Raw genomic sequence first — 144179 nt, forward strand, 5'->3', positions numbered from 1 at the left:
ATAAAATCATACATTGCAATGTCCTACCTGTCAATGAATACTTCAGCTTCAACCATAACAACACAAGAGCACACAATAGATACAAACTCAATGTTAACCGCACCAAACTTGATTGCAGGAAAGATGACTTCAGCAATAGAGTGGTCAATGTCTGGAATACTCTACCCGACTCTGTAGTTTCTTCCCCAAACCCCAAAAACTTTAACCTTAGACTGTCTACTATTGACCTCACCCCTTTCCTAAGAGGTCTGTAGGGGGCGTGCATAAGCACACCAACGTGCCTACCGTCCCTGTCCTATTGTTTCTCTTATTCTTCTTTTATTTTTCTTATATGTACCCATTTCATATATTCACAACTATGTATACACTTATACTTATTATCTTGTAAACAATTGGCAAATCAAATAAATAAAATAAAAATAAATAATAGCAATAGTACTTAGGCTTATATACCGCTTCACAGTGCTTTTACAGCCCTCTCTAAGTGGTTTACAGAGTCATCATATTGCCCCTAACAATTTGGGTCCTCGTTTTACCCACCTTGGAAGGATGGAAGGCTGAGTCAACCTTGAGCCTGGTGAGATTTGAACTGCCAAATTACAGGCAGCCAGCAGTCAGCAGAAGTAGCCTGCAGTACTGCACTTTAACAATTGCGGCACTGCAGCTCAAGCACCTTACTGTGGGGGTGTTATGATGATGTAAGTGCGAGGACTTTTATGTAAGTTATATTTTTCAGTGTATTCTAACTTCAAATACTCAATTAAGCAAATGATTGTAAGTAGAGGACTACTTATAATCAGCCAAAGTTAAATAAAGGCCTCTTGGCCTCATGCACCCACTCCTTCAGGGGAAGTGCTATCTTCCTCCAGAACAGAAGAAATGGAAGAAAGCCGAACAGTTTCTGGAGAAATAACAACTCTATATTGCAAGGATTATATTTGATTCAGAATTCTCTGCCCACAGAGAAGCCAGAGGTAAGGAATGAATAGTTAAAAGGTACCGGAAATACAAAAAACGCAACATGAATTCATGTTGCTTTGTTAATTCCTTCCAGTTAACCCTAGTTATGCCCTATACATTTATATTTTGATTTCCTTATTTTTGTATACAAAGGAACTAATAATTCTGATTAAATGTTCTAAGCATCTTGTTCATAAAAGAGGACAATCTGGTTCACTGTGAAGGGAAATTAATGAAAAACTGTGGCACAATATTTTCAATAGACTCTTGAATTAGGTAGCAGGGTTTGAAGCATTCTTGAATCTCACCTCTCCATTGAGAGGTAGGGGAACTAGCAGTCTCTTTGTACACATAGTCTCAATTTATGGTCATAACCAAGCTCCCAATTTCAGTCGCCTCGCAAATAAAATAAATAAATAAATAACTACCCTGTTTCTCCAACAATACGGCCTCCCCCAATAGGAAGTCCCAGCATGTTTTATAGGCATGAAATGAAATTAAGCCCCTCCCCCCAAATTAAGGCCTATATTAAAACATGTGAAATGGGGAGGAAATGGCGGGGGGGGGGGCTTGCTGTTAGGAAGTACTTTTGTTGCACACCTGGATATGGTGCTGCCTGTGTTGACCCTGATACAAAGTGCCCCACCAACGCCGAGATCAACATCCAAGCCGTCGCCGCCCACCTGCCCGAAGATGCTGTTAAGTTTGAGGCATGGGTTAATGAACGGAGACCAGACTGTAAACCGTGAACTTCAGCTCTTTATTCAACAAGCATAACAGAGACAAAAAAAACCCGGCTAGCAGTCACTCTTTTATAGAGTAAGCTGCTCCCGGATAACCAATGGATAGTGTTTGAACCTTGACGCGGCCCGCCAACAGCCAGTCCGATTGCTCGGAATGAACCAATCACAACTTGCCATTATATGGGCCAATAGGACAACAGATGCAAGGCGGGGGAATTAAGTCACCCCCGAAAAGACGGCCTAGCCATTTTTTCGGGGCTCAAAAAAAAAATAAGACCCGGCCTTATTATATGAGAAACATGGTAGTGAATTATGGATTTATTATGGATACATCGACAGAAAAATAATTTGGAACCTTGTTTTTTGTATATGGTAACAGCTGCAAGGACTGTGTCTGCCAAATACTGGGAGGTGGAAAAGGAATACCAACAGTGGAAGAATAGATTTTGAAACTGACTGAATTGGCAGAGATGATGAAATAACTGCATTGATTAGAGACAACGGTTTGGTTAAGATTATGAGAGACTGGAGGCCATTTGTGGAATTTCTGCAAGTTAAATATAATAATGGACTGTTAGCAGAGGACTTTGAAGTTTAATATATTTTTTGTGGTTAACAGTTAACAGGTTTTTTTTTTACAGTGAACAGGTATTGGGCCAATTTGATAGACAATAGATTTGCATATTTTAGATATTTGTTAAGAGAATGTGATAGTAATTTAGTAAGCATAAATGAAAAATTTATAGCTATTTATAGACCCATGATTCAGGGGATCGAACCTGTTAGATTTGTGAGAGATACAGGTATCAGCATTCAAGTGGGCTGATGGTCATATGTTTATTGTTAATATTATATTTTTCTATACACTTTTATTACTTTTGTATCTTTTTTGTAATTCTGTTTTTTTAAAATGCTGTATAAAATTTAAAAAATATTAATGAAAAAGGTGAAGAGAACTTTATCCTTAATAAAGTTCAAGGTCTGGAGCAATACACAGTGTTCTTTCTTTTCTTCTGTGTCTATGAGAATTTAAGTGAATTTTTCTCATGGCATTAAAATGAAGAGTGTTCTTCCAAAAACAAGCCCTCATTTGTTTAACCAAGCCAATTTGTATCCTGTGTGCTTAGGATCTCCTGTAGATTTCTTCCGTGTTCTTTATATTATCAGTGAATAAGAAAACACAAAGGCAAAATAAATCTAATTATTTTCCACAACTGGCCTAATCTGGCTTGATATGTCAAAGCAGACATCCCACTCAAATGAACAGAGCTATATCTGTCTTTTGAAAGAAAACTGATTTGAACAGTCATTAAGAAAAAAAAACTTTATATGTGTATTAATTATATATTGGTGCATCCAGATGTGTCCAGACTTGTAAGAAGAAGTAGATCAAGGGAAAATGTTATGAAACACTAGGGAAAAGCTAGGCATACCCTGGCTTAAATTATTATCTGATTTACACTTTCCCTTCACCACACCTTTCAGCCCCAAGAAATATTTGGAGTACAGATATGCAAGTGCATATCTCATATTGGGTAAACAATATAGCTGCTCTTTTTATCAATTAAGACAATCCTACCGATAAATGTCATTGTAAGAAATTTAATAAAGCAATTGGGGTTCATGTTTCCTCCTTAGATCTACTCACCTATGTTGGAAAAGATTCCAACCAAAAAGTTGGGGGGAGGACTCTTTCATATTGAAAGAATGATCGGTCTCTTGACCTTTGTAGAAACCTCTCATTTCTGAAGGTGGTTGTTCATATCTGACTCAAAGAAATTTGTGCTAAAAAAGTATGAACCCTGCCTTGGAATTTGGTTAAAGCTCCTCAATAAAAGAAGGTAACTATAATAAACTGCATCTACAAATAAGAAAATATTTGGATTCCTGGGAGAAATGGCAAATATTGCTAATAGGAAGAATTGCCACAATCCAGATGAACATACTACCAAGATGTTATATCTATTCCAAATGATACCAATAAAATTAGACAATTCTTTGAGGAGCTACACAAAATAACAATCAAATTTGTTTGGCTGGAGAAGAAACCCCAAATAAAACTTAAATTATTGCAAGATAAAAGAACTAGAGGGGGTTTGGGACTTCTGGACTGGGGCCTATATTATCAGGCAGTGGCAATGACATGGATAAGAGATTGGATAAATCTGAATAATCAAAGGATACTGCTATTAGAAGGCCACAACCTGCAACTCGGGTGGCATGGATTCATCTGGGAAGGGAAAAGCAAAACGCACTCTTACTTTCAAAGACATCAGATGAGAGATGTGCTCATACAAATCTGGGGGGGGGGAAATTTAAAAAACCATTATATTAAAATACCGGAGTGGCTGTCAATGATGGAGGCGATGATATACCCTTAAAACATTAGATTTAAATAAAATGGTAAAACACAAGGATCAGAGGTTCTGATTCAGCAGGTTCTGACCAGTTCTGGAGAGCCAGTAGCAGAAATTTTGAGTAGTTCGGAGAACCGGCAAATACCACCTCTGACTAGATATATTACAGTATCTTTCCCCGGCCATGCCCACCAAGCCATGCCCACAGACCCGGTAGTAAAAAAAAATGAATCCCAACATTGATAAGGATCTACGAGACACCCAAGGGAAATTAAAAACAATTCAAGAATTAAAACAGCAAGGTATAGACATAGATTGGTGGCCATACTTACAGATCCAGGCAAAATTTTAAAAAGACCTAGAAGAATATGGTTTATATAAGGAACAACAGCAACTTGATGAAATAATACACAGGATGGAGGAGAAGATGATAACCAAAATATACAATTTCCACTTGAATTTTAAAATGGAAGAAGAAACCGTTAGAGACACTACAAATAGCCTGGGCAAAGAACTTTGGGTATAGTATCGAATTAGAATATTGGGAAAAAATGTGGGAAGGGGGGAATTACAAATTAACAATGTCGACAGCTTATAAAGAAAATATATATAAAATGTTTTAGCGTTGGCATCTACCCCCAGCTAGGCTTGCAAAGATGTTCCCAACCAGAAGCCCTGAAGGTTGAAAATGCAAAAACAGTCAAGGTACCTTTTTTCACATGTTGTGGATATGCCCAGAAGCCAGGAGGTATTGGATTAAAATTAAAAAATGGTTAGAGGAAATAATGAACCAACAAATTGAGCTTAGACCTGAATTTTCTTGCTAGGGATAATAAGAGGTGATTATAGTAAAAAAGATAAATATATTATGTTGCATATAACTACCATGGCCAGAATTGTATATGACAAACCTGGAAACATGACAGTATACCTTCCAAAGAGATAGTGATAAAAAAAGGTCTTAGACTGTGCAGAGATGGACAGGCTGACACTGGAGCTAAAAGATAGAGGTGAATCGGAATACTATCTGGTCTGGGACGCTTGATACAGATGTTAGACAAAAAAAGAAGAAGTAAAGATTAGTAATAAAATTGTGATGTATATCTGCGATGCTGTAACATTGTAAAGAGTGTATATATGTTTTTAAACTGTTGAAATATGTTCAATAATTTTTTTTAAGTATGAATCCATTTCAAATAGAAGAGAAAGGATATAATCATGTGGCTGCACAAGCAAAACTGATATAAATATGCACATGAAATGAGAAATGCATAAAGAAACGAAGAGGATGAGAACACAATTGGCATAATATTGCCCTTAAGAGAATTTGCTGTTAATGTTTTTGTGGAAAGGGAACTTCATGAGGACAGTGGTGACACCCAAGCAGGAAAAACCCAAAGGGAACATCAGGCCAGCCATAAAACAAACTTGCATAGGAAAAGAGATTTAATAAAAGGTATTGAAAGAAGCCCCCTAGACAAAAGCCAAGTAATTAAGAAAGCTAGGGAAACAAGGAAAAGAAATCCCTTACAAACAACAGGTCATGCCAAATCAGCAAAACAAATAGACAAAAGACAGGAGATTGCCACAAAACAAATATAAGAAAACATTAGGAAACTGATAATCCAATCAAACTACCCTGCAAAGTTTGCCTTCTGCACCCCACGGAGTTTACCCTCTGGCAGAAATGAAGACAACCCCTGACAGGATTTAAAACATTAAGAAATACAAACACAAGCACTCACACACAAAAGGAGAAAAAGTATAAAATTCAGGGGTTTATTATACAAAGAGAGCTAGCTCCAGGAACGCAGACTTCTTGCTATCTCTCGCCTTCCTGAAAAATAAAATAAACCTGGCTTCCAAGTAGCTGTCTGAATCCTTGCACCAGAGTATTCCCAGCAGGAAAATCGAATCCTCAGAAGAAAGGCATTTTCCAGCCTTTCAACAATTGGCGACCATGAAGGTTTTCCAGCCAACCCTGCCACCGGACCGGGCCCGCGGATCCAAACCCAGCCGGCATGGACCTTCTTTGTCCAGGGACAACATCCACGGACCCAGCCCGGAAGGCATAAGGGTAGTAAAGGGAGTCCTTGGGCTTTTCTGCTCAACAGCTGCTTGAAAGCAGGTGAGTACCGCTTCAAATTTATAATCTTACTAGGGAGGGGAGTGGAAGCGTGAGTGTACCAGGTGTGTGATTGTGGGTTTTCTCTACGGAAACAGTGGGATCTCACCTCTTTTTACCAGCCGCACCCCAGCCAGCTGCTAGCTCCAACAAGCCGTGACCGGCTGGATTTGGGAACGCAAGGGGTGATCACAGAGTGTGAGTCCTTCTGAAGGACGTAAGAAAAACCGAGTGGGCTGAGAAAGGAACTGGTGTTGGGAAATAAATAGAAAGCAGAATAAATAGTCCTGGTGCATCTTGCAAGCAAAGCCCTGTGCATTTAGAAGGGGCCCGTACCGGCTGCTGGCAAACAAAATTGGAAATAGTTTGCCTTAAAAAGCAGAGCAGGTCCTTCCAGATCCCCACCTTTAAGGGAGATCTGAAAACTGACGGCGGAGTGTGAGGAGGGGCCCGTACCGGGCTGCTAGGGGGCAGACGGTCCTCCAAGATCCCCGTTTTTTAGGGGGGGTCTTAAAACTGACGGCGGAGTTTCCCTATGAGAAAGGGGCCCGTACTCCGTGTGTAGGGAAACCGGAGTCCTTTCCAGACCTTTTTTGTCTGAAAACTGACGGCGGTAGCCCGGCTAAACCAAAGTAATCCCCACATCAGGTAGGGAATATGGGAAGTTGTAGCTCGAGGGCAATGGAAGAGACCCCCTTGGATACTTGAGGCTTGGGACGAAAGGCTAGTGCCTGTCCTGCCTGGAATGAATAAAAAAGATGCAAAAAGAATTTGCAAAAAAAAAATGGGCTTTATTGTGAGATGACACGGGTAGACAAATTTGGCCTGATAGCGGTACTTTAGATTATAAAACCCTGAAAGCACTTAGAACATGCATTAAGCCCAGCCAAATACCCTATTGGTACTGCTGGGCTGAAATTGTTAGGACCAAAAGACCTGACCGAGAAAAATAATAATAAAGAAAAGCCTGAAACCCATTTCAGGGAAGGGAATACTGAGGCACGGATTATGGCTCCCCTTTTAAGCAAGCCAGTGCCAGGCAGAAATAGGGGACAACTAGAATATGTTTTTACCCACACCCCCTTCTCTGCCTCTGACCTAGTCATCTAAAAAAAGGATACCCCAGCTTTCAGGGCTGATCCTCAAACAGTTATTAAAACCCTGAAATCTATCATAGACAGCCATAATCCATCCTGGGGTGACATGACTCAGCTGTTACAAATCTTTCTAAGGAAAGACGAACTATTAAAACTGTTTGGAAAACAAAACAAAGCAGACCAAATAGCCAAACTACCAACTATCCCTGGTCAGGCAGCCCCAGCCCACATCGCATGGCCATCACCCTGACCAGGACTATAATGATACCAATCAATGGGATGAACACTAGAGCAAAAGATAATTTACTAGAAGCTCTAGAGGAAATAAGAAAAAAGAAAAAAACCCTTTAAACTAGTCTGAATTTAAAAACAACAACAACAACAACACCACAAAGGGAAAAGGAAAACCCTGATGCCTTTTGGGTCCGCCTGACAGAAGCAGCTATTACATATGCCCACCTAGACCTTAGCTGCCTGAAGGACCAAAGGATTTTAGCTTCAGCCTTTGTGGACCAGTCCACCGTGGATATCAAAGAGCATTTCCACCGCTTTGTCTCTAACTGGCCAACCTTAGACATAGCAGAGTTGCGCAGGATCGCTAACTTTGTCTATGATCAAAGAGACAAACTGAAAGAGGAAGAGAAAGATTGGAAAAGGAGGATAGAAAGACATGAGGACTTAAAAATGTTTGCTGTAATGAAACATGATGCCAGACAAACGCCAGGTAAAACCCCCTATAATTCAAAGAAATGCTGGCATTGCGATAAAGCAGGATAGTCGCAAGGCAAATATCAGCATTGTTATAGGTGCAGACAGGAAGGTCATTTCAGCAGGCAATGTAGGCAACACCCCTCTTGCAACTGGTATCACCCACCACCTAGGAACATGAGGCCAGCCAATAATCCAGTCCATTACACTGAGCAACAAAGTTTCAGTCACCAGGCACCACCCAGCGCTCCCTTTCCTCCAATAAATAATAACAATAGACATCAATGGGAGCAAAGAAGAGAACATGATTTACCCCTTTCTTGACTAGAGCATGACAATGAAAGCACTGAATTCATGGCTACCTTTAATGGGCTGGCTATCCCCCTAGAAAATGGCCCAGAAGGGGAACCCATTGTCACCATTCTTATAGGAGGAAAGAAATACAATTGCTTGATTGATACTGGAGCCACCTCCTCATTACTGAACCACCATATAAAGCCTCAGTGGCTGAAGGGGCTCAGGATAGCATAATGGGAGTGGGGGGGGAGAAATAATCCCTGTAAAACTTACCCACAACGTACCAGTAGAACTAGGACCTTTCACAGTAGACCATGCATTTACTATTTGCCCCCAGTCCCCACTGTCTCTACTAGGAAGGGATCTCCTATGTAAAATGGGAGCTACCATAACATGAGGCAAACAGGGGCTGCAATTGGAAACCCCAGGAAAAGGCACACACAAGACAATCATGCTGATAACCAGTAACACAGGGCTTCATGAAGATTTAAAAAGCCTGCCACCCTCCTTATGGGGCTGGGATGCATCAGAAGTGGGACTACTTAAAGGAGCCATGAAGAGAGCAAACAAAGAGGTGAAGACCCTACTGGGCAAACTCTGTCAGGAGACACACCTCTCCTGGCCACAAGTGCTCCCAATTGCCCTCTTTTATATCAGAACCAGACCAAGACAAGATATAGGTATTTTCCCCCTTTGAGATCCTTTTTGGTCACCCCCCCCCCCATACCCTACAAAGCCTAGATCCTCATTCCCTTTGCTTAGATAGGGGGATAGGGTTCTCTCTTCTTATCTTACAGCCCTGCAAAAGAGACTACAGACCCTCTGGACCCAGAGTGCGCTGACACAGACCTTACCCCTGGAAGAAGCCCTGCATCCATATGAGCCAGGAGATTGGGTGTGGATCAAGCTCTTCACCAGAACGTCCCCTCTACAACCCAGGTGGAAAGGACCCTATCAAGTTTTACTGACTACACACACCGCCATAAAGGTTGCAGAACAAGACTCTTGGCTACATTGGACACATGCAAAGCCAGCAGTCATAGACCATAGCCAAACTCCACCACAATCAATCCCACCCATCAAACTCAAGAAAGATAGGGACACAGATCAATGGACGCTTGCAGCATTCTTCAACACTGTTGAACCACACCACTGTGAGGAACCAAGTGCAAACATTGCATTACACAAAACTGGACTCCTAGGTGCTGAGTTATAGACTATTTTTTTTATTATTATTTTTTCTCTCACCTTCTCCATTTTTTCCTTTTTTAAACCTTTTTTTTCATCGTATTTTTTTTTAACAAAAAGGACTTTAACCATACCTTTCTCATAATTTTTTGATACTTGACCTTTTACATTTTTTTTTACATTGCTATTTAAAAAAAAAAAAAGGAGGGGGGGAGGAAGGGAAGAAAAGGAATCTAGCAATGGGGAACATGAAATGCAATATATACTATGTATTATTATCTGTAACAATTGTAACATTTGTAACACAAACAACTGCGTTCCTGGAACCAAAGCTTATCCCAGAGAAAGGAAACATATGGGAATATTTAGCAAGAGAAATACTCAACACCACTAACTTTTGCTTAGCAGGAGGGAAATCATAATGTCACTGGGTGCAGCTCACCTAGGGTCACAGAATGCACCAGTCTTAGCAACACAGAACTAAAATGCAACTATACAGAGACCATATCATTTTCATATAGTTACCTGAAGTTCCCACCAGGATGGTTTTTCCTTTGTGGCTTAAAAGCCTACTCATACCATCCTGCAGATGCCACAAATGGCCCCTGCACCTTGGGAAGGTTAACCATGCTTATGCCATCCTTACAGAGACGACACAGGAGAGCCTTCCAAACCCTAGACTCAGACTGTGATTCCAAAGTCTCCTTCCCACAAAAACAGAATACATCTCATTGGCAATATCCCTGGTAGGGGTACCTGGATTGGCAGTGCGAAATTCTAAAAATTTGAATAGACTAGCATGTACCCTGGCAAAAAGCTTGAATTCGACCTCCCATGCCCTGGATGCCCTTAACAGAGAACTGAGGGAGGTCAGAGAAGCCACCTTGGAGAATAGGGCAGCAATAGACTTCCTTCTCTTGAAGCATAACTATGGCTGCGAAACATTCAAAGGGATGTGTTGCTTCAATCTGAACGAAACCTCAGAACTCATAGGGAGGGACATCCACCACCTGAAAGAGCTATCTCAGAATATTGGTCAGGAGCAATCATTCCTGGACTTTTCATGGCTCTTCTCATGGATGCCAGATTTCCATTGGCTCAAAATCCTTATAACAACCACAGTCACCATTTGTGTCTTTGGAGCCCTCATGTGTTGCCTCTGTCGATGCATACCGCCCTGCCTTAGCTGCCTAAAGGCCTGTATTCCCTCTCAGAAGAGAAAATTAAAGGGGAGACAGGCAGCCATGATAATGATCCAGATTGATCACAATACCAAGTATACCCAGACATTCAATCAGAGACCACACTCTAAAAAAATAAAATAAAATGAAGGATTGTGGAAAGGGAACTTCATGAGGACAGTGGTGACACCCAAGCAGGAAAAACCCAAAGGGAACATCAGGCCAGCCATAAAACAAACTTGCATAGGAAAAGAGATTTAATAAAAGGTATTGAAAGAAGCCCCCTAGACAAAAGCCAAGTAATTAAGAAAGCTAGGGAAACAAGGAAAAGAAATCCCTTACAAACAACAGGTCATGCCAAATCAGCAAAACAAATAGACAAAAGACAGGAGATTGCCACAAAACAAATATAAGAAAACATTAGGAAACTGATAATCCAATCAAACTACCCTGCAAAGTTTGCCTTCTGCACCCCACGGAGTTTACCCTCTGGCAGAAATGAAGACAACCCCTGACAGGATTTAAAACATTAAGAAATACAAACACAAGCACTCACACACAAAAGGAGAAAAAGTATAAAATTCAGGGGTTTATTATACAAAGAGAGCTAGCTCCAGGAACGCAGACTTCTTGCTATCTCTCGCCTTCCTGAAAAATAAAATAAACCTGGCTTCCAAGTAGCTGTCTGAATCCTTGCACCAGAGTATTCCCAGCAGCAAAATCGAATCCTCAGAAGAAAGGCATTTTCCAGCCTTTCAACATTTTAAAGCTAAAATATTATTTGTACAATGTTTATTAATTAAATCACAATTGCCTAGTGTTGGAAGAATAATCCATCTGGTTCAGTTCCAAGCCAGGAGAAAGACATTGGAAATATGGAGGCTGATAGGAAAAATGGTTTAATGGTGAAGCAGAACCGCATACCCTAGGTCAGGGGTCTCCAACCTTGGCCCCTTTAAGCCTGAAGGACTTCAACTCCCAGAATTTCTCAGCCAGCTTTGCTGGCTGGGGAATTCTGGGAGTTGAAGTCCTCCAAGCTTAAAAGAGCCAAGGTTGGAGACCCCTGCCCTAGGTAGTTCTGGGCAGCTGACCACATGGAATTGAGAGTGAGGGCTTTGCCTTCTCTTGGGCTTTGCACTTGAGTTTTCTGTTCCTGTTCAAGAACATGTATTCTATTGGCTGTTGTCAGATTCCTACGGGGTCATGTTTGTCTGAGGTCCCAGGCTTGGTTGAAGTTTGTTGGGTGATGCAATGTCCTTAGGAGATTGTGCCATGTGGTGAGCTCTGTTGCTAGATGGGCTAATCCTATTATGCCCTGGAGGATCATGTCTTAATCCCAACATCCTGGAGCTGGAGGCCTTTTGTCTTGTAGATAAACTGGCACCAAATATCTGCTGCAGGCAGGGAACTGCTTTCTATCTTTAAACATGTTTCTTCTTTTATCATCGAGGGAAATATAATATTCTGCCTTTTTTAATATTTCCCAAAATATTTCATTCTTCTAGGAGAGGGGTGGGTGCTAACTTTGTACACTGGGCTGTGTGAATTCAGATCAAATACATTACAGAGGACCTTTGCCTGCATACCAGTTTTAAGAATGGAGTGTTTCAAAACTTCATTGATTACATATTCTTCTAATGTTTTCAGTTTTCTTTCTAATTTTTCCACTTTATTGTAACATTCTAGAAAATGAAAGAATTTTTTTTAAAAAAGCAAAAATCACATAAAACTGAGAAAATATCAGAAACATATTATGTCATATAATGAGAAAAATATTTCATCCCAAGTTTTAAATACATTACTGAACATTGATTGTGGGGGAACTGCCATAGAGTCTGGTTTTAATCATGGTTTTACCTTTATATACAAAAAAATGAACATATATCATAAATTCCATTTGTAAGCACTGCCCATCTTCCAATATTAAATAAAAATCTTTTTTGTTTCACTCCCTGTTCAGTAAATCCATAATTCTTTGTACAATGATACGTTCTTGGTGTATCATTCAAAAATATATCTGCATCTTTCATTCATCATGAGTTTGGTAACTTTTTATTAATATATCTATGAATATTAAATATAAATAGGGCAATAGTGTCAGGGATGGGATTCAAATTTCTTAACAACTGGTTCTGTGGGCATGGTCTAGTTTGTGGGTGTGGTTTGGTGGTCACATGACTGGGAGGGTATGGCTTGTATGTAAATATTGTAAATATTTATGTAAATATTGAATTTTTTATTTAAAAAGAGCAACTTTTACCTAAAATCAGGGAAAGCAGGCAGGCAGATTGAGTTGCTCCCAGAATCACAGATTCACTTAGAGACCTACTATTCTGCAATCTGCAACCTGAGTCTGCACTAAAAAATACAAGCTTCAGTCCTAAGGAAGTTTTTTTCTGCTTTTAGATTAGCTAGAAAGCAAGAAATCCAACAATTTCCTGTTTTCTAGCTAATCTAAATCTCCCAGCACAGCTGATAGTAGGAACAGTTGATGGTTGATAGCAACTTTCCAAAAATTAGGCTAATGCAGGCTAATTGGATGGTGCACACGCCAGATAAGGAATGAGTGGGCAGGGAGGGGCCAGCCAGTAGTACAATTTGCCAGTTCTCCAAACTGGGCAGAATCATAACAACTGGTTCTATAGAACTGGACCGACCAGGTAGAATCCTACCCCTGAATAGTGTATAAGATCACAAATAATTGTTTCTTTAGTTAGTTTATACTTCAGCATAATGAAGTTGACAGTAAACATTTTTAAAATGTTTTCTCAGGTGAGTGGTAAACACAAAAGAATTTTTTGAATTAATACTTTATGTCCTTTAAAACCTATTTTACATCACTACAGGGAATTTATCTTCACTCAGAACATTTTTGGCTAATTCATGGACACATACACACAGATCTTATAGGATCCCGAGAATCATAGATCAGTCCAGCTAAATTAGGATTTTTGGCACACATACAATATGAAGAATTCTACATGCAGAAGCAGTAGCCTAACAGGAGGTTATAATCCTTTTTCATGTATTCACTTAATTGTTTCTAGAAGTAATCACTCAGGCTGCCAGGTTAGCAAATGATCTAGAACTAGCCTTCCCTAATATTATCTGAAATATCCAAATGTTTTCCACCCCCATAAACATACCTAGTTTAAACTCCGTGAATGAAAATCTAAGCATTGTTTTATGCTATGTCTACATATTCCTCAAAACAAAATGATACAATGCACAGTACTATATAATGATTAGAATTCTGTATTATGCCAAAACAATGGTTCACACTTCTTATTATTTATTTATTTGATTTGATTTGTCAATCATTTACAAGATAATAGGTATGAGAATAAACATGAGTATGAACACAGGAAATAGGTACAAATAAATGAGGACAATAGGACAGGGACAGTAGGAACGATTGTGCACTTATGCACGTTCCTTACAGACCTCTTAGGAATGAGTTGAGGTCAATAGCAGATAGTTTAAGGTTAAAGGAGTCGGGGTTTGAGGATGTAACAATAGAATCAGGTAGTGCATTCCAGGCATTGACCATTCTGTTGCTGAAGTCATACTTTCTACAATCAAGTTTGGAGCAGTTTACATTGAGTTTGTATCTGTTGTGTGCTCTTGTATTGTTGCAGTTGAAGCTGAAGTAGTCATTGACTGGTAGGACATTGTAGCAGATAATTTTGTGTACTATGCTTAAGTCCAACCATAGATGGCGTAGTTCTAGATTGTCCGAGCCCAAAATTTCAAGCCTGGTGGTGTCGGGTATTCTGTTGCAAGCAGAGGAGTGTAGTACTCTTCTTGTGAAATACTTCTGGACTCGCTCGATTGTATTAATGTCCGATATACAGTGCAGATTCCAGACAGATGAGCTGTATTGGTCTAGCAAAGGTTTTGTATGCCCTAGTTAGCTATTCAATATTACTGGAGGAGAAGCTTTGTAAGATTAGATTTACAACTCTTAAAGCCTTTTTTGCAATGCTGTTACAGTGAGCTCTGGCATGTAGGTCGTTTGATATGAATACTCCAAGGTCCTTGACAGAGTGAGGGTCGTCAACAAGGTCATATCCGCCTAGCTTCTATTTTTTACCAATGTGTAGGACAGAGCATTTGTTGGTCAAGATTTGGAGTTGCCAGTTGTTTGACCATTCAGACACATAATCAAAGTCGCTTTAAAGGACAGTAGCATTGTCGGTGGTGTTGAATAATTTTACGTCATCAGCGAAGAGGACGCAGTTGCTCATAAGGTTTTTTCTGTTTAAATTTTCTGTTTAAATTTTCTTTACATCTTAAAATATGAAAAGTGGGAGGGGAGGATGTGATAATAGTGGTGGTGTTAATTATAAAAAGATTTCCCAGTCAATGTGCAATTCCCCCTCTTTGGGAATGGATACTACCATCCATAGAGCTGACATCTTCTGTTGTGATCTTAACATGAAAGGAAAAGTAATAAAATGTTCAGAGCCAATGTTAATGAAATACTTCTTCGATGGGATGCTTACAATCAATGCATAACTAGGTACAACCCCATAAATGGCAGCAGAGTGGGGAACAGCAGAAAAGTGTACAGCAGGGGTGTCAAAATCACGCTGGCCAGATGCATCACGTGATGGCCATGCCCACCCCCATTTTAGCGAAGGAGGGAAAGTCATGATACATCATGTGATGACAACATGAAAATGTGAGTTTGACACCCCTGGTGTACAGTGTTGAAAAACCATCACAAATTTCTCATTGTCCTTTGAAAGGCCATATATGCAGCACAGCAAACAGGGCGCTGCTACCATCCTATCACTAGCACAGACAGAGTTTATCCATTATTTTTCTGGCTGTGCTCCTGGGCGTTTAACAGCTGTCTGAGAGATAAAAATCTGTCAGTGGAATCTTTCCCCACCTGCGTGGAAGAAGCTGTTTCCACATCTGATGTTCAGTAGCTGTGTTAGGCACTCACTGGAAAAGCTGAAATCCCGTTGGAAGGATGAACCTGCTGTAAGCAAAAGGGCTCAGACAATCGTTCACAGTAATCGCAATTGTGCTCTCTCTCCTTCTCCCTCTTCCTTCCTTAGTAAGTCATGGTCCTAGTACACTTTTAAAAATAGAGCGACAGCCTCAGGTTCAATGAAAAAAATTTATTCCTGCCGTTTTCATTACAAGGAAATCCTACCTTTATCCACTTGCAGAATAGCAAAAAAGAGATGTATATCTGTGCCTAAGCAGACAGTACTAAACACTGATTCATGAACATTTGTACAATCATCCTTTAGCCCTGTCCTGGTGAGACCTTTATGTGAAGTTCTCCAAAAGTAAAACTTAAAGCATCCATCTTCTCTAAATCGTATCAATTGTTCTACTGGACTGTCAATCTTCCTGGGGACAGTACAGAGCTTTAAGTGAGGAGTTTTTGCAGATCATCCATCACAGATGATCTTTCTGCATCCATTCTTCACTGACATCCCTGTGTGTCTTTGAGACAGGAGAGAAGATGCCCAATGAGACTTGAATCTAGAGAACTACTTGCAAAGGGATGGCCTCAGCAGAACTTGGACCTGAGCAAATGCTGCTTTTTCCAGCTCTTCAGATATTCCTGACAACATCAAAGGTTTGTTGTCGCATCATGTCAAAACATGCAATCAGCCTTGACTTTTGATTGCTGCCAGTTCAACAAGAAACAAAAAAGAAAGAAGAAATAAATGAGGAATAGAAGAAATAGTTTTTGGTTTTTATTCTGCACACTAAAGAAATGGCTATAAAATAAAATTGAACTCTATCTTCAAGTAATAAAAGCAAGTGTTTTCACACACATATATTCAATATAATATTTGCTGCAAAGTATCTTTTTTGCATAAGCGTAACAAAGGACCTAATCAGGTTTTCATTATAAGATGTTGACAGGCAACAGAGATAACAGAAACGCTTATGACCAATGAATTAATTATCATATTATATGAATGTATGGCGAAATGCATTATCACACACTGGATTAACCCAGGGCCAGGCATCTTTTCAGACACCAGACACTATTTTTTTAATGGCACCATGGCTATAAGTTATGTCTGTGCATATAGTCATAATTTACAAGGTTATCACATTTCATAAGATTTTGTGGTTCATGTGTGAAATCTTGTGAACTATTGGCATAGTTGTACAAAGCTTTGTGAAAGTGAAAAATATTTTACATTTGTTTTCATTTTATTCTAAAGTTCTAGGGATTTCTCCAGGGTTTTTTAGTCCCTTCCGTGCCAGTTGTTTTCCCACTGCAAACACTTCATTCTTGAAATGCTTCTCATTCAACACTTCTTTTATAGAATTTAAAGGCAAAGGTCTAAGAAACTTGAATTCAGTAAAGAGACAATGTCAACTTGTGCAAGGTGGCACAGTGGTTAGAAAGCAGTACTGCAGGCTACTTCTGCTGATCATTTCTACTTCTGCTGCCAACAGTTTGGCAGTTCGGGTCTCACTAGCTCAAGGTTGACTCAGCCTTCCATCCTTCTTAGGTGGGTAAAATGAGGACCCAGATTGTTGGGGGCAAGATGCTGTCTCTGTAAACCTCATAGAGGGCTGTAAAGCACTGTGAAGTGGTATATAAGTTTAAGTGCTATTGCTATTGCTATTTCGGACTTTGGGATCAGATTGGACAAAATGATCCACCAATCAAATACTACTCAACTACTTCTGCATTCTATTACAGATCATAATAGTATTATTTCACCTCCTTTTTTGTCAGTTTCAGGGTGGCAACCCATCCAAAATTCAGCCCCCAAATGTAGTTATGGTTGTACTGTGTTGCTGAGAAAGCTGAAGCTTGCTTTGTGGCTTAATGTCCACATATTAACTGGTAAATAGAACCCAATGTACAAATCCATTAAAGAGATTCTGCCACAACCCAACCTTTAATAAGGATGGATTGCAATTCCCATCACTACTGCCAACATGTTGGACGTGGTCCCGAGTGCAATTGTGATTGCAGCAGAAACAGACTGATAAAAGCATCGCACCTCTTCCTATAATTAAACTTGTTTAGTTTTATTGTGGTTAGCAGCTATGTATTTTAGTATTTAGTATTTATTTTATTTGTCAATCACTTACAAGATACATATATGTGTGGCCCCACAAATCAATGGTGGGTAGCAGTGAGATTCCGCCTACAAGCCTATTACTCAGCTTGGTCCTACACACTTATTCCTGAGTGAGCAATCAGTTGGGACAATACAAAGAAAGAATACAAGACTGGGCCTGCCTTCCTAAGAACCCGTGGGTGTAACATGGCATTTCTGAAGCAGTTAAACTCCAAACGTAAGAAGTGTACATTTTTTCAAGGAATATAAATGAATCATTGCAGGATTTTTGAATGTGTCAATACGATGCACATATTCACTCAACTTGCCTTGGATGCTTCAATGCTAATTGTTGGGAGGTCTTCCTAGTGTGAAGTCCAAGAAGGCCTTTGAGATTACAGTACTGCAGAATCCCTTGCTTTTTTGAAAAACCGAAATTTCTCTGACTTCCTGAAGTGGCAAAGTTAAGAGATTTGGAAGGCTGACCATTTACCACTAAAATGATGACTTTTGCTGAAGAAAAGGGAGAAAAATAGTTTCTAAGTATATCTTCTCTCTCCTTACCACATTCTTTCAGTGAAGCAATTATCGCTAATCTTTTAAGTAGGAGAAAGAATGAAACTTATCTGAAATTGCATTACTTAAGAAAATTAAAACATACATTTTGAACACATTATAGTCTAAGAAATAAATGTTGTATATCAGCTATCACAATTGAATTAGCAACGTGAGAAAAAAGTTTGAATGTTGAGTTTGGTTGGTTAAACTAGCATTGGTTTACAGTCAAGCTCAGATACTGGACTATAGAAGGTGGGCAGTTCTGTTCCCATAGAAACATGATACTTATTTGAAAAGGAATGTGTAAAATGTTTAAAATTTAAATGAATATTAATTTTAACGATAGAGTTCAACTGGTATGGATTGTTGTTTTAATTATTTTATATATTTATAATTTTTTCTTTTTTAAAAATAGTGTGTAGCTTTAGAATATACTAAGCAGAATCCGAATGGAAGTTATGTATTATATTAAGTGTTAAATTTAGGGGAAAGATATAAAGGCGTCATACTCCAATCAGTGATTACAGGAGAAATTTTGTGTTAATGAGAAAAGATAATAGACAGTTGAAACAGGACAGACAAAGGATATAAGTATAATGATTTAAATTGAGATGAAATAAATAAAATAGAATTAAGAAAGTGAAAAGAGGGGAGAAGCTATATAGAAAATCTAGAATGATAATAAGATATGGAATGGTATATAAAAGTGAGCATGAACTTGAATTTATGTCTGTACGAAGAGATGTAACCCGGAATCAAGCTGCTTTCAAAAAAGATGTTTTATGTTTTTATGTTTTGTGTTTGGTTTGTATGTTTGTTTTTTAAAAAATTAATAAATTTTTTGGGGAAAAAAAGAAGGTGGGAAGTTCTCAATTTACTAATACTTTTGCTGGGTATTTTGAATGGCTGGAACGTTTTTCTAATTGAACTATTTCAACAGGCCATACAAAAGGTTCACAATGTGGATCTACAGATTATTATCTCCATCTTGCAGCCCAGGAAACAAGGCTTGGAGAAAGCTCACAATCAAGATAAAGCGTCTATCTACAATAAAATGTATTAAAACAAAAAATATTAAAACCACAAATATTAAAACCAAAACCAAATCAAAACAAAATATGTGGCACTACCATACCTACTTTCACCATACAACCCACAACAAGTCCATCTCATTAATCTCACCCTATCCCAGTGCTTGAAAGGAGAGCCTTAAGAACTTTTCAGAAGTCAGGGATATGTGTGCGTGCCAAGAATCAGGGAGAAGAGTGGTCATAAGGCAGAGCTGCCACAGAAAGACATGCTTCCTAGGTCCCATAAGATGTCAGTCTTTAAAGGAGATAACTAAGATTGTGCCACCTTATCCAATCTAGTGTCAGGTTTCCAAGTGATGAAATCCATTTTAAAAGAAAAGAACAAAGTCCATCTTCAAAAAGATTTATTTTATTTAAGAAAGCATCAAATTGGCAAAGTCCATGATAATTCCGGATCTGGCCCAACCCGGAATTACCCCACAATATTAGAAGTTAGAAACACCTCCCAAAAGTCACATTCTCCAATAGAAGTAATTCAACGTTGCTTGATGTCATAAATCTCCACCTCCAGGGGCCCAAGCATGGACAGCTCGTTTCCCGTGGGAAAGATCACCTAGCCATAACATTCTCTATCTCCACTCCTCCCCCCTTAGGAATGTGTCAAGCCCGAAACCCTTCCCCCCATGACTGCCACAGAGAAAATAAGAAAAAGAATATATACTAAGACAAACTAAAATGGCTACACTTATGTCAATTTTGGGCTTGAAATCTAGCAGGATAGGCAGATGTCCTTAAGGAAAATGCAATCCCACAAATAATCTGGAACTCTGGTCATATAGGGCTTTAACCAGTACCTTGAATAGTGCCCAGGAGGAAACCGAGAGCCAGTGCAGCTCACTCAACAAGGGCATAACATTGGCACCCTTGACTGTGCCCGCCCCATATTTAGGACTATAGGTAGTCCTCAGTTTAGATCCATAATAGACCCTGCTAATCATACTTGTTAAGTTTTGATGGTTGTAAAACAGGTCTATCATATGACATGGGACACTGCAATTGGCCATAAATATGGCTGTGGGGCTAAACGCCTGGAGTTCAGTCAGGTGACCATGGGGACCCAACCATTGGAACTTTGAATGTGGATCATAAGTAGCCCCAAGGTAGGTCCATTATGAATCTGAACAGTCGCTAAGTGACCAGTCACAAGTCAAGGACTATCTGTGATTGTAACTTCCATGTGGTCTTTAAGGGCAGCCCCATGTAGTGTGTTGCAGCAATCCAAGAGCAGTAATAATCAAGCAGTATAAAGCAGCTTCCTCACACAACAGATATTTGGAATGATAGGAAGCAGAGGTTAGTAGATATGCTACGCTTGTCTCCTATAAACTGCGATTCTGGCCTCAGGCATAGCCGAGATGCTTTTCTTGAGAATATTTGACTGTCTATCCCTTAGTTGGATGCCAAAATGGCTTAAGCTAGCTGTATGGACAATTCTATAAAATGCTAGCATGCATAATTGTAGCACAACCTAGAATCGGGGAACCTGGAAGTCTATGGGAGGATCAAAGGGGAGCAGATAACAAAAGCAGTATGTCTCGTGAGACAAACTCTGCCCTGTTTGGACACACTTTGTGATGTTGCACATGGGTGAAAGGAGTGGAGTTTGTATTTCTCTGGCCTCTCAACATTTTGATGAAACTATTGGAGCCTCTGGATATCCCTGACCTTGCACACGAGATGTTGCTGATGGACAATCCACACCATTCTTCACCATTGGCAATGTATTCCCTGAGGTTGCGGAGTTACAGTTCACCAACTTCTGAAAGGCCAGTTCCCTTCTAGCAGAAGCATGGATTTGTGAGCAAATCTCTTGATGGTGTAAGGGACGTTAGATTCAGCTATTTTCTATGGGTTTTGTGTGTGCGTGTGTGTGTATGTATATGTGTATATACATACTTGTATTTTTAAAATAGTTTCACACACACACACATTACCAATTAAAGCAATTATTTTTTTAGTCTTTCATACACCTGAAGAATTGTGTTTTTAAAAGTATTAAATGAGAAGGTACATGCTGTTAGATATGCATGCTCATTGACCAGATAAAAATGCCAGGAGGTGAGAATTTTTAATGTATTATGAAAGATCAGAATAAGTTCATAGGAATAAAGAAAAATTAAATCAAATTGGAATGTGTTCATTTCTGCAGACAGGACCCTAGATTTTCTAGAAAGAATATCTAATAAAAGCTATACAATCTAATCTGTAATGTTAAGACTGAAAAGTGGTTTTTAGGGAACCTTTTGTCAGTAAAATGTACATAGAATGCTAAATGAGCTTGCTGTAAATCAAGCAATGGCAATTTAAAGTATAATTGTATCCATATTAAAAAGCCAGTAATCTAAATTATACCTATCAAATACTTTAAAGAAGTTTTCATTAATTCAGGCTATGATTAAGAAACATTGTGGACTGGATATTGGAAATGTGACTGCATATATGTGCATGTTACCAACAGCCAGGGAAATCTAGTAACATGTTCTTAATTTTTTTGTTTCTTTCATCAAAGCTGCATTATAATACCAATATTGAAACAAACAGTTCCATTTACCAGAAAATAGAATTTCTAAGATTCATCAATCTGGATATTGTAAGCAAATTGCTGTTCATTTGGGGGGGTGGGGTGTCATTTGGCAATTTAAATAAGCACCCCCATGAAATAGTGTTGCAAATTGCTGTTTGATGAAGGACATCAATTGTCTTCAATGATATTCTGCAATTCCTGAAACGTATGCAAATTGGTTCATTTAACCATTAAAAAAATAGACAAGGAAAAAGTTCACCAAAGCAATTTTTATTTTATAATCAACAAGGCACAAAAAAATTCAGAAAATAAGAATACAAATGCAGACAAACATGGATCACACTTCCTTTACCCTCCCCCCCAGATCTCTTTAATTACTACACCATCACCGTCAAAAAGTTTAAAAACAAGACATTTGGCTCTATTGCCATCAACTGATCTCTTCATTTTTAATTTCTACAAAGAACCTATCAACTTCAAAGGGTGAAAGGCTTTTTTTAAAATACAATCAAGTGGCTTCTAGAAAGTGGGATTATCATTCTCATCACCTTCAATCAGCTTGCTCAGGTGGAAAAATAACTTTAGTCCAACTCATCTGGAAGGCATTAGGTAGGGGAAGGCTGACTCAGCCTTTTCATATGTGCGTTCAGAGAAGCGCATGTTGAACTTATAACACACACTTCCTCCTGGAAGATAAATTTGAGGTTGAGGGAAGTGAGATTGCAGACAGGTCTCCATGTGCTTTCTGACTTTATAGACTTGAGTGGAGGGTTCTGAATATTTTAATCAAGTTCTTATTTCTATAATAGTATACATCAAATAGTAAAGAGTTGAGTGTTGGATTCCAACATTGCACTAATCCACAATATTGTTAGCTATGATTGGTTGAATACACTACAAATGTCTGGTTTCACAGATCACACTTAGCCATTTACCTACCGTTTACAAAGCACAATGGCTGTTCTCACAGACCACACAAAGACATAAATAAGCAAATCATGTAATAATGTAAAACAATGTGTGAACATAGTTACCATACTAAGCTGCTTAGGCCTGCTTTCATAGAAATAAACATGGCTCTATTCAATATACTGCAAATTTAAAACAAAACAAGAAAGCAAAGTAAACAGTCTATGTTTGGGGCATGAAATGATTTGCTCAACTGTTAAAAAAAGCAAATATCTCATTTTTAAAAATATCATAACTACATTAGGTCAATACAACTAAAAAGAAAGTTCTCTATTACATCACATTTTATTGGCTTTTATTGAACAAATGTCCTATTGGTAGTTATGTGTGCTTATTCTCCTGTTATTACTACTATACCTTGTGATATCACTAATATTGAGCAGTATATTTGGAAACATGGACATATATTAATGTCATTAATTCACACAATAATGAAACTGGCCATCTGAAGTCAAATGTAGTGTTTTGATCCATTAAATGCACATTCTTATTGGAATATATTTTGTCATCAAATGGTACAACTCAATTAAAAAAACATTTGCTTTAAAAAAACAAGTTTTCTTGCTGCAAAATAAGATGTGCTGATGTTTCTATCACTAAGCCTTTCCCCACAAATCAAATTAGATAATTACTAAAACATGTTTTACATTGAGCCCAATTGAAGAATGACAAGGTTCACCTCACACAACATTAACAACTTCAACATGGTATGTGGAATGATTCTGTAACTGCTAATATGTAGATCACAATCTTCGAATAATGAGGAGCAATATTGCATTATAGAAGATTAACAAGAATATGCGGCACTTCCATTACCAACACATACACCCCTGCACAACAAATCGACTGTAGGCAAATTCAGTTTTTTCTAAACCCAAGTAATCTTTCCAACTTAGTGCCCCCCAGAAATACTGGATTATGACTGCTATCATACACTAGGTTGGGGAAGATTGAACAAAATCTTATTTAATTGCATTAATATAACTTCAGAATTTATGTGCCCTGAATAGAGAGATCTTCTTATGCAAAACTAGATGTCATACTGGTAGCATATTTAATGTGCAGGAGCCTGGAATAGAAATGGATGTTACTTCACTACTGTGGACCAAATGGGGCACCATCATTCATACAAATGAAACCCTCCTTAAATAAATAATTACCCCAATTCTTCATTCATAGAAAACAAAATGTATCGGTTTGTGATAGGCAGGATATGATATATGAATGAAATCAATAAGATTGGTAAAGTTGATCCTATATCCTCCTCTACTAGTGGAATCCACTATTCCTCTTTTACTGATTATTACACAGCATGTAAATTCATTGGATTGCTTTTCTGGCATTATATTTATCGGAGATATTCCAACTTTTAAAGGGATTTTTTTTTTAAAGGAATGTTCAAAAACTGGTGACAACATTTGAAGTGTTATGCCACTCTTAATCTGAATGTCTACTCAAGCAATTTCCATGGTATGAATTTTTGTTTATTTCTTCCTTCCCTGTTTAGTTTATAGTATGAAACAATATTGTGTTTCTTCATCTCCCTAAATAGCAGACAAGCATACAGTGTAAATAAATACATTACAGATAGACATTCCTGAAGTCTCTGAGAATGTTATACACTGAGCATAAAATGCCTGTTATAATACAGTCAGCTCTTTTAAATGCTATATTCCTATAACATTTTATGGAATTGCTTTTTTTCCCCACTTTAAAAAATAAACATGTCAAACCTGCGGTTTAAGTGTCTTACACTATGTTCCCTCCCTGCACCTTTCTCTACCCATGACCCAAAGTAAGGTGTTTTTTTTTTTTAAAAAAATGAACTTGTAACTATTGAAAGTAGATACTGACATTTCAAGTAAAAATAATGGCAGCCACCTCTACTCAACATAATACATATTTTGACACTTGTTTAAAAACATTACGTTACTCACACGTATAATACATTCTTAAATAACAAGGCCCCACAGTATTACTTTGTGAGCCTTTCCCATGTAGAGGTCCCCTTTCTCAGGTTTGCACCCACTGCTTGTGCTGCAGTTTCACTTGTCTCTCAGCTCCTCACTTAGCGACTGTTCCAGTTCTTAGGCTTTGGCTATGAAATCCCTTTTTTTCAATGAGGCAACGCTGGTTATTAAGGCTTGATTTGTTTTCCATTCAAAGCTTTATTTGGAAAGAACTATTTTCCAACAGCAGAATGTCTATCTTGTATCTTCTGGCTCGGTTTTTATGACCTTCCGATCAAAGTTGTTGAAAGCCGAGTGAGGAAAATCTTTCAAAATACCAAGACCTTCTACAATAACAACAAAAGAAAATTAGTATTGTTGAAAAACAGTACAAATGGCCAATGTAACCAATGGCTAGTATATAAAACCATATAAGGTAGCATCTTATTTACTACACTGTAGTAGTGAAAAAAATGGAAGCTTATTAAAACCACCATGGTGAAGATACTTTGAGGGAAAAGGAGCAGAAACCTCTATGATCAAAGGGGTCACAGCACATTCTTAGAATCAGTGACCCTCAAAACATAGGCTTCAGGTCTTTGGAGAAACAAGCCCTGGTAGTGAAAACTGCAAATATCCAAACTTCTAACTTGGGGTCTTAAAATGGTTGGAAAGATTACAATGATAGTGAGATGTAAAGATGACAGTTCCAGATTCCTCCATAACCAGAGGCAGCTTAAGTTGTCTCATACTTTGTATTAAAAAAAAACAACAACTTTATTTATCCATTCCATTTATTTTTATAATTGCCCATCTCACATATATGACTCTGGGCAGCTCACAACCACCACCAAAATGCCATAAGCAAATGGCAAATAAAGAACAAATAAAACATAACTATATTAAAACAACTATAATCTGAAGCTAAGATAAACACAATACTACAAGTCAGATTTTCTGAGCTCTAAGCCTAGCTCCAATGGCATCAATTGAAGCAACATTTTAACAACTATTCAAAATAAAGTCAATCTTTCTACTCTCCATTAAGAGTTAACTAACCCTGTCTTGCTGGTTCTAACTTTCAAGAGTTATTTTGCTAGTGCATTTTCAATGCATGTAATGCTAGAAAAAGCAATCTTTTGAAAACAGTAGCATTGATATTGGATTTTTTAAGGTATGAAGCACCAGCAGATATAGGTATCTATTTGCTAACACTGGCAAACAAGGTCTGTCAATTAACAAAATATATACACTGTGCTGTCTAGCACAGCTGCCTGCTGGGCATAAAGGAAATCAGGGACAGTTCCTTCTAAATTCAGATAACATGGTCATCTGATACTGAGCATACAATAGCTCTTATATTTAAGGCTTGGAAATGCTTTTCTATACCTGCTAACATTTACTTAAACAAACCGAGTGAATGGTAAGGATGTCAGTTATAATATGCCTTTCCTTTCAGTACAGCCACTGATGCAAGTATGGGATGGAATCTTATAGTTCTGGAATTCCACACATTTTCCTGTTAAAAAGCTGACTCTGAGCATGCTAAGTATCAGTGGATGTGACATTACTTAGGTACTTATCAATCAGGTACAAAACTTCATTAAGCTACACAAGATTGTGGGAAAGAGACCTCTCTCACCACATGGATGGCAGTTAAATGGGAGTTGCAGTCCCAATCCAAACAAATCTAGCTATTTATAGGTTAATTAATTAATCAACATACACTTCCCAGAATATTCAAGATACAGCGTGAAGGAGAAAAAAAAATCCTTACCTGGCAATTGTGATTTTGCCTCACCACCAGCATATTGTCGGCTCAGATCACTGCAAAGGGATTTCACTCCAGGAGCTTCTCCATCTAATGAAATGTGTGACATGTGTCTGTTTGATAGACCTGATATACGGAGATTTAAAGGCCTTTCACCTAAAAGATATCAGCACAGATATAAATCACATGCATGTTATAACAGACATGGACCAACTCTACCTTCTAAGAGACAAGCCCACTGTAAAAAGTATCACATAGATATTATTTACACAAGTAATTTTTTTCTGCTTGCTTCTTTACAATGTAAGCCTTTCATCCATATGGTATGTTTGGCTCCAAACCACATTTTCAGTCATTTCATGATTCCATAGTTATCAAAAGCATGGGACCCACAAATCACCTGAAGCATTTGGGAGTAGGATGTGTGTATAAACACACAAAATAGGAACAACTGTGATTACTTTGCCTCCACAGCATTGTGAATAAATTAAATCATAAACTTCAGGAAACTTGTTTTTCCTAAGGCAAAGGTTGGACATAGGAAAGTCATTTGCGGTCTCTGAATCACCCTAAAAACTCCTTAAACCTCAGCAAATTTAATTCTCCATATGAAAGTATTTGTATACTGTATGAAATAATACTGTTATTGTCAGGAAAATAGGAGGTATTAGGCATGTTTGCTATCTTGAATTTTAAATAAAATGGTGGGATAATAGTAGTACCAATAGTAATGGGCATAGAAAGTCTGGATCTTGAATACCATTCATTGGCATTGACAAAAATCATTGTCAATCAATTGCAAAAGGCAGCTTTACTTGGAGTAGCTTACATCCTGGGAAAATATCCTTCACATCATGAAATAATTTCTGCCAATCCCAGGTTCTTGGGAAGGACTTGACAGGTGGATAAAAATGCCAAGTCCACTTTTAACTCTTCAATCAACCACAATCATCATCATCATCATCATCATAGTAACACTATCACATCAACCTCAAAATGCTAATTGTAAAAGAAACGTATTATGGCAAATACATGCCTGGAAAAGCAACACAGTACCTTGTCCATCCAGAGGATCTGGCGTCAGTCCATTGGGACTGCTTTCTTCTGAACTTTGCCTATAAAGACCTGTAGAGAGTCGTCTTTCCAAGCCAGCTTGGTTGCAAAGGAACTCCATTTGTTTGGCCATCATCTTTTCAGGCTGAAATGAACCAGAGATGTAGGCACATAGCAGAATGACTATACTGTACCACCAGCCCAACAAAAATAGTGAGCCTAAAAAACAGCACAGTCATGGCCAAGCTCTTTGAAAGATTAACAAGTAGCAGTGGAGACAGAATCTCTGCTGAGGATCTCCAAAACCAAGAGGAATCAAGGAATAAGCTCCAAAAGTTAGAACACGCAACCACTTTCAAACCTCCCTTTTGGTATCTCATAAACCTGTTAAAACAATGCTGTTTTTTTGCCATGCTTTTAACCAGGATTAAATGTTCCTAGAGGTCACCTGCCATGAATTGGTTGAATGTTAGTTGAATTTCTTTTCTGTTTCTATTCTCCCATTTTTACTGGGGAAGTGGGTTGAGGATTGAGAGAAAGTGACTAGGCCAAAGCCACCCAGCTGGCTTTGTGGTACTGGCACTGATAATTTCCCGGTTTCTAACCTTGTGCTTTAACCACTACATCAAAATGGCTTTACTTTGTTGCGTGTTACTTAAACTCTTCAGATTGGGGCGGGATACAAAACCTGTGAAGTTAAGAAGCAGCCATATGATAACTCTAAGTATATGCTATTGCACTAAAAAGATGCTTGTGCAATGAATTTAATAATAATAATCATAGGAAGTAAAACAAATAATAACTGAGCATCTAGAACAGTACAAAAATAACAAAATTTTCTTGCACTGAAGTTTGTTACAAAAAAAACCCCAGCTCCTACAAGTATTTTAAAAAATGCTCATACAGGTAGTCCTCAATTTAAGAGCACAATTGTGCCTAAAATTTATGTTGCTAAGTGAGAAATTTATTATTAAGTGAGTTTTGCCCCATTTTACAACTTTTCTTGCCACATTTGTTAAGTGAACCATTGCAGTTGTTGAATGAGTGACATGGATGTTAAGCAAATCTAGTTTCCCCTTTGAGTTTGTTTGTCACAAAAGGTGTTTGTGTGACCCGGGACACTACAACCGTCATAAATGTGACTCAGTTGTCAAGCATCCAAAATGTAAATCATATGACTACAGGGATGCTTTAACGATAATAACTGAAAAATGGTCATAAGTCATTTTTTTCAGTGCCGGTGTAACTTCAAACGGTCACTAACTGAACTGTCCTAAGTCGAGAATTACCTGTACTGTAGTATTAAATAAAAGCATCAGCACATTGGAAGAAACAAGCCAACTAATGGAATAGCATGACCACAGTTGTAACTGAATACTTTGGGTGCAAAATCAAACACGTGGGGTGGGTGGGGAAATCAAGCAGTGCACCACCAAAAGATCAGATTGGAAAACGTGATCAAGATGCTAAGGTCAGATGCAAGCAAGCAGGAACAGATGAAAGAAAAACTGAAGAATAAGAGGATCAAAGATTATCCAATCAAGAAATATCACCTAGAGATAAAATCAAGGGAACTCTGGAAATAATAAAGCAGCAAATAACAGCCATAGCCAAGAAAATCAGCAGATTGCACACTCAAGGCAGAATCTCAAATTTCAGTTGAATTGGAAATGTTTCTACGAATTCAACAACTGAGAGTGCAATAAATCAACCAACACCTGACAGAGAAGGAACAATGCAATTGTTTGTGCAGCTGAGCCCAAACAGCTGAGGGACAAGAGATCAGCTCCTAATCAACAAGATGATTTTGTTAAACTTTAATAGAAGGAAGAAGGGGTGGGATTCAACCGGTGTTACTACTAGTTCGGTGATTATGTTTTGCATGCGCATGCACACTTCGTGCACCTGTAAAAATCCTTAAGCGGTGCCGCTGAAAAGTGCTGCACGCAAGTGCGCAGCGTTTGAAAAGCCACTTTTTTCCTGCTTTTTCAACCTCAGCTGTGCCGCGCAAAGCAGCTGAGGTCGAAAAAGTAGGAAATAAAGGACAGGTAAGAGCCCGGGCAGGCAGGTGGGCCAAACAGCAGCAAACACCGAACTGGTTCGGTGTTTGCTGCTCTTCAGAGCTACTGGTTCTATAGAGCTGGGCAAACGGTAGCATCCCACCCGATTCGACTCCCTGCCACATGACTGGATAATCACATGCTAAGAAGTTAACAGGAGTCAGCAGAAACATCAGAAGTTTCGTGCAAAGTTCAGTAACACCATGGATCAATGATGATAGACTGGAAGAGGCTAACATTAATAAAGGAATTTTTTTTTAAAGGCTCACTATCACTATTGTTTGTAGTTATACTGATTCCTCTGTCAACAATATTGAACAATTCATGGCCTGGCTATGAAACATCAAAAACATCCGCTAGGTTACCTCCCCTCCTTTACACAGAAGATCCAAAATTGCATGGAAAAACAGTATCTGAAATGGAATTGCTGCTTAAAATTGTCCAAATATATAGCCAATATACCACAGTGGATTTTGGACTACAGAAAAGTACCACCCTTCCCATCAATAGAAGAAAATGGTGAAAACAGAAGGAATTAGGATGTCTTACGGAAATAACATCAACAGTGTGGATGAAGAAGATCACTACAAATATCTTGGCATTCTTCAAGCTAGCAACTGGGTGACCGTGAGAGTTCTAGTGTTGCCTGAGGCATGAAGCCAGCTAGGTGACTTGGAGCTAATCCTTTTCTCTCAGTCCTAGGAAGCAGGCAATGATAAAAACCACCTCTGAAAAACCTTGCTAAGAAAATTGTAGGGACTTATCTAGGCAGTTGCCAGGAGTTGGCAATGATTTGACAGCACAAAATAAATTAATAATAACACCACCACCACAGACTTAACAATTGTTGAAAAGAAAGTCAAATCGTCTGGATGGTGTATGCTAGAGCATCGAAAGACAGCAGAAGAGAAGAGAAGAGGACTGGATAAAATAACAAAATACAAAGATCTGCAAATAGAATTACTGTGTCAAGAAAAAGCAAAGATAGTATAATAGCAATAGGCACTTTGGCTGTAACTCAACAACATCTGGAGCACCACTTGAACACCACTGGCATTGATAAAATTCTCATCGGTCAATTACAAAAGGCAATTTTACTTGGAACAGCTTACATCCTGGGACAATATCTTTAATATGATTGAACAACCTCTGCCTATCCCAATTCCTTGGGAAGGGTTTGATAAATGGACAATAATGCCAAATCCAATCTAAACATCTAGCTGGCTGTGTGACCAAATCATCATGACAAGAACAACAATAATGATGATGTAAAATGAGATGCAACATTAAATCCCACATAAATGACAAATAAAACTGAAGAGATAAAATTCTTGGAAAATTAAATTAATTTGATGGCACTGAAAAGACAACCAGGGAGGAGAGGTCAGAAACTTTTCCTTGGAGATGCCCTAGATTTAATTATGAAAATAATAAAGGCAGAATAAAAATAAGTAAATAAATAAAATTCCACAACAGAGAAGTCTATACCAGCAGTGCGATCCTAACTGTTCCATTACTGATTCAGCAATCGTGCACATAACACACATGCACCTAATGCACGCGCAGCTTTCCCCACACCCGCTGAGGCCTGCAGTGCCAATCAGCTGAGAGAATAAAGAAGAGAAAGGCGCAGGGATGGATGGGAGGGCCAATCCTGCGCCTTTCTCTTCTTTCTCCTCCTCTCAGCTGATGTGGGAGGCTTTTTTTACTACCGGTTTGGCTAAACTGGTCCGAACCGGTAGCATACCACTACTGGTCTATACCAAAAGGAACTTTTCATTGCTAGCACCTGTTCAACCTCACCTACAAAGGCATTTGAAAAAATGCCTTCATGTGATCTGAAGTCATAGCTATGAATGGGAGGAAAAGAATCCTTCAAACACAAAGCTCTAAAGGGGACTGAGGAGCAGTAAGACAAGTTGTCTGCAGTAGCTTTCTGGAGTATCACACACAGTAGTTCTTGCAAGTAGAAATGACCAAGGCATGCATTTTTGAGGCAAACTGCTTATTAATTAGGGAATCGTGGACCTGTCAAAGGTGCTAAAAAGTTATTTAATCCCCAGAAGCCATTTAAAACCAATGAGCAAGCATCCCACCAAATAACAAGACCCTTAGGTCTTCAAACTTGGCAAGTTTAAAACTTGTGGACTTCAACTCCCAGAATTCTCGAGCTAACATGACTAGAGGAGGGATTCTGGGAGTTGAAGTCCACAAGTCTTAAAGCTGTCAAGTTTGAAGACCTCTGCTTTAAGGTATTGTGTACATGTGCATGCATGCATACACTTTCAAGTCAGTTTTGACTCTTGGCAACCGCCTTTCAGTTTTCTTGGCATTATTTTTCAGAAGTGGTTTGCTATTGCATCCTTTCTAGGGCTGAGACAAAGTGAATGGCCCAAAGTCATCAGGCTGACTCTCTGTGCCTAAGACAGAACTAAAACTCATGGTCTCTGGCCTGCTGCCTTAACAACTACAACAAACTGGCTCTTTTGGGGAAATTATGAAAGCCAAAATCCAAAATATATTGAAGAGATCAGGTAATCGAATGAAAATTGTTAATTGTTCTCAATTAATGTTGACTATTCTCTCAAAACTGATCAGATTGTCCCTTTGCCCTCCTAAAAGCATTCCCCTCTCTCTTTTTAAAGTACCATAAAACCTGAGTAGATACTGCTTAGACATACTATAAGGTAACCTTTATGTTGTCATTTTTTTTTAACCATGAGGCACATTGGCACACATTAAAAATGAAATTCTGGTGCCTGCTCTCAAAAATGTACACATACATACATACACACATCCTGATGGGGTATATCCATCCTTACACTTCTGAAAATCCATCAATAAGCATCATTATTTTTCTTAATAGAATATGCCACATTAGCATAATAGTCTATACTGATTCTAAAGCACCTGAGGTTTATCTAAATGTAGTTTTGTTTCTAAAAATATGGCCGGTATAATTCATGACATAATTTTTATGTTCTTTAAATAATTATTTTAATCAGATGCTGTTACTGCTCTTGAAATATTCTCTCTCTGTGTATATATACACATGATAATTTCAAAAGGATCATTGGATTTTAATAATTTATGTTTAAAATTCACCACCACCACCGTAGGAAAAATGTCAACACTTCACTCATGCTTTATTTCTGGATACAGTACTATCCACTTTAAAAGAAAAAAGAAAAAAAGAACCCCAACAATCTGTCATTCTGAAAAGTGTAGGATGACAGTTTACTTGTGAATAATAATAAAGCACAAAATTTGGCCGAATAAAGAAACGGGCCTTATGGACTACAAGGAAAATACAATTAAGAGGGCACAGAACCTGTTAGAATATAGTCTAAATGAACAGAGCTGAGAGAATATTACGTTCTAAATAGTGTTATTTTTAATTACAGGAACAGTTCATCAGTTTGAAAAGAAAACAACCGATGTGTGCTTATTTAAATGAAACATACAATGGAAGGAAAATGGATAGAAAACAAATACACAGTAATGGGATGGGAAAAAAAATCCAGTTTCTAACCACAACCACATTAAACGTAACAAGCTAAATCAACACATCCCTGGCACCATGGAGTTTTTGCAATTCTGCTTGTAGCATTAAATGTGGAACTCCTCACCCGAGATATTTTATTGCGTTCTAAAGATAGAAAGCAGCAGCTCTTGAATTGCTCCCTGCCAGATGCTGTGAACAATTCTAATAAGACTTTGTGAGTGCTATCCTTCATGAGATTTGGAAATTGTAAACCCATATATCTAGAAGGCAACAGCTTTGTTCCTGATTTGAAAATGTGAAAAACGTATGTTTAAACTAAAGAGTCAGGAGTACTTTGATTTCATGACAGCATTTGTATAACTCTGGATATGTTAGATGTATATTCCTTATCAAAATGTGTTAGAAATATATCTGTAATACAAACTCTTCTGTAATGGACACTGATACTACTTAACGTAAACATTCCTTAAATCGTCGTATTCTATACCAGTGTGTAAACCATCTTCACTGTCGCTGCTCACTTTATGTAAAAGGACAAAGTATACAAAATGGGATTAAGCAAGGACAGAAACTGAATTTTTAATAAGAATTTGTTAGGATAATCTGTTTCCAATTCATTAGTAATAAATAAATTAAAATAAAAGGAATAAATAAAGTAGGGATAGGAAAAATATTGCTACTTTTAATCTTTGGTGTTGGGGAAGACTCCTGGGAATACCGCAGGGCAGCTAAGAAAGCAAGTCATGGATTATTGAACAAAAAAACCAGAATTCGCACTGGTGGCACAAACAACCAGGCTCAAATTATCCTACTCTGAAGACCCAGCTTTCTGGAAAAGGCTCTAATACTGGCAAAGAAAGAGAAGAAGAGGACAACCAGCAGAAAAGTGGATGGACCCAATTATAGTGGCACCACTGAAAGACCAAGTTGGGGACAGATTGTCATGGAGAAAATCTATCTATGTGGTTGCTAGAAGTCGAAAAAAAACCTGAAGGCAAATAATCAATCAAAATAGGATACAACAGCGAATTTCCTCTAATTCTGCTTGTTCTACTGAATTCCGCCTCTCTCTCTAACATCCTCCTCTGCCTACAATGCAGGAAAGTCAAGCTTTAACAACATGGCCTGTGAGTTGAACACCCACATTCGGTCAAAATCTCTCAAACTGCACGCAGCCTGAAAGACTCTAAGATCATTGCAGCTACCGGCACTGTCATGTCCATGTCCATGTCCATGTCCATATATTTAGGCAACAGCACAGTAATTTGCTGTTATCTTTTCCAGGAATTTTATTTTTCCTTCAAATTGTCAATTAGCTTGCAGCCATCCCAAAAAATGGGAGACCATTCTAGTACAAACCAACTCCAATCCTACTTAGCTTTTCAACATCAGGTTGGCTAAATGCCATCACATAGCTAGTTATTAAAGAGTGCAATGGCGAGTTATTTATTTCTTGTTTCCATCCATTTCTACTTACTCTACAGCAGGGGTGATAAACTGGCGGCCTGCGGGCCGGATGTGTCATGTGGAGACCACGCCTATTCCAGTTCCGTGCATGGGAAAAGAGTTGCAAAACGTCACATGATGGCAACGTGATGCGGCGAGTTTGTTGCCTGTGCTCTATAGGGTTCCAGATTATCTAACCAGTGTACCTTTTGAGGGCCATGGAATGCAATGTTTCAAATCATTGTGTTTTCATGGGCCTTTTTTTTTTTCCAGATAAGAAGATTAAGACCTACCATGTAATTTTCTTTTCCTGCTTAGGTTGTTTTAATTGTTTAATTATTTTACATGCCACCAAGAATAAAAAAAACTGGAGTGGCATATGCATATTATAAATAAACAAATACACCAAGGATAGCACTAGACCCCTTTCCCAATTTTTCCCACTTAAACAATACATGTAATTAGGACTGTACATCAGAAATAGGTTGGACATATGATCATCCCCACAATTAAATTGCAACTGAATCATCTGAGATTGTTAGATTTGAATGGCTGAAAGAATATGGAGCAGTAGTGCAAAGAAAAACCATGAAACACTGTAATCATTTGATATTAAACCAGAGAGGTCAGCTGGACCTGTAAACGTCTTGTTTTACATTTCAAAACTCTAGAAAGGAGCTGCAGCAGAATCAGTTCTTTCTCTTTCAAAGTATTTTCATTGGACTGTAACGAAGTATACATGTAACAAAGAAAGCAAAAGCAAATTTCTCTAATATGTAACACATATCCTGGATTGCACTTATTTAATGTTTTGTATTTCTGAGAAATCAAGGCTGGAATACGCTCAAAAAATGAATAGGGTATAAGTGGACAGGGCACGGGGGAGGGGGGAAGGTACAATCTAATAGTTTAATAAATTAATGTATGAATAAAAAAAGATATGCCTCAACAAGGTGCAGAAAAGTAGGGTTTGTCGGCTTCGCTAGCGGCAGGGATTTGCGATCCTGCGCGATCCCTGCCGCGCTAGCCGCTTTGGTGCCTCCGATCTACGGATCTGGAGGCTAAGGCTGCCACAAAGAGGCAGCCGAAGATAGGGGGGAGCTGGTGAGGGGTTTGGGGGTGTTGCAGACCCCCTTCCCAGCCGGCAAAACCCCCCTCTCCCAAGACGGTCGAGCGGCGGTCTGTAATGGCCGCCTCAAAGAAGCCGGCAGCTGGGTAAGACTGAGCAGGAGGAAGAGAGGAGAAAGTTGTTAAGAGAAAGTTTTTGTGGCTGACCCAGGATTTTAAGAGGCGTTTAATCCTGAGAACTATGGTTTTCTGAACAATACTTCGTTTCCAGAGGAGGATTTCAAATGGCAAAATTGAGTGCTGAAAGGGAAAGTTCACTCTCCTTCCTTATGGAATCAACAAATGGCCATTGAGAAACCTGTTGTTTTTTTTATAAAAGGTAAAAACTTGGCTTCTTGTTATAAGTGGGAAGGAAGAGTACAATATATATAAAGATTTTGTTGGAGGAGATGCCTTGAAGATCTTGAGACCAGAAATTAATTGTAACAAGGCTTTAAAATATAGATTGGAGGTTTTTTCCTTTCCCTTTGATACCTCACCAGGAAGAGAAAGTGAGAACTTTGTGTTTTGTTTGGACTGATTAACTCTCTCTGGAATTTTGGGGAATTGCTCTAACTTTTGAAACATTTTGGTTGCTTTAAGAAGAAGAATAAAGAATGGCTTTATCTGTTGAATATGAAGAAAGAAAGGACGCTGTGAAAGAAGCCTTTCTCTTTTTAGAAATGGCGCTTGTTAATTATCAAATACAACAACAGATGGAGGAAATGGAAGGAGAAGAAGAAGAAGAAGAAGAAGAAGAAGAAGAAGAAGAAGAAGAAGAAGAAGAAGAAGAAGAAGAAGAAGAAGAAGAAGAAGAAGAAGAAGAAGAAGAAGAAGAAGAAGCCATCTTCAATGAATCTAAAAATTTAGTTAAGAGAGAAAGGAGAAAGAAAGGAAGGAAAATGAAGGACTTAAGATTCAAAAAAATACTTAAGAAAGGAAAAAATAAGATGCAAAACCAATTCAATGTTAATGTTACTGAGCAAAAGGAGAAAGGAATACAACAGAGAGGGGAAGCTGGAGGTAAAAAGGTTAGGTGGGATAAGAAAGGAAGGGAAAAGGGAGGGAAAAGCCACAAAGGTATAAAACAAGATGGGAAAAAAGGAATTTTTTTTAGGGATAAAGGGTAATGTATAATTTCTTTAAAAAAGAAGATTCTGCAAGGTACATAAGATGGTATGGTAGTATTTGTATTAGAAATAGAAAATTAGAATGTTATAAGAATTAACAAAAGACTAAAATATTGAAATGTTTAGTAATGATAGATTTTAAAATTTAATAAAAGATTAAAAGGAATGTTTAAAATATTGAGTTTAATTAAAAAGTTTAATTTACTGTTGTTTTGATCTTATTATAAACTCATTATTGTAGCATTTCTTTTTTGAAATAGACAATTGGAATGCTATAAGATTTAAAATTTAGATTTATTATTTAATTATATTAATTATTATGGACTTATTATTTTCTCTCTTTAGAGGCTAGTAGGTTGAATGTACTAAGCAGAATCAGATTGGGTATTAGGTATTATTTTAAATATTAATTTAGGGGGAGGATAGAAAGGCATCATACCTTGATCAGTGATTTCAGGAGAAATTCTTTTTTTTTACTTGCTGTAGGGAATGAGATAAATGGATAATTTGGAAAGAATGGACAAAAAATATAAATACAATGATTTAAATTAAAATGAATTAAATAAAATAGAAATAAGAGGAGTGAAAAGCGGGGAGAAGTTATATAGAAGATATAGAATGGTAAATAAGATAGGTAATGGTATATAAGATGAGCACGAATTTAATTGAAGTCCATACAAAGAGAGGTAATCTGGGGCCAAACTACTTTCTTAAAAGAAGTTTTATATTTTTGTGTTTTGTGTGTTCATGTTTGTTTGATAATTAATAAAACCTTGGAGGAATGTTTGATGAGAATAATGGTAATCAAGTCAGAGAGAAATGTAGATGATGATTATAAATTGGATAAATATAGAAAATAACAATAATAATAATGAAATTGAATACGAAAAGAGAAATAATGAGAAATTTGCTAAGAGATATCTATATGGTTATATTGAAATGGTGAAAAATAGAATTATGTTGTATAAAATAATATTGTATTTGACTTGTAAAATTAATAATGGAGAGGTTTTATGTACTTAATGGTTAACGATGGTTTGTTTGTCTTTAAAATTAATAAAATTTGTTTCAAAAAAAAAAAAAAAAAAGGTGCAGAAAAGTAGTATGAAAGGTTTAAGCAATTCAACCACACTCTTATTTGATACCATTTACCCTTCAAATCACAGCTAAATAAATGCATCTAATCCACTTTGTCATCAAATGAGGAAAAGAAAAATGAAAGCCAGGACTTTATAAATGCAAACAAACTTCAAAGTGTTATTAATGCATAATTTATGTGAAGTTTTATCCATTTTTCAGTTAACTTTTTTCTAGTCCTGTTACAGTCAGCTGGTACAAATAGTTTGTCACAACATTTGGAGATGGTGGCGTTGGCAAATTAAGGTGATAAAAAGAGAAAGTAATTCTGCAGGCAGAAAAACAGCTAAAGAGATGTCCCCAAAATTAGAAGGCTGGATCTCAAAAGTGTATGTCTCTGATCTTCTCCAGCTCCCTCCCATCTGGAGTTGTTAGGAAGGTTATTTTCAGCTGCACTAATTTTCAGAGAATCCCCAAAGCTCCAAATTAACTATTTTCCCACCTATGTTTCATTGCAGCTTCATACCTGATTAATCAGAAGGAAACAGAGACTTCTTGTGGTATTTGGTAGCCAAGGAACCTAGCTAGTAGGAAGGATTGTCCTGCTATTGCAGGGTTGTTTACTTGTTTTATGTTTGATCACTTTACATCACCCCTGGCTTTACTGAAGCCTTATGCTCCTGCCCCACCCCAAGCCTGGAGGGTTCATGAAGCTGGAAGTGAAGAAGCAGGTGAAAAATTAATGGTACCAGTTTCTATGCAGGACAGGAAGCAAAGAGTTGGGAAGTCCATGGTTTCAGCCTTCATAGAATAACAGAGTTGGAAAGGGACCTTGGAGGTCATCAAGCTGGAGAGTCTATTCCAATTATTAGCCTCTACCTAGGATTGAACTCACAGCCTCCTGATTGTGACGAGAGCTCCACCTTGGTGTTAAATCACTGGGACAGGCAGAACATCTGGCACCTGGGAATTTGGTCCATTTCCCAACTCTGAATTCCTTAAGTAATGATGAATTTAAATCTCTGCAAGAATTTGTAGGGATCGTTTCTGGTTTAGAATTATGGAATCACAGGGTGGGACCTTGGAGGTCTTCTAGTCCCACCCCCAGCCCATGGCAGAATTTACAGAAAGAGTTTGATTTTAAAGCATATAAATCGCACTTTCAGTTTTTTGCAAAGCATGTGCTATGGAAATTGACAATGCTGGATAGGAATTACAAAGTTTTGACATGACACAGTTTTGAAGTAGAGCTTCTGTGAGTGTTAGAACTCCAGAATTCCAGATTTTCACAAGTTTTTTTTTTCCTCAAGTTACACACTCTTCTATAAAGATGCCAGCAAGTAAATTATTTTTATTTAATAAGTTTATATTTAATGGTATTCTGCAATCGTGATTAACGAGTAGTCTTCTGTTAACAACAGTAATTGGGACTTCCAATCCTATCGCTAAGTGACATAGTAATAAAACATGACATCAAGTGGCCATGCCAACTTCTGACAGCAGTTCCAGTTGTGTTGGTTAGATCCAGCATCGCATGATTGCCATTTGCAATCTCCTGCTGGTTTCCTCATTGACTTGCTTGTCGAAGCCAGTAGTGAAGGTCACAAAGCATGACCATGTGACTATGGGACATTGTGACCACTATAATTGTGAGCCGGTTGTTAAATGCTTGAATTGTGATCACATTACCACAGGAATGTTACAATAGCTGCAATTTCAAGGACCAACCACAAATCTCCTCATTCATTGCCATCATAACTTCAAATGGTCATTGAATGAATGGTCATTAACCGAGGACTACCTGTATTTTTTCTTCTTCTTGATCTCACTGCAAACTTTTTCATCATGACAAGAAAAAGCTAATGAGCCAGTCCTCATTTGCGCATAACTTAACTTAACAATGAAAACTTTGAATAGAATAGAATAAGAGTTGGAAGGGACCTTGCAGGTCTTCTAGTCCAACCCTCTGCTTAGGCAGGAAACCCTATACCAGTGATGGCAAACCTTTTTGTTGTGGTGTACCAAAAGTGCACACGTGCCAGCACCCACAATGCAATGTCCCCACCCCCAGCTGATTTTCGGCCCATTTGAGGCAGTTTTCGCCCTCCCGGAGGCTCAAGAGAAGCTTCTGCAGCCTCAGGAGGCTGAAAACGGGCCTATTTCAGCACTTCAGGTATTTCCGAAGGGTCGCCCTCCCGAGGCTGCAGAGGTTTCCTCGAGCCTCCGGGAGGGTGAAAATGGCCTCAAAATCAGCTGGGAGGCATGCCCATGCATAGGTAAGTTTGGCTGGGCTTGCGTGCCTGCACAAATGGCTCTGTGTGCCACCTGTGGCACACATGCCATAGGTTTGCCATCATGGTCCTATACCATTTCAGACAATCTTTTCTTAAAAACCTCCAGTGTTGGAGAATTCACAATTTCTGGAGGCAAGTTGTTCCACTGATTAATTGTTCTGTCAGGAAATTTCTCCTTGGTTCTAAGTTGCTTCTCTCCTTGATTAATTTCCACCCACTGCTTCTTGTCCTGCCCTCAGGTGCTTTGGAGAATAGCTTGACTCCCTCTTCTTTGTGGCAGCCCCTGAGATATTGGAACACTGCTATCATATCACCCCTAGTCCTTCTTTTCATCAAACTAGACATACCCAGTTCTTTGGGCTCAATTGCAATTGTAAGTCTGCCAGAACTACCTGTAATCAGACTCCCCATGGCACATCATTTGTTTACCTGGGAACCAAGTGCTGCTAGCTCTTCACACTTCCCTTTTGACAATGCTTGCTGTAGTTTAACTGGATCTTCTTGATAAAAACTCTGGATGGCATCTTGGAAATCTGGAAATCCAACCTATCAACATGGAAGATGGAGAAAAGAAGCATTTAGTACAGCAGAAGTTTTCTACTTGTAACATAGAAAAAAACGAGTTACCTATATTAGCTCTAGAATATAATTCTTTATTGGCCAAGGGTGATTGGACACCCAAGGAATTTGTCTCCGGTGCATAAGCTCTCAGTGCACATACAAGCAATAAGTGATAAATCATGACCATGGTCATCATAAAAATACATTCATCATAAATCGTAAGATGCAGCACTTAGTGACAGTCATAGGATATTAAATAAGCAATCAACATAAATCATACTAGGATACTAAATAAAACAATATGAATCATAAGATACAAGCAACAAAGTTATAGTCATAAGAAGATAAGGAGATAGGTAATAGGAAAGATGAGAATAATAATAGAATACAGCCTTACTAGATAGTTTTGACAGTGTTGGGGAAATAGTTGTTTAGCAGACTGATGGCATGAGGGGAAAAACTGTCCTTGTGTCTAGTTGTTCTAGTGTGCAATGCCCTATACGGTGTCATTTTGAGGGTGGAAGTTGAAACAGTTTATATCCAGGATATCTACTTAATAAGAAAGAAATACCTCTTCAATCAATACTGAAAATGGTGGGGAATGGCCAATGAACTGGACAAACTGAGCTTTCTCATAGTTAAAGTATTCTGAAAAATCCAAATGATTTTAAACATGATTTTAAAAGATTCAGTTTAGAGATATAGTTCTAATGACTCTAAAAAAGACATTTAGAGACACAGTTCTAGTGACTCTAAAAAGGATAACCTCACAAATTATTCATTATTTTCAGAGAACCTAAGATCATCTTAGTTATAAAGTTTACAAGATGGAGGGAGCAGAGAAGGAGGAGGAGGAGGAGAGAGAAAAAGCCTATGACTGGCCAAACAGGTAATCCTCTTACAACAGCACTGAAAAAAAGTGACTTATGACCAGTTTTTACATTTACAAACATTGTAGCCTCCCCACGGTCATATAAACAAAATTCAAATGCTTGGCAATTGACTCATATTTATGATGGTTGTTGTGTCGCAGAGTCACGTGATTCCCTTTCGGGAGCTTCTGACAAGCAAAGTCAATGGGGAAGCCAGATTTACGTAACAACAGTTTGACTAACAACTACAGTGGTTCTCTTAACGACCATGGCAAGCACCTATACAGTATATTTATTCAGGTATAAGCCCCATTATATTAACTATGTGTTAACTGCTATACTAGGCTCTAATTATATGCACATAGTAACTCATATCCTGGATTGCACTTATTTAATGTTTTGTATTTCTGGAGAAATCAAGGCTGGAATACACTCAAAAAATGAATAGAGTATAAATGGGCAGGGCTTAGAGAAAGCCTCACTTAGCAACAGAAACTTTGGGCTCAATTGTGGTCATAAGTCAAGGACTACCTATAACCAACGAGTTATTGCAAAGGTTAAAAAATAAGACGATGTCTTCTATTTCTTCTTAATCCTTTTGAGAGGCACACAGTAGTTATTCAGGTATACCTTTATACCTGAGCAATGCAGAAAGAGAGGAGCAACATTTCTGAAAACACCAAGGAAGCTACAAAAGATGAAACAAGCATGTCAATTAAACTAAAAGCAAGAGTAAATGAACTAAAATCCTTCTTCAGGGCTATAACTAGACTAGTAAGAGCCTGGGGGACGGAGGGGGGGGACGGGGACGACAACAACCCTGTGGCTTCATTCTACCAGCCAAGCAACCTTTCAAAAATGGATCTGATTGTTGGAATTTCAAGAAGGGCATTGAAGCAGCTATAATGAGCCTCTTCAAACAGACAGCATCCACAACTCTCAAGTGAATACTATGCTGATTATCTCTTGTAGTGCTGCACTTGTGGTGAGGATGTCATTGACACCAACTGGTATAACATGCAATATGTTCTCAGCTAGGAGAAGTGCAGTCATTCCATCTTTGGAGACAAGTCAGCGTAAATAAAAATACAATATCTATGAAGAAGGATTGGTCTATAGGATGAACTGAAGCCTTGAAAGAAACCACAGATGGCCAAGAGCCTGGAGACAATGAAACAAAAAAGGGTCCAAACCAAACAATGCATAGAGCAACTGGTAAGAGCAGGAGATGGGCTTGTGAAGAAAAACAGCCAAGTGCTTTGGGCAGGAGGTGTAAACTGGCAAAGAGAAGGGCTACTCTGGAGGGACAAGAGCAAAAATAAAAATAAAAAATTGCTAGAACTAAAAATAGACAACATTCCTACAATACCTTTAAAGTGGTACAGAAGAGAAATTAGGCTGTATTCTACTCTTACTGAATCCAGTTCAAAAACCTTGTAACAAAAGCAATGTTTCAAACACTGACCCCAACCCCTCAAGCCTAAAAGGAGCTATTGTGCATTTTGCACATTGATCTAAACTAATCACATCCAAAAATAGGTTTCCAATTTGGTTCTTTTGTGTCAATTTACTTTTGTTCATTCATAAAGGTCACTGCAATTTTCCTTCTTAATTAAATGAAGGATGAATAAATAAACATAAAAATAAACATAGCTTTAATATTAGATTATTACAAGCATCATTCTAAAATGTGGACTATATGGAAATCCTGCTCTCAAGTATTTTTTTAAACTTTTTAGGTCATAATTTATCTGTACGCTTTTGTTTTCAACTGTAAATTGTTCTGTTCAAAATATCAAACCATTCAAAGCAGAAGTTTTTCTGAATGCTATGTCTTTTTGCCTTTCTGTTTCAAATTGCTCCACTCCAACAATAGTGACCATGCACAACAAATGCCTAATTGCACTAAGTTATAAATATGGTTTGTTTGCTTTGGACAGTGTATGCGCGTGCATCACAATTTAAGACCTGCCCACTTTGTTCAACAAAAATTTGAGGGTGTTATGTATGAATGTAGGTAATCTATAATTCCTGATGAACTTCATCCTTCAAGAAATATGTGAAACTAGAGAAGGGCAGCAATTAATAAACACTGCTGATTGATTGAAGAAAACTATTGCAACTATTAGCTGTAGCATCGTATCTGCTCTCTTGGCTGCCTTGGGATCAGACACCAAATGCTTCCTCAGAAATAAAATTGAGGCTGCAAGTAGAAGCTATTTATTAGGCTTTTTGCTGCACAGCACCTTCTTCTTGTGATGCTAATTAAAACAAACAAAATCATTTTAAAAAAACATGAAGTCAAGAGAGCCTCCATGAACCAACCATTATTCTTTTCTCCTTGTTGGTGCTTATGGTCTGGCCTGTGAAAACAGGCACACATGCCATACTTCCTTCCAACTTGGCTGTTCTAACAGCAATTTCTTAGAGCAGATGTTCTCAATACCACAGGCGCTTTTCTTTCCCCTCCGCTAACCCTGCTCCTACTATATACACACCAGACTGCAGGGCTTCTGGATTGTTCCAAAAAAAAAAAAATCTTCAGGGAGCAAAAGAAATCCCACACTCTCCCTTTGCAACCTCGCTTGACAGTGGCGTGGGCGGGCTCATACCTTCTTTCTTCCTTTCTCTCCCACTCTATCTAAGGCTGACATTCATGCTGAACTTCTCTCCTGCTCTCCCACTCCACTTTTCCATTTCCCTGTAGGCCTCTTATTCCCACTGAGTTTTTCAGCCACTGAACTTTGCATCAGATTCCCCCTCCCCTCCACCACAGCTAGCTGTTTTCACAATGCCTTTGTACCTCTAGTCCATAGGAGGGCAAGCATGCCAAAGTCCCCACCCCCTCAAAGCATGTTCTCTCCCTCCCTCTCTCTCTCTCCCTCCCTCACACACACACACAAACACACACACACACCTTTCCACTTCTTCCCAGCTGCCAACGCTAAATTTGGAAAGGAAACCTCTACCCACACAGCACATACACAAAAATATAAAGCGGATCACAAGTAACCCTGCCTTCACTGCTCGGCCAATAACTCCCTCTGCTTTCTCTTCATGTCTCCACCCCAACAGCCTGCACACAGGTGGGGACGTTGTGGGAGCTATTCCCTATTCAAGTGTGGCAAGAATAGGGGACACCTCCAAAAGACAAGCTGCCCCCTCCCTACCTCCTTGAGAAAGTAGCTGCTTGGAGGAAAAGGGACAGCTTTTGTGTGGAATGCAAGCCCCCACAGTGACTCCCACTCATTGAGTCCAACTCTCCTTCCTTGCGTTCCTTCACCCACCCACTCTGCTCCCAGGGATTGTTGTTTTACCAGATTCCCACCCCCCTCTTCTCTCCCTGCCTGCCTTCATCCTACGGCCCACCTCCTTAACCACCCTTCCAACCACCAACAAAAAAGGGAGGCATCACAAGCAGGAAGGAGGAGGGCCTTTCAGGAGTAATTGGACATAATTGGTGACCTCCCACTGCATTTATTGAGCCTTTGCCAAGTTTATGGCTGAAGCGAAGCACTGGGAGGTTTGCCTACACAGTAGGCACCTCACTCTTGAATTTTGTGTGTTTGTGTGTGTGTGTAGGTTATTACAGTGAAAAATAATTTCACATTGTGCCTCAGGCATTCGTTTCCAACAGGTATTAAAATGCCCCGGCAAGATCAAAACAGCAACGTTTTACACCCACCAATATGGAAGAGCAGAATCAGAAATGGTGAGAGCCTAGATTCCGAGTTTCACACTCCTTACCTAATGAAAAGATTTCCTGCAGGCAGAGGGAAAAATAGCTCAGCACATATCAAGCAGCTATTTACACTTCCTAGAACATAAAGACACCTGCCACAGAATGGTACATTTCCCCCTTGAAAAGGCTGAAATGTCAAGTTACCAGTCCTCAGTGAGAAATGTGTCCTTTTTCTTTTCTAAGTTCTCCTTTAAAAAAGAAAATAAGCCACTTGGTTTTAACCACTGCTGCTCTATCAGGAGGAGGAAAATAAAAGCTACGGTGAACGTAGACTTTAAACATCTTCATGTTAGACAGCTATGCTTAAGAGTATGGAATAAATATAAAACTAGGTTCTGCCCGAAAACGCTTTGTGACTTTCAGTGCAAAAAGCCTTTGATGAATATAAATGGATAATTTACCATGATGTACTATCATTTTCTCAGCAGGATTGTAAAATGGAATCAGGAAGATCTGATAATAGAAGAATGCCAATGGTTTTCTAATGTACAATTCAGAAAGGTTTAACATGGATAACAAACATTACGGATTTAAACAAAGTAAGATTGAGTTTGAAATAGAATTATGTATTAATGATAATCATGTTGTTGCTAAATTGTATGCTTTTTTAAAAAAATATGGGACAGAAGAAGTGAACAAATGTACAATAAAATCTTTGGCTATAATGTACAAATGGTTCAATGGGAAAATGTGCTTGGAAGGACTGAAATATTGGTATTTCTCAGCAGAAAATCTGTCTAGAAAATATAAAAATATTTCACATCTTTGCTGGAAATGTAAACAATATGAAGGGACATTTTACCATGTTTGGTGTACATGGAAAACAGCTAAAAATTGGATACAAATACATACATTAATCCAGACTATTTTGAAGGTTAAAGTACAACTGAAACCAGAGATTTTTCTCTTGGGACTATTGTAGAAAAAAGTCAGGGAACTTTGTTTTTATATATGATAATGTTAACAAGACTGATGCATACACGAATGAAGAAAGGTTCAACAATACCCACAATGGAGAAATAATTAGTCAAGATGACAGAACTTGTAGAGATGGCTAAATTAATCTATATTTATGTCTGGCTGGAAAACCCATGAAGACTTTTTGAATAAAACAGAAAAAATGCACTCACGACTTGTCTTTGTGATGATTAGAAAAAATAATGAATAGAAAAAGTGAGCTTGTTTTGCAATCATAGAGTAATTGTATTATATTTGCTGCAGAAGAAATCAGAAGCATCTTCCTATTTCTTTTGGTTCTCTCATCCTGCATTTTCTTTTCTCTTTCTTCCTTTGTTTCTTTCTGTGCTTCTTTTACTCTTTATTAGTTTGTGTTAATTTTTATGTTCCTTGTAAAGCTTTTAATAAAATTTATATTTAAAATAGTAGAAGAAATGGGAATTGTGCATCAGAACCCCACTTGAAAGGAACTCCTTTATGGGTAAGATGAATCCATGATGTTCTCAGTGCAGCAAAAATAGGAATAGATTTACTATTAAAAATGGCACAGACCAAGAAGTCCTTTGTAGCGTATGGGTGAAAAGTCCTTCCCAATGAAAACAGACGGCACTGGATCCATCTGAATTTCTTTCAGGAAAAGATTATATCCCAAATAGACCAATATGGGCAGGTATAAGGCATATTTCTTTAGCTTAGCCTAGAGAGTGTAGTCGCAAAGGCACACAAGGAGTGCCCAAACTTGTTTACTGCAGAGATCAGCTTAGAATTAATGAGAAATAATAAAAGTTTCGTAAATTTCATTAATTCCTGATCTGAATAACATCACCATATATCCAAACATTTCTTTCCAAAGCCACCCAATATATAATGAAATCCAATATACTATACATGCCCTTCCTTGTATGAATCAGATTGTAATATTCCTTGAGATTTAATTAGCTAAATACGCATGCCTTCTGCAGCATCATTGCAAGAGCTCAGAAACCAGAGATAGATTCCTAATTAGGACAGTAATAATGAACTACTTTTCTCTTTAAAAAAAAAAAAAGACAAGACAGAAACACCGGTCAGAGACAAAGAGAGAAATTTATGGAAGTCTCCATGTCTCCATCTCCAAAACACAATACATCACTTGTACGCCACCCAGAATTACCTTGTAGGGGAGATGGGCAACATAAAAAAATAATAAAAAGATCATATAATTTTGCATCCAAGGAGGATTCATATTTTACTGCAGTGTGATAAATAAGGCCCTATAGCTGGGAGGTTTGCTTGTCAATTCAAATATTGTATTATCCCAAGAGTAACAGAATATGAAGCCTAGTCCACTCCCAAGACTAAATGACAAAGAAAAGCTAAATGTCTTGGTTTCCCGACAAATTGCTAATGGTAAGAAAGAAAGATTCAGAGTAGTCTCAAATCCAAAGAGGAGTTTAGATGAGGTAAGAGAAGGAAACATGTCTGATTATCTTAGGAGATGCAGTGAAAGGTGTGAGATTCTAGTTGGACCTGCAGTTGTATTTTCAAGCCTACCTTGATCTGTAGAGTAACAGGAATTATTAAATGTTGACCTGAGAATTGGGATAGCTGGGGTCCATTTAATTTCTGGGTGTCTTTAAACCCCTGGAAGCTGGGACAATCTTTTTTGTCAATTTGCCAAATCTGAAGCATATCTGAAGCACATTACTTTCAAAATGTCCCTTTTTCTGCCAGCTCCACTCGGTAGATTGGATCCAGGATCTCAACTCCTCAGGAAGCTAAAACGACTTGTTAAACCTTATTGTGTTATATACCTCCTCCTTATTATACTCAATATTATCTGTCTGTTTTGGACTGAAGATATGTTTCACCTGCCACTCCCCATTGCTTTGGTACAAAACTTATCTCCATCAAGATTATGTTCCTTACTTTCTGCACTTCCCCAGAAGTATGCCATTTAATTTATACTTCAGAAAAGGAATTTCCTGGTCCAGAAACCTGTGGATAATCAGCTTCAGGAGACACAAGCTAAGAATCACATGAGGCTGCTCAAACAGAGGTAGTATCAGAATAGCTGGAGTAGTCATGTGCTGTCCAGGCAGTATATAGTTAATTGGGATAGTTAATTGGGAATTGGGAGCTGTCCCCTTAAGGGAATGCCTCATGGTAAATGTAGTTAATGCATCATGGGAAATGTAGTTCATGTCATGTGGTCACATCTGTAATCCTGATTGGTCACTGAATTGACCCTTGGTTGGGTTGGGGGATGCCTTTGTTTTCTTTTCTTGCTTGGCCCCCAGCAGCATTGTGCTGCTTTGTTCCATCATTATGGGATGAAGATAACTGCATTTTTACACTATGAAGTCAACTACGCAAAGATTGGACATTAGACGGATCTCGACATAACCGTGAGTTATACTTTGAGAATGCCTTGTGACCTGACCCAATAAAGAAACTTTGTATGGAAGCCTTTGTAGAGTTTGCCTGACTGTATTTATATTCAGCCAGCAATTAAAAGACAGGACAGTAAAAATACAGTTAAATCGGAAATCCCACAGTGAAAGTATAGTGAAAATCTGATATCCTAGGAAAGTAAAGAAGGATTTAAACCCTGAATTCACTCTCTCCCTCTCTTTCTGAGCAACTAAAGTTAAAAGGCACGTTTGAATTACCAGGGAGGGGCCAGAAATCCCTCAGTCGCAAGAGATAAACAAGTAGCTTCCTATCTGGTTCTATTTGCATCTTTCGGGTGCTGCCTCAGAGACTGTTTTGCAAACAAGAAAGAGAATTTGAGTAAGGAACTGTTGTTATTTTCTGGCTCTTCATTCACTGAAACAAAGGTTGATTCCCCTCTGTACATCGGAAGGAGAGAGACAGTCATAAAGAGGCCCAGTTCTACCGGAGTTTATGATGGTGGTCTCCAGGCAACAGAATCATAAATACTTTTTAGGACAGTGGTCACCAACCGGTGGGCCGCGAAAAAATTTTGGAAGGCCGCAGAGAAATGTCCCCCCAAAGCACCCCCCCAAAGCCCACCCACCGGCTCCCACCCTTCGGCTGAGCGCAAACCTGCAAAAAGCAGCACAGCCCTCGCTGGGCAGGATGAGGTAATGGTGCTATTGCAGCAAGAAGGGGCTGGTGGCACAGGCGGGCTGAAACAGCAATGAAAATGGCCAGAAGGTGCAGGAATACCATGCTGCTTGCATTTGCGCGGCACTCCCGCACCTTCCAGTTTGTCTCTCCTGGCCTGGGCTCTTCCTTGATGGCCACGGGCTGTAGGGACGGCCCAGGGCAAGAAAAGTACTGGCTGGTGGTGGTGGGAGTGGGCAAGTCTGTGTTCACCATCCAGTTCTGAGGTCTAGAATGGGGCGTTGGCATCCGTTTCCTCGTCCCTCTCGGCGCTCTGCTCTGCTGCCCCCTGTCCCACGGCCCCAGCCATCGCTGCTCATGGAAAGCATAGGAAAAGTGAGCAGAAACATAGCTCTTGCTGGGGCGAAAGAGCTGAGATCGAGGAAGGCACAGGCAAAAGACGGAAACTGCTGCCTTTGAAAAGCACTGTTTTCTGTTGCCTGTGCTTTCCAATCTCTGCTCTTTCGCCCCAGCGAGAGCTATTTCTGCTTGCTTGCTTTTCCTTGGGGGGGCGGGGGAACAGCAGAGATGTCAGGGCTGCTCTTCCCCCTCAGTAAGCCAGGCCTGGAGGAACATGAAGAATTGTGAGTGAGTGCCGGAGAAAGGCATGTTGGAAAAGCCAACACACATTTCCAGCGCTCTCTCCTCTGTCCCGAAGTAAGATTGAGTGGGGGGAAGGGTAGGAGGGAAGGAGAAGCCTGGCTGGCTTTCCTTTGGCATGGGGTGGGGGGAATAGACCAAATGCCCAGACCAAAAGAGCGCTGAGGAAGACGGGCTCCTAATAACCAGCCTGTTTGTGCAGGCGAGAGCTCTAACTTTTCTGGACTCAACACCCCCCTCCACACAGGGAGGGATCCTTCTCTGCTTGGAAGAGACAGGAGAAATCTGGAGCTTAGCCTCGGGGAGTCCTCTTATGTGGAGGCTGAAGGGCGGGTGTTGCCTGGTTATTAGGAGCCCCTTGGCGATTCCAGTCCGGCCCTCCTTCCCTCCCCCAACTCCAGGCAGCCACACCTGGCAAAGGAGGGAGAGGTTTCCTCTGAGATGGGGGAGATATGACTCTGCTTTTCTTCCATTTGAGGGGGAGCCGGTTCCTCCCCATACAGATCTTCCCAGCCTCCAGGCACCATGTGGCTTCTTAAATCCTCCCTCTTCCCCCCAGGATGAGAGGCCCCTCCTTTCCCTTCACTCTGTCCCACAGTTATGATTAAGCATTTACGATTGTGTTATAATTAAATAAGCATTTATATACATGTGTGTGTGTGTGTGTGTATAAACTTTTTAATATTAAATTTATTTTTAATATAAAAATAAAAATTTATATTAAATATATTATCTTTTTTTAAAAAAAATCATATTAGCGGTACTCGGGATTTAAAATTATGAGTTTGGTGGTCCCCGAGATCAAAAAGGTTGGCGACCCCTGCTTTAGGATGAACCATCTCCATAGAAACAGGTCACAAACCCTCCCTTAAAGAGGGAATCTAAATACAGCCTGTCATTTTTCTTTGCTCACAAAGCTGAAGAAACATTTCTCTTTGCTGGAATTAAAAGGGAGAAATCTCCTGAACATAGTTTGCTCAAAACACTGACTATTCCTCATAGGAGATTCCTAAATTCAGCAACCCCCTTGCAATGCAGTAAAAGGGTCCTAAGATTCTTAAATTCAGCAACCCCCTTGCAACGCAGCCCAAGGGTCCTAAATTCAGCTACCCACTTGCAGCTCCACCTCGTGGTCAAGTAGTGAATTTCACAGGAATTTCCTAAATTCAGCTACCCGCTTGCAGCACCACTTTGTGGTCAAGTAGTGAATTTCAACGGAGTCTCCTAAATTCAGCAACCCCCTTGCAACATAACCCAAGGGTCGAGTACTGAATTGCAATGCATTCAAGAGGCCAACCTGTGTACTGCACCAGCGTCTTCCAGACCTTGCAACGCACCCTCTAGTGGCCAACCAGAGAATTTCAACGGAGTCTCCCAAATTCAGTAGCTCCCTTGCAACGTAACCCAAAAGTCGAGTAAATTTCATCGGAGTCTCCTAAATTCAGCTACCCGCTCGCAGCGCACCCCAGTGGAAAAAAGGGGAATTGCACAAAAAACAACTAAATTTTCCAAAATTGAGGCCTAATCCCCAAAATCTTGAACTCAGTGATAAGAGTGGGGAGCAGAACAAAGATGTTCAATGAGGCTTCTTACCAAGCAAGGAGTAACTAACCTAAAGAAAGTTAACTGGTTCAAACTGATTTAAGAGGCAACCTTAACCCACACTTCTCTGTTAGAAACAACTATATGATCTTCGGTTCTGGCATATCATTCTTGTGAATTTTGTTTACAAACCCTGAAACTCTGATTGGGTGACAATCTTGACTTGGTTCTTTGAAATTCAGACAGGATTTTGACTTCATGTCTGCCTATTCTTGTTGAAAGCAAAGCTACCCAGGGAAGCTTTCTTTCCCAAAGATTGTTTTGATTTATACATTTATTTCCCTGTCTCACTTATCTACTCAGTCTTGAGTAAATTGGTATTCTCACTCTGCAACTGGTATGTGTTCGTGGTTTGCAACAGGACAGGGAAGGTTTAACCTGGCACTGATGCACAGTGGCCAAATTCTTAATATAAACACAGGTTTTGTGAACACTGATTTAACTTTTCTCCAACAGATATGTAGGCTCAACTTTTGATGAGGAGGCAACTGAAAAGTGCAATGATATTCCTGGTACCTTCCCTTCCCACCCATATTTTGGTACAATTTTTCCACCAATATCTGAGCAGACCTGAAATCAAAATCTCTTGGAAACCTGACAATCTAATTTGTTTCATATTTCATCTGATGTCCTGCTTTAAATTGAACTGAATGCCACAATCATTATGGAAATCCATTTTCCTCAATAGGCATTTATTGCTGAAACCCAACATTTGTTTTGCAAACTGTAGTTCATGTAACTACAGGGACACTGCAAATGGCTGTAAAGATGAGCCAATTGCCAGGCATCAAAAATGCGATTAACTATGGTATGTCTGTGTATTGGTATGTATGTTGCAACTATCGTATTGACAAAAAGGGTGGTAAGGAGCTCTGGAGAAGTCTCTTGTAACTTTGAACACTTGTTAAGCAACCAGTTAAGTTGAACACTACCAGTATTTATTCTATGTTTGTGTGGCAATTCTACCTGGCTTGAGAATTAAGTGATTCCTGCCTTACCAGTTTCAATCCTTATTGTGCTATCCCAGCCAGTCTATGGGAATTGGATATTTACTTAGGAATTATGAGCTGTCCCCTTAAGGGAATGCATCATGGTAAATGTAGTTAAAGGTATCCTGGGAAATGTAGTTCATGTCACATGGCCACATCTGTAATCCCGATTGGTCACTAATTTGACCCTTGATGGGCTGGGGGAGTTTTCCTCACTTTTTCCTGAATTCCCTAACTCATGGCAGCTGCTTTCTATTGCTACAAGATGGGTTAGGAGATAACCATCTTTTACCTACAAGGCAGATATACACAGGATTGGTCATTAAAGAAGAACTTCGTCACAAATGTGAGTTATGAGGATACCTGATGAACTAATAAATGTACTTTGTTATGGACATCTTATTGAGTTTATCTATCTGCATCTGCACAGCTTACAAATCCACCACTGTGCAGAAGACAGAAAACTTATATTAATAAATTTAGCGGGAAGAAAATAATGCATTTAAAGCATATTAAACCGTGTAAAATTCAAATACTAGAGGGAAGGGGAGATGTATCTGAATTAACACATGTGGCCAGCTGCCAAGCATCAGAAGCTTGAAAAATTGAAATGTCTATTTGGATCTATTTCAGGCTTGTATAAATAATAATAAGCTGTTAAAAACATGAGTCAAAATGCATCCAGCAAAACTAAAATCAAATATATGTGAGGTGATATACTGATGTTCCTGGTAACATTTGTTATTTGTGACTGTAAAAAATACAAAAGAAGGAACACTGGAAATATATTTGGAAAGCTATGTAGTACACAGCACTACTAATTACCGTATATACTCGAGTATAAGCCGAGTTTTTCAGTCCATTTTGTGCTGAAAAATCCCCTTCGACTTATACTCGAGTCAGATTCCCTCTGAAAAAAAAATGGTGTGGAGCTCCGGAGCTGGGCAGGCGCTTCCCTGCTTCCGTGTTTCCTTTGCAACTTTTAAGCATGGGGGTAATCGGAAGCAGAAAAGTTCTTGCATGAGGATATATTTTTCTTTTTTAACTGTTTTTAGGGGGGAAAGACCCACCGTCATGTGAGAATGCTCAGACACGAAATCTATCCGCCCGAAAATAAGTGTGTGTGTGTGTGGGGGAATTTTAACAGAGGGAAGATGTGGGAGAAGGCAAAGCGACGGAAGATCCTTCAGGGAAACTGAGGGGAGACTCACCCTTGGTCCAGTTGAGCCCCCTTCCCGCCCTAAGGAAGCAGAGGCAGCCAGCAAGGGCAGGCAAGCCCCACTTCACAGACTCTGTCCGTCCTCGCTCCCACCCAAAGCCACGAGTCCCCAATCGCGTGAGCCCAGAATCACCCTCCTCAGGAGGCAGCAACGATGGCGGTTTTCCCGAGACAAGAAGCTCCGCCGTGCAATGAAAGCGCCCTGGCTCTGGGCTCGCGGGCTCAGAAAACAACGCGAGCCGAGGTCGCTTTGGCTCCGCTCGGCTTCTCAACATCCGGCACCGCCCTGTTCTATGTGCCGGGCCGGCAAGTCCGAGCAGCCAGCGCGTGGAGCAGGACGGCGCCGGACATCGTTGGCTGCCTCTTTCGCAGCATGGGAGGCCTCCCGGCTGGCCAGCTGCTCTCCTCCTTCTCTGCCTGTTTGTTCTGTGTGACCAAGGAGGAGGGACCGGCCGGCTGGTTGGGGGGCTTTCTGCGCCGAGGCGGTTGCTGGTGTCCGGCTTTGCTCCGCTTCTCCGATGGTCGGCGCGGCCCTGTTCTTTACTTGGGCAGCCGGGCGCCTGCAGCGCCCACGGCGGCAACAGGCAGTTCCGCCCGGGCTCCGTTCAGGTGTCCGGCTGGGGCTGTTGGGAGTTGCTGCCGCCGGTGCAGCCCAGTCCTGCGTCGCCTCGGGAAGGGAAAGGCAAAGCGCTTTTTGCCTTTCCCTTCCCAGCTGGGGCTGTTGGGAGTTGCTGCCGCCGGTGCGGCCCCAGTCCCGTCGCCTCGGGAAGGGAAAGGCAAAGTCCATGCGGGACTGGGGCCGCACCGGCGCAGCAACTCCCAACAGCCCCAGCCGGGAAGGAAAGGCAAAAGCGCTTTGCCTTTCCCTTCCCGAGGCGACGCGGGACTGGGGCTGCACCGGCGGCAGCAACTCCCAACAGCCCCAGCTGGGAAGGGAAAGGCAAAAGCGCTTTGCCTTTCCCTTCCCGGCGGCGCACGCGGGACTGGGGCCGCACCGGCGGCAGCAACTCCCAACACCTGAGCGGAGCCGGGCGGAACTGCCTGTTGCCGCCGTGGGCGCCAGTGCGGCGCCCGGCTGCCCAAGTAAAGAACAGGGCCGCGCCGGACCATCGGAGAAGCGGAGCAAAGCCGGACACCAGCAGCCGCCTCCTCGGCGCAGAAAGCCTCCCAACCAGCCGGCCGGTCTCCTCCTCCTCGGTCACACAGAACAAACAGGCAGAGAAGGAGGAGAGCAGCTGGCCAGCCGGGGAGGCCTCCCGTGCTGCGAAAGAGGCAGGCGATGTCCGGCACCGTCCTGCTCCACGCGCTGGCTGCTCGGACTTGCCGGGCCTGGCACATAGAACAGGGCGGTGCCGGATGTTGGAGAAGTCGAGCGGAGCCAAGCGACCTCGGCTTGTGTTGTTTTCTGAGCCTAGAGCCAGGCGCTTTCATTGCATGGCAGAGCTTCTTGTCTCGGGAAAACCGGGCATCGTTGCTGCCCCCTGAGGGGAGGGCGATTCTGGGCTGCGCGATTGGGGGACTTCGTGGCTTTGGGTGGGTGGGTAGGTGGGAGTGAGGACGGACGGAGTCTGTGAAGCGGGCTTGCCTGCCCTTGCTGGCTGCCTCTGCTTCCTTAGGGCGAAGGGGCTCATCTGGACCAAGGGTGAGTCTCCCCTCAGTTTCCCTGAAGGATCTTCCGTTGCTTTTGCCTTCTCCCTACATCTCCACTCAGGTGTCCGGCTGGGGCTGTCGGGAGTTGCTGCCGCCAGTGCGGCTCCGGTCCGCATTACCTTGGGAAGGTGGGGCAAAACCAGGAGCCACTGAGCCTGAGCCTCCGGTGCCGCTGCTGCTGTTGCAAAGCGCTGCCGCGGCTCTTCCTTTTGCCTTTCCCTTCCGAGGCGACGTGGGACTGGGGCGCGCCGGCGGTGCGACTCCTGACTCAGGGGCCTCCGAGGAGGGGAAGAGAGTGACTCCTGCCTCCGCTGTCATCATCTTCTTCTTCTTTTGGGTTAGTGAATCAATTAAACCTTTCATGATAGTGAGATCGTTTCCCAAATTAATTATTTTTATTTTTGAAATTTACCAGTAGCTGCTGCATTTCCCACCTCGGCTTATACTCGAGTCAATAAGTTTTCCCAGTTTTTTTGTGTAAAATTAGGTGCCTCGGCTTATATTGGTAGACTTATACTCGAGTATATACGGTACTTTACTTAGATAGATAAATCTTATATTTAAGACTTTCTGTTCAGTGCAATATTGGAGTAAGTCCTTAAAGTGAGTATACAAATGAAAAAACTTTCAAAGTGAGAACAATCAATGGAACAGCTTTCCTCTGGAAATTATGGGTGCACTATCAATGGAGTCTTCTAGAAGAGACTGGACAATAGGATCTCCTGCCATAGGCAGGGGTTTGGACTAGAATGGGCGTTGGTAGAAGTTACCCTGAACGCCCTTTCTATCTATGCTGCGAGAGAGCCCAGGATGGGTTGACTCCTTCCTATGATGTCATTTAGCTGAGTCTGTACTAAGATATAAAAGCCAGCCCCCCGGAAGAGACCCCAGCTTTGGTGAAGATACTTGACAGACTGAAAGGTGTGTCTGAAAGCACAAATGAATACAGAAATATGACTTACCCTCTCCGGACGAATCAAGGGAGGGGCTGGGATCTCTCGCAGCATAGATAGAAAGGGCGTTCAGGTAACTTCTACCAATGCCCATTCTCCTCCATGCTGCATCGAGAGCCCAGGATGGGACATACCAAAGCTTGCATGTCCACAGGTGAGTCCTCGTCCGGCTCATCACACCGACTGTTGAACCATTCATTGAAGCACCCGTCTGTCGAAGGCTGCAGTTGCCGAGGCAAAGACATCCAGACGGTAGTATGTCCACGTGGCCGCATGACAGATCTCCTCCAAGGGTGCTTGGGTCGCCCAGGCAGCCGAAGTGGCTGCGTTTCTGGTAGAGTGCGCCGTCAGACCTCGAGGAACTGGAAGGGCCACAGCTTTGTAGGCCTGCTCAATGCAAGATCTGACCCACCTGCTAATAGTAGGAGAAGAGGCCTTGTGCCCCAAGTGAGAAGGGAAAAGGAAACAAAATTGCTTCAGACTTCCTGAAGGAAGTGTGCTTAATGTATATTCTAAGAGCCCTACCTACGTCTAGCGAGTGCCACTGCTGCTCTAAGTCATGGTGCGGGAGGGGGCAGAAGCCAGGCAACATAATGTCCTGGGACCTGTGAAACAGGTGTTAACCCTTGGAATAAATGAGGGGTCCAGACTGAGGACAACCCTATCATCGTGAAAGGAACAAAGGTCCTGTCTGATGGAAAGAGCAGCGAGCTCTGATACCCGCCTGGCTGAAGTGATGGAAACAGGGAACACTACCTTCAGAGTCAGGAAACAGAGAGACAATGTTCTAAGGGGTTCAAAAGGGGGCTTTGTAAGGGCATAAAGGACCACATGAAGATCCCAGGAAGGATACCTGTGAACCACCGGAGGGTGCAGGTTGGAAGCTCCTTTCGAAAACCTCCTGACTGAAGGGTGATGGGATTAGGAAGGAAGCGAACCCCATGAAAGAACTGAGGAGAGGGCCTCAACCTGCCTGCGTAAGGTGTTGGGGGCCAAACCTTTCTCCAGATCATGCTAAAGGAATCTAAGAACCTCTGCCAACTGGGCTAAAGTGGGAGAGAGAGACCCTCCCTAAGGCACCATCGGGAAGGGCCTTCCAGGTGGCATCATAGATGTGCCTTGTGGGAGGTTTGCGAGATGCCAGGATAGTGATGATGACCCTTTCAGGAAGATCAGCCACCTCTAGCCGCTGCCGCTCAAGTGCGACATGGTCAGCTTGAGCCACTGGGGCTCCGAGTGGAGCAGAATCCCCTGATGAAGGGAGATTAGATGGGCTGGGATCCTCCAAGGAGAAGCCACCGACAGGTTGACCAGATCCACAAACCAGGGCGTCCTTGGCCAATAGGGTGCCAGGAGGAGCTCCGCTCGTTCCTCCAACATCTTCCGAATTACTGCTGGAATGATGGGAATGGGGGAAAGGCATAGAGGAGACTTTTGGGCCATCTGCACCGAAGGGCATTGGTCCCCTCCGCTCCCTGGCAAGGAAACATGGTGAAGAATCTGGTGACCTGGGCAATTTGAGGAGTGGAGAAGATCCACCTCCTTCTGAATCTGAGGGAAAGGTCCCTGAATAGAGAAGGAGGAATAGACCATTCTGCCTGGTCGACCAGGCTCCTGCTGAGCCAGTCGGCCTGGGAGTTGTTGATTCCGGAGAAGTGGTCCGCCGAGATTGACAACAGGTGTTGCTCTGCCCATAACCCCAACCATAGAGCCTCTCCCATGAGGGCTCTGGACCTCATCCCCCCCCCCCACCGGTTGACATGAGCCATGGCGGCCATGTTGTCCATAAGGACTAGAACATGAGAGCCAGTCACTGAGTGCCTGAAATGCTTGAGAGCTAGAAAAATGGCTCTGAGCTCTAGCCAATTTATGGGAAGGGCCTGCTCTGACCTGGACCAAGGTCCTGAGCTATCTGGCCCTGCATATGGGAACCCCAACCCAGGAGGCTGGCATCGGTGGTTATCACTACCCTGTCTGGGACCCTGAAAAGGAGTCCCTTCCAGATTAACGGGGAACAACACCAATTGAGAGATCTCCAGATTTGTGGCGGGAGCGGGACCTTGATGGATGAGTGGCTGGTTCCTGCTCGTTGGTAGGGAAGCAGGAACCATTAGAGTGGACAGGAGTGGAAAAATCCATGGCTCTGGAGATATGACAGGGTAATTTGCAGATCCCGATGGGCTACATGGATGAAGGAGAACAGAATCAAAATGTTGTCCAAGTAGCATTGGATCCTCACTGGAAAAGAAAGCAGAGATGCCATCAATGCTGCCAGAACCTTCGTGAAGACCCTTGAAGCCGATGAGAGGCCGAAGGGAAGTGCTCGATACTGGTAATGGGTATTCTGATAACAGAAACGGAAAAACTGGCGATGATGAGGCCAAATGGGGATGTGGAGGTAAGACTCCATGAGATCAGTGGAAGAGAGGAGATCGCCCTCCCGAACACTGTCTAAAAAGAATGCAGAGTCTGCATTTTAAATAGCCTGTATTTTACAAATTGGTTGAGAAATTTTAAATCAAGGATGGTTCGCTACCCCCCCCTGAGGCTTTGGGAACGATGAAAGGCGAGCATAAAGCCCACGTCCCCATTGAGAGGGGGGAACAGGTTTGATTTTTTGCGGGGGGGGTGCATTAGGAAGTCCAATTGTAATCCTGACCTAATAGTGCTGAGCACGTAGGCATCCGCCGTTGACTCCTCCCATTTGGAGGCAAAGAAGGCTAGGCGACCTCCGATGGGTGGGGAGAATGAGGGATTACTTAGAGCGACGGCAGGAACAACTCCCACCCTCCCCAAAGGGCTGTTTACCAGTATAAGGAGCTGGGCGATAGTCGGCTCTCTTCCCAGAGGAAGAGAGAATTTTACGTTTATCTCTGGTTTCGATGAGATAAGGTTCCAGAGCATCGCCAAAAAGCTTATCGCCCATGAATGGAACTGAAACCAGCTTCCATTTACGGCGTGACTCCGCCTGCCAATTTCTGAGCCATAACAGTCTTCTTGCTGCTACTGAAGATGCCATGGCCCTAGATGCAAATTTGGCGGAATTGAGAGTGGCATCTGCAGTGAATTCCGCCGCTGCGATAATCTTATTAAGGCCTTGGTGAGACCGAAGGTCAGATGTAGGCAATCTAATCTGGAGTTGGTGCAGCCACCATATGGATGCCCACGTGAGTGCCAGAAAATGGGAACGAGGCCAGAACCAGAATGTCAACAGAAGGCACTGCCAGGGAATTGTCCAGGGCTGCGCTGATGTTGTAGAAATGCTTATCCAGAGAAGATGGGCGAGGACCTGCCGAAGGGGAAGCGCACTGTTCCTGGACCATGTCCAGGAACAAAGTGGCAGAAAGCAAAACCCCTGCACGCACTACAGGCTTGGAGAAGAATGAGTCTCCCTGGCTAGAGGGAATTCCTTGTGGCTCGGGAGCCACTTCCTCTGGCGACAGCTTGGCAGTGACCAAGGCCATGCTGATTAATGGCCTGAAGAGAGAAGGATTGAAGACCAATGCAGAGGATGTCTGCTCTGGGTGAGAGTCCTCTTCCTCTGAAGATTTTGGTTAAAGGTCTCGCCCTCTTCACGTTCTGAATGAGAGGAGTAACTGTGTTCAGATGGTGAAGCCCTTCCCTCCTCTCATCAACCTCCTCCCATTCTGGTAGAGAAGAATGGACCCTGAGGTCCTGGGGCCTGTGTAAATCAGGGTGATTAGGCAACTTATAGATTGAGAAGGGAGAAGGGCCTGAACCCTTTCCTGAGGTCGAAGGATTTGCTTGAAGCCCTCAGCCAATCCCTGCCTAATGGCCAATGAGACAACATCTTGGATATCCCCTAGTCTATGCTCAAAGGTAGAGGCAGAAGGCTGAAGGCCCGCTGCTGAGAGAGTGAAGGCCTAGATTGAGAAGAGGTTCGAGGTCTGGAGGGAGGGGGAGGAGCATAGGGCCCAGAAGCCTGTTGGAAATAAGGCCCAGATCTGCTTAGATCCTTGTAGGATCATTGTACTGCAGAAGCCTCAGGAGACCAGGATGGAGGATGGAAAGGCTCATAGATAACGTCTTCTCCCCTGGGAGGGCTTGGCTGGGGCCCACAGGTATCACCTGAAACATGATGTAGTTGCACTCCCTTCTGTTGAATAGTTCTGTTGAACTGCCTCTCTAGGGCTGCATGTCTGCGCTTTTCTGCCCTCAACTCAGCCTGAGTTGCCTTCTTAGGGGCTAGAGCTTTAGCTCTGATTTTAGCAGCCACCTCCCTCTGGACTGATTGGGTGCGTTGCCTACAACCTTTTCTCTTATTGGCTTAAGAGACTGTTCCACTGGAGGGGGGGACTCTGCCTGACCCTTATCTTGCTCCATTTGCAGAATAAAGGCTCTTACGATGGAAAGAAACTGTTTGTAAATTTGTTGGATTAAGCCCCTTAGCGTATAAATTGGCCCCCGGTCTTACAAAATGGCCGCTCACCTCATGGTGGAAAGCTTCAATTCAAGATGGCCGCTGACTATGGGAAACAGGCTCCGAGATCGAAGAATTTCTCCTTAGGCTATAAAGAGCCCAGAGTGAAGTCAGCAAAGGAAAGGGCAGCCTCTGGCCACACAATCAGCTGGCTGACACTGGTATCGGTTTGCCGATCGCTTTTTAAAACCGCTCAAACCGCAGGCATGGGGGAGGTCTACAGACGCTGCCCAACTTGCCTGAACAGCACTCTGGCAACGCTGCTCCCAACGCTGCAGGAGAGAGAGCCTGCTCTCCTGGAAGAGCAGCTGCCCAGATCCTGGGAGCTGCTGAAGTGAGGAAAAAAGGTACTGAAGATCGCTGGTGAGTGCTATTTACAGACCCTCAGCTGGCTGAAGCTGTTGTCGGTTTGCCGATCACTTTTTACGACCGCTCAAACTGCAGGCATGGGGGAGGTCTACAGACGCTGCCCAACTTGCCTGAACAGCGCTCTGGCAACGCTGCTTCCAACGCTGCAGGAGAGAGAGAGAGAGCCCTGCTCTCCTGGAAGAGCAGCTGCCCAGATCCTGGGAGCTGCTGAAGTGAGGAAAAACGGTACTGAAGATCGCTGGTGAGTGTTATCTAACAGAAGCGTTCAGAGACACAGCTACTGACTGAAAGGAGCTGAGTCAAAAGCTGGGGTCTCTTCCGGGGGCTGGCTTTTATATCTTAGTACAGACTCAGCTAAATGACGTCATAGGAAGGAGTCAACCCATCCTGGGCTCTCGATGCAGCATGGAGGAGAATAACTTTTAAGATTCCTTCCCACCCTGATGTTCTATATTCTATACTGTTGAAAAATCATCAATAGTGTTGATAGAAATAAGTTTTAATTATGTATTTTTCTTCACCCCAACTCCTTCTTTTAGCCCATTTTGTTGAGTTGATTTGAGAGAGAGAGTGTGACTAGCCCAAAGTCACCTAGCTGGCTTTCATGCCTGAAGTGGGATTAGAACTTACAATCTCCTGGTTTCTAGGACAGCACTTTAACCACTACATCAAACTGATTCTTAATTATCATAAAAACAGTCATTTTAAACTAACATAATTTTTTATATTATTGAGAAGTGACTTGAATTGATTTTCATTTTAAATATCTTACACCACTTTTTAAGGCAAAGATAGTTTACAAGTTCATTTTTATAAATAGACTAAAAAATAATGCCATCCTACTCCATTTTCTTTCTCCAATGGACTTCACAAACGTCTTCCCATTATTTGTGATGATAATCACCATCTACAGAACCTTCATAAAATAGCCTTGGGAAAATTGGATTCTATTTACTTCAGAATATTTCTGGGAATATTTTAGGGAAATAGGTATCTTGGTGAAGTGACCTGTTTGACTGTTAGTATTTGTTTGTTTCCTCTTACAAGTCAGTTTTAGTAGCCACAGCTAGATAGAAGAAGTTAAAAGTACAATACCTCTATCTTAATTCTTTTTGGTGACAGTTCATCCCTTTCTCCACATTTAGACCTAGGAGATGAAAAGATATATATTTTTAACAGGAATGTGTGCATATGTTTAGAAAAACTATTGCAAAACACCTGCCTTGGAAATTATGCCTCTCTGAATTTATCTTCATTTAATTTATTCATTAGCTTCTTTGTTCATTTGCACAAATTTTATACTGTCTCAATCTGGGAGTCTTTAATTTTAAGACAGCTTCACAGTTAGGCAATGTACATGTAATGGCCTTGAGAGACAAGAGGAAGAGCTGCTACCAAGACAGTGGCCAGATAAAAGAAACTTAACTTTGGTGTACGTATAACTCTAACTTGAGAAAACATCTCAGACAAAACTCTCCCTAGTTCTTATGAAGATAAAGGGAGGGAGGGGGAAGCACATCGAGACTTCAAGGTAGACCAGACTAGGGAAGGTCTTGTCTAAACATTGTCTCATGTTACAGTTCTACTCTGAACTCAGGTTTCTTTTAACTGAACACCGTCTTGGTTGGGACTCTTCTTCCTGTCCTTCAATACATTAGGTCCACTAGCACTGGATTGCACCAACTAGGGCAAGGGGAGAGAAAGTGACTTCCTATAAGCAATCCTCCCTAAACATATGACAGATGAGAAAGATTTTTACCCTCTCTGGGAATACCCAAATAGTCTTTGACGAAAAAAAAAGGTATTTAAAAAAAGTGCTGTGGATATGTAAATGTTTCCATGTTCCCAGTGGTGGGATTCAAATAATTTAACAACCGGTTCTCTGCCCTAATGATTTCTTCCAACAATCAGTTCACCAAACTGCTCAGGCACTTAACAACCGGTTCTCCCAAAGTGGTGCGAACTGGCTGAATCCCACCACTGCATGTTCCCAACAAAGAAGTATGATGCAGTTGTTTGCAGTTAAATTGGGCGTTGGTACCTACCTGATACGCCAGTTCTCGTCGAGCTGCGTAGAGCATCCAGATAGTGGGAGGTGCTCTAGTCTTCACTCTGACAGGCTGAGCTATAATTGAGGAACGCTCTTCCTCCTCCACGTGACTCCTCCATGCGTTCCCCCAGTTTTACGAAGACGAGAAGACAACAGCTATCCTCTCATGTCAACTATATTACAAGACTCAACTCTGAACTATATACATCATTGGCCGAAACAGGATTCCCCCCCCCCCAGATGGACCAATTAGGGTGGGGCTGGATGCTCTACGCAGCTCGACGAGAACGGGTGTATCAGGTAGGTACCAACGCCCATTCTCCGTTGAGCTGCTGCGAGCATCCAGATAGTGGGACATACCAAAGCCTGGCTTGTCCTACGGGAGGGACTCTGTCTGGTCCGGAATCACCTCTGGATCGTTTGCCACCTGTTGAAGGACTCGCCTGCCAAAGGAAGCCTCAGCTGAGGCGAAAACATCGATTTTATAGTGGCGTATGAATGGAGATGGATACGCCCAGGTAGCTGCTCGACATATGTCCTGAATTGATGCCTGAGTAGCCCAGGCAGCCGAGGTGGCCGCACTCCTTGTAGAGTGAGCGGTAATGCCACTAGGGACAGGAAGAGCCTGTGCTATATAGGCCTTGGATATAGTAGCCCTAATCCAACGGCCAACAGTAGACGGGGAAACCTTGCAACCCAGCGTCTTTGGTTGAAAGACAGGAATAAGGATTCTGATTTTCTGATTGATTGAGTACGGTAGATGTAAATACGAAGAGCCCTTCGCACATCAAGAGTGTGCCACTGCCTTTCCCTTTCTCGAGAAGGCTTGGGGCAAAAATTAGGTAGGATCAATTTCTGGGATCTGTGAAAGGCCGAGTTGATTTTAGGCATAAAGGCGGGGTCTGGTCTCAGGACCACCCGATCAGCGTGGAAGACGCATAAATCCTTTCTCACGGATAGAGCTGCTATTTCAGATATCCTTCTTGCTGATGTTATCGCCACCAGGAACACCACTTTGAGTGTGAGGAACTGAAGTGGCGCCTCCCTGAGAGGTTCGAAGGGAGGTTTAGTTAATGCCATAAGAACTTTATTAAGATCCCAGGTAGGATACCTGTGAATCACCGGAGGGCGTAGATTGGAAGCCCCTCTAAGGAAGGACCTTATGCGAGGGTGGTGTGAGAGTGAGCCAGAAGAACGACTAGAGATCACCGTTGCCAGGGCTGCGACCTGCCTTCTCAGAGTGTTGGGGGAGAGACCCATATCTAGCCCGGCCTGTAGGAAGGCTAGGAGTTGGGCGATTGAAGGCGAGAGCGGATCCACGGACGACTTACGGCACCACTGACAAAAGATATTCCAGGTTGCGTCATAAATGCGAGTAGTCGAAGGCCGCCTTGCTGCCAAGATGGTATTGATGACCTGGGCCGACAAACCCTCATCCTTTAATCTTTCCCGCTCAACCTCCAGACGGCTAGCTGAAGCCACTGCGGGTCTGGATGCTGAAGAGGACCCTGGGACAGAGAGATCCTGTCGAGGGGGATCCTCCATGGTGGGGCCACTGATAGATTGCGAAGATCCGCAAACCACGGTCTCCTGGGCCAAAACGGGGCTATCAGGAGGACCTCTGCCTGTTCGAGGATCAATTTCTGAATCACCCTGGGTATCAGCGGGAGGGGTGGGAAGGCATATAGAAGCCCGGTGGGCCAGGGGCAACGCAGGGCATCGTGATTCTCTGCGCCGTCGGCAGGATAACGAGAGAAGAACCTCGGTGTCTGGGCGTTGAGAGGAGATGCGAAAAAGTCCACCACGGGCTGACCGAATCTCGCTGCTGCCTCCCTGAATAAGGAGGGGTGCAGGCGCCATTCCGATTGGTCCAGCTTGGCCCTGCTTAGCCAGTTTGCTTGGACGTTCGAGACCCCCGAGATGTGCTCTGCCCTGATGGATAAGAGATGTCTTTCTGCCCATCGACAGATTCGCTCGGCCTCTCTCATGAGACGAATGGAATGAGTGCCCCCTTGACGGTTGATGTGGGCCTTGGTGGTAGTGTTGTCTGTTAAAACCAGAATGTGACGGCCTCGTACCTGAGGGAGGAAGGCACGTAGAGCCAGATATACTGCATGCAGCTCCAGCCAGTTGATGCTGCAGCGTCGCTCAGTTGTTGACCAAGTTCCCTGGGCTGAAAACGACTGCATGTGAGCTCCCCATCCGTAAAGGCTGGCATCTGTTGTGAGAGTGACCCTCTGGGGCTCCTTGAAGAGATGACCTCGGTTGGTAGACGGTCTTGTCCACCAGAGAAGCGGCGAGAACCCTTGGGGGACCTTCACCACGAGACCTGAGTTGCTCCTTCCGGAACGTTGGTAAGGCAGGAGGAACCACTGCAGGGATCTGGAATGTAAACGTGCCCAGGGAATAATTGATATACAGGAGACCAACTTTCCAAGCAGCTTGGATAGGTTTAGTAACGAAGCCCTTTTATTTTGCCTGATTGTCTTGATAGCTTTTTGTATACTGGTGAATCTCTCTTGGGAAAGGAATACCCTCCCTTGAACTGAATCAATTACAGCTCCCAGATGCGCTATACGGGTGGAAGGATTAAGCTGGCTCTTTTCCCAGTTAACGAGGAATCCATGAGCCTGAAGCACTGAGAGGGTAATCTTAGTATCACTCTCAGCCTGATGTCGGGTAGGAGACAGAATAAGGATATCGTCAAGGTAGCAGTGAATGCGAATAGGGAAGTGTCTAAGGTGCGCTGCCTGGGCCACCAACACCTTGGTAAAGGTCCTCGGGGCCGAGGCAAGACCGAAAGGAAGGGCTACGTACTGGAAATGTTGATTGTTATAGCAAAATCTCAGATACTTGGAATACAAGGGGTGAATGGGTACATGGAGATAAGACTCAGAGAGATCGATGGAAGTGAGCCAGTCTCCCTTCCTAATACCCTGTAAGATAGACTGAAGTGTGTGCATCTTGAATTTGTGATGAACAACATAGCGATTGAGCCTCTTTAGATCTAAAATGGGTCTCCAACCCCCGGAATGCTTCGGGACCAGAAAGAGGAGGGAATAAAAACCCTCTCCCCGCTGTGACAAGGGTACAGGCTGGATGGCCTTGATACTGGAAAGATGAGTGACAGCGGCCGCCATGAGAGCCCGCTTAGTCGGGTCCCTGGAAAGGGGAGAAACCATAAAGTGCTCCGGAGGAGGCGATTGAAACTGAAGAGGGAGACCAAACCTTACAGTATCCCTAACCCAGGAATCAGACGTGGATAAGTCCCACTGGTCGGCAAAGTACTTAAGGCGACCGCCAATGGGATAAGAAGTTGAAGGGCTACCTGGGACGGCGGGAGCTTTATTCCCAGCGCCCGGAAGGGTCTCCTGTAGGAGCCTCCCTTCTATTTCTATCCTCGAGTCGCTCCGGTCCTGATAGGTTGACCGGAACATCGGGAGCCCTGATACCTGGGGGTGAAGGCCGGTGGAAAGGAAGATCGAAAGGAGCCCCTCCAAAAGGACTGAGACCCTCTAGACTCTTGCCTTCGAAAAAGAGATGGAAGGAAATTCTTCTTATTCCGGCTCTCCATCAGCAATGGATCAAGTGCTGGGCCAAACAATTTTCCCCCTGACAAAGGAGCTGAGGCTAATTTGGCTTTGTTCTTGACATCGGCCTGCCAGTGCCGAAGCCATAGTAACCTACGTGCAGAGACGTGCGAGGAGATGGCCCTAGTGGAAAATTTTACGGAATGAAAGGTGGCATTGGCCACGAACTCTGCTGCGGCCGTTAGTTTTGCAATGTCCTGATGTGCCCTAGTGTTTGAAGGGGGAACATGCTGTCTTAACTACCTGAGCCACCTGATAGAAGCTCGGGTGAAGAATGATGCGGCTGTGGCCGACCGGATGGCCCAAGCATCCGACTGGTGCGCTCGCCGTAAAGCCATCTCAGCCCGCTTATCCTCCGGCTTCAGCGCTTCTAAAGCGTCGGTGGGGTTGGATGAGGATGCTAGCCTCACTATTGGATCATCTACCTCCGGAGTGTTTAGCATGTTGGAAAACTCCGAGTCGAGATTGAACAACCTCTTGTCTTGACTGGAGGGAGCAGGAGGGGGCCCTGCAGAGGCCCATTGTCTAGCGACCAAATCAGAAAAAATTGGGGGAGTTGGAACGACCTCGGTTTCGATGACCGGCTGTCTGAAAACTGAGTCTTCTGGTCCCCCCGGGATCACCGGTGATGGTTCAGGAGGAGCCTGGGGAATCAGGCCCGAGACATTCTTTGCCTTGAATAACAAGGACTTAAACAAGTGAGGCTTAAATAAGCCTACGAATACTGGCTGGTCAGGGGAAATGCCCTCGTCCTCGGACATCTCCCCTTCCATGGGGTCTACCTCGAAGAATGGTTCTGAATACTGGATCGACCCCCTGTCTGAACCTTCCTCTTCCCTGAAGGGTTCAAACCCCATTTCTTCCTCTTCCTGGCTCACCCCCCCTTCCAGGAAGGGGGCTTCCACTTGGGAAGGTACCTGACCATGATGCGATGGCGGTCTGGAGAGAGATCTTCCGGACATCAACTCGACCTCGGGTGCCATTGTTTGGGATCCTGTTCTGGACAACTGCTGCATGCCCTCTGCTATTCCTTGTTTGATAGCCAGCTGCATCCACTCTCTAATGCTGTCCGGAATAATGGATGAGGACGGGTTTTCTGGACGCAAGCCTGCAACGGTTGGTGTGAAAGTCGCTTCAGGCCGAGTGGTCTGGAGGCTTCGAGCAGGAGAACTGCGCCTAGAAACAGAAGGTTGTTCTGGCAAAGGAAGAAGGTGAGTAGAAGTAGAGGGGGTAGGTGGGGCTGGTGGTACAGACTGAGATTCCCTAGAGCGTCTATCAAACTCCTTCTCCAAAGCCTTGTGACGCCTTAGGGCATCCCTTTGAGAGGCTTTGGAAGATTCCTCGGTCCGCTTGCGCAGATGGTGTGTCTTTGCCTTAGCCTTCAAAGAAGGACCTCTGGGATTTTCTTCTGCCATAATAAATCCTGAATAAGATAATATTAATACAAAGGCGGTTGGCACGCCTAGGAGTTCGGCCTAGCTGTGGGCCGGCTACCTTAACGTTGGGCTGCGTCCCCTTTTGGTAAAAAGTTTTTGTGTTATTTGTATTTTATTTATTTATTAATTTATTTTTTTATTTTTATTTTTTATTTTTGAATAAAAAAGGATCAAAAATAGGCCAAAAACTAAACCATAAGGTAATTCAAAAAAAGGATAAACTGTAAAAGAACCAATAGATCGAATGAACGCTGGAGCCAGGCAAAAATGATCTAAAGAAAGAGTAAAAAATTAGAAGAATATATATATATATATATATATATATATATATATATATATATATATATATATATATATATATATATATATATATATATATATATATATATGGAAGAATCCTAATGGCCTCCTGAGACAGCCTCCCAACACCAATGGGAAGTAGGTGCCTCTCCTCCACCTCTGAGTCGCTAGTGTAACCAACCAATTGAACTAAAACAGGGCAGCAGGGCACGGAACCACAGACCCCTTTAAAACCACAAGGAACTTCAATCAGGCCTGCCGGTCCTGTTCTAAGCCTCTCAAAATCGTCGCAGCAAAAACGAAAGTGAAAAACAAAAAAAACAAAATGGCGGCCGGCCACGGGCGCACCCAAAATGGCCGCCAGAACCAGCACTCACTCAGAGGGGAGGAAAGCCCTCGATAACAGTAAAAAACTGCCGGAAACTAGGCAGAACGAGGGGCCTGAGAGAGCAGAGCTCGCCTCTCTCCTGCGTTCGTGGGGGAAGGCGCAACGAAGCGCTATGCAGCGCCAGCACAAGCCGCTGTGAGGAACGACACAGCTTGGAAACGGCAGGCACCAGAGTGAGGGGGGTAGGGGGGGCGAAAGGGCCCTAAACCCCCCAATCTCCCCCTGAGGGGCGAAAATAAACGACCCCTTCTATATCCCGGACAATCCAAAAGCGCAGGGACCGGAGGAAACAAGGAAAAATTCAAACCTGAACAATATTAAAGAGAAATCCCAATTCGGCCAAGGAGCGAAATGTTAAAGCTGCCTGTCTCTGCGAGGCTGAGCTAAAACTGGGGGAACGCATGGAGGAGTCACGTGGAGGAGGAGGAGCGTTCCTCAATTATAGCTCAGCCTGTCAGAGTGAAGACTAGAGCACCTCCCACTATCTGGATGCTCGCAGCAGCTCAACGGAGAATGTCTAATCCCCTCTGCTCAAAAAAAGGCTGAGATAGGACACAGAATGGTGTCAAAATATATTAACATTCTCAGTGTAGCAAGAATGCACCAGCATTCACACCTCCCATCCGGTTCATACATTTGTATGAGGCCTGTGAAACCATAAACTGATCATAAGGCAGAAAGATTGTAAACTGATTTCTAATACCTCGTAATGTACCCATTTCAAGTTAAGTTTATTTATTTATTTATATTTATTTGTCAAAAGCTTACAATATAACAGAAACAAAAATAAACATAAGTTTAAATGCAAGAAATAGGAACTAATAATTGGGGACAATAGGACAGGGATGGTAGGCACGATTGTGCGCTTATGCATGTCTCTTACAGATCTCTTAGGAATGGGGTGAAGTCAATAGAGGTTAGTTTGAGGGTAAAGGAGTGGGGGTTTGAGCAGGTGACAACAGAATCAGGTAGTGAGTTCCAGACATTGACCACTCTGTTGCTGAAATCGTACTTCCTGCAATCGAGTTTGGAGAGGTTTACATTTAGAGTTTATATCTGTTGTTTTTTTTAAAAAATGTAGCTTACTTGGTGGTCCGGTAAGTGTACTTGTATGTAACTTCTCGAGAGATCTGCCGTGCCAGAGCAAAGAGTTCATCCCTCCGGGTTAATAGTGCATTATCCTTGACACATAACTGAGCAGCTGCTTCATTTACTGTGAGCTAAAAAAACAACATACAAAAAAACATTGGCTCATTAGCACATCAGTCCTGGAAGAATGATCTAACTCTATAATACCTGTGGCACTGCTCAAAACATTAGCTATAGGAAGCTGGATGGCTGTCTTCAGCTTTGTTACTAATTTCTAATAACTTTTTTCCTGGAAGGAAGCAGTCCTTCCAACTCACTCACCCAACAGGTCTTAAGTTTACTTTAAAAAAAAAAGATTAGTATTTATAATAGATACCTACTGAAACTATTTAATATCAACAAAACATAGTTCTCACTGAGAGTAAGGCTATTTTTTAAGAAAGTCTAGACTTACTTGATAGTAATTATGTGCCAGTATATAAGTAAACAATGATGGAAAATAATCAGATTTTCCAGATCCGATTTTTGTTAGAATCATGTCCATCAACTATAGCCAAGTGCAAAATAACCTTACATTCAATTAATGATAGTTAGGGAAGGTGCCAGCTTTGGAAGCCATATTAACACCAGACGCTTCCACACTGCCACATTCTTGAGCCTGGGAAAAGGGAGGGGGAATTTCTTGGAGTGTATGTGGTTAGACATAAAAGCATTCTTCTTCTAAGTCAAGGTCATGTTATTCTGCACCTGGGTGAAGGGACGTCTCAAGTTGGGATGGGTGGTGATTGGGGCATGTGATGCAATGATGGGCGCAGGGGGTGGTTTCGTAGTTTTTATTTATTGCAAGGAAACCCGGAACTTTCAGATTCGGGATTTTCCAGATATGCCAGTTTACTACCTAAATAAAACAGAACTTTTGAGAGGATGTCTGTCTCGGAGTTATTTGTTGGGAGTGGCGGTTTTGTGGAATGCTGAAATGATCTTGGCTAAAGCTCTGAACTCACTATTTAAACTCTCTTCAAAACTTCCAAGCAGTTTTACTTTAGATTAATATTCATGAGCTTGTTTCCAAAAAATTTAACAAGTGTAATATGAGTTTAGTTAGGGTTTTAGCGCTGAATCACTAAAAAAAACAAAACACTTCTGCTTTATCTTCTAGCAGTTTTCAATACCTCCTGGACCATGTGCAAAGGCTGGCATTTGGGGTGGGGAATGACCGTTCTCAGGGGGTTTCCTCCTTCCAAAGCGGGTGGATCCAATCAAGTGTAATTGAAGGGGAGGGGAATCAAGCCCTCCACTACAAAAGGCTGCATAGATTGACACTTACCCACCACTTATTTAATATCTACCTAAATTACTGGTGACGGTCATTCACTGGCATGGAATCCAAATATCATCAATACCTAGCTGATACTTAGTTGGATATCTTAACTCCAGCCCAGACAAGGGATGTGTTGGATGTTCTATCACGATGTCAGGAAGCTGCAGAGGTTTGGATGGGAAAGAACAGATTTTGATTTAATTCTCACAAAACAGAGTAGCTTAACCGAATGGCCTAACCCCCATTCAGTGCTGGTTTGTAATCTGTGTTCCTCGATTCACAGTTCCTGCTTGAAGGACAGGTGGCAGCTGTGGCTAGGAAGAGCTTCGAACAGGTCTAACCTTATGTACCTGTTGCCGCTTTAATTGCAGAGAGAGAAGCTTTATGCATAGTTATTCAGGTTCAATCATCTCCTATTTAGATTTCTGCAACATGTTCTATATGAAGCTACATATCCCGCTCCACACCGCCTTCTTGGACTTGGAAAAGGCCTTCGACCGAGTCCCCACGATCTCATCTGGTACGCACTGCGAAATCACGGCGTGCCCGAGCTACTCGTACAATGGGTCCAACTCCTATACAGATGTCACAAAAGCCGTGTAAAAGCGGCAGCTGGGATATCAGAGGAGTTCAATATCACCGTCGGCGTACACCAGGGCTCTGCTCTCTCACCACTGCTGTTCATTCTGGTGATGGACACAATTACACACGACCTGCACACGCCCACCCCATGGACGCTGCTCTACGCCGATGATGTGTTCCTGGCCAACCTGCGCAAGGCTGAACTCGAGCACCTAGTCCAACAGTGGCACGACCGCCTCGAGCAGTTCGGGCTCGGTTGAACCTAAAGAAGTCCGAATACCTGACCACTGACAATGAAGCGACAGGCTCCATCCACGTGAACGGGCAGGAGCTACCGCGCCTCCACCTTCAAGTACCTGGGAACTACTCTTGGGGAAGAAGGCCTACTACAAACTGAGGTGGCAGCCAGGATCAGCGCAGCGTGGGGCAAATGGAAGTCCGTCACGGGCGTCCTCTGTGACAAGAAGATGCCGTGCGCCTGAAGGCGAAAATCTATAACTCTGTGGTGCGCCCTGTGGCCATATACGGCGCAGAGTGCTGGCCGACGACCAAAGAAGTCGAAAGCAGACTCCAGACAATGGAGATGCGAATGCTCCGATGGTCGGTAGGCCTCACCCTACTCGATCGCGTCAGGAATGAAGAAGTGCGCAGACGGTTCAACGTCGTGCCCATCCCCACAGTCATGAGGCAGTCCCGGCTACGATGGTTCGGCCATGTGAGTCGCGCCAAGGAAGAATCCATCATCAAATCTGCGATGAAGGTGATTGTCGGAGGAGCGAGACCGCGTGGTAGACCTAAGCAACGCTGGATGGACACGATCAAGGCCGATCTAGAGATCGCGAAGGCAGACCCGACATACGTGGCAGACAGAGAGGCGTGGAAGCAGTACTCAAGGACATTAGCGGACCTCGCCAGAGCGCGAGACAAACGCTGAAGAAAAAGAAGAAGAAGAAGAAGAAGAAGTTCTATATGAAGCTACCCCTTGAAGACCTTGAAACTGGCTCAGAATGCAGCCGCTTGAAAGGTTTTGGGCACAAGGCAAAATGCTGTATTCTGAGAGCTACAGAGCATTTTCCTTCCAGGTGTAATCAAAGATGCTACTTGTCAGTTTTAAAGCTTTTCTTTCTTGGCTAATGACCTGGATATTAGTGTAACCTTCCTCTGGGCCCTTCTTACCCTTAAGAAATGTCGCTGCAAGGATTCTTGGATCATGCTTGCTTTTTAAATGTATCTTGGGGGATTTTTGCTTATATGTTCTATGTTTCTATAAATAAATAAACAATTTAGAAAGCTACATGGCATTCATCAAAGCCTTGTGGTTTCAGCAGGCAATTAAGTGTATTTCAGTTGGATTTTGATGTGGAGAAATTTAGTGTTGTATTGTTAAGCTTTCATTTCAAATAATACCATATTGTGGTTTTCAAGATCAGCCAGATACGATTGGAGCAGGTAGTCCTTGACTTACAACAGTTCATTTAATGACTGTTCAAAGTTACAACGGCACTGAAAAAAAGGAACTTATGAACATTTTTCAGAGTTATGACTTTTGCAGCAGCCCTACGATCATGTGATCAAAATTCAGATGCTTGGCATTTATGACTGCTGCTGTGTCCAAAGGTCATGCAATCCCCTTTTGCTACCTTTTGAAAAGCAAAGTCAATGGGGAAGCCAGATTCACTTAATGACCGGGTCACTAACTTATCAACTGTAGGGACTGACTTAACCCTGTGCGAGAAATGTTGTAAAATGGGGCAAAACTCACTTAACAAATGACTCACTTAACAACAGAAATTTTGGACTCAATTGTAGTCATAAGTCGAGGACTACCTGTATAGTAAGGGTGAATGCAGTGCTTTAGGATAGAATTTGTAAACTTTCACTTCATATTGTTCAGTTATCTAAAATAAGATAGCAGAAAATGGAAAATGTAATATTTATAAGAAGAACCAGTTTAGGTGTAGTGGTTAAAGCGCCAGACTAGGAATTTGGAGACCAAGAGTTCCAGTCCTGCTTCAGGCACAAATCTTAGAAGGGTAACCTTTTAAGAAAATTGCAAGGACTTGTCCAGGGAGTTGCCAGGAGTCATTGTCTCAAAGGCACAACAAACAAACAAAACATTGACAAGGGTAGCAAAAATATGACAATCATCGTATTTTGTTAAGTGCAGGAATTTTCAGAATGAATTGCAAGCAAAATAAGCAAGATTCACCAATATTACATATTTTATCATATGTGCTAATTTCTGTAGTCATTGCCTGTAATCTTAAACTTCCTTAGAAATTGAAATGTAAACAAATCAGAGTAATTATAAGTAAGTGCTTCATATTAAGTTTTTATTATTATTAATACATTTAGGAAATTGAAAATATGCAAACTTTGTATGACAGCATATGTATATGTAGGAGGATGCTTATAATTGTATTGTGCCCTGTGATGACCCAGGGTGGGATACAAAAGCAACAAAGTCACAAAAGCAGGTGAAGTCCCTTTAATTCCTTCAACTTGGTTTTAAAGGTCCAATTATCATTGACTGGAGAAAAAACTCCCCCACAAACAGTTGCAAAAAGGAACAACTTCCATTCAAACTCAAAATACATATAAATTATAAATAGAAAAAACAACAACACAAACCACACTGAAGAATTAATGAGACAAGGCAAGATAAGAGCTTGAAGATGTCCACAGATATCGAAATACACACACTGGGAAGGACGCCAGAACTCAGATAAGAACTGACAGACTAGAAATATTTTCACACTTTGCTTCCAGCACTGGCCCATGCACAGTTTATCCTTTTAAACAGTCCTCACAGCTGCAGCCCATGGAGGGTATCAAGGCCCTTTCTTCCCCCTTTCTTCACGTTTCTCCCTTATCCGCTCCTCCCTGCGTGCCCTAAGATGAAGAAGGGATGGGCCTGGGTCTTCCTCTGAATGCCCAGCCAGTCTGCCCTTTGCCAGTTTCCTCCACAACCTCCAGAGCCACATTCCCACTCCCTGTTGGCTGTTCCTCCTCTCCCTCGGAGTCAGATTCTAATAGAGGCATGACAGTGCCCTCTTACAGTGGAGCTGAAAATACTTTACAGGTTTATCATTGTACCCAAGCAATTACTGTGGGCCAGAACTACCTCCTTGGAACTTTATAACCAACAAAACAACATTATCCACTGTTACTAGTTTTCACATTAAGAACATGCTAAAACTCTTACATTTTTTGAAAATAAATCAAATTTCTAAATCTTACAGTGAAGACACTTGTGTGATCAGCACTAAGAAGTGTCCAAAAGTTTTCTGCCCACTTCAAATCCTGATACTAATATATATGATTTGTAATATAGAATTACTTAATTAATGGTCTTAGTGGAAGTTTAAACGTGCATAAACTTCCCAGAATAAACAAGAACAACCTATGTATACAATAAAATTTGTTTCAGTCAACATTCCTCTTCCACCATGGTGCAACAGCCTTTGTAAATAATGACTGGTAAGCAGAAATTCACATACTTCGTGTGTGATTCAAGTAGCTTGATAGCCTAGAACAAATGATTATATTGGCAAGGATGAGGGAAACAGAAGTAGGGATAAAGTGAATGGACAGAATGAAGATTACAAGACTGTCTTTCAAAGATTGACAAATTTATTAGCAAAGACAGGATGCTATTATGAACAATCTGTTTTGTTGACACCTAAGAAACCAGAAATATGTCATATTTTTATACAAATTCAAACATAACTCTTTAATTTCTTATCTTTATTCCAACATGTTCAAGTGCTCGTTTCTTTTCAAAACCAGTATTTAATCAGAACACTAATTTATATGAAAGAAGAGAGGAAGCAACTGAAGCAATGACATCTATCTTACACCTAACTATGTCATCAGAAATAGTCTATGGAATTTCAGTGCTGCCAAAAATGTATAAAATAAGCATGAACAAAAGTATTATTATAACTGCTGATTTGACAATCTATTAAGAAAGAGCTAATAAAATGAAATAGATGGCTAAAATGGCTTTATATTAAGCCTCACTAAAATAACAAATTACACTCTTGTTAATATTCTATTTTAAGAAATAAAGTTTTAGGAAAGTTAAATGCTTAACTGATTCATCTAACCAGGAATGGAAATGACGGTAAGACTAGACTACCAATTTAAGAACTTCAATGCACAAGTAATTTAATTTTGTAACAAACAAATTAATTTAGGGAAGAGTTTTTCCCCCCTACATAGAACATGAATTAGAATGTAAATTAATTTTACTGATCCTATGAGGAAAAACCTTTGCCTCACAAGCTGGATAATAAAGAAATGGCTTGTTTTCTGAAAATGCTGGGGGGACATTTAGAAGAGTTGGAGCAAGCAGAAAATAATTTACTAATCAGGAAATACCATATTTTTCAGAGTATAAGACGCTCCAAAGTATAAGACACACCTAGCTTTTGGGGAGAAAAACAAGAAAAAAAATTGCCTCTGCTTCCCAGCAATTTGCCTCTTTGCAGCAAACAGCCTCTGAGTCCTCCATTTTTGGCCTGCTCCAGGTGGCGGGGATCGGAATGGGCAGAAAACAGGGCATGTAGAGGCCAAAAACAGGATGTGGAGGCCAAAAATGGGGCGCGCGGAGGCGGAATAGGCAATGGCAATCCCTGCAGCCTGAAACAGCTGATCATGGGGAGGCCAATCCAACCGACAATCAGCTGCTTGTGCTAATCAAGCTGTGCTGAAGCTGAAACAGACTGTTTGCTGTTTGCTGCAAGGAGGCAAATTGCTGGGAGGCAGAGGCTGAAAGGTGGGGGCTGGTGGGTGGTCAGGGCTTCAGCAACATTCGCTGTATAAGACACAAGACATTTCCCCCCACTTTTGGGGGGGGTGCGTCTTATACACCAAAAAATACGGTAATTTTTACCTTGATACTATGTGAGCATGATTATTTCATTACTAGACTAGGTAACATTGTCAATATACTGAGTGTGAGGTTTGCTTTCTGTTTATATATAGTAGCATGCCCTGTTGTTGCCCTGTTGTCGCGGATTAACACCAGACAAACAGACAGAAAACAATACCCTAATTGAAGAGCTACCAAGAAGAAAACTATCCCCCCCACACACTAGCACTGAAGATGTTAATGAAATGTCTGCAAGTAAACAACTAAGCTCTGAAAGAACCAAGGAGTCCATAGTTCAACACTAAGCTACCCTGTTTCTCCAACAATACGGCCTCCCCCAATAGGAAGTCCCAGCATATTTTATAGACATGAAATGAAATTAAGCCCCTCCTCCAAATTAAGGCCTATATTAAAACATGCAAAATGGGGGGGAATGGTGGGGGGCTTGCTGTTAGGAAGTACTTTTGTTGCACACCCGAATATGGTGCTGCCTGCGTTGACCCGATATGAAGTGCCCCACCAACGCTGAGGTCAACATCCAAGCCTTGCCACCTGCCCACCCAAAGATGCAAGGGGGGAATTAAGTCACCCCGAAAAGACAGCCTAGCCATTTTTCGGGGCTCAAAAAAAAATAAGACCCGGCCTTATTATATGAGAAACACGGTACATATATTCCATTCTATTGATACTTTCCCATAGAATTAATAAATAAAATGTACCTCTGCTTGATTCTAAATAGAGTCACAAAAAGAATCCCCTGTAATTCAAGTATTTCAGATCTAATTTATTTAATAATGCATAATTCAACAAATCTTGACTTAGCATGATTTGTGAACCTAGTCAATACATGAGACATCTTACTTGGTATCTGGAGTCTGTGATAATCTGGATGGGGAACAACAGCTTTCAGTTGAACCCTGGCGAGATTAAGTAGGTTTGGATGTGGGGGCCTGACGATTCTAGAGCTGTCACCTTTAGTGTTAGATGGGGTTATACAACCCCAAACTGGCCCCGTGCATAATCCTGGTCTCCTGGACTCAACAAATCCTGCCTGAAGAGCAAATGACAATTGCAACTAGAAGGGCCTTTGCGCAGCTTCAAGTTTTGCATCAGTTGTACCCATTCCTAGATCAGGAGTCTCAGCTTATAGTTAATTATGTTCTAGTCACCTCCTGACTGGATTACTGTAATGCCCTTCAAAGGTATCCAAAAGTTTCAGTTGATGCAAAATACAATGGTGCAAGCAGTTATATATGCTTTTAAAGGAGCACATTATGCATCTTGTCTGAGAGCTGTGTTAGTTGCTACTGTTTCCCTAAAATATGACTTACCCTGAAAGTAAGTCTTAGCTTGATTTTTACACATGTGCCCAATATAAGCCCTACCCCCCGCCCCCAAAAAGCCCTAATTAAGATCCCACCCACTCCAGAGTACACGGGTAAAAATTAAGCTAGGGTGGGGATGGGGTGTGTGTGGAGCTGCCATACTACTTACCTTTGGACCATTGTAACCAGGCCTCACACACCCCGACACCTGCCTTGCCAGCCCATTTCCTCTGCAGCCAGCAAAGCTGGCAAGGCTTTTCTGAAGCCCTCTGTAACTGATAATAAAGCTCCAGATCGATCTGGAGCTCTGCTATCAGCTAAAGAAGCTTTCAGGAAAGCCTTGCCAGCTGCAGCAGTAGTAGTTCCTGAAGGTCTCTGACGGCGAAAAGCGACACACGCAAGTGAGGTTAGTCAGTGGATGACATCCCTGAAAGTAAGACCTGGTGCCTTTTTTGGTGACAAAAAAATATAAGACAGGGTCTTATTTTTGGGGAAACCTGGTAGTGTGCTTCCAGGTCCAATTCAAGGTGCTCGGCTTTCATGGCATGGAAATGGGCTATCTGAGGAACTGTCTCTGATTATATTGGCTTATCCCATCAAATTTAACAAGGGCGGCATACAGCAGGTCTTGTCTCTCAGGGCATGTCCCAAGAGAGGAGGCTTCTTTGCCCTGCACCCACCTTATGGGACATTCTTCCTCCTGACGTCCCCAAATGAGGTCAGCTCGATCCTTTATTTTTTCATAAGTAAAACTTGCTGCCTCAGGCCTGCTGGGTCTCAGGCAGTGGTGGTATGGTACCGGTTCGGACCGTTTGAACCGGTAGTAAAAAAAACTACCAGTTCACCTGAAGCCATAATAAAAATAACTACCCGTATGGCCGAACCGGTTCCTCTGGCGGTCAAGCTGAGAGGATAGAAGAAGCAACAAGTGCATGGGTGGGTTAGGAGGGTCGCTCCTAGCTTTTCGCTTCTTCATCCTCTCAACTGATTGGTGTTAGGGGCATGCATGCACATGTTAGGGGTACACGCGCAATCACCCACTGAACCGGTAGCAACCAAGGTAGGAACCCACTACTGGTCTCAGGGGACCAGTAAGACCTTGAGTGGGTTCCATTACTGATCAAATCTCGTGTGTGTTTTGTACTTCAACTTTTTTGACATGTTTACTGTTTTACATTTTTTTTGCTGTACACTGACTAGAGTTACTTCTTGTGAGATAGGCAGCCACATAAACTTGATAAATAAATGTGATAAATAAATACATAAAGTAACAGAGGTGTTTACGTTTAAATCTTTTAAGAGTGAGTTCTGCAAATTTTTACCATCACGAGAAACAGAATGTTTATTTCGTGATCAATTAAATTTCCAATAAGCTAAAATTTTAAACTGAAGCCTGAAGCCAGTAATCACTGAAATGCATTCCAAGTCAGCCAATTCCCTCTAAAACTCTAAAGCTGTCAACAATTGACCAAATTAGCACCATTACTCCAACTGTCATTTCACCCTCCCATACTAAAACAGATGCTGTGGTCCTCATGAAGATGGAAATAATTACTGTCACTTAGCTCACTTAATTCTCTTGCAAATGAGAAAGAGGTATTTTAAAATAACACTTCTGGTTTACATTCTACCTATTTTAATAAGAGAATGGATTAAAATATATTCATTCAGGTATAAAAAAAATCTTATTCCACTTCCCCCCAAAATAAAACTTAATAATTTTTATTATTAATTAATAATGTTTAATAATATTTTTTATTATCAAACATTTAATGTTTCATAAATAGAAAATACAGAAACATCATGTGGGCTTGTATGTCACATTCTTCAGTGAAGAATTTCTATGTTAATTGACAGAATTTGTGACAGCCAACTCTTTTAGAACTTTTTTTTCACATGTCCTACATTTAGAATGAGACAGATTTTTCCTAACAGTCAAATGGGCAGAAATTTAGGCCATCAGCTCAAAAATATTCTACATGTTCAAATCAATCTAGTTTTCCCAATATTGGACAAATGTTTATAAAGAGAAGTAACATGGATTGCAAAAACTGTTGCATACACCCTGGAATCTGCTTAAATAAGTTTTGGTTACATATAACACATGTAATACACTGTTTTCCACGATAGCAGAAATGTATTCTTCTGAATAAGCAAAATGCACGATGAGTTCCATTCTCATTCTAGAAGTAAAAATTAACTAAAATATGCATGGCATGGTACTGCAAATTACCAGATATCCCCCCTTGTCTCTGAGATATCCCAACCTTTGTCTCTAAAGACAAAAGTTAGGCCAGAAGACTGAACAACCAGTATTGGTTGTACACAAAAACATCAAAAAGATGGGGTTCTTTTCAACTATCTATAGAGAAGCCATCACTAGTGGGACAATCCAAATAATGGTTGGAAATCAGAAGAAATGAAAGAGGAAAGTTTATTAGAACCACTTGGGGAAATTTTATGCAAGACGAAGTTCTCATTCTCTATATACATTCATATTAAATTACTGGATTATTAAGATCGCTTCAGAAAACTATCTGCCCTGCAAATTTGCAAGTCAACAAAATAACTAGAGAAAGCTCATTAATACTGAGAGTAGGGAAAGATGGTGTCTGATATAGAGGAGAAATTCATGTTGTAGATCCTCCCACAACAACCTTAAATGGGAGGGAGAAGACGAAGAGCAAGCATTCTGTGTATTCCTTCCACGGCTACTTTTATTTACCCTTCCTTTGGTAAATAAGACTGTGTTTTTCATAGCAAAGCAGTTATGTAAATCATCTTAAATTCTGATGAGTTTGTTGCTCAGAAGTGAAGTCATGTAAAAATATGTAACAAGTTGCCCGTGGTCTGGGGTGGGTGGGTGAGAGGGGTCCGGCAGGGTTTGGGGGGCCTTCCAGCGCCTTTCCGCGGTGGGGGCGGTCAGCTGGCCGGCGCGTAAGTGGTGGAGAAGGGGGCTGTGGTGGTGGGTAGAGAGGGCCTGCTGGGCTGCTGGTCTGTTCAAGAAAGAGCAGGACTTCAAAAGGGGTTTTTTCCTCCCTCCCCGGACGGGCGGGTGTCTGGGGAATTGAGGGCAGGTCGATTCAAAGGGGAAAAAAAAGAAGAAGTTTGGTGTGAGTGGGGAGGGGGAGGAAAAAAAATTGCACGAAGGAGGCTGCACTAAAGGCTTTAAGAGCTATTAACAGCAGAGTTCTAAGTTTAAGAGTTGGCATTCCCAAAAGAGAAAGGGAAAAAGAAAGTTTAAAAGAACATGTCTTTAAAAGTTAATAAAAATTTGTTTAAAAAAAAAAAAAAAATATGTAACAAGTAAAATAGGGCACATTTTTCAAGGTTCGTGATCCATTAAAAAAACATAGACCAGAAAAAGAAATATTTGTTGGCTCTGAATTGTTATTTTACTGCAGTAAGCTGCATTTTTTATGGAGATCATATGAAAGAAATAGCCTTTGGTTTAGCCCAGTGGTTGCCAACCAGTGGGCCAGGGATCACTGGTGATCCACAAGAAAATTTTGATGGTCCTCAGAGAAATGTCACTCCCAAAGCAATTAATCCAGGCTATGCGGGAACACAAGGCTGCGCCATCCAAATGGCCCGTGGAAGGCTTGCATCACTTGCATTGCAAGCAACACAAGATAGTGAGGGGAGGGGGGGGCGGAGGGCAGAGGGGGGGAACTTACCCCATGCACCTCGCCTGGCCATCAGGCTGCTTCTTTCCGCTTCTTTCTTCTTCTGCTTTTGGCTGCATGCAAGGAAAGCAGCAAGTCTTTTTTTCTCGTCCCCAAACTCCGCCAGAAATGAGTCTTTAGGACCCTGCAAGGCATCCTGCTCCAAAAGGCTGCACCAGCACGACAAGTCTCAAAAAGACTCATTTCTGGCAGAGTTTGGGGGAGAAAAAGAAAGACTTCTGGCTGCTTTCCTTGCCTGAAGCCACGAGTCTCTCTCTTTCTCTCTTCCCTTGAGAACGCAACTGGAGACAATATCCTGCAATCCCAAATAAAGAATGATCGATTGGTAGGAAAACGGGATGGGGAATTTTCCTGCAGACTTTTTGGGGGGTTTTCCCAGGGTCTCTGGTCGGCAGGATTCAAAATTATGAGTTTGGAGGTCCCTGAGGTCCAAAAGGTTGGCAACCCCTGATTTAGCCCATCACCTTGAAATTACTGTTTACTAGCAATTACATAACTGCAGGAAACCACCTCTTTGACAAAGCAAATCCAAGGAAGTTCAGCTGATAGCCTTTCCTTAACACTGATTATTTATTACAAATCCAAGCAATAAAATTTCCAAAATTCAAAAGCCCTGTACATGCAAATCCACAGGTTTCATGCATTCTTTTTTTTACAAAAATAACTGTTACATTAAATTTAACTAGGATTGGGCAGAGAATCATCAAAAGAGCTACTAAGCTGGTCTGTCATTTTCCCAAACTGAGGAAATATTCTAAATTGTGCCATGCTATATATGCCTAGTCAGAAGTTAAGCTGCACTGAGTTTAATGAATGCAACTCCCAGGAAAATGCATAGAAAATTGCATCTTTAACTAGTAAATGTTACAACTGAGAACATTATTATTATTATTATTGGCATAATAATTTTATGCCAATTAATAAATGAATGTATTGCTAATGAAAAACAATCAAAGTAACTACCTACAACTGCATACTACAATCTATGAAAAAATGAATAAAAGCCAGCTTTTGAAACCAAGTATGTTAAATAGACACAGGCAAATTATCAAGACCTCAAGGGTTTTAACATACACTACATGGTACCTGTAAAGACAACAACCAAGGCCGAAACATTTTTATATAAAACAGTTTATAATTTTGTTCACAAATCCAACGTTGTCTTGAACATATTCAAAATCACCAATGTCACCAGACATATTTAACTCTATTAGATACAGTTACAATTATTTGTTTTCTTGCTTTTTCCAAAGGAAATACTTCGTTCTTATCCTCAAAAGGAAATAAAATGCATCAATTGTTAAGATTATGCTTATACAATTGGACAATATACATTCACTGAATTGTTTTACTGCTAATTCAGCAACATCCAACACAAATGAGTACTTCAAAGCATAATTATCTTGAACTTGGGTTTAAATGCTGCAATATATCATACAGACATATGGTTTCAAAGAGCTACAACTGAAGTGAATGAAAAGCTTAAAAAAATATTCAGTGTGTTCCCTGAACAGTTCATCATCTCCTTGGATGTAAAACAGTTCTGTCTGGAGAGAAATCAAAACTTGAAGATCCTTTCATCATTTACCAACATTTTTTAAAAATCTAAATGCATGAAAAACTCAACTTCAGAGCACACTTGAAAACAGATAATTAGTAATCAAGCTCCTTATCTTAAGCTCTCTTTAAAGGAAGATATTTAAAATAATCTAAATGTGAATCTATTTTAGAAGTTTCGAAAAGAAGCAAACAAAACATGGATTTAAAAAGATGTCAGTTTATCAATTCCAAGTTCTGGAATGACAAAGAACAGTCAATTTTCATTTCAACTACTATTTTCTTTAATGTGTCCTCCAAAAAAGCACTTAATGTATTACTTAATGTTAAAAATTGTTTACAATACATCTATAAAAATAATTTATTGAAAGTGCCTCCTGCCTATTAAAATTCTGATTAATACCAATGTTCCCCTAGCAAATTTGATTGGGGTAGTGGTGGTGGTGAAAAAAACCCTCGGGAGGTGTCTGAAAAAGAGCTAGTAGAGAATATCAGTCCCCAATTTACCTCATGAAGGGTGAGATGTTTGCCGTCTTTTCTCTTCGAGTCAAACCTGCCATATATTGCACTGTACTTCCTAATCTCTTCTTCTTTGTGAGGGTCCTCATCATTCATTTCAAAGATATGACCAACCATCTTAGCCAGTTTTTTATTGATTTTCAGCATTTCTTTCACTTCATTCAAGTCACTTTTGGGGAGAGAGGAAACCATGCGTTCCACACACTCGGTGACTGACAGAGCTGCAGCTGCATCCAAAGTCTCTGTGTTATCCTTTGGGGAGGGTGGAGAACCAATGTCAGCAGGGGAAAGGCTGTGCTCACTCTCAGTTCCATGGTGTCCTTGCCAGAGTCTCTGGTCACTACTGTTTTGCGGCACTAAATTCCCCACTCCATCAGATTTGCCAGGACTCACACTCTGAACACATGTTGTGGCAGCACATTTTGGAATCTTCACATGAGGCTCCCGGGTACTATTATTCCGTTCATAAGTATTGCAGGATATTCCCAGCCAAGTTGGCGATCCTTCCGGTAGCTTATATATTGGAATGCTACTGACCGGTAAGGAAGTGAGAGGCTGGTTAAAAAGGCCTGGGTTTGTGACCCAGTCTCTCAAAGCTTTCTGAAGCCTTCGGACGTGAAGAGGTTTGCTAGCCATGCCAACCAAGGCCATGATCTCAAGAAACTCTTCTTCACCTGCCTCACACAATTGCTGAACGTCATCCCCTCCCTGTTGAATGAAGGCATCAAAGTAGAACAATAGATTGGCTTTCTGCAGGATGCGATAAAGCTGCAATTCACCAAGGGTTCTGGGCAAAGCTGTGGCCATTGTGGACCCAATGCCCTGCAAAAGAAATAGAAGAGAAACCAAATGACAGAATTTAAATCCTGGTAGATTAAATCTAAATACACGTACATATAAAAATAAGGCTTTAATCTGGTAACAAATTCAATTTAATTAAATAGGCTTTGAGGCAAGGAATAATAATGTTACGTTTTAATATGTATTCAATTGTATGATTTTAAACACAGAGGGGAACTGCTCAGATTATGAAAGAGCAAATAATATATTTTCATTTTAACTCTCATCCCTGCATTTTGTAAAGAGAAACAACCTAATACAGAGGACTTTTATTAATAGTACATAGTATTAAAGATATAACCTAGAGAACTTTATCATTACTGCAAATTTAGCTTTGTCCAGACATTCATTTAAAGTGTCAAAATGTCTCATTACATGTTGTTCTACTGCTGAAAAGAAGAACTGAAAGTCATCCACATTCATAGCTCCTCCTTATCAAATATGAATTAAGGTGGAGGCTAAAATCTGGTCAAACCTAAGGCCATTTACATCAGACTTAATGCAACATCACCCCCTGTTCCTATTTCATGTCCCTATTTGATTCTGTTCTTTCTTTACCAAGACAAGCCCAACTGCAGAAGAGAAAATTTGGCTTTTTACAGATGTATTCTTAAAAGTGTGCAACAATATCTGTACATATCTCTTGGCTGAAGGTTTTATAAAGACTGGAAGGCTACTGAAGAAGTGAATACATTGGGTGGATATTCTGGCGTTTTGCTATTGCTGACAGTCAATAAACGTGCATGAAAAGGTAGATTATTTAGATTCAGAAGAAAAAAATAGTGCAAATGAGAGAAATTTAAGCATTTGTAATTTTTCTGCTGAAATCAATGGAACTTTGAAAATGATCAAATACACAAACCTATATGAGTTTATTCAAGTTCTAAGCAGACGAATGGTGTTTCTCAAACTGAAGCACATGTAGGATTTTCTGATCAAAGATACAAGTAGTTCTTGATTTACAACAGTTCGTTTAGTGACAGTTCCAACAGCATAGAAAATGCCATTTTTCACACCTTCTACTGTTGCAGCATCCCCATGGTCACATGTTCAAAATTCAAGTGCTTGGCAACTGACTCATACTTATGACGGCTGCAGTGTCCCAGTGACCTTCTGACAAGCAAAGTCAATGGGGAAGCCAGTTCACTTAACCATTAGCAACTGTGTGACTAACTTAATAACTGCAGTGTTCTAATCTGCATTTCTTATTGGAGCTCAAAGTCATAGATTCCTCTGAATTACCCTCATACTCACAGTGCTGTGAAACAGATTGGCTGATGGAGTGACTGAGCCAACATTATCTAGTGAAGTACCATGCTCAAGAATTGTCCCAGTCCCGACTTCCGGTTTGTCGGCTTCGCAAGCGGCAGGGATTTTGCGAAGCTGCGCGATCCCTGCCGCGCTAGTGTTTTGGGGCTCCGATCCAGACGGATACGGAGCTAGCCACCCTGCAGGGGCAGCTGAAGGTAGGGGGATCCGGAGAGGGGTTTGGGGTGTTGCAGACCCTCCCCGGCCGGCAGAACCCCTTTTCCCAGGACGATTGCAGCGGCGGTCCGTAATGGCCGCCACAAAGAAGCTGGCAGCCGGGTAAGAATGCGCAGGAGGAAGTGGAGAAAGTGCTTGAAAGGAGAAAGTTTTTCTTGGCTCCTAGGACTCTAAGACATACTTAACAAAATTCCTGAAAAGTATGACTTTCTGAATGATACCTTCGAGAAGAGGAAAAAAAGCGGCAGTTTAATGGTGCTGAAAGGATAGCTTACCCTCTTTTTCTACGGAATAAAAAGTGAATATTAAGAAACCTATTTTTTTAGGTGAAAACTGGCTTTAAGCGATGAGTGGGAAAGAGAGGACTTAAAAAAATATTTGTATGCTAAGACTTTGTTGGAGGAGATGCCTTAAGGATTGAAAGACTAAAATATATTGCAATAAGATTTTAAGAAACAGATTTGGACTTTCTTTTTTTCTGATTGATACTACCCTAGGAGGAGAGAGTGGGAACTCTGTCTTGGTTTGGACTGACTGATAACTTTGGGATTGTCTTATTTTTCCTTTGGAATATTCTGATTGTTATAAGAGAAAAGAAAAGAAAAGATTTATAATGGCTCCTTCTATTGAGGAACTGAGAAAAGATTATGAGCAAGCAAAAAAAATGGTAAAGCTGGTTTGAAAGAAGCCTGTCTTTTTTTGGAAATGGCGTTCATTAACTATCAACAAACATTGCAACAGATGAAGACAGCAGAAGAAGAACAAGGAGAGGAAGCCATCTTTAATAAATCTCAGAACTCGACCAAGAGGGAAGGAAGAGGGAAAGGAAGAGAAATAAAGGACTTGAGATTTAAAAAAACATTTAAGAAAGGGAAAAACAAGGTGCAAAATCAATATAATGATGGTAAACAAAAGGGAAGAGGAATACGACAGAGAAGGGAAGCCAGTAAGGCAGAGGCTAGAAGAAGGGGGTAGAAAGGTTTGTTGGGAGAAGAAAGAAAGGGAAAAGGTGGAGAAAAGCCACAAAGTTTTGAAATTAAATGGGAAAAAGGAATTTTTTTAGGGATAAAGGATAAGTATAATTTCTTCAAAGAGATTTTGCAAGGTACATAAGATGATATTGTAGTATTGTATTAGAAATAGAAAACTTAAATAGCTTAAGAGTTGATAAGAGATTAAAATGTTGAAATGTTAATAATGATTGGTTTTAAAATTTAATAATATGAGGGGAGATTTAGAATATTGAACTTTAATTAAAGAGTTTAATAAGATTATGGTATTGATGTTATTATAAAATTTTTATTATAGTATTTGTTTTTAATATTTAGATCTATTGTTTAACTATGTATTTAATTATTCTGGATGTATTATTCAGTTAGAATGTACCAAGCAAAATCGGATTGGGTATTGGGTGTTATTCTAAAGATTAATTTGATTAATTTAGTGGGGAGATAGAAAGGCATCATACTCTGATTAGTGATTTCAGGAGAAATTTCTTTTTTTTTTTTTATAAGGAATGAGACAAAGGTACAATAAAGAATGGACAAAAGATACAAATATAATGACTCAAATTAAGATGATTAATTAAGATAGAATTTAAAAGAGTGAAATATGGGGAGAAGTTAATATAGAAGATTTAGAATGGTAAATAAAATAAGTAATGATATGTAAGATGAGTATGAATACAGTTGAAGTCCATGAAGAAAGAGATACCTGGGTCCAAGTTACTTTCCAAAAAGATTTTTTTATGTTTTGTGTGTTGTGTATATACGTTTTTTTTGGGGGTGGGGAGAATTAATATGAGAATAATGGTAACTAAGTCAGAAAGAAATAGATGAAATAATAATAATAAAATGGAATAAGAGTAAAGAGAAAATGGATAAGAGGTTTTTATATGTTTATATGGAAATGGTTTAAAACAGAATTATAGTTTATCTGACTTGTTAAATTTATAATGGAAAAAGGTTTAAATATGTAATGGATAATGATGACTTGTGTGTTTTGAAAAAATTAATAAGAATTGTCCCAGTCCCAAACCAGTTATCGCAATCATGCACCAGACTGCTCAACTCGAACTGATCTCAACCAGTAATTATGCTAATTAATACCGTGTTTCTCACAAAATAAGGCCGGGCCTTATTTTTTTTTGACCCCCGAAAAAACGGCTAGGCCGTCTTTTCGGGGGTGACTTAATTTCCTCCCTGACCTAGAGCAGCCCATACGCACTCCCCTCGCCGCAAGGCCACTTCTATCGGCCGACGAAAGCTCCCTTGAAGGCAGAGTCCTCAGCCGCTTCGGGGCGTGGCATGGCTACCCATGTCCCCTCGCCTTTAGGCAGTCTCTTTCAGGCGATGGAAGCTCCCCAAGTGCAGTCACCAGCCACTTCGATCGGCCGGTAGAAGTGGCCTCGGGGCGAGTGCACACACACACACACTCCCCTCGCCGCGAGGCCGTTTCTATCAGCTGATGAAAGCTCCCTTGAAGGCAGAGTCCCCAGCCACTTCGGGGCGTGGCATGGTTACCCATGTCCCCTCGCCTTTAGGCTGTCTCTTTTGGGCGATGGAAGCTCCCCAAATGCAGTCACCAGCCACTTCGATCAGCCGATAGAAGCAGCCTCGCGGCGAGGGGAGTGCGTGTGTGCACTCGCTCTGAGGCCACTTCTACCGGCCAATCAAAGTGGCTGGTGACTGCACTTGGGGAGCTCCCATCGCCCAAAAGAGACTGCCTAAAGGTGAGGGAACACAGGCAGCCATGCCACGCCCTGAAGCGGCTGGGGACTCTGCCTTCGGGGAGCTTCTATCGGCTATCAGGGTATTCTAGCCTAGGCTACCTGCAGGGCACTCCTAAAGGCAAGTTTTCTCCCATCCCCCCGCCTTTCCCCCCCCATTTCTCTTCACCTCGTGTAGTTCTAACGAACAATGTGAGAAATGGCGGGGAAACACATGGTTTAAATAGGCCTAAATTTTGGGGGCGGGGCTTAATTTCACCTCTTGCCTAGAAATCATGCTGGGCCTTCCAATTGGTGGAGGCCGTATTGTTGGATAAACACGGTATTTTGAAAGATGGTGAACGTTTAAAAAAAATCAAACCACATTTGCTCATCTCATGAAATTTGGGCTATAGGTAATCTTTGGTTTGTGATGGCAACTGGGACTGGAATTGCCACTCTAAGCAATGCAGTTGTAATGTCACATGACCACACTGCTTAGCAATGGCAGTTCCAGCAGTCCCGGTTGCCAAAATTAATTGAGGACCACACATATAGTTAAACAAGGACTTCATGTGACTGGGACTTCCAACTTTCTGCAGGCTTCCCCATGGATGTTGCTTGTGAGAAAAACTAGCAGGGAGTGTCGAAAGTTATGATCATGTGACTACAGCTCAGAATCGCAGGTAATAATCACAGACACACTGTGAGGACTGGTCATAACTACAACTCATTCAGCGCTGAATAAGTAGACATTAAAGTAGAAACTAAGTTGTTGTTCCAATTCAGAACTTTAAATAGGGAAAAGAATTTATCAGATGCCCTTGGAAGATAAGATTAACCACCAAGGGCCCACTTTTCTTATTTAACACATGAAGTAATCATTTATCTCATTTCGTGATGCCACAGCCTACTACCTCTGTGATTTGCCCAAAGTTTCTTGATGAAAAAAGAAGAGCTATATAATAAGTGGGGCCGAATGACTCCAGGAATGTCAAACTGTGCCACGCCAGGACCTGGGAACCAAATCTCTACCAGTAGCTGATTCAGAGCAGATGGAACTCCCAAAACACCAAGGAAGAAGCTATGCCAAGAAGCCTCACATAACTATTGATAGCTTCACAGAAGATTGTGCATGATTGCGTCATGTTTGTCAGATATAGGGCTGACAATGGAAACCCCATGGTGAACCACTCATCACCTCCTCAGAAGCACAAAAGAAGTCATTATTTGAATCTAAGTGTTATTCTGCAGTTGTGTTCTAAACTGTAAAGTGCTAGAAAGAAACCTACATCTATCTACCAGCTCAATAGACCTAGACTTTCATCTCAAGAGTCAACCAAAGACAATGACAGGATTCACTGATAATCAACAATCAAGTATCTTGCATGTATGTGTGAATTAGCTGTCATCCAAACTCTTTTCACACATTTCTGCACGAAGGAAAAAAGCACATTCAAAAGAGCAACAGGCTCTTATCTTTAGCTGCTGCCCTGATGCTGAATAATTTCTGCTGATCCCAAAGAAGGCAATTTATATTTAAATTTCCAGGCATAAAGATTTCACTTGGCACTAAAAATGATCATACAGATTCCCAAATTCCTAATAATGGACCACATGCAAAAGTCTGTACTTTTCCAGGCTTCCCCATTTAAGACAGTCTTGTAGAATAAAGGTAGGAAGGATCCAGGAAAAGCTGTAACACAAGTGGGGCATAGATAAAAACTCACCCTTGCAGCTTTTTTGAACAATCTCTGAGTCATCAAAATAGGCAAAAAAAAAAAAAAAACCCCACCTCTTTTATCAGTTGTACACTTACAGGACCTCAAGCACCATTTTATAATCCTGTAACCCACCATTTAAAAAATTGCTTGAATCCTTAGAGACACTAAAAGTGGTAAACTGCTACATGCATGCTTTATCATACTGTCAAAAACAGCCTTTTGAAAAAATCTCTCTCTCTCTCCCTCCCCCCCCACCAAAAAAACAGGTAGGAAGAACAAGTCTTTAAGGTATTTTTAGTACATAGTTTCCTCCAGATGAAAAGATACATACCAGGCCCCACTTCTACCCAATTTGTATGACCTTGTTAGGACTTTCATTTTATTGTTAATTTTGTTGTCGTTCTAATGATTTTGAAAGGCAACACCAAAAATAAGGTTAGAAGCAAAAATCTGAAATAATTAGTCTAAATCAGACTATCAAGTGCAAAGATCAAATCAGATGCTTCCAATCTACTTTACAAGACAAATATTAATTAAAATAAAAAACCATGTACGCTCAAGTAACATTCTGACAGTACAGTCCTCCAACTGGCCATTCCAAAGTTAAGAGTTAAGTGGGAATTTCCCAGGTTCTGTAGATGGTTGCAGAAAGATAGGTAGGAGCTATCAAACCAATAGTGGTAGAAACACTTGCTGTTATCAAATGAAGAGAAGAGATCCTCCCACCAATCCTTTCTCAAGACCTCTAGCATGACCATTTTTTTAAAAAAAATAATTCTTTCAAGCCAAAAATGACTGTGGGAAATAAAGGTGCTTGCATGTTGTGTGTGAAAATTGGAGGGAGGAGGCGTTTCTGCTGCGATGTGGCTCATGTGGGCGAATTACAGAGAAGGAGAACTCTTGGTGTGGGTTGCTAACAGTGGGATGAATGTACATTAATCAGCCTTCTAAGTCTTTCATGGTGGCAAGAGATGCTGTTTGAAATTCTAGAAAATTTGCCATCGAAGTTCAGAACGAAAATACCACTAAAAGGACTTTTTTTCTTTTCTTTGAAAAGGTAAAATCTGGCCCCCAAACTCCACAAAAAGAAGCTAACATTAAAGCATCAGTCTTCAGTGTGTTCTAGCAGCGAATCTTTTGCATCAATTAAGATGTTTCAGATCAGCTTCTCCTCCAATTCATATCTTATAGGAATGATGGAAATGGGGGAAAAAACCAGAGAAACATTTTGTACTCCCCCCCCATCTGTACAGGTGTTAGCTGACAAATTAAATTTGCACTTCCATTTTAACTTGGCTCACTTCTCCCTCTTTAAGTCAGGAAACTTAAGTTGTATGGAAGCAAAACTTAACAGCAATAGCTTAAGTGACACAGATTTTTATATACTGTAAGTGGTTAGAAAGCAAAAGTTTAATATAGGACTGCTGTGGGAAGATTCCACTTGATATAAAGAGATATCAAGTGTCAGTAAATATTTCTACCACAGAAATGAGAGCAAATTCCAAGCCTTAATAATGAATAATCCTATTAGCTGACTGCTTTCCCAATCCAATACCAATGAGGTTTTATATACAATGAATAATTTCTCCATAAAATGAGCTGAACCTATTTCAGAAGGAAAAGATGCAAAGAAAAATACAATAATATTTCCCCACAGCCATTTAGCTCTACTACCCTGGCACAAGCTCAGACCTCTCACCTTCATTAAAAGAGTAATTATCTCCCAAGAGAACTTTCAAAAAATATTGATTTCAGCAAATGCAAGTCTCCAAAAGGTCTCTTTAAAGTGACTATGCTTTGGACAGCTGCTTATTTTCCACAATAGTTAGCAGCTATATATTTTAACAACCTTTCTGCACCCTCATATTTTTGTATAAAATATTCCAAGTGGGTGGCTTTTAATTAAGGACTTTTGGCCCCGAAACTGACAAGAATCAGTTTTATATGATACTGACATCTTGTTGCTAAATTCATCCTCAAGATGTAAAGAACAGTGTGCATATTCTTCCTCTAAACTTATAAATACAGTACTAAAATCAATTAGATGTATTTCCAAATGCAGGGTCAGAGTGATATATTCAGCCATTCTCATTCTCTGATTCTCTCTCTCTCACACACACACACACACCACCAAACACAGCTTTTACTTCCAAATAGCCACCTATTTAGACCTGGTTCCACCAGTGTTCTCCCTCCCCACAAACTAGCAAGCTACTCAGCAGAAAAATAAGATTCTTTCAACAAATGAAATCAATATGAAGAAAGAAGAGGATGAAGCAATTTTAAGATTTACTAATAATTCTACAGAGATCTTTAAAATTAATTATACTTTTCAACTGTCTACCAAGTTTCTATTATAGTTTTTGTATACTGCATATTTTTGCAATATTATTTTTGTAACAGAATATAGTAATAATCTTTCTATATTTGTGCCTGTTATGTGCACCTACAGCTCAAATATCCATTAGCTATCAATTTCCTCAAATAAGAGACTTATGGATGTAATTTGGTAATATATAAGAGTTCCTATCTTAAAATATTTCAAATACTCAAAGTATACAAATGTTCAAATACTACAAATAAGACCTCCTAAATTGAAAAGTTGAATTGTATATATCATTTTTTTCCTCACATTTTTGGTTATGCTATGGCCCAACTTGAGAGACCAAAAAAAATGAGAACCTTCTCAAGAAAGCATTTTATGTTGGTTATGACTTGCAAGGGGGACATGATGTATTACCATGCTTGTTGAAACATATCTGAGTACCATACTGATAGTCGAACTGAAGTTTTAAAATTGAATTAAAGATGTTTTTCAAAAAACAATATATTGGGAAGATAGCCTCAAAAGCAATCCCCACCCCAAGTTTTAAATATACAAAAATGTACACCAAAGGCAGGTTTCCTAATTCTGAAGATATTCAAAGCTTATTAAAGCAAATGGTAATCCGATCGGCAAATAACTAAGATTACCTGTCCATATCAAATCAAATGCGATCCCAGCCAAGCACACCCTTATCTATACCATTTAGATAATTTACATACATTCCTTCTTTTGCAATGTTTGAGTTGTACACCATCTCTCCCAACTTTTAGTGAAGACAATACAAGGATGTTTCAGTACTTTCCGCCCACGCCCTCACCCTTTTTTTTTTGCACTGGATTTCTCTGGGAATCATCCACACGCCACCCACCCACCCACGCATCCTCGCTCTCCTTCCGGCAATCTACAGCGGCAGAAACCAACTGCAGCGATGGAACAGTGCAAACAGCCTGCTAGGCGAGAAAGAGGCAGGGCGCTTCTATATTTCGTTCGCCCTTTTTCTCCCCGCTCCCCCCCGCGCGTCTTACAAACGCAAATCTGCCTGTACACCTATTTAATTTAGAAGGAAGCCCCACCAGCCTCCCTGTGACTTGGTCCCAGGTAAATGCGCAGAGGAATTGCGGCCCCGTTTTAGACAGGCCGCTGTCCCCAACAGTTTCCATTCTGATGAATAACGAGCACGGCTCAACGAAACTTGCACGGATGTCACTTGGGCATTGTTACCCGCGCGTGTTTATCTAGCAGTGTTTCGTGTCACCTGCCGCCCAAGCTGGTTCGTGCATTTGTAACCGGACGCTGACTTTCGGAGCGACTTTAGAAGCACGCGCGCAAGTTTGCAAGCCGCGCAGATGGGGCTGCAGGAGGAGACGCCGAATTAAAGACAGCCCGGTCTTAAAAAGCCGAAGCACACACACACACACACCTATTCCAAGCGCCCGCAATCAACACGATACGATGCTTAACACAAAAGTAAGGGTCGCAACTGAAAAACGAGATTTGTGATTTTCCTGCTATTTCTTCCGGAGTAGAATCTTAATACACCCAACTGGGCAGCAATTTCACTACTCCCAGCAACTTGCAAGGACGGAAGGCAATTGGGCTTAAAAGAGCATTTTTGTTAGGTTTGGTTTGGTTTTGTTCCACGGTCCTGCAATGCTTCTGTCGCAACATGCCAGCCGAAACCTCCCGCGTACCCAAGTGATCCACAACGCATTCATGTTTAGTGGGCGCCGGAGCCCCCGAAAGGCGCGCGAACGCAACGATTCCGCAAGCGAGGAAAGCGCACGCGGCGCAAAAGGGTGCGCCGCGGAGCCTCCGGACTGCATCGCCCCACGCCTTCGGAGTTGGAGCGGAGCGAAGCCGCCGCCGCCGCTCCGCCCGGAAACTCCCGTGCGATCGCCAGCCACAAGGTGAGAGTTGCCGTCCTTACTTACTTGTCTCCAGGACGTCCTCGCCGCCGCCGCCGCCGCCGCCACTGTTCTGCCTGAGCGTCCGGCTCTTGTCCTAGCCGGGAAGGCTGTTGGTCAGAAGTTACAGCCGAAGTCCCCCTCGCCCGCGGCCAAGCTTTTCCCTTTCCATCAGTGGGTGTGCTGCTTCCGCCGCCTCCCAGGCTCCCCTCTGACCCGCAAGCCTCAAGCGCGGGAATGGCTGCCACTCTGGCGGCGGCGGGAGCAGGAGCAGCAGCCTCCGCCTCCTCCTCCTCCACCGCCGCCGCCGCCGCCTCCTCCTTTCCTTCTCTCCTCTGCCTGCGCATCCACGGCCGCCCCCCTCCCGCGCCGTCACATGGGGAGATTCCGTTCCTCCGCGCTCCGGCTCTTCCCTCCCACTCGCGGCCGCGTGACGCAGATCCTGGCGTGAGGCAGCGCGAGGCCGGGGGCGGCGGCCCTTCCCTCGCCGCCTGGAACAGAAGGCAAAGCCGCCTAGAAGGAAGCGCTTGGCAGCCGGGCAGGGGAGAGGCGGCCCAGGAAGAGCGGCAGCGAGGAGGGAGCGGCGGGTAGCGCCGCACCCCCCCCTGAAGCGGCTGGGTGGCTTTAACTCAGAGGAGCAGCGAGGCTGAAAGGATGCCCGGCTTGTGGGGAGAGAGGCGTTGGCGTGAGCTCCGCTTCCCCGAGGGAGATGTAGAATTGGGGTCTCACTCAGCCTCCCCCCCCTTTGTAGGGGGACGGTTTTAAAGTTTGGGCATGCTTGGATGCCCGCGTCGCGTCACCGCCCCCAGCAGTACCGCAGCTTCCTAATGGGGTTTATTTTCAGGGCTATTATTATTTTGGGTGGGTAATCTATAGTTAGATTCGCAATCTAAGGCTGGTGGAAACTTAATAATTCAAGTCCTAACCAACCGCCTAAGAATGATTAAGGTAGCACATCTGAGAATCCAAGCAGTTCCAAGCAAGGTGTTCTTTGTAAAATGAAGGTGTTCGGGTCTGATAAATTCAATACTGCCAGATATCAAAGGAGTCCTTTATTGCTCTGGATTAGTTACAACAACGGATTTCTTTTTCCATAAGTGTTCAACCTCCATCTGCAAACCCTGGTGTTTCATAATGCTTTCCAATTATTTTTCATCAATCCTAGCATCACCAGGAAGAACATCATCAATGAACCAGACATTCTTTTCAGTAACTGATATGAGACGTGTTAGGAATAAGATGCCTATGTGGAGCTTAAAGTTCCATAAGATCTTTACCCACTCATTATTCAAAACCACCTCAACTTGCTAGTCCCAGTAAGTTTTACTACTTCCAGATTTAAACCTCAGGCAAAACTTTCAATGAAAAATTCTGGCAACTCAGCCATGTAGTCATGCTTGTAATCAGTTTGGTTAAATTTTGCTGCAGCCACTGATCAAATGGTCACTTTTATCCTTTTTACTGACATTTGCTATTGTTTGTTACATGTTGAATTTTCACTTTTATGCAATTAGTTGGCAAAGCTTGTTCTTGAGCTGCTGAAATAAAGCCTTCAGTTTCTTTAACACTCCTGATTTTAACCAACTCCCTAGTGGGAGTTTTGGGTTTGTTTGGGGTGGCGTTTTTTTGGTCAGTTTTTCCTTCTGTATCTTTCAAGTGTTGACTCTTCATTGGGTTGTTCTTCCAATGAGCAAATCTGTGTCCAATTGCTTCTTTTCTATAGTCATAGAAAAGTCATATAAATTGTTTCCAAGAGCTTTCCTTGATTGACTGTGTGCTGGCTTGGCCTTCATACGTGTTGAGCTCTTCTAAAAGATTTTAGTTGCCACTATTCTGAGCATTTGTGTCTCTGCAAGTTAGTTAAGATGTATGTTCGTGCAAATAATAAATATCAGTATTACTTATTCCTGGAAAATGACATAAAAGGATGATTTGTTTGAGTAGTCCTGTCCAGGGCTGTTCAAAAGTGAATGCTTAATTCTTGTCTGAAACAGGAGTCCCCAACCCCCATCTGTGGACCAGCACTGGTCTGCGGCATGCCAGAAACCGGACATTGCAAACAAGCGAAACTCCATCCATGGGATGCAGGCAGCACAAGAAATCACATCTCCTCTGGTCTGTGGAAAAACCTCTCCATGGACCCGGTCCCTGGTGCCCAAAAAGTTGGGTCCGCTGGCCTAAAATGAGTAGAGAATTGCCGTATCCCTCCGCTTCTTGTCTTTTGAATGCTTTCACAGAAAGGATTCAAACACTTCAACAATGAATACATTTGTACCACATGCCTGATTATACAAATTGCACAGTAAGATTTCATCCTAAAGTAAAGGTAAGATTGTAGCAACAGACTAAAAGTTTTATACTTGTATCATACCCCAGATAATATATTATTCAGTCTTTTCAAGCTTGTGCCTATTTCTGCATTGTATCTTTCAGTTATTTGCCCAGCTTCCAGTTTCTTTTTTTAATTGCTGTTGCTTCTTTCAACTCTTTCTAATTTTGTTTCTGAATATCATATTATTCGGGCATAAAGTCATAAAGCCATCATCTTCCAATTAAAACAGAAATGTTTATGGGGCAGTCAAGTTGCAACATCTGAATAAAAACATTCCTTTTCAAAAAAAAGAGAAAATTTTCATTAACTGCGTTTAAAATAGAACAATGACGAACGTATTCCAAAAATTAATATAATCTGTCATTTATAGAGCACCCCATGAAACAATGAATTCGTTAACAAAATTCCTGTTTCAATGGACAAAACCTGCTAAGTTTCACTACTCTTCCAAATGTATTTTCCAAATGATTTTATTTGATTCCATTGAGACTGTTCCAATCCATATACATAGATTGTTGCAAGAGTAAGTCATAGTGAAATCAATTGGTAATTTTCTGAATATTGTCTGATAGAGTTGTGTCACAGTAGATGACAGCCCTTAGCAGAGTGTGAATTTGTTTGTTTGTTTATTTACATTGCTTTATCACCCATGGACCCAATCCAATCCAAAGCCTTAGTGCCATCAGGGTGGCCATCAGGGCTTCAGCTGAACTAGGTAGCAGACCCTTGGGAACAACCTCAAGTTACCTCTGGAACCCAATTAGGTCTGTTGGTCATCTTGGTCAGTTTGATCAGTCTGATCTCCTAGCAATAAAGGGCAGCACCAGAGAATTAGATCCAGAGAGTCATCTGACCATGATGGGGCAAATAAAAATCTCTCCCAATTCTAGATCACATTACCAGATTGGGTGTATGAGCCAGGCCTTAGATGGCTTGAGACAAGTTCATGGTTGTGATGGTGGCCATGAACATTAAAGTTACCTCAGACCTTGCACCCCAAGGAGAGAAATTGCAGCTTGGAGGTTGGTACTATGTAGCCTGGAGGTCGGTACAATGGCAACAATCCAGAGGTGGTATCCAGTTCTGGAGAACCGATAGCGGAAATTTTGAGTAGTTTGGAGAATCACCAAATACCACCTCTGACTGGCCCCACCCCATCTATTCTCTGCCTCCCGAGTCCCAGCTGATCTTTTTTTGTTGCCCTGCACAGGAGAACGGAGCTGGAAAGCAGGTTAGTGGGGTGGGGAGGGAATGGAGAAGAATCATCATGATCACTCAGAGAACATGGCTGATGCCACACCCAAGGCATAGGCATATTTCCTAGTGGGAATTATCTTCTAGAGAGAAATATCCCCTTACAAGCCCAGCCAAGTTTCAGGTATCAGATCGCCTTTTTCCCCTGTGATCAAATCATGGATGAGGACAGCTTTATTACCGATTGACCTGGCATTCAACAGCAACAGCCAAAAACTCTGGTCATCAGAGGTCTACTGATAGGAGTGTAGGGTTGAGACCAGAGGGCTGGAATGCGCCACCAGAACACCATACTCAGGGTGTATTCTGCAAGAGTGACCCAACTCCTGTCTCCCTCTTGGGAATAATTTTCTTAGTAATTATCACTGACCAAAAAAGAAGTGGATGGTATGTATTCTGTTATTTAGAGCTCTCTAAAGTACAGCTGTGCGTGTAATGTTTCTAGAGAAATACTACATTAGAGACAATTGCATTTTTCTTGCCTTCTGAATGCTGCTTTTGGCAGCATCAAAGAAACACAGAAGAGATTAGTCTTATTAATTGTGGCTATACTTTATTTAAAAACATTGTAATGCTTTTAAGGAGCACACTTGCTGTACTTGAATTTCATCTTCATTTTCCCTCTTTTTAAAAAAAAATATCCTAAGTTTCCTGTTTTCTTGCCAATATGTCTTTCATCACCATGCAACTCCTAGCAAGTTTTCCCCAGTATTTTTAATTCTGGAATGCCAGATTCTCTTTCCAAGCAACATCATATGAAACAGCATAAGCCTTGGCATATGTTGGAAACTGGTTGGCTGCTATTCATAGTTTCCAGTCTCCTTTAGACAAGTTGGAGTATTGGCATCAAGATAGAAGTGCTTGGCCACTGCCTTTTCCCCTGGGTCTGCTTTCCCAGTCTAGTCTACACTCCTAAAATTTTGTGGTACTTTTCCTTCCTAGCTTCCACCCAGCATACATTACAAAATCCAATTCATAACTAAGGGGTTTGTGTCAGACAATTCTCAGTTCTACTGCATTTCCTGTCCAACAAGCTGAAAGTGCTTTATAAAAAGTCAGACTGGTGTTCAGGACAATTTACCATGGGATTGACCCAGAAGAGAAAGCAATTGAATGTCATTTGTTTCCTACAGGTAAAACTTACCCAAAGGAATTTATATCCTGTAGAGTTCAAGACAGAAGTGTCCACGGAGTCAACAGTATCAAAATGGTTAAGTGCAAAGGGTGAACAAAGCTCCATCCCCTTTTAAGGTATACTACTTTGATTACCTCGGTTGTGGCAATTTTTGGTTTTTTAAAAAAAGTTTTTATTTTTTACAACAAATATACAAACAAGACATAAAACATAAAACCATCTTTCAATTATATACATACAGTGTGTCAGTTGATTACAATCTTTTGTGCTATCCTTTTTTTTGCCATTACTCAAAAGTTGTATAAATTCTCACCTTGTCAATCTTAACATGTGCTTATGTATTTATCAATCATTAATCATTCATTTGATTAAACTATTTTTCCATCATTTTATGCAAGATATTCTAAATTTCATTATAATTTAATCTTATACATTCATCCAATGGTTATATATTTTATATTGTATTCTATATCAATCTATTAACTTTTTATTGTAAAGCTTCCTAATCTATTTCTTTACCATGTCTTTTTATCTAACCATTGATAAAATAAATACCATATCATATAAAATTGTTTATCTTCTTGTTCTCTGATTGCAAATGTCAGTTTACTTATTTCAGCACAGTCCATGATTTTCTTCATAATTTCCTCCTGCATAGGTATTTTTTTCATTTTTCCAATTCTAAACAAATACAATTTAGCTGCTGTTAAAACATTTACAATCAAATATTTCAATTCTTTGCTGTGTATTTCTGGTATAATTCCCAATAAAAATTTCTCAGGTTTAAAGTCTATATGTTGTTTTATCATTTTTTCCAACCACATGTGGATTATAGTCCAGTATCTTTTTGCATCTGAGCATGTCCACCACATATGGTAATATGAACCAGGTATCTGATGACATTTCCAACATTTATCCGATTTATTCTTGAACATTCTCGCAATTCTCGTCAGGGGTAAGTGCCACCTATAAAACATCTTATACAAATTTTCTTTATATGCAGGTTGACATTCTCATTTTATAATTTTGAGGTGTTGTGGCTATTTTTGTTGTTTATTACTGTTGCATACCTTCAAACCCCTTGGAGATAACCTATTTCAAAGACTAGAATAGTTCCTTCAATTCAGTGGTTCTGTATGGTTCTATAAACAGCCTAAGATACTTGTAAACTATTAGGAACATCTGACAGCTGTTCATAACATCTGTACCTGACACTTCTCAGACCCACACCCAGAATGCTTTCTGTGAGCAAATGAGTTACATTTTCAGCAAAGTTGTAGATTAAGTCCTCATATCCTAATGTGACACGTATCCAATTCTTGTAAATGAATGTCATATTAGAGGCTAGCACTTGGCTTGGCAACAGGCCAGTTTCCTGTTTAATTAACACTGTTTTAAACTAACTCAGCTGCAAATGATTTAGGTCCATCTCAGACATGATGAAGACAATGTCATGGGACCATAACAGAAAAAAAAAGATGTTGAGTATTGCTATGATTTAGTTAAATAGGAGTGGGGAATGACCCTGAGTTCACACAGTATCTAAGGAATCTAATTTGAATTGAAAGAAGGAAATTTGCTGGAAGTTCTACAAACAGAACACATGTAGATTGGAATGCTTATCTGTTATTTTTAGGGGTGTTCAAAATGTGGAGTTACACTGACCACAAATGAAGTTGATTATCCTGTGGCTTAAATTGTGAGCCAGCTATGCCGTAAAGGGCATAAAACTATAATATATAACCCAATGGGAATATGTTTATTTTCTCTTTTTGAGACACACACAAATGCATAAATTCAATTTCTCCTTTTTTTTCTATTGCAACTGAGCCTTGTTGGATGCCTAGAGGCCACAAAGAACGTTGAATTTTCATTGTATTATTTCTTTTGAGAGGAAGTTATCCTTTTTCCTGGAAGAGTAAAAATTATTGATTCTGCTTCAAGTGAGCACAGTGGTAATAGTGCTCCTATTTCTCAGTGATGCTGTTTAGCTTCTGCCGTGTTGGCTCTCAAGCACTTTAGTTTACTATAAGAATGCACCAGGATTATAATTATTAGTAGGAGGGGGAGCTTGATCCCATCACCGTCAGGGTTAACTGGTTCTTAGGCTGCAAGCTGAACACATTTCTATATAGACCCAGGGTTTGGGTTTTTTCATTTCATTTTTCAATGTTTTTTTAGATTGAGTCATTTCATCTTCAGATGATTATAGAGGGTCATATACAAAGTCACAGGCATTTTCTAATTGTTGTGAAGATTTTGTAAACTTGAAAAGAAACAAGGTACCATATGCACTTCTCCATTACCAAACATTGTTAAGAATTCTGATGATTCCTTAAATGTTCATATGCCAGAGCAGTGTTGGCGAACCTTTTCGGCACCAAGTGCCAAAACAGGAGCGTGCACATACTGGGGAGCACTGGAAACCGGAAGAGCTGAGCCCCCGGTTTCCAACACATGCGTGTGCACCAGCCACCCAGTCTTCCAGTTTCTGGCATGCATGTACACGTGAAGACCAGCTAGCCGGCACACATGCACATGCCGGAACCTCAAAGAGCAATGGACAATGGCTGGCATGCCCGGAGAGATGGTTTTGTGTGCCTCTTCCGGCATGCGTGCCATAGGTTCACCATCACGGTGTTAGAGGTAAATTGGGGAGGGGGGAGAATCACTATTTGGCAAATAGTATCAAATTGTAAGCAGTGAACTTGGATATCCAAGGTCCTACCTTTACTTCAAATGGGGTCTCCCAAATCCAATGAAGATGCTTCCTTCCCCATCACTACAACACCCATACATGCCAGTGGCATCTATGTACTATCCTATATCTCACATACCTGCATTCCCTATGCTTGTTTCCCTACTTCGCATATAACTTCCCTTAATCTGAACAAAATGCCTTTGGTGGCTGGGGTAGTTGTTTCTAAAATTTAAGAGTATGTATAAAATCTGCAGAATTTATTCCGATTTAAAGAGAAAGGAAGATTATTAAACTGTAAGCAAGCAAAACACTGTAGTGGGATAAGGGGAGAAAAATGGTAATGACAAGAAACATGATGGCAGTGAAGCTGTGCTGAACATATTTAAAGAGGCAGTATGGGAAGGATTCCAAGAGGTAGGAGAGGAATATTTGAATCTACCTAGTCACCTCTTAATCTCTGTGATATTCAAGATAATTCAGAAGAGCAATTTGCTTCTATTATGCATAGCTAATGGCAATGTATGTTCAACTAGAAGAAAGAATTTAAGAGAGTTGAATATAGTACATTAGAAGCAATATTTCTCTCTCCCTCTCCCTCCCTCCCTCCCTCCCTGTGTGTGTGTGTGTGTGTGTGTGTGAGAGAGAGAGAGAGAGAGAGAGAGAGAGAGAGAGAGAGAGAAACAGACAGACAATATTTCTTCCCTTAGTGAGCTCACTTAAATCTCATGTTAAAAGAATGTATGAGACAAGATCAGATTGCCTATTATTAAAAGTATAATTATTAATGCATGCTATTATTATACACTTTAAATAAGAAAAGGCCTACTCTATAATGATTAAAATAGAAGGTGAATAGTAATAAAACAATAATCAGGAAATTCTCTAGAATATGCACACAGTGCTCATTAAATGTATAGAACAATAGAATGGAATACGTATAGCTTAGGGTTGAACTGTGGAGTTTTTTGTGCTTTCTGAGTTTGGTTGTTTGCTGCAGATGTTTCATTACCTGACTAGGTAACATCATCAATGCACTGATTTACATGCAAACAACCAAGCCCAGAGCATCAAGGACTCTCATTTATAGAGAATTTTTGTAGCAGACAAACCATTTGATTTTCTGAATTCATTTTTTTACTAAACTACATTAATTACAGCTAAGCAAAGCACATTTTCGAGGGTTTTGACTGAAATCTGAGAGCCAGTTTGATCCTAGTGGTTAAGGCACAGACTAGAAAGGGGAAATTGTGAGTTCAAGCCCCACTTTAGCCCTGATAGCCACCTGAGTGACTTTGGGCCAGTCACTCACTCTCAGTCCAACTCATATCACAGGGTTGTTGTTGGGAAAAAGGAGGAGGAAGGTGTGTTGGATATGTTCACCACTTTCAGTTATTCATAAAAAAATAATAAAGGGATACATATAAATAAATAAAATAGAACAAAATAATAAAATGTGAGTGATATCTATAGATTAAAAGGTGGCATATATTGTGTTTTTCCCCCCCGGCAGTGAAATCACATAATGCATATTTTAATTAAATCCAAATAAGAAACAGAAAGCTCATAGAACATTCCTTTAACATTTAAAAAGTAATTCCAAGAAAGACTTTCTAAAGTATTCCACTGTGTGAAAGACAGAGCCCTTGTCTCATCTCATTTGGAAAAGGCTTTAAACAGGACATCTGAAGTAGATGTTAGAGCGGGGGGGGGGGGGGGGGGGGGGGGGGGGGGAGAGGGAGGGAAGAAAAAAAAAAAAAAGAAGGAGGAAAAAAAAAAAAAAAATGATTTAATAAAAAAAAAGAGGGGGGAAAAAAAAAAAAAAAGAAGGGGGGGGGGGGGGGGGAGGGAGAAGGGAAAAAAAAAGAGGAAAAAAGGGGGGGGAAGAGAGGGGGGGGAGGGGAAAAAAGAGAAGGGGAAAAAAAAAAAAGAGAGGAGAGGAAATTGAGTTGGATTGAATTTTTGGGAAGGGGTGTTTTTGATTTTTTTGGTGGGGAGGGGAGGGGAAGGTGGAGGGAGGGAGGGGGAGGGGGGGGAGGGGGGGGGGGGGGGAGGGGGGGGGGGGGGGGGGGGGGGGGGGGGGGGGGGGGGGGGGGGGGGGGGGTGGGGGTGGGGGTTTTGGGGGGGGGTTGGGTTAGAGGTTAGGAAAGCACATAGGAGAAAAATGAAGACAGAAAATCTGATATGGTTATTAAAAGCAGCCCTTTAAATAGGGCCCAGACCATCACCACAACTCAATCAGAAGGAAGACATGAAAAGGAATGAAGCTGTGAAGGTAAGTGTAGAAAGAACTGTTGTATTAATACTGAATGGTTGTCAGCCTTCAAGACTGGGAATAAAGATTGAAAAAAAAAAGACTTAGCATTTAAACCCTTGGTCTAATTGAGGTAACAACATATCTATTTTAACCTTGATCAAATAAACCAACTTTATATTCCTTTCTTTTACTTTTAATAATTTTGATTTTTAAACTTGATTTTTAGTCAAATAATGTCAAAATCACAATTGATTTCATTTTTTCTCTGTCCCTTTTCACAATATTCTAAATAAGTTTAACAATCTCTTTTGTAAATCCAATATAGGAAATTTATCCAGTTCACTTTTGTGTATTCCTTCTAAGACATTTCATCGATTTCTATATTATATGCCCATATACCATCTTTTTCCATATCATTCTTTTGACCTGTCATTTTAAATTATTGGTATAATTTATTCCAGACTTTCACAATTTTCTGCCCTTTGAATTGGTTGAACTTAGCTTCCATAATCTCTAGTTATTATCCAAGGATCCAAGTTATTGGCCAAGGATTTTGGAAACTGAAGTTAAACATCCAGTCTGGGAAATCGATTTGATCTGTTTCCCAACAGCAAAGCTGATGCATTAATCAGATCAAGAGAATGTCTGGGAACAAAAGTGTTCTCCCACACAATCCCACTCATTCTGACCTTGCCTGCCCTTTTAGATCTGTCATAAATGATTGCTGACTGATTTATCTTGACTGCAATTGTGCATGACATGAGAATACTTCCTACTTCTATAGTATACACAAAACCCATTAGAATCCAATAGGCTTCACTTCTGAATATACATGTAGTGTAAAAGGTACCACTGTTCAGAATGATAATTTTGGAAATGCGATGGCAATACAAATTGATTCTGCACACATCTGGGGGGGGATTTTTTAAAGGATGGTTCCTGGATGAGCTGAACGTGCTTTAAAGTTGTACTGCATTTGTTTCATTACAGCAAACATTCTGTTGGAAAACAAAACTAATAGGAAATAAGTTGGTAACTGCAGTTTGTTGCAACGAAGTGGAAATATGCATTCTTGTTGTATTTTATAATAACTACCATTATTTTATCACTGTTTAGGTTGTATTCACTGAAGTGGTCTCAGTTCTTGAAATAAATCAGAAATATTCTGCTGTACACAGTATAACATAAGTTAATGAACTGCATACAAAAGAGACAAAAATTGTTACTAACAGCAGTCCCATGGAGTCTTGCTTTGAAGGAGAATATGACTTGAGTTGTCATATTTTTAAACAAAATAGAGAGGCATGGCATTCAACATTGTTCCTTTTTATTTTAATTTCTAAAATATGTGCAGGCTAGAGATCACCTACACAGCAATGTCTGAATTTTTAACCACGACATCAAAAGTGACATTGGAGTATTTAATTTTTAAAGATTGTAGCAGCTGGCATTGCTTAGTCTCTAGTCTGTGCACAGGTCTTTGAAATCATGAGGGTGGGCTCAACATAAGTAACAAGTAAATGAATTCTCAGAGCTCCCTGCAAGATGTACGGTACACACACACACACACACACACACACACACAGAGGTCTAGGTGTGTTCGGGTCTTTTCCCGTATAAGATTAAGAGTATCTTGGCGACGTTTCGGCAAGGTCCCACTCGCCATCCTCAGACTGGTGCTTTCAGCTTTGTGCCAGTGCAAGCAGTGTGTGAAAATCTACGAAAATGCACACACACACATAAATAATATAAATATAAATAATATAAATAATATAAATATAAATAAATGTTCGGGAACACAGTTGGTGTCAAAAAAGTTCCAGAGGCTGTTCTAAGACTGCAAATATAACAGCTGGTGTAGCTCCCTGTTGAGATTCTTGAAGCTCATCTCCCACGACTTGCTCCTCGGTGTCTTTTACAGACGCCAGAAGTGGAGGAGGAGGAAGAAGAGGAGGAGGAGGACGAAGAGGTGGCAAGTTGATGGTGCCTCATCCACTCAGTACAGTCTGTTTAAGTGCAGGCTTTCGACTGCTACAGAAGGTTGCAACACAAACAGAATTACTATTTTAAAATGTATGTTTAACCATATTTTCCAAAGATGCTACTGTCATTTGTGAAGAAAACACTCCAAACTGTTTGCTTTTTGATACAGAAGGTTGATGATTCTTTGCATATGTATACGTTCTCAGTGTACCACAGATTTCTTATAATAGTCCCAAGTTGTTTTGCATTTTATATAGTATAATGGAATGAAGGAAGCTATTCGCGGGGAAGGCTTTCTTCCATCTGCACATTTTGGTTGCAAAACAGGCATGGCATGCAAGAGGCTTAAAAATGTCCTCGTTTAGGTACTTCCAGGGCTACAAAAGTGAAACTTAGTACTTAGCATTTGCAGGCCTGGCACTGTAAGATTCCGGGATAGTAAAGCCACACAAGATCATGAGCCCAAAGAGGATTGCAAGGGTTGATATTACTGTCACCTTTAAAATCAATGTTTGATTTTTGGCAGTGATACTCAGCTGCAGCCATTGAATTCAAAATGCTTTAAGATGTATTTAAGAGTAATGAAGAAAGTGGACATGCAACCTATTTGCTGAGCTATTCTCCACTTCAGCCAGCCCTGCCTAGGAAATTACAGACTTGTTGCTTAGTAGAGAAGAGAATTACCAAGCAAAATGCCTTTCACCATAAACTATATTTCCCAGAGTGCACTATAGGATAATGGATACCATATCTTGGACTTACTGAAATCTGGCAATGGTCTAAATTGATTGTGACTAACATCAGCTGGATGGATCACAATTTGTATAGGTCACACAACATAAAGAAGCTAAGTTCTATTTTGGGGCTACCAAATTAGTGGATGACTGAATGCCCCACGAAGCAATAAGAAAAAAAGATATCAGAAGAAAACAGCATAAAATGCCATTGTTCATGGAATGAAACTTGATGAACAGCACAGGAGAGTTTGGTGTAATTCAGGACCATGGGAACCATTACCTAAGCCTACTTTAGCATAAAATAGCATTCCTGGCACTGGTTTTCTCCAGATACTAGCTGGAGATAATGGAAACAATAATCCAATATCTAGAATGCAATACATTTAAAAAAAATTGGTATAGATCAGGGGTTTTAAACTTGATTTCATTGAGGGCCGCAGCAGGGTTGTATTTAACCTTTGGGAGGGGTTGGTGGGCTTGGCCAGGATGGGTGTCACCGGCTCAATGTCACTTGTATTGGTGCCTGTGGGGCCCAAGTGTTCTGCCAGTGAAAACGGGTTCCCAAGTTCCATTTCTGGCCTCCTCCAACCCTCTGCCAGCGAAAACGGAGCTCGGGAGAGCCAGATGCCGAGAGCTAGCTTTTGTTTTTGCTGGCAGAGGCACCATGGGCTGGTCCTTCTCTGTTTCCAGGGCAACCCCGCAGGCTAGATCTAAGCCCCCACGGGCCTTGAGTTTGAGACCCCTGGTATAGATCATCCCATCACAAATCAACCAGAGCATTGTTGTCCATGCCAAAATAATAATGGTGCTTGCATGTAAAAATCACTAAGAATTTGAGCTCAGCTCCACAATATCCCCTGCAATGAGAGCTGTGCTAAATCAGAGACTGATCCAGTCCAGCTTCTGCTCCTTTGATGATCAAACTGAAGTTCTAGAAAGCCCAAGAATAGGGTGTCAATGGTGTTACTTCATCAGTATTCAGGCTGCTCTAGAATCTCAAAACTTCTTCCCACACCTTTCTTACATTATACTTGGAACTGGCATGCTGCAAAACCAAAGTATCTGTTTTATTCCAGAAACTTTCTGAGAAGATAAATGCCATTGGCAGTTTGGAGTCATGTTTTAAAGTGTACCCACATGCCTAGAGTAAAGGGCAAAGATAAGCAAGGGTAGCAGAGTATATACTGAGGTGGATAATGGATAGACGTATCAGTATTTGACACTGGTTATATCTCCAAAACAGTCATGTCCAGAGCCATGATTTTACAATATTAACTACATGTTATCATGTCAGAAACTCTCCCAGCCCTCAAAAGTTTAGCATGATTTGCCATAAACACTTCAGTTAAAATAATGCTGAATCCTTTATGGAAGAAACCCTGGGTTTGTGCTTTAATTACTACATCTACAAGCTAATGACAGATTCGGGTAACCAAAACTGAGCTTTTTTATAAAATCAATACAGTTTGTCCTCCATATTATGACCAATATGGAGCTTGCCAATTACAGTTGTTAAGTCATGACTGATCTGATTTTATAACCTTTGGGTACCGATTATTCACTATGAGCCAGTTTTGCCAAAATTCAGAAGTAAATGTAAAAATGGCATAAAACGGTCACATGTCTGATGTTATGAATGGCCATAAGCACCCAACTGCTGCAACTGCTAAGCACCCAACATACGGACATATGACTGGATCGGGCAGCTTTTGGAAGTTTGGAACTGGATTGTAAGTACCCCCAGGGAAGTCTGTCATAACTCTGGAACCAGGTCATAAATCTCAGTTTACCTGTACATGCTTTCCCCGGGCTATTCACCCTATTTATAAACTTACTCAGTTATGCAAGGAAGGTCGGTTTTGGTTCATCCCATTTGGTCTCAGAGGTTAACAGCTGTTGGCTGTCTTAGCACTTCCAACTGCTTTTCATCAAAGAGCAGGAAAAGATTCCTGCAGCTTCAGATTGGTTGTGGCATTGCAAGTTGCAATATTGAATTGAGATAGGGGAGAATCAGGGTTCAAGTCCTCACTCAAGCCATGGACTTCGCTAAAGGCCTCTGAGTCAATCCCTCTCTCAGCCAAACCTCTTTCACAGTGTTACAGGATGGAAAAATAAAGAGAGGGTTCCTATGTCATTGACTATGAGGTTCAAGAATAAAAGCAGATTTAAATGTACAGGTAGTCCTTGAATTACAACAGTTGCAGTGCCACTGAAAAAGGTGACTTATGTCCCTTTTTCTCACAACTGTTGCAGCATCCCCATGGCTATGTGATCAGAATTCAGACACTTAGCAACTGACTCATATTTACAACTGTCACAGTGTCCCAGGATCGGGTGGCCCCCTTTTGCAACCTTCCTAAAGCAAAGCCAATGAGGAAGCCAGATTCACTTAACAACCTTGTCACTAACTTAACAACTGCAGTGATTCACTCAACACCTTTGGACAGAAAGATCATAAAATGGGGCTAAACTCGCTTACCAAATGTCCCACTTAGCAACAGAAATTTTGTGCTCAATTTGTGGTTGTAAGTTGAGGATTACCTGTAATAAAGAAGGGTGATTTTAGATTTCTGCAGGAATCCTTACGGTTACTCCTCCCTATTGAGCCACACCTGTCCAAATGTATGCTTGTCTCACAACACAGTTGGTCTTCCTGTTATGTTACAATTAAAATATATCTTTTACTGTTTCTCATTTCACACATCAGCTAGCTTACATGTGTCCACAGGAAGAGAATTGTAGGTCTGGATTTACCGCTAGGCTTCTTGGGTTTTGAAATAGATAAGCAGGATTTCTGGCTCCCAGTTGCTTAACTGCAACAGCAAAATGATTTCTTATTCTACTTCAAACCACAAAAGGGAAGAAAATCTGGGGTCAGCAGGGGCATCTATTTCTATGAAAGATCTATATCCATTTTCAGCTCCATTATTCAGAAGAAACGCATAGGCTCAGAGGTCTATACTTATAGGTGTTTATATTGTAATAGGTGCTAGTTTTTATTATTTTTTCATCAGATTTGTAAGACTTAGGAGAGAATATATAACGTTTATGGACTCGAGATTTTTGATCACTGAAATTTCATGGGATGTAATTTATTTTTTAGGTTTGGACAAATTTCAGTTCTGGGGAGGGATACATGCACCTTGATTATACCTAATGCTTGAAAACATCACCAGGCCTGTTCTACTTAATGTTGGTACTGATTCTGAAGGTGCCTTAAAAGCAAAGAGCTCCAGGCAATTTCAGCCCTTATCATGCCCAGGAAGAGCTATAAAAAAAAAAACATCTAGAGAAGCTAAACTTAAGGTAACAATGACAGAAATACGAATGCAGCATGAGACAACTCTGAATTAAATGAAGTATGAATTTAAAAAAGACTCACACATCCCTACTAATGCATTTCAGTTGGAATTTGCCCCACGCCTACCTGCCTTCCTTTAGCACCTTGTGCCATTGTCACCCAAAAAGTCCGAAACCCCAGAAGGCTGCAAAAGTAACAGTGAATAACAGAATTGCCAAAGTAATTACTTATGATGAACAGATCCGGGAATGAAATGCAGTCATATGCAGCACTAAAATACAGGTAGTCCTCAATTTACAACAGTTCGTTTAGTGACCAAAGTTCCAACAGCACTGAAAGAGTGACTTATGACCATTTTTCACACGACCATTGTAACATCTCCATGGTCAAAATTCGGATGCTTGGCAACTAGTCCATATTTATGGCCGCTGCTGTTTCCCGGGGTCATGCGACCACCTTTTGCAACCTTCCGCCAAGGAAAATCCAACGGGGAAGCCAGATTCACTTTACAACCGTGTTACTAATTTAACAGCCGCAGTGATTTATTGAGCAACTGTGTCAGGAAAGGACCAGAAATTTTGGGCTCAATTGTGGTCGTAAATCGAGGATTACCTGTATTCAATTCCATGTCCTCACTTGCACCTATGGATGGTGCAGGCATTCTATGGGGGCATCCCTTTTCTGACTTCATCCACAGACTATAAATAAGACATTAATAAGTTTGTTATGAAAGTCGCATTCCTCTTCTTATTCTGACTCCATCCAAGGGTAGCTTCCAGATGTGTATCTTTTATGTACACTGAGAGCATTTGCACCAAGACAAATTCCTTGTGTGTCCAATCACACTTGGCCAATACAAAATTCTATTCTATTCTATTCTATTCTATTCTATTCTATTCTATTCTATTCTATTCTATTCTATTCTATTCTATTCTATACTATTCTATTCTATTCTATTCTATTCTATTCTATTCTATTCTATTTTTTAATAAACTATTAATCTTTTATAACTTTAAAAACAAACAAAAAGTGGACTTCCGGTTTGTCGGCTTTGCGAACGGCAGGGATTCGCGAAGCTGCGCGATCCCTGCTGTGCTAGCCGCTTTTGGGGCTCCGATCCGGACGGGTCCGGAGCTAGGCTGCCCTGCAGGGGCAGCTGAAGGTAGGGGGGATCCGGAGAAGGGTTTGGGGGTGTTGCAGACCCCCTCCCCGGCCGGCAGAACTCCCTTTTCCCAAGACGGTGCAGCGGCGGTCCGCAATGGCCGCCACAAAGAAGCTGGCAGCCGGGTAAGAATGCGCAGGAGGAAGTGGAGAAAGTTTATGAAAAGAGAAAGTTTTTCTTGGTTCCTAGGACTCTAAGACATATTTAACAAAATTCCTGAAAAGTATGATTTTCTGAATGATACCTTCTAGAAGAGGAAAAAAGCGGCAGTTTGGTGGTGCTGAAAGGAAAGTTTACCCTCCTTTCCTACGGAATAAATAAGTGGATATTAAGAAACCTATTTTTTTTAGGTGAAAACTGGCTTTAAGCGATGAGTGGGAAGGGAGAAGACTAAAAAAAATATTTGTATGCTAAGACTTTGTTGGAGGAGATGCCTTAAGAATTTGAAGACTAAAATATATTGCAATAAGACTTTAAGAAACAGATTTGGACTTTCTCTTTTTCTGATTGATACTACCCCAGCAGGAGAAAGTGAGAACTCTGCCTTGGTTTAGACTGATTGATAACTTTGGGACTGTTTTATTTTTTCTTTGGAATATTCTGGTTGTTGTAAGAAGAAAGAAGAGGAAAAGAAAAGAAAAGATTTATAATGGCTCTTTCTATTGAGGAACTGAGAAAAGATTATGAGCAAGCAAAAAAAAATGGTAAAGCTGGTTTGAAAGAAGCCTTCCTTTTCTTAGAAATGGCGCTTATTAACTATCAACAAACATTACAACAGATGAAGACAGCAGAAGAAGAAGAAGGAGAGGAAGCCATTTTTAATAAATTTCAGAACTCGACCAAGAAAGAAGGAAGAGGGAAAGGAAGAGAAATAAAGGACTTAAGATTTAAAAAAACACTTAAGAAAGGGAAAAATAAGGTGCAAAATCAATATAATGATAGTAAACAAAAGGGAAAAGGAACACGACAGAGAAGGGAAGCCAGTAAGGCAGAGGCTAGAAGAAGGGGGGGTAGAAAGGTTTGCTGGGAGAAGAAAGGAAGGGAAAAGGTGGAGAAAAGCTACAAAGTTTTGAAGCTAAATGGGAAAAATGGAATCTTTTTTAGGGATAAAGGATAAAGTATAATTTCTTCAAAAAAGATTTTGCAAGGTACATAAGATGATATTGTAGCATTGTATTAGAAATAGAAAACTTAAATGGTTTAAGAGTTGATAAGAGATTAAAATGTTGAAATGTTTAATAATGATTGGTTTTAAAATTTAATAATATGAGGGGAGGTTTAGAATATTGAGTTTTAATTAAAGAGTTTAATAAGATTATGGTATTGATGTCATTATAAAATTTCTATTATAGTATTTGTTTTTAATATTTAGATCTATTGTTTAACTATGTATTTAATTATTTTGGATGTACTATTTAGATAGATTGTACCAAGCAAAATCGGATTGGGTATTGGGTGTTATTTTAAATGTTAATTTGATTAATTTAGGGGGGAGATAGAAAGGCATCATACTCTGATTAGTGATTTCAGGAGAAACTTCTTTTTTTTATAAGGAACGAGACAAAGGGACAATAAAGAATGGACAAAAGATACAAACATAATGATTCAAATTAAGATGATTAATTAAGATAGAATTAAGAAGAGTGAAATATGTGGAGAAGTTAATATAGAAGACTTAGAATGGTAAATAAAATAAGTAATGATAAGTAAGATGAGCATGAATATAATTGAAGTCCATGAAGAGAGAGATACCTGGGGCCAAGTTACTTTCCAAAAAGATTTTTTTTATGTTTTGTGTGTTGTGTGTATATGTTTTTTTGGGGGGAGAATTAATAAAACCTTGCAGAAATATAGAATGAGAATAAGGGTAACTAAGTCAGAAAGAAACAGATGAAATAATAATAATGAAATTGAATAAGAGTAAAGAGAAGTAAAGAGAAATTGGATAAGAGGTTTTTGTATGTTTATATGGAAATGGTTTAAAACAGAATTATAGTCTATCTGACTTGTTAAATTTATAATGGAAAAAGGTTTAAACATGTAATGGATAATGATGATTTGTGTGTTTTGAAAATTAATAAAACTTGTTTTTTTTTAAAAAAAAGTGTACATATCTTGACATTAACAGTTGTGGCATTCATCTTATACTACTATTTTGTGCATTATTTACAAATATATAAAATTTATGCAAATGTAAGAATTTAACCTATATATTGCTTCTCGTTAATCTTTCCATCTTCCATCTATCTTAGCTCAATCCAGTCATACCATTTTCCCCAAATCCTATAATACTCAGACTCCTCTTTCTCTTGTAACATCAGGGTTAATGTATCCATCTCAGCACAAGTCATTATTTTTTGGATAATCAGTTCCTCTGGTAGTACATTTTTATGCTTCCAACACTGGGCATTGGCAATTCTAGCTGCCGTTAAGATATGTAACACTATATATTTTATATTTCTCCCATAATTCTTTTTAAATATCCCCAGCAAGAATAGTTCCGCTTCCAGTTCTATTTGTTCATTAGTGATCTCTTGTAGCCATTTTTTAATTTTTAGCCAGTATTTTTGAGTCTATTCTATTCTATTCTATTCTATTCTAGTCTAGTCTAGTCTAGTCTAGTCTAGTCTAGTCTATTCTATTCTATAGATCTGTTGGGCTGTGGTGCCCCATGACCTGGGAGGAATGGCAGGTGATTAAGCAAGGGAGACACAATAGAGATGTCATAATGGGGACAAGCATCTAGGGCCGGAAAGGTATGAGCCATATGCTTCAGGTGAGGTATGTTGCTAGCTACCTCTGGTGTTGCAATGTGGTTGAAGTCATCTGGTATCCCATTCCATTCTAACATGGGCGGCAGTAGGAACTGGGAACTTCCATCTAATGACTCTATACAGAGTCCAGTAGCTTCCCTCCCCGCCGTGCGTCTTGGTGCAGTGCACGTTGATATTGTGAAGTACACTTCTTCCTTCTTGAACATCAAAGAGGTCGAAGAATGCAGATCTGGCTAGTGAGTGATCGCTCTGAGGATCCAGTATTACATACATCTTCACTGCTTCTTCTGGGCGTCCATCGGGATAGGTTTTGGTTAAGCAGACCTGATGACACGAGTGAGGGGCTGGTGTGTTATTGCACACTGTTGTGCAATTGATACTCACACTCTAAGAATGCCTCTTACCCACAACACCCACTCCACCTCTGCAGATGATGCAGGCTACTGGAGAGAGTTGGCTATATGGAGAGGAAAGCTAGATTTGGCCGCCAACGGGATATACAAATTCTCTGATGAGCCAGGCAGCAAATATCTCCTCTGGAAGAAAATTTTCCTGCACACCATTCAGGCTGCACACCTGAAACCTGATGAAGTACTCGTACACTTCATAACGTGGCTAGGGCCGCGGTCTGCCAAACCAACAAAGGCACTTTATGCCTCCCACTTAGACAACCCAGACGCTCCACATTTACATCTAGGGTGGGTGGAGGGTTCAAGTCTTCTGGTACTTCAGGGACATCTGTCATGGTTGAAGAAGTTGCCATGCTTCAAACTAGTAAAAGTGAATTTTGGAAAATTTAGTGGTTTTCCATATAATTCCCTTTATTTTGATAGGGGGAGCTGTGCGCAGGTAGCAGAAAGTAGGAGTTTCTGCTAAATTTAGTACTTGAGCACATAGGTGGCGCTGCACAATATGGCTGCTTTTAGGGTGTGTTGCGTGCTTGCTACACAAGTGGGCGCTATAGGAGGCATTGTCGCTAAGTCTGAAAGACGTTAGAGCAGAACGCAGGTTTGCCTGTTAGTGTTGCTTGCTACACAAATTGGCACTATAGGACTGTTGGTGGTACTGACTAGGTCTGGAAGACACTGTTGCTAAGCACAGGTTAGGCTGCAGATAGTACTGGAACCTTGATTTAAGTTGCTAAATGTTTCCACCATAGTGACAAAAAACAGAATTTTCATTAGTTAAACACTGGTAAAATTTGGGAAAGTTCCTCTAATTCTTATGAAAATTCTTTGAATTCTCTGGGAAATTTCTTCTTGATCACCAGATGGTGCTGTGGACTGTTTTGCCTGAGTCTTGGGGTGGGGGGGTTGAGCCCCAAAGGAATTTATTGCTTACATGCTGGAAGAGAAATTCATCAAACAAATGCAGCACTCCAAAGGTTGCATGCAGTGTTATATTTATTTATTTATTTATTTGATTTGCCAATTGTTTACAAGATAATAAGTATAAGTGTATACATAGTTGTGAATACATGAAATGGGTACATATAAGAAAAATAAAAGAAGAATAAGAGAAACAATAGGACAGGGACGGTAGGCACGTTGGTGCGCTTATGCACGCCCCCCTACAGACCTCTTAGGAAAGGGGTGAGGTCAATAGTAGACAGTCTAAGGTTAAAGTTTTTGGGGTTTGGGGAAGAAACTACAGAGTCGGGTAGAGTATTCCAGACATTGACCACTCTATTGCTGAAGTCGTATTTCCTGCAATCAAGTTTGGTGCGGTTAACTTTGAGTTTGTATCTATTGTGTGCTCTTGTGTTGTTATGGTTGAAGCTGAAGTATTCATTGACAGGTAGGACATTGCAATGTATGATTTTATATACCATGCTTAAATCAGACCGAAGACGGCGTAATTCAAGGTTTTCTAGTTCTAGAATTTCAAGTCTGGTGGCATAAGGTATTCTACAACGAGTAGAGGAGTGGAGAACTCTTCTTGTGAAATATTTCTGGACTTTCTCAATTGTGCTAATATCAGATATGTAATGTGGGTTCCAGACTGATGAACTGTATTCGAGTATTGGTCTAGCAAATGTTTTGTATGCTCTGGTTAGTAGTGTGATATTACCAGAGAAAAAGCTACGTAGGATTAGGTTAACAACTCTTAATGCCTTTTTGGCTATGTAGTTGCAGTGGGCTCTAGCACTTAGATCATCATTAGAGGTGAGTATTCCAAGGTCCTTTACAGAGCTTGGGTCATCAACAAGATCTTGACTATTCAGCTTGTATTTTATTTTTTTTGCCAATATGTAAGACAGAGCATTTATTTGTTGAGATTTGAAGTTGCCATTTGTTTGACCATTCAGATACATAGTCGAGATCTTTTTGTAGGGTAGCAGTATTGTCTGTGGTATTGAACAGCTTTACATCATCAGCGAAAAGAACGCAATTGCTCTTAATATGATCACAGAGGTCATTATACTTTTAAATTTTCTAATATAGATATAAGATGGATAAACTCTAGGCTTTTAATCAAAAAAGAAATTGCTCCTTTGTTCATATAGCTGCTTGAATTAGCCTTGTGTCTTGGGAGGGGGGGAAATGTGGTCCTTTGCTTTAAAGACAGTCCTTCAACTAACGAGTTATGACCCCCAATAAAATGGCCAGAGAACAACAGGGCCTCTCTTAATTGCCTTTTCGAAGCAGCCGAGCTTAAGAAATGCTAAGCTTTTCAGTTTGAATGAGCATAGCAAATATAGCTGTCCTTTTAGAACACAAGAAGAGATTACTTTTGACTCTTCATCTGCATTTGAAAAGGGTTGTAGGTAGTAACTGAAGGAAGACACATGGGTCATACCTGGCTCCTCCCTTTGTTTGCACAATTAGTTCCTTTTAAGTTAGCTGAGATATAACCGGAGACAGAGAAGCTTCTCTTGATGAAGAGAAGGGAGGGGGGATTTGCCCCTTCCTGCATCCACGATGAGGTTTGAGGTAGATGTACAAAGGAATAGCATGCACATTTATTCCTGGCTTCAAAATATCTTTGTCTTTATCACAAAATTCAAATTACTTTTACTTCACTCTACTTCTTCCAGGAATCAAGAATTATGATTTATTGATTTATTTATTCATTTTGTCAAACAATTATTAGATAACAGGTATAAGTATAAACATGGTTATAAATATATGAAATGGATACGAATAAGAAAAAAAAGAAACAATAGGACAGGGACGGTAGGCACATTTTGGTGCGCTTATGCATTATCTTTCTACTGTTCTGCTTATTATGCTCTGGATGGGTATAAAGCAGACAGAGCAACTCCACAAAGCATCCATACAAAGTCTTTTTTTATTGGTTCATCAGGCATCCTTATCAACTCACATTTATGATGAGGTTCTTCTTAATGTCCAATCCTTTGCATATCTGCATTATGGTGTAGAAAGATAATAAACTCTCATCCCCATGATGATTGAAGCAGCTGCACGGTAATGGATTCAGGCAAGAGTGAGGGAGCCTCTCCCAACCCAACAAGGGTCAATCAGGATTACAGATGTGACCACATGACATGAACTACATTTCCCAGGATACCTTAACTACATTTACCATGATGCATTGCCGTAAGGGGACAGCTCTCAAATCCTAACTAACTATCCCATTAACTCTAAACTGTCTGGACAGCACAGTATCCATTTCAGCGCAAGTCATTATTTTTTGGATAATCAATTCCTCTGGTAGTACATTTTTATGCTTCCAACACTGGGCATTGGCAATTCTAGCTGCCGTTAAGATATGTAACACTATATATTTTATATTTCTCCCATAATTCTTTTTAAATATCCCCAGCAAGAATAGTTCCAATTCCAGTTCTATTTGTTCATTAGTGATCTCTTGTAGCCATTTTTTAATTTTTAGCCAGTATTTTTGAGTCTATTCTATTCTATTCTATAGATCAGTTGGGCTGTGGTGCCCTATGACCTGGGAGGAATGGCAGGTGATTAAGCAAGGGAGACACACAATAGAGATGTCATAATGGGGACTAGCAACTTTATGCCACTCAGATGCCTTAAGGATGAATTTGGAGCAGTGCAGCATAGTACAGGTGGCAAATGCTCTGTACAAAATAGTAAAGCAGAAAACAAAACCAGTTTGACTGGCAGCAAGTATGACTTGCAGCCCAGAAGTAGGTGTTCAGCTTAACATCCAGTCACTTAGATCTCATCAGTATCCCAAGGAGATTTTTTTCCCCCACTTTAATATTTTAATTGTTCTCTCCTCAAATGTGTGGGAGAATATGTGAAAATTCTGCATCCTTTTCCCTGCCTGTTTCTTGTGTTTGTCTAGTGTGTGTGTGTGTCTGTGCATGCCTGCATGCCTGCAGAGCACACAGTGCTGTTAACTATTTAAAGATATCATGAGAATGCAAGGCCTTATTGAAAATACAACGCAAGGTTCATCATACCTCCTCATGGGGCAAAAACTCTGAAATACTTTTCGATATCTAAAATAAACTAATCAAAACTCCCAGATAAATCAGTTGATACAACACAGATCCAGACACACAGATACACATTCATTCATTTAATTCTTTTTTACTTGTGCTCTTACTTTAATGTGCTTATCTGCCTGCTTGGAACATAGGGAACTCAGAGTCACTCTGTGAATCAGATGGACGGTAGCTAAATTTGACAAAATAATAAACACACATCACAGTTTATTAAAAACCGAATGTAATGAAAATAACCTAAAAAGTTTCAAGGACTTTTATACCTTCGAAAAGTTGCCACTGAGAAGATACTCCGTCTTATTTTAAGCCCCCTTTTTAAGCAAAGAGAAAGCATCTTGGATCCCAGCATCTTCTCCCTTGGCAACCTTTTCAGTTTAGGCATTGGTCACGACTGAGAGATGCCTCCTCCAGGTTACAGCTGGTAAGACCACCTGCGCGCTTGTCAGATTGCAGCCAAGACAGCCAGCCCAGCAGGCTCACTTCAGAAGGATTGAAGATCCTAAAATTATATTACCAGGCCAAAGAAAAACTGGCAAAGGCTGCAGGCTTATGTAGACATCTCTTGAGGATCAGGATGTTTCCAGATAGAGCTCTGGGAATGCTGCCAGTTTAAAAAAGAAAACTATGCAGTTCTTCCAACCTTTTCTCCCTAAAGTTTTGGTGTCAGGGTTCTGGGTGTATATAGAAAAAAATAACAGGTGAATGGGAACAGAGAACTATGCCGGGGCATCAGAACAAAATCATGCTGGTGGCCACCACCATTTGATCAAAGTTCCCACCCTTTTTCACATGCATCCTAGTATAGTAGAGTGGAGAGCAAGCACCTGCTCACCAAGAGTCAGGCACGATTGAATGGTTAAAATGATCCACAATGTATTACAGTATTGACTTCTTAACCTCTCCCTAAATATTACTCTTGCAAAATCAAATAAATGGGGTTATGCTTGTAATTTGGCATCTAAAATATTTCAGTTGGAATAAGTGTTTACAAATAGCCGTGTATAATCAGACAGAAAGAATTTGACAGAATATATGATCTTCAAGGTCATTCCATTCTAGAGAACGGTAGTAACCAAAATTACAATAGCAATGAGGGAAAAAGTGACTTTTTTCACATGGTTGTTGCAACGTCCCATGGCGAGCAATTTTTCTTCATACTCCCAAACTGTTTGAAGGATGTTCATCCCAAAGTGCATAATTAAATGTCTATGGAGATTCCTAGTCATCCAGGTCATGGTTGTGCTTTGATGGCCTGGATGACTGAGAATCTCCGTAGATATCCCCATGGTCACGTGATCAAAATTCAGTTGCTTGGCAACTAGCATCTATTTAGGGTGGTTGCAGTGTCCCAGGCTCAGGGGATCACCTTTTGCAACCTTCTGACAAGCAAAGTCAATGGGGAAGCCAGATTCATTTAACCCCCTTGTTACTAACATAACAACTTCAGTGATTCACTTAACAATGATGACAAGAAAGGTCGTAAAATGGGGCAAAACTCAACTGTGTTGCTTAGCAATGGAAATTTTGGGCTCAATTGTGGTTGTAGTTTGAGGACTATCTTATTGTTTATCTATTTAAATATAAACCCATGTATCGTCATGGTCTATCTGTCATGCATTTATTCCCATGTTTGTCAATAGTATAAGTCAAAGCTCTTCAAACTTGGCAAGTTTAAGACTTGTGGACTTCAATTCCCTGAATTCCTGAGCTAACATGACTGGAGGAGGAATTCTGGGAGTTGAAGTCCACAAGTCTTAAAGCTGTCAAGTTTGAAGACCCCTGGTATAAGTACTTCCATGAAAACCCAAAATTTCTTATGTTAGCTGGACTGCTTTCTTCAGATTTCATGGACAACTGAAAGAAATTCAAACTGAATGATTATACATTAGTTACATAGGGGAAATTTGTACACCAATTATTGGTATTGTGGTATTTATTTAATTGAATAGTCATAAGACCTTATCAATAAATAAATTAATTATTGGAGAAATAATAGGAAATCTAATTTTCCTGTATTACCTACTGGCTGCTAAATGGGCTTATTTGGCACAAACAAATTCATGGCACAAATTACCAAAAGCTGTTTAGTGTTGACATTATACCATTATACAAGACATTATACCAGTAGACAAAATAATATTTTGAAAGAGTGGTCCAAAGAAAAATGCATTCACTATACAAGAATTCTGCACCCCAATTTATGAAACGCACATTTTTAAGCTAGCCTTATTGTTTTCCTTCCCTTTTTTTCCAGGAAATGAAAGAAACTGTCAAATATTTTTAAACAGACTTATTGGTAGAATAGCAGTATTTTACATAAATCAATTTTTATGAAAGACCAATGTCTTTGCCACCACATTATGAAAAAGACTGTAAATCACAATTGTAATTTCTTTTTTCAGCTAAGTGCAAATTTCAGTGGAGAAACAGATGTGCCTTTAGAATCCATCAAACCAAGAACATTAATGAAAAACTGACATCTGTTTTTAGACATGGATTAATTAAAAAATCCTTAAAATGAAAATGTTACAACACTACATTGACTGATTTTTGCATCTCAAAAAAAAAAAGAAATAGAAGTTTTGTATCTTGGCTATTTATCTTGTTTGTCGGTTTGCTTCTTTGCAATATTAATTAATTTAAAGAGGAATCCAGCCTTTATTCTCATTGTCAATGAAATTTCCCACACATAAAACTGTCTAAATTTTTTTTTCTATCCCACTGGATTATACCACAACTCAAGATGAAGTAGTGGTCAGAAAGTAAAAAAAAGAGTTTATTGTCGTTAAGAAGGCAAATGTATCATGTATTTGCTATACATCAGATTGTTTTGCTCTGGAGACTCACCAGCACTGGAAAGAATTAGTGATGCTATCCATTGTGGGGATTTGGAAATGGGTCTTCTCAGCCAAGAACTTTCTGGCTGACCCAGCTAACATCGTAGAGTTGTTAAGTTAAAGTGAGAGAACTTGCTTTGTTTCGGTTGCTTACACTCTTTAACAGTTTACTGTTAATGAACTCCATTTCAAACAAACAAATAAGAAATTAGGGATTTTATCCAGTTTCAGCACTGAAGTGTAGTAGCAAGATGAAGGTATTTGAATGTTTCAGGTACATATGTCCAGGGGAGAGATGGGCAGAGTGTCACTAATCATTCACTGATCATGACTTCTGATTTCCTGCTGGTTTCTCCATTTACTTTGCTTGTGGGAAGCTGGCATAGAATGTTAGAAATTGCAATTGTGTGACCATAGGGATGCTGCAATGGCTGGCATTCCAAGAACCAGTATTAAAACCATTCCCTCGGTGCCATTGTAATTTTGAACGGTTGATAAATTAATGGTCATAACCCAAGAACTACCTGTACTTCAATTGAATCTGAAGTTGTTCCAGAACAGTTTCCCCATCTTGACCACCTCCAGGATGTGCTGAGTTGCAATTTCTAAGATTCTTTGCTGATTCTGGAAATTATGAGCATGTTAAGTCTTACTGTATTAGTCCCAAAGGAGGAAAGAGGTTTCATTTTTGATCCTGATAGGAACTGCACTTTCCTCTTCTGGACTGATGGTAATTTGGGGGCCTTCTTGGGCTCATAAGTACAACTCAATCTTCAAGTGACCTTTATAATCAAGTTATATCATCTGTTTGTGCAAATTCATCTAATATGCCTGTTGCACCTATAACTTAGACCAGAAGCTTGATCTAAATCACTGTCTTAAATGCCATGCATTTGGACTATTGAAAAGTGCTTTACATGGGGTTATCTTTAAAATCTATTTCAAGAATGTTAGAAGTTAGTCAAGAATGCAGTGGTATAGGCAGTTATGGGCATGCCATGGATTGGCCATGTCACACTTTTGCTTGTGAGTTGCATTGGTTGCTAGTGTGTTTTCAGCTGCAATCAGAGATGGTGGTTATCACCTATAAAATCATGTCATAACACCGAGTTATTTGAATAGTCATCTATATCCAGTATGTTCAGTCCTTTTCACATATTCTGACAGAACTGACATGCTCCAGTTCCTAATGTCACAATTGGATTCAGGAAGTAGGGCTCCTCTGTCAACATGGCACCTGCCCTCTAGAATTCTAAGAGTTGAAATCCACAAGTCTTAAAACTGCCAAGTTTGGAGACATCTGCTCTAGAACACCATTCCCCCTAAAATTCATATGATATCCATCTTGGTTCTGTTTAGAGCAGCTCTTAAAACTTGACTGTATTCCCCAGCCCAGGATCAGAGTGGATGATGGAGCTTTTTGTTTTGGTCTTTTGAATGGTTATTGGTCTTTGTCCAGACTTTATTTTTTTCATGATGTATTTCTTTTTATAAGCCACCAATTTCATAACAGATTGGGGCAGCCTATACATTTCATAAACAAATAATATGTGAAGGGACTGGCTTGGGAACATCTGATTTGCAAACTATTTACAGAGCGTATCAAAAGTTTATCATATAGGCCAATCACAGTATGTTTTACTAATATTTTCTTTCATAGAAAATATTACTGTTCTTAAGAATGTTCAAGGGTCATGCATCAAACAAGTAAGTTAACAATTAGAAGAAACTGGCAACTAACTGGAAAATTTAATGTAATTTATACAATAAATTGCATGAAGGGCCTGACTTTTAGTACCTTGACTATATTCTATAGACAAAATGGTATTTTTAGTATCTGTGCAAAGAGTGATTTTGAATGTTGAACTAGGATGAAATTCTCTCTCCAAACCAGCTTTCCATATTTAGCACATCTTTCATCATGACATGAGTCTGTATTTCTAATTTTAGAGAAGATGAGACATTAATCATCATAACAGGAGATCCAAAATGAGTTTACCTGTGAACTCTGGTGTCAAACTAATGAGACTTTATGTCCCCTTCTTTCTATGACAACCTTTATGATTGCAGACATGATAGAAGAATTGAGAACAGAATCCAGGATCTTGAGTTAGGTACATTGTGTCCTCTGAATCACTCAAGAACAATTTCTATGCAATTTCCAAACAAGAATTCTATTACAGTTTTGATTTCATTTTGTGTGAGCCTAGTCCTTTCTCTCTTCAGGATGATAACCATATCCTTGTAATCCCAAACTATGGCTGGTTTTTTGATAGCAGTGCCTCCCTGCTTTGCCAACACTTCTCTTTCTTCCTTCTAATTTTTGCTACTACAGCAATATAGGAAATGATGACAGCAGGCAAAGGGAAACTGATCTGGTAGCCAGAAGTCAATTGTTTTGCTGTCACTGTTAAAGCAAAGGGGCAGAGGGTAAGTGGTGGATCAGCAAAAGAAAGGTCACTCGGTGCCTGCTCTGTTGGTAAAGGCACTGTAGTAATCCACGAGGTTTTTTTAAAAATGGCTAAATTTTAAAACAGTAAGTTACATCAGCGGACTGCTAGAATACTGGAACTTCAACATCTGCTTGAGGATGCCAGATATGTTGCTGACCTTGATCTGCACAGGTAATAATCAGGCTCTATCATCACATCTGCCAGATAATTACTGTATCCTGTACCTTGCCTTTATAAGGAGATTTAGACAAAATACTTAGCTTTTCATGCTGAAAATCTTCTAAAAGGTTTGAATGAAATCATGGCCTCTGGCTTCCAAAGCCTGATTTTAAAAAAACACCATTAAATTCTATACGTGTTTATTCTGACTGAAGCTGAACATGATTAGTTCTTTTGTGATTCAGGCGAAGATTACCACACAGCTTGCTCCACACAGAGGAATTCAATAGCTTCCTCTTCGCTTATGATCTTCACATCCTCCGCCTACAGAATGAATGCCCCTTGGAAAATGTTCTTCAGCATTACACGTGTGTGCATGTGAGAGAGAGAGAAAGGGGGGAGAGAGAGGTTAAAAAGCCAAGAAGAACTTTACTTCAAGCAGGTTTTATTCCAGAAGCAGAAGACTACTGTGCAAATAGTGACATATCTTAGGCCTCCTGTGCAGAAGATGATATTCAACTCTGTCAGATTTTTTTTGTGTGTGTAAGTTTTATTTGGGTTTTCACAAAAAGAAAAGAAATACAAGTAAAACATCTTTTTTGAAAGCAGCATAATCCCGGGTTACATTTCTTCATACAGACGCAAATTCAGGTTCATGCTCATTTTTATATTCTACTCCATATCTTATTGCTATTTTACATTTTCTACATAGCTTCTCCCCTCTTTTAATTTTCTCAATTTTATTTTATTTATTTCATCTCAATTCAAATCATTATATTTATATTTTTTGTCTGTCCTGTTTCAATTGTCTATTATCTTTTCTCATTAAACAAAATTTCTCCTGTAGTTACTGATTGGAGTATGACGCCTTTATATCTTTCCCCTAAAATTATAACACTCAATATAATACATAACTTCCATTCAGATTCTGCTTGGTACATTCTTAAACTACACACTGTATTCTTGAAAAAAGAAAAAATTATAAATGTATAATATAATTAAAACAACAATCCATTCCAATTCAATTCTATCATTAATATTAATATTCATTAAAATCTTAACATTTTTCACGTTACTTTTCAAATAAATATCATACTTCTATGGGAACAATTATAAACTTTCCATAGTTAATTCCCCCCCCTTCACTTATATTTTATAAAACATTGACTAGTTAAAATGTTCCCGTTCCTTCCTAATTCAATTTTCTCATTTATTTTATTTCATTTATTTTATTTTATTCACAAACATTTCACTAAATTACACTAACTGTTTTATCCCTCTTTTTAATCATATGTTGTTTCCAATTTTCTAAAGTTATTTCTATTACAAATATAACAATACAATCTTATGTACCTTTACAGAATCCCTTTTTCAGTTAGATTTTCACCCATTATCTCTAAATAGGTCCCGTTTCTTTATATCTTGCTCCGGACCTTTGTAACTTCTTTTCCTTTCCTTCTTCCCTCTCTTCTTCTCTCTCCCCTTTTTACCCCTTTGTCTCTCTACCTCTATTTCCCTCTTCTGTATTCCCCTTTTCTGTTGCTTTCCAGTATTATACTTATTTTTCAAATTATTTTTCTTTTCTTTGGTTGTTTTTTTAAGTCTTAAATTCTCCATTCTCTTTCCCCCCTTTCCTTTTTCTTCCCCACATAGAGTTACTTGTTCATTAAAGATGGCTTCTTCTTTGTCCCAGTCTTCTTGTTTTGCAGTCTTTTCTTGTTGTTTCTCATAGTTCCAGATCTCCATTTCTAAGAATTGAAAAACGAAGCCAAAAGAGCCCTTCTTGTGCATCTTCTTTGTATTTTTAAAGTTCCATTTTCAATTCATCCAGAAGTGATGCCATTGTAAAATTTTTAAACAACCACCCAATTGGTTTTAGTCATTCAAATATAATAACCAAAAATCCAAAAGTCACCAAGCAATCCAAATACACACAAGCTGTTTCTTTTTACACTTTTTTTTTTTCACTTTCTCTTCCTGGGGTTACTATTTAGTTGCAAAGTTTCAGTTAAAATGTATCTTTTAGAAGTCTTATTGAAATTTTACTTTAGATTATTTTGAAGTCCAGGCAGCCTCCTCCCTCTTCCAGATCCTGCCCTTATTCTTTTTCTCTCCCTTCCTGCTTATAGAAGAAAAAGTTTTTAATGTCCAGAAATCTTTATTGTCCCTTTGGCATTTATATTTTCAGCTTAATTGCCTATTGATGCCAAAGCGGATTTTTCCGATTTCTTATTTAGGTCTCTTAGTTTTAAATCTATCCCATAATCAGCATACTTGGGAAACCTAACATAGGAATATCAATAACAATTAAATAAACTACGTCTGTGTCTAATCTGGCTGTGCTCATTTAGACACAGAGAACTTCTAGTCTTCCAGATATTGCTAAACTCCAGTTTCTGACAGGTGAGATCATTGTAGCCAAAGGAAACAGTTTCTCATGATTTATTCCATCTTTAATCTAGCAGAGTTGATCAAAAAATTATTGTGATGACATTATGGCTCCCAATAGCAAATTTGTCATTAAATTGTTTCCCTACTTGTTCCTTTCTTGAGTAACTTTCTGGATGCATGTCTCTTTCAGCAACTCCCATTATCTCCAGAGAAGGGTTAGACATATTAGAGTAGCTATCTCGATCACATAGATTTACACAGAGGGCTAAAGCAGGAATGGAGAATTTTTGAGATTCTAACAGCCACTTAGCCAAACTAACCACAGAAACTCTGGGTATGCCTTTTTGCATTGTTCTTACAGGTTGGCAAAGACAAATTTTGACTCTAGCAGGGATCCTGTCTCCAATGTCAGTAAGATGAATGGGAAGTGAAGGGCTTTCTGTTTATCTTTTGCTTGAGATTTGATTTAAAATAAACCATGGGGGGGGGGAGCAAACCTCTCTCCTCAACAGTTTGTAAAATATTGCCCAAAAACCACATATCTGCTTTGTTTGTCATAATATTATCCTGCTCAGACTTCTGGTTTGCAGGGCTTCATCGGCAGGCAGGAATCCATGATCGTGCGCGGTTTCTGCCTGGGCTCGCCGCTGGAGCGCCCCGGGCCAGCAGGCTTCAGGGCTAAGCCACCCCATAGAGGTGGTGAAGACGGGGAGACCCAGCAGGGTCAAGGGGAGCTGCACCTCTCCTCCTCAGCTGGCTAAACTCCCTTTCCCGAAGGCGGTAAGAGCGGCGGTCAGAAATGGCCACCTCAAAGAAGCACTCAGCCGGAAAAGAAAGTGCAGGAGAAAGTTAAGAAGTGAAAGTTTTTGGCTGACCGGGACAAAAAGTAACAACTAAGGTACCCTGGAATTTAAATTTTGCAAAAGATACAAAAGAAGAGTCGGAAGCAGCGAACGAAAGTGAAAAGGCAAAGTTTTTTTTTTCCTTCACTCTCCTTCCTCACACTGACAACGAGAAGACCTGAATAAAGAAATCGGAAAAATCTGCTTTGGCACTAACAGGTAATTAAACTGGAAATATAATTAAATGCCAAAGGGACAATAAAGATTTCTGAACATTAAAAAATCCTTTTTTGCTATAAGTGGGAAGGGAGAGGAAAAGAATAAGGGCAGGACTTGGAAGGAGGAGACTGCTTGGAATTCAAAAGAATTTAAAGTTAAATCTTAACAAGACTTCTAAAGGATACATTTTAACTGGAACTTTGCAACTAAATAGTAACCCCAAGAAGAGAAAGTGAAAAAAGAAGAAAGTGTTAAAAGAAACAGTTTGTGTGTATTCGGATTGTTTGGTGACTTTGGGACTTTTGGAAATCATATTTGAATGACTAAAAACAATTGGGTGGTTGTTTAAAAAAACAAAACTCTACAATGGGATCACCTCTCGATGAACTGGATGAACTGAAAATTGAATTTAAAAAAATATAAAGAAGAGGAACAAGAAGGGAAGGGCTCCTTTGGTTCTATTTTTCAATTCTTAGAAATGGCGATTGGTCTTTACAAGAAGCAACAAGAAAAAACTGCGCAACAAGAAGATTGGGACAAAGAAGAAGCCATTTTTAATGAACAAGTAATTCTATCTGGGGAAGAAAAGGGAAAGGGGGGAAAGCGAATGGAGAATCTTAGATCTAAAAAAACAGCCAAAAAAGGGAAAAATAATGTGAAAAGGGGATATAATGTTGGAAAGCAACAGAAAAGGGGAATACAGAAGAGGGAAATGGAGGTGGAGAGATGGGGGTAAAAAGGGGAGAGAGAAGAAAAGGAAGAAGGAAGGGAAGAGAAATTACAAAGGTTTGGAGCAAGATGTAAAGAAACAGGATTTATTCAGAGATAATGGGTGAAAATTTAACTGAAAAAGGGATTCTGTAAAGGTACATAAGATTGTATTGTTATATTTGTAATAGAAATAATGTTAGAAAATTGGAAATAACATATGATTAAAAAGTGGAATAAAATAGTGTAACTTAGTGAAACTCTTGTGAAGAAAATAAATGAAATGAAATAAATGAGAGAATTGAACTAGGAAGGAATGGGAACATTTTAAATATGCAACGTTTTATAAAATATAAGTGAAGTGAGACGAAGTAATTATGGAAAGTTTATAAGTGTTTCCATAGAAGTATGATACTTATTTGAAAAGTAATGTCTAAAATGTTCAAGATTTAAATGAATATTAATATTAATGATAGAATTGAATTGGTATAGATCGTTGTTTTAATTATGTTATATACTTATAATTTTTTCTTTTTTAAAAAATACATTGTATAGTTTTAGAATGTACCAAGCAGAATCCGAATGGAAGTTATGTATTATATTAAGTGTTATAATTTTAGGGGAAAGATATAAAGGTGTCATACTCCAATCAGTGATTACAGGAGAAATTTTGCTTAATGAGAAAAGATAATAGACAGCTGAAACAGGACAGACAAAGAATATAAGTATGATGATTTGAATTGAGATGAAATAAATAAAATAAAATAAAGAAAGTTGAAAGAGGAGAGAAGTTATATAGAAAATGTAGAATGGTAATAAGATATGGAATGGAATATAAAAATGAGCATGAATCTGAATTTGTGTATGCAACCCGGGATCAGGCTGCTTTCAAAAAAGATGTTTTATGTTTTTATGTTCTATGTTTTGTTTGTTTATGTTTGTTTTTAAAAATCAATAAAATTTTCAAAAAAAAAAAAAGAATATTATCCTGCTCATTTCCCCCGCCCCCAAAGAAATAGCAATAGCACTTATATACCACTACATAGTGCTTTACTAAAACTATACATTTTAAAATAAAACAGAAAAACAATGTAACATAGCAACTTAATTATAATGAATTATAGTTACTTACTGTTCTTTGTCTTATAATGAAAAATGAATAAAAAATCGCCATAAAACTAAAACTGAAGTCCAAGAAAAGAAAATTAATACAAAACTTTGATTTGATTTTTAAGGAATTGTGGATGCCTAGTTCTGTACAGAAACAAAGCAGTTCTCAACCTGACTACAAGACTACAGCACTACAACTGAGGCATTACAATAAGCTACTACAGAGATTGCTGGAGAAATGTTGGTTCATTTTAACTACAATTGATGAAGGAGAATGTATTGTTCTGTTGTGATGTTATAGAAGCAAGGTTATCTAACAATTCTTGTTTCAATCCTGAGGGACAGAGTGGTAGTGTTACAAATACTTTTAAAAATTGCAATAGTTTTGTTCAGAATAGCCTTCTGCTTTGTAATGTTAAGTAATTCACAATTTAATAATTTAACTAACTTGTTTGACTATAGACAATATACTGATTCATAAATTAATCAGATTACTTTAACCACATTTTGTCTCAAATTCTGGCTTTACATTACAAACTTGAATGAACTGGCTTAGCAGTTTAGCACTGTATTAGACTGCAATGGGTAATGGCATTTTTAAAATCACTAAAACCCCATTTAACTGGGTCTTCCCTCCCACAAGTCAGTCTGGTCAATTGGAAGCTATATTTACATTTTATAAACATGTTAGATTGTTCCTCCCTATTGTTTGAATAATACAACCTGCAAAGCAGTAGACCACCAGATGAATCTTATCTTCAAAATCACATATTTAGCTGAGACTGAATAAATCCGCCAAAGGAAATACCAATGTCAGAGAATGGTTCATGTATCTTGGTAGGTGCAGTTCCAGAAGAATTACAATCCCCTTGAACATTGACATTTGCAGGTAAGGGGTGCTCAGTTGTTCATTTTTATCTTTGGAGATCCAAGTAGCTTCTTTGGCACAACTCTCGTTTCAGTTTCAGTGGATAGCTTCCAGTGATCACTTCTTTCTCCTAATCTGCCATTTCAGAAACCAAACACATGATTAGATATGTAATAATAAGTATATTGCACTGTATGTCAACAAAGACATCTTATACATGTTCATATAATTATCTAAAATAACTGCCCAAACTAATGAAGCTTATTCCTATCTAAAATTGGGTTCACAAATTGTGTTATGCCATGATTTGGTTTGGCTTAGTATGATTTATGACTCCCAACTGTAACACGTATGAACCGTGATTTATGGCCTATGCTGCAGGCCAGTATACTTCATAACCACTAAATCAAACTGACTCTAGTTTACTTGATGTGAAAAGCCAGTCAGTAAGACAAACTTCTCAGTAAATCTACATAAGTCTGCATTCTTAGTATTTTCAAATACTGTTAACTCCACAGATAGAATGATAATATTGGCAGAGTCAGTACATGCTGCAGAGAAGCTAAAGTATAGAAGTTTGTGTTCTGTATCTAATGATCCTTAGAGTGCTTTTTACCACAAATATACCACTTGCAAATGATGTTACTGTGAGGCAAAATGGAGGTAAAATTAATGATAATGGTGGCAATGACAGTAAGGGAATCAATGCTCCTGATGATTTTCAAAGTAGCGAGAAAAAGGAATAGATTCCTGTATCAAGAAGCCAATAGCTTACATGTTAATGATAGGGGAAATGTGTGCATAAAAAGAAAAAAATATAGATGAATATATAATGACACAAACACAAGCTTAATTGTCTTTGGCAAGATTTGAAAATCAAGTAGACATTCTAGTTAATTTAGATGGTTCATTCAATTCACAGATGTAAAAAAAAAATCACTTAAGCTCCCTTTATGAAAATGCTGTTAAGCTTTGGCAAATAACAATACAAAAAATGCAGCAATTAGAATCAGCAGCTACCCTGTAGCATGTCACTAGCTGGGTTCAGCTATAACACAAAAACATTGTTTATTTTAAGGTTTTTCTCCTAAGGCTGCCTACATGCCAGAGTTCATACTTTTCACTCTGTTACAACATAGCTTTTGGGATTTTGGCATAGATATTCTGTGAAGTCAGGCATCACACTTGTAAATCATGGCCAATGACTTAATACATTGTTTCAGAGGTGGGCTTCAAACATTTTGGCAAAGGGTTCTCTGTCCGGTTGCTGGGTGGGTGTGGCCTAGTTGGCCTCCTGCACCACGATGGGGGTGGGGCATTTTTGCCCTGCCCAGGCTCTGGAGGCTTTCCTTGAGCCTCCGGGAGGGCGAAAACAGCTCTGGGGGCTCTCTGGAAGCCAGAAACAGGCCCATTTCCAGCCTTCTTGAACTTCCGGGAGGCCCATTTTTTGCCTTCCCTGAGCGTCCGTGTGCACCCTGCACTTACCTGCATCCAAAATGGGTCTCATGGGGACTCTTGGGAGGGGAGGGGCAGGGTGGGCGGGGCCAGCTAGGAGTGGGATTTGGGAGTTCTCCAAACTTCACTGAATTTTAGCTAGGGGGCCACCCGAACCCCTGCGAACCCCAGCAGCCCACCCCTGTATTGTGTGATTTTAGGCAGTGAATCTGCTTTCAGATTTCCCTGAACCTCTCCATTACCTTGCCCAGCCTTGAAACCACAACAATAACCAGAATGCTGAGCATTTGGTAATATCTGTTATCAAAACTATGTTCTTCTTTTAATGACTAAAAAAGAAAGAAACCAAGCAAGATGGCAGAGGTGGATAGTTGGATTCCCACACTGTGTTAAACCATAATTTTTTTAAAAAGAAAACATGGTTTGTTAATTTACATTACATACCTATTGCCTTTAGTCCAAAACAAAATAATTTTGGCTTTGTGTAATGAGTGAAGTCAGCCACAATGAACTGTCCTGTCTCTCTCTGCTTACTCAAGTCTGTTGCCCTCCACATAAAATGCCTTCTTTTCTATGCAAGCTAAAATACAAGCTTGGATTAACCAGTGTTTCTAGGTTCCTAGCATTGTAGAAACAGAAAGATTTCAAAGAAAGCACCAGATATTCAATGTTACTGCTGCCAAATGAAAGAATTCCCTTCCGTCTACTATTGGCCTAGGCACAAGGGTCCCACAGTAATAGAATCTAACCTGTTGTAGGCATTGCATGCGGATTGCCCAAAGGATACATGGTAAACTCTCTGTGTCATAAACCATGAAATGCCAAAGATCTGTTGCTGAAAATGAAATTCAGCACTTCTTTCCACTTCAACTGGAAGACAACCAGATCTCACCAAGGAGGAAGGGAACGTTGCAAATGCCAACATTACTCCTACTCGAGCCTTTGTAATAAATCTTGTTTTATCCCATTTTTTTTAAAAAATGATGCTGATGCTCTGATAATTACAGACAGGACAAAGGTGGAATAAGATCAGACAAAAGGCACACAGTCTTGCCACTACAGTAAACATATTTTCTCACTGGTCAGTTCCAAAATCTGCTGCACAGCTCATTATTTTGGATTATTTTTCCTGCTTTTATTATTTTTTTATAAATAACTCAAGGTGAAGATACCTAATATACCTTCCTCCTCCTATTTTCCCCACATCAATGATCCTGAGAGGAGGATTGAGTGGATGAGAGAGAGTGACTGATCCAAAGTCACCCAGATGGCTTTCATGTCTAAGATGGCCCTAAAACCGGTGATGGTATTCAGCCGGCTCGCACCAGTTCAGGCAAATTGGTTGTTAAAATACCACACACACACACACACACACACACACACACACACACACATATTATCAAAGTGGATCCTGGGAGCTGCAATGGGGAAATGGACAATGGAGCGGCTGGTGTGAGGGAAGGAGAAAGCCACTTTCCCTCATTCTCCCTGCTCCTCCCCTTCCCTTGTGCCGGCTGCTCCATTGCCAGTTTCTCCACAGGATCCACTTTGATAGTGAGGGGGGGTGTAATTTAACAACCAGTTTGCCAGGGTCAGGTTGGCCACCACATCCAACATGTGCAACAGAGCTGGAGGACGGGGATGGGCCATGCCTCCCACGAAGCCAACCTGACCTTGGCTGAACCATTTGTTAAATTATTTGAATCCCACCACTGACTAGAACTCACAGTCTCTTGATTTCTAGGCCAGCATCTTTTCTACTACACCAAATTCTCTCTGTTTATCTGCAAATAAAAAAGAATAGGAATGTGTTCATGAAACACAGAGTTCCACAGGAGGGAACAAAAATCACCTATTTGGTGAGGACTGTCCATAGAGAGGATGGCTATGTATGAATTTGATTTTAGTTTTCCAGTGCTAATGCAAGAAGCAGCCTGGGTCTTTCTGTGCTCTATGCTCTCTGGTACATGAGTGAACAAAAGTTGACAAATTAGCCCTTGCTAATGTGATGGGAGAGGGGTTTTCTTTAAAATTCTCCAGATGAAATATGCTAATATCATCAATACAATTTACTTTAGGCTAACAGACAGGAAGCAGCAGGTGAAGCTAGGCAGAATCACATCTGATACCTGTACAATTAGCACAGCCCTCCCCAAAGCTGTGTGCTTTCTCCACTTCTCTTCTCCCTATATACCAATGACTGCATCTCAAACGATCCATCTGTTAAAATGCTGAAGTTTGCAGATGATGCAACAGTGATTGGTCTCATTCGAGATAATGACAAATTCCCATACAGATGGGAGATTGTACAACTTGCCTCGTGGTGTGACCAGAACAATCTGAAACTGAACACACTCAAAATTGTAGAAATGGTGGTAGACTTTAGGAGAAACTTTCACATACTACCATCTCTTACAATACTAGACAACACAGTATCAACAGTAGAGACCTTCAAATTTCTAGGTTCTATTATATCATATGATATAAAATGGACACCTAACATCAAAAACGTCATCAAAAAAGCACAACAAAGAATGTTCTTTCTGCACCAACTCAGAAAGCTCAAACTGCCCAAGGAGATGCTGATACAGTTCTACAGAGGAATTATTGAGTCTATCATCTGCACCTCTATAACTGTCTGGTTTGGTTCTGCAACCCAACAGGACAGACACAGACTTCAGAGAGTAATTAGGACTGCAGAAAAAACAATTACTACCAACCTGCCTTCAATCAAGGACCTGCAAACTGCACGAGTCAAAAAGAGGGCTGTGAAAATATTTACAGACCCCTCACATCCTGGACATAAACTGTTTCAACTCCTTCCCTCAAAACAACGCTATAGAGCAATGGTCGCCAACCTGTGGGCCGCGGCCCACTGGTGATCTGTGAGAAAATTTTGGTGGTCCTCAGAGAAATGTCGCCCCCAGAGCACCCCCTAAACCAATTAAACAGGCTGCGGGGGAACACAAGGCTGCGCTGCCCACATGGCCTGTGAGAACACAAGGCTTTCATTGCTTGCATTGAGAACAACATGAGGTAGTGAGCGGACGGGGAAAAGGGCGGAGTGGGGAACTGGCCACCGGATTGCTTCTTCCGCTTCTGCTGCTTTTGGCTGCACACAAGGAAAAGAGCAAAAGTCTTTTTCTCCCCCAAACTCCACCAGAAATTAGTCTTTGGGACCCTGCAAGGCATCCTGCTCCAAGAGACTCATTTCTGGCAGAGTTTGGGGGGAGAGAAAGAAAGACTTTTGCTGCTTTCCTTGCATGAAGCCTGAGAATGGAGCTCAAAAGCAGGCTAGGAATGCGGCTGCCTTGGAGAGGATGGAGGTGTGTGAGGGAGAGAGAGAAAGAGAAAGAAAATCACCAGCCCTCAAAGTTAGATTGGATCTCTCCCCCCACCAGGCCCCTCTGAGAATGGAGCTCAAAAGCAGGCTACAAATGTGGCTTCCTTGGAGGGGTGTGTGTGAGGGATTGTGTGTGTGTGTGACAGAGAGAGGGAGAGGGAGGGAGGGAGGGAGGGAGGGAGGGAGGGAGGGAGGGAGGGAGAGAGAGAGAGAGAGAGAGAGAGAGAGAGAGAGAGAGAGAGAGAGAACATCACCAGTCCTCTGAGGTTAGATCAGATCTCTCCCTCTCCCTCTCCCTCCCACCAATGTCAGCAAGCCACGTCAGTCAAAATTTACATTAGTGGTCCACAGGATTTAAAATAACGAGTTTGGTGGTCCCTGAGGTCCAAAAGGTTGGCGACCCCTGCTATAGAGCACTGCACACCAGAACAACTAGACACAAGGCAGTTTTTTCCTGAACGCCATCACTCTGCTAAACAAATAATTCCCTTAACACTGTCCAACTATTTACAAAGTCTGCACTACTATTACTATTACTATTCTCATCACTCCTTATCACCCATCCCCTCCCACTTGTGACTGTATGACTGTAACTTTGTCACTTGTATCCTTACAATTTATATTGACTGATTCTGTTGTGGCCCCGACTCCTGAGCCTATGCTGTCAGAGGAAGAGGACCTAGAAGATGAGGGGGAGGAACTGGCAATGCCTTCCTCCCCAGGACTTTCCTCCCTGCCAATGCCTTCCTCCCTGGTAATGCCTCAGGTTCCACCAGAAAACCAAGAGGAACAGCCTGAGATGAATCAGGAGGAAGGCATGTTGGAGCAGCCCCTGACAGGGAGTGAAGAGGAGGAGTCTTGGCTCGACCCCAAGCAGCGTCGTAGGGAGAAATGTGAGCAGCAACGTAGGAAGCATGGGAGGGTCAGAGAGTGAGCTAAGTCACTGAGCCACACCCCACAGGGGATAAAAGTGGGTGTGCTTTCTCCTTAAACTTTGTACGGGACAAAGTTTAACTTACTTTAGACTTTATTCATGACTATGTTGGAAGAACGATTGTTTTTTGGATTGCCTTGTGCTTTGTGAAGTAAAAGACCCATTTCCCCTCTGTGTGAGTAAGACTTTGATTTACGATTGCTGCCAGCTCGGACTTGGCAGGCAGGACGTAGTGGGATGCCAAGAATGTTATCAGTTACAGAGCATTTGCTCTGCGAAGTTCGAGCCAGCTTGCCTGTTGGTGTTTGTGTGTGTGTTTAATCCCTTACCTTTGGGGAAAGGGAAGGGGAGACAGAACAGATTCCTAGTATGATTTGATTGCTTATTGTACCCTATGATTATCATTAAGTATTGTACCTTATGATTCTTGACTCTTGACAAATGTATCTTTTCTTTTATCTACACTGAGAGCATTTTCACCAAGACAAATTCCTTGTGTATCCAATCACATTGGCCAATAAAGAATTCTATAATCTATTATTCTATTATTATACTTCTAACTTGAGTGTTACATAACAGATCTCAATTTGAAACTTTTCAAATCATCCAAAATTACAGTATTTCAAAAAAAACAAAAACAAAACAAAACCCAACTGCATGCCAAAAGAAATCCCATCCATCAGAAAAATAATCTAATGCCAAATCATGAAAAAGAAACCTTGCATTTTACTATCTTTGCAACCTGCCTATATGTTGTGTGTACACAAACATATACAGTATATTGTAGAACCTGGGTAACAATAAGAGTTTAACATGTAAAAATATCAGAGTAAAAGTGATTGCTGCTATATAAATACAATATCTTGAGATGTGGGGACAAATATATGAAAATAGAAAAGATCATCAGAAAACCAAATGATTGACTGTTGGTTTCATCCATTTGCTGTACAAATGCTTTGTATTAACTATTGTTAGATGATTATTTTATGTTACAAATGCTTGATTTAACAAACACATCTTTCAATCTTGCATAAATTCAAGTGTGAACAAGTAGCATGGCTCTCTCTACAGCTTTGTTCCCACCAATTCTTGTATCCTTGTCTGAAAGCAATAATCCAGAACCTGTTCTGGCTTTATCTTGGTCTTCTTGTTGTTGGTTTGCAAAGTCCTCCATGAATGATCCTATCTGGAACATCTGGAACACCTTGCTCCCTCGCCCATGTGATGTTGGCTCCAACCATCCTATCCTTTCATAAGGTACTAAAGACCTGGCTCTGCCAGCTGGCCATGGGCCCCAATGGGGGAAGAGCACAATGAAAGTGGTTGATCAAAGTAACCCCACCCTGCCCATGTATCCTTAGATTTTAATATTTGGTTTTAATTTATTTATGTTTTAATGTATATGTATGGATACATTTTTATAACTATAGGCCACCCAGAATTACCCTATGGTAAGATGGGCAGCCAATAAATTTTATAAATAAATAAATGAGTCTATTCTCAACACAGTAAGTTCATTACAGGATGAAAAGTTTTGAAAATGGAAGAAGTGGACTGAACAAGCCATAAACCATGATTTACAGACTATAGCAAGGGTGTCAATCTCAGTTTCATTGAATACTGTATCAGGGTTGTGTTCGACCTTGGCGAGGGGGGGCATGGCCAGGGGGTGCATGGCCAGCTCAATGTTACTCATTGAGGCTTTGTGTTCGGGCATGACAGCCTCTTGCAGCCCTCTGCCAATGAAAATGGAGCCTGGGAGGCCTGCACAGGGCCCTCCCAAGCTCCATTTTCGCTGGCAGAGGCACCGTAGGCCAGTCCTTCACTGTTTCCAGGGCAGGCCTGTGGGCCAGATCTAAGCACCCTGGTTAAAGTAGTTTTATCGTATAATGCAAGGAAGGCTTAACTCTAGCATGCCATGTTAGATTTGAGATTGGTTGCTGGATTGTATGCCCCTTCCCCTCTGGTCATTAACTCCCCACAATGGCAATCATTGGTCGCTCAATATTACTCCTCTCTTTTAGGACTTCGTGGTTCTGGGTTTGTTTCATTACAGATAACTTGTTCCCTCCCCCCTGTTTTTTTTTTTTAATGTTACTTTTTCTCCCAGTTTCTAACAAGATAGCTGAAAAGAGAAGAGAGCACCACCTTCATATTCACAGAAAAACAGGAGAGCATATGGTGCTACTCTGTTGGGGCAGTACTCTAAAATAGCATTAATTACAATCTTTAGACGCAGAACTCTGAGCTGACTGGATATTCCATGATGAAGAGGACCTGCAAGTATCAAAAGGCACAAATTCCACAGGGAGTCCAGAAAATGAGTCCTGATTCCAAGGACTGAACAATCCTCATGAGCTTTCACTCAACTACACAGCCCCTCAATTGAAAGCCAAGCCTCCCCGTTGCTCCTAAGGATTGGTTAGTCAGATGACTTGTGACTCACCCCAGAGAGAAAAAGGATATTTGCTTTCACCTGAAAAGTTAAACCTTCTATGCATGTCTCAGTTGCAAAGCTGGAACATTTAATAAGAGAAGTGGAAAATTCTGTATTTGCACCATAGAATAATTTTGGATACAAATCCTTATTTTTCTCAAAACTGAATTTCCGATGCCTACCTGTTACATCTTCTTCTCAACCTGATGTTAGGGAATAATGACCAGTCATCTTACATGTTACAGCTGAGCAGGGGCTAATTGAGTAAGCCATACATACTTGAAAAGTTTCTGAGTGGCAATTGTGCCATGTCCAATTTCAAACAGCATCAGTCTGTTTCCTAATTAACACATTATTGTTTTCCCCTTTTTTTCTTGTTTCTAAAGGCAGTGGAGAGTGAGAGTGAGAGTGAGAGTGTGTGTGTGTGTGAGAGAGAGAGAGAGAGAGAGAATTCACAACCCCAACAGAGCTTTGAGTGTGGTAGGAAGATTCCACGTCACTTGGCAGACCATGAGATGAGACATTGCATGTTTCATAGATACCAAACTAGACTTTATCTGGCAACAGCCATTTGAAGTAACTTTCCCAGAATGATGGTGGTCAAAGAGGAAATTAGCTTGCCAGCACTGCCACTTCTCTTTCCCTTTTGAGGTAATGTTACTTAATAGCTTTCAAAATGACCAGTGTGCAGATTACACTGGCCTACAAGGATTGAGTGAGGCTGGCTAATCAAACCATTCAAAGAAAATTAGGGTGGTTCTTAGTATATGGGTTTAGTTGTGACTTGACACAGATCTGATCAATAGGGATAGACAGAAGATATGATATATTTTGTATGAAAGAAGAAGGTCTGTTTGCTATAATGCAGGCTTAGTTTGTTTATCTTAGCCTAGACAACTGTTCTAATTGTTTTTGACAGCTTGCGTCTCGACTAGTGTATATTCCATATTCATTTTCAGAATAAATTGAAATAATTAGTTTGTTAATCAACAGACTTTGATTTACTACCAAACTTCTTTCCGTATTTGTTGTCATATCTGGTCATTCTCATTCTACATCTCTCACTCCCTTTCCTTTGATTGCTGCTTTAAAAATGTCATAAAAATAAAATCATTTATCAGTCAGATATAATGAACAATTACTTCTTTCAGGTTCTTTATGTGCAGATTCCTAAGGCTTCAGATTCTTTTTAGGTGCTTAACAACTTAACTTAATACATAAAAGATATGATAACTACTTTCTCAATAGCTTCCCTAAAGCAAATTTCCATTTTAATAAGCATCTTATTTTCAAATTCAGTCCCTCATCTTCCTATTTTTGTACCAGGTCAAAATTGGATCCCACACAGAGTTCCTAATGTGAAGCTAGAAATACAATATATTATAGCATACTGATAATTGAATGGCTTACTCTCCCCACTGCCTATGCTTGTTAGAGTGCGATTTGTCACTATCACATCCTTAGATTTCTTTCTGTGGATATGTCAGTTTGCTGATTTATAGAAGACAGAGGTGAACCATGCTTCAAGAAAGAGAAAATATTTCCATACATACCTGTGTCTACAGTTAGCAAAAATTACATTTCTAGAGTTGTTCTTAAGCATGGTTAACAACCATGATTTATGGACTTAATCCACTTGAGGGATTTACATGATATGCTGAACCATCAACTAATCCCATAGGATGCATTTTCTAGGGCATACTAAGTCATCGATTAATCAATGATACTTAGGTTAATGTTTTGTTCTACCCTAGCCAATTAGATGCTCACAAGAAATTAACTTGCTTTACTTTTCCATTTCATATTATGTTGTATAGTATTACAACACACACCCATCTGTCATTAAAATATATAATCTTCCTTTCTAATCCAAAATGACATTGAAAAGTGGCTAACATATCTGAAAATAAAGTACTCAAGCTAAACTAAAGAGTCATAAATTTAAAAAAAAAAGATCACCAGAATCCACTGGTTGAAAAGTTTGACTGAAAAGAGGTTTACACTTGATGTTAAGTGATAGTGGCTAATTTAATAAATGTTCATCATATCATGTCTTGATTGTTTGTGATTAATGAGGTGCCATCAAATCAGTATAAACTCTTAGTAGCCCATGTAGACTTCACCAAGATGATCTGTCCTCAACCTGAACATTATCTTAAAGTAATGTCACAAGGTACAAACTACAAGCTAGTTTATACTCTTTTAAAGATAATTAGTCCTTCTGTTCTTATTAATTACAATATGTAGTATTAATTAACAAAGCAATATTAATTAAATATTATTTACATGTTTAAATATTCTTTACTTGTTTAATTATAGAGGACCTTCTTCAGACAAATTGTGTGCTAAGCCACAATGTCTATGGAGACTCTCAATCATGCAGGGCATGGTTATCCCAAAGGAAGAAAAAGTTTCTTGGGTGGGAATGAAACATTTTCAAAGAAAAAAACCTAGAAAGTCCAGTTGCCTTTTGGAAACAGCACCTTTGGGTTAAGCCACAATATGGCCATTCTGGACACGTGCTACATTCATGGATGTGTTCAGTCATACCACTGAACACCGAGTCTGTCCATTGCTTCATCTAAAGTGATTCTGTTCAAAAGGTCAAATCTCCTTTGAGTTAAGTAGCTTCAGGGGATTTTATGGACCTGGCCATGTAGTTTGCTTCTCAAACATGAATGTGGTTTGCCATTATGTTCTTCTGGTATATTTTTCTGGTTTTTTGGTCTAGTTTATAGTCCAGATATTTCCTGACAATCTTTCATTCTGATTCTTTTTTGCTGTTTTAGACCAGACAAAATGGTCTCGCCACTATTTGGCCAGTGGTTCCCAAAGTGGGCAGTACCACCCCTGGGGGGTGGGTGGGATGCCTTAGGGTGGCGCTAAGAGGCAATGGGGGTTGGCAGGGGGCACTAAGAGGCGGCAGGGGGGCATTTGAGGCGCTGGCCCTGCAGGCTCACTGACTGCCAGCTACGCAGCTGATTGACTGTTTCATCGCTCCGTAGCCGGCGCCTCGAATGCAGAATCCCCACACGGTGAGCCTTGCCAAGCCTGGGGGGGGGGGGGAGAGAGGTGGGAGGTGGCAGAAAGGGGGTACCTTAGTTTGCAGGCTGCCCTCTCTGGTGGAAGCGGCGGAGGTGCGCCAGAAGGCCCGAAAGCAAAACCCTCCCAAGGCACACAGTGGAAGGGGTGGGTGGTCCGGCTTTAGGGCCCCCTTCCCTGAACGAGATCAAGGGAGCGCACAGCGCCCACCCAACCTCTGCCTCTCCATCCATCCATCCATCCATCCATCCATCCAAAAGGTCTGCCTGCCTGCCTACCTACCTACCTATCTACCTACCTGCCTGCCTGCCTGTCTTTCTGTCTACCTACCTACCTACCTATCTACCAATATACATCTATATATCTACCTACCTACCGACCTACTTATCTACCAATCTACCTACCTACCTACCTATCCATATATTCATCCAAATGATCTGCCTGCCTGCCTGCCTTCCTACCTACCTATCTACCAATCTATCTATCTATCTACCTACCTACCTCTCTCTCTCTCTCTCTCTCTATTTATCCATCCATCCATCCATGTTCAAAGCGCCAGCCCCGCAGGCACGTTAGGAAAGTAGAGCAAAGCCAGTCTGGGAGGGAGGGAGGGGAAGAGAGAGAGAGAGAGAGAGACCTGATGCATCAGATTGAAATGAGGCCTAGTTTAGACTGAGGCCCTTTTCCACATTGAAACATCTTTGCCAGCATATTGAAACATCTTTGGCTTCTATTAAAGGTTTTTGTGGACGAAACATGGTCAAAACTATCAGGAAGCTCTCACATTTTGTTGAGGCTTTAAACAGGATCCATTGGACCAGATCTCCACCCTAAAAATTACTTTTCCCCAATGTACTAAAATGTACTGGTAAATTACGAGAACACACACACACTCTCTCTCCCTTCTAACCCTGTTGGAGCAGGTGATTGGACTAGAATAGATATCTCATTATCTTTCTCCTCCCTCCCTCCGTCCTTCTTTATTTCTTTTTCTTTCAGTCCCTTCCTTCCATCCCCCCCTCTTTCTTTGTCCCTTTTTCTTTCTTTTCCTTTTCTCTTTCTTTTCTTCTTTCTCTCTTTCTCTCTCTCTCTTTTCTCTCTCTCTCTTTCCCTCTCAAGCTCACCCCATTTACTTGACTTGCTTGGGCAGGTCCCTCCAGTGCAGTGGGCTCAATGGGGTGGACCTGCGCGGCTGGCACTTAGAATGCAGCAGTGGCGGCATGTTTGAAAAGTAGAGCAAAGCCAGAGGTGGGTAATTTTTGCTGCAAAAAATCACAAAAGCTTCTGGGTTGTGCACAAGAAGGGACACACACGTCAATGCAATTCAGCAACATAAAATAAAGAGATACAAATAAAACAAATCAAGAATCGGCAAAGCATCTCTGATTAGATTTTATTCACTACTAGAATCTAATCAGAGATGCTTTGCTGATTCTAGTCCAATGACCTGCTCCAGCAGGGTTAGAAGGGAGTGTGTGTGTATGTGCATGCATGGCTGTCAAAACTCCAAAAACAGGTCAAGTAGTTCTGGGGAGGCCAGTCATAAATTAGAACACTTGCTAAACAACCGGTCATTAAGTGAGGACCACTTGTTTGCCAGTCACCTGGCCATGCTCACTCAGTCACATGACCACCATCCACACCTACCCAGTCATGTGACCAGCAAGCCATGCCCACCCAGTCACATGACCAGAAAGCCATGCCTACCCAATCACGTGGCCAAGCCACACCCTCAAATTAGGCCACGCCCACATAAATTTGAATCCCATCCCTGGGTGGGGGGCATTGAGGATGAGTTTGTAGCACCAAGGGGGCGGTGGACTGAAAAAGTTTGGGAACCACTGATTTAGGCCAATGCTACTTCAACTAAGACAAATCTATTATAAAAGTTGAACATTATCCTATAGTTCAGGTAAAAGCAAATACTTAGAAACAAGTTGCAGGTGAAATTGGAAAGTAAAATGTCTTCTAGTATAACTCTTTGGAATACTTGGGAATAAAATTAGAGAAATAATTCCTTGCTGCCTACCAACATTATCTATTGCTTTTCATAATTTTTGTCATCGTTTCTATTGTTTATGACTTCGTTACCATGGATCCCTTGGGTCTTCTCCACCAAAATGTATCTTGATGAACCGACAACCCTAGCGATAATTATAAACTATTATTTTAAAATAATAGAAAATCATTATTGGAATTTTAAGAGCACAAAATAATAAAGAAGCCCTGCTTTCTTCTTGGAAATCTTGACAACTTCCTTTGATCATGCAGGGTTTAATTGTTAA

At 40.6% G+C, this 144179-nt stretch overlaps 1 protein-coding gene and 1 long non-coding RNA gene across 3 annotated transcripts; one reads left to right on the plus strand and one right to left on the minus strand.

Moving 5' to 3' along the window:
* Positions 1-22141: 22141 nt before the first annotated feature.
* NAB1 (NGFI-A binding protein 1) lies at positions 22142-95351 on the minus strand. 2 transcript variants are annotated; one of them, XM_026667997.2, is made up of 8 exons: positions 95044-95351; positions 84019-84852; positions 70162-70295; positions 62407-62458; positions 40678-40794; positions 27633-27774; positions 26583-26732; positions 22142-25152 (listed from the first exon to the last, which is right to left on the minus strand). In XM_026667997.2, exons 2-8 carry the CDS (start codon positions 84835-84837, stop codon positions 25061-25063), a joined length of 1506 nt encoding a protein of 501 aa, XP_026523782.1. In that variant the 5' UTR covers positions 84838-84852; positions 95044-95351; the 3' UTR covers positions 22142-25060. The 2 variants fall into 2 exon arrangements, with proteins under 2 accessions (XP_026523782.1, XP_087805677.1); XM_087949551.1 differs by lacking the exons at positions 62407-62458; positions 70162-70295 and having other exon boundaries at positions 95044-95348.
* LOC148133119 (uncharacterized) lies at positions 95349-100334 on the plus strand. Its single transcript, XR_015746471.1, has 3 exons — positions 95349-95599; positions 97011-97342; positions 99736-100334. It is a non-coding gene; the product is annotated as an uncharacterized LOC148133119 (long non-coding RNA).
* Positions 100335-144179: the final 43845 nt, after the last annotated feature.

This window comes from Notechis scutatus, chromosome 1 (assembly GCF_049901735.1).
Source record: "Notechis scutatus isolate UNSWTSFEM ecotype Mainland chromosome 1, rNotScu1.2, whole genome shotgun sequence".
NCBI lineage: Eukaryota > Metazoa > Chordata > Lepidosauria > Squamata > Elapidae > Notechis > Notechis scutatus.

Excerpts from the sequence above, each read along its gene's own strand:
- NAB1 (XM_026667997.2), bottom strand. The coding sequence starts at position 84,837 with ATGGCCACAGCTTTGCCCAGAACCCTTGGTGAATTGCAGCTTTATCGC. Across the intron at positions 40,795-62,406 it reads CAAAAAGAATTAAGATAGAG|GTTGGATTTCCAGATTTCCA; the intron begins GTATTGTACTTT and ends CCATGTTGATAG. Across the intron at positions 25,153-26,582 it reads GGCAAAATCACAATTGCCAG|AAGGTCTTGGTATTTTGAAA; the intron begins GTAAGGATTTTT and ends TTGTTATTGTAG.